The sequence below is a fragment of the Epinephelus fuscoguttatus genome, linkage group LG24, assembly GCF_011397635.1.
Source record: "Epinephelus fuscoguttatus linkage group LG24, E.fuscoguttatus.final_Chr_v1".
Taxonomy (NCBI): domain Eukaryota; kingdom Metazoa; phylum Chordata; class Actinopteri; order Perciformes; family Serranidae; genus Epinephelus; species Epinephelus fuscoguttatus.
Genome location: NC_064775.1, coordinates 3,826,243 through 3,970,421, shown reverse-complemented (window position 1 = coordinate 3,970,421; position 144,179 = coordinate 3,826,243). Strand labels below are relative to the sequence as shown.

General features: G+C 44.0%; 1 protein-coding gene across 5 annotated transcripts; it reads left to right on the top strand.

The window, feature by feature from the left end:
- The first annotated feature begins 39,902 nt into the window (after positions 1-39,902).
- Positions 39,903-138,332, top strand: zeb2b (zinc finger E-box binding homeobox 2b). Of its 5 annotated transcripts, none has more exons than XM_049570151.1 (10): positions 39,903-40,135; positions 41,341-41,479; positions 109,949-110,203; positions 117,131-117,199; positions 121,179-121,367; positions 123,451-123,665; positions 126,520-126,628; positions 128,002-130,013; positions 134,203-134,305; positions 136,162-138,317. In XM_049570151.1, the coding sequence occupies exons 2-10, from the start codon at positions 41,407-41,409 to the stop codon at positions 136,731-136,733; spliced, it is 3,597 nt and encodes a 1,198-aa protein (XP_049426108.1). In that variant the 5' UTR covers positions 39,903-40,135; positions 41,341-41,406; the 3' UTR covers positions 136,734-138,317. The 5 variants fall into 5 exon arrangements, with proteins under 5 accessions (XP_049426108.1, XP_049426105.1, XP_049426107.1 ...); XM_049570148.1 differs by having other exon boundaries at positions 134,203-134,383; XM_049570150.1 differs by having other exon boundaries at positions 39,904-40,135; positions 109,952-110,203; positions 134,203-134,383; positions 136,162-136,897.
- Positions 138,333-144,179: the final 5,847 nt, after the last annotated feature.

The window sequence follows — 144,179 nt, the reverse complement described above, 5'->3', positions numbered from 1 at the left end:
CGCCGGCTCAGAGCTGCGAGGGGCGTTTATCTCTGACCCGCAGGTTCGGCCCCGCTGTCTCAGCTGCCAAAACAGCCCCATTCAACATTGTGCTGAGTTCATCAATGCTCCGCTGACACACACACACACACACACACACACTCTCTCTCTGACACACACACACACACACACACACACACACACACACACACACTGGGAAATGCATACACACAGATGCACGCTGCAAAAAATGTGAAACATAAACTGTTAATCTGCGATGCAGATTTTTTTTTTAAATATTTTTTTGAGGTGTTTTCTCACTGCTTCCAAATAATTTGTTAATCAAATATTATGGGCTGGATTCTTGCATCTTCTAATTTTGGCTTTCCTGCAAATGAAGTTTCTATAGGTGGTGCTCTTTTCCATATGTTTAGCTGTATTTGCCGACATGCCAAACAAACCAAAAATTAATTAAATTTAATTTAATTTAATAAAAAAAAAAATAAATAAATAAATTTTGAATTAATATATTTAATAATATATATTACATATATTTTAATTAAAACATATATTCTATTCAATACTAGTGCTCCAAATAATTATTTATTATTATTTATTTTATTTTTTTCATTTTAATTTTATTTACAATGATTTAGTGATTTTTATTTATTAAAAAATTCCCAGGGTCCAAAATAATGTCTCTTTGTTGCTTGTTATGTCCAAGCAACAATCCAAAGCCCAAATATATATATATATATATATATATATATATATATATATATATATATATATATATATATATCAAACAGAGAAAAGTAGCAAATCTTTATTCCTTAATAATTACTTACTAATTTTCTTATCAATACTACATTAAAAATATATAATTAATATAAATTAATTAAAACATATATTCTATTTAAAATTAGTGCTCCAAATCATTTTTTGTTATTAGTATTTATTTTATTTAATTATTTGATTTTATTTTTTCATTTTAATTTTATTTACAAGTAATTATTTGATTATTTTTATTTATTAAAAAAATCCCAGAGCCCAAAATAATGTCTCAGTTTTGCTTGTTATGTCCAAGCAACAGTCCATAGCCCAAACATATATTTTTTTACAAAAATATAAAACAGAGAAAAGTGGCAAATATGTATTACTTAATAAATACTTAATAATTTTTGCACATTTTAATAAAAAAATGTTTTAATGTCTTCCCATTGATATTAAAAATAAATGGCTTTAGAAATGCAGATATTTTTTGTAGTGTACACAAAAACCCCACAAATCCCGGGCAGGAAAGAACAGGACAACCTCAGTCCTTTTGGCTGCATATCTGGGGACCTCTGTGACAACTCCACCGCCTCGTGCCTATCAACCTCCGACAGGTCAGGTCCCTCGCACACATACGCCGAGGTCCCACACCCGCGACCTCTCCCCTGTCACAACTGTCACTTGACTTCAGCGAGCAGAAACCGCTTTTATCAGAGAACCTGAAGCGCTGCTCTGACAAAGCTGAGGAACTGCCAGAGACTGACCCCTGTGTATATTTAGCAGCAGCTTGGCAGTCGCCCATCCCAACTGTCGAGGCTGTCAGAGCCTCGCATACACACCGAGCTCCCCCTCCTCCCCCTCCTCACTTTGATTATGGAGAGTGGGAGTCGCATGGGGCGCTTTCAATGCTTGTTTAATCACATGCATTCAGGTAAAGGCGTGTTTTATACACAATTAACACCTCCGCCATGTTGGAGCGACGACTCTTCTCAGCTGTAACACCTGAAAGTACATTACAAGCGTCTTGTAGACTTACTGTCAGTGTTACATCCTCTGCAACTACTTATTTGTTCTTTTTAAAATTAGGAAATAAAATAGGGGTGTGAAATGAGCTGGCGAGCAAAGTTTCCCTGGTGTGAAGTTTGAAAGGCCCTGCTCAGTTTTGCAGCCGTGTTGCATCATGCATTTAAAGAGACATTTCGCAGATTATCGGCTTTCACATTGCAAATTCGATGATCAGAAATCTTTCTCGTGCACTTTGTCTCACCTGTGAGTTCTCACCAATTCTTCTCGGCGTCTCCGAACTCGCAGGCCAAACCAGAGCCGAAGTTTCTGTTTCAGAACTCCTTCAACTTCTTCTTCTTCTTCTTCGTAGACTTGTCTCCCTTTGTCGTTTGATGTTTTTTTCAAGAGCACTGCAGATGTCACTTCTTTTCAAACGGTGAATGTCTGACCATTTCATCTTTTATAACCCTCATAACCCCATAACCCCGCAGTCTTTTGATGAAGTAGGCCAGAGCAAGTGTCTAAATTAGACATTCAGTATCAATGCAAAATGAACGAGGGACCCCTGCGCACTCTGACGCATCGACTCGCTTGTAGAGATGTGATATCAAAAAGTTTTCCTGCTCTTTGTACTGCGTGCACTTATTTCTGGAGCATAACATGGCGCTGCACATTACCGTGGAGGAATGTTTTTGTCTTTTTGATGTTTTCGACAGCGCCTTTTCTCTCCATATTGATACAGCCACGTGCACGGGCTGCTAGATAAACTAAATTTGAAAGGTCTGATTATTTCCATGTCTGAGAAACTTTTGTTTTGCCTCATCATTCCAATCCAGCATTATCCTCCAGCTCTGAGTGATTCAGGACTGTGTGTCATCTACCAAGCTCGTGAGTCAGAGTGCAGCTTGTTTTGAAAAAGGCTCCGGTGTATTAGCATACCTTCGTTTGCCCTGTTGCATTTTTCTGTGTCAAATTGATGCTGTGCGACATGTGATTATTGTAGTGTGAGAAAACGCGTGAGGTCTCCCTCGCTTACCGTCTCGGTAACCTTCACACAATGAGCAGTGGTGCAAACCTTGAGCTTTAGATGATGTTGGAACTCGTAGGCACACGTCCTTCTTTTTGTCCTCTTCTTCTCCTTCTTCCACCTTTTCCTCTTCTTAGTAGCTAATGGCATTATGTCTTTGGGTTGTCCATCCATCTATCCATCCAGTTCTTCTGAACACTATCTCAAGAATGATTAGAAGGAATTTCTTCAAATTTGGCACAAACGTCCACTTGGATTCAACAATGAACTGATTAGATTTGGTGGTCATAGGTCAAAGGTCAAGATCACTGTTACATCGTCTGTCTCATTCTAGTGAAAGTAGTATATTTTGTTTGTTTGGGGGTTTTTTTTTTCAAATTTGGCACAGGTGATTAGATTTTGGTAGTCAAAGGTCAAGGTCAATGTGACTTTGCATCTGTCCCATTCTCTCACTAACCCCTTGAAGGAATTTCTGAATTTCTGGCACAAATGTCCAGTTGGACTTAAGGATAAACTAATAAGAATTTGGTCGTTGAATCTCGAAGGTCAAAGTCACTGTTACCTTGTCTGTCCCGTTCTTGTGAAGGCGGTATCTCCAGAGGGAGTTTTTTCAAATTTGGCACAAATGTCCACTTGGACTCAAGAATGAACCGATTAGAAGGTTAAGGTTACTGTGATCTTACATCCATCTCTTTTTTTTTTTGTTTCTAAAACTGAAGAATTCATACGCTAGTTGTGACAAAATTTCACACAAGTGTCTAATAGGAGTAAAATAATGATCTGATTACATTTTATATCCAGAAGGTCAAAGGTCAGCTTCACTGTGACATCATAAATTGATAAAAATTTTGGTGGCCAAAAGTCAAGGTCAGTGCGAACTTGCATCCCCCTCACTCTTGTAAAAGTGATATCTCAAAAATACCATGAGTGCATTTCTTCAAATTTGGCACAAATGTTGACTCAACAATGATACTGAATTATTTGGTCAAAGGTCTAGGTCACTGTGACCTTGTCTGTCTCATTCTTGTGAAAGCAGTATGTAAAGAACACCATGAGGAATTTATTTTTGGCACAGGTGATTAGATTTTGGTGGTCAAAGGTCAAGGTCAATGTGACTTTGCATCTGTCCACAAACACCTCGAGGGAATTTCTTAATTTTTGGCACAAATGTCCAGTTGGACTTAATGATAAACTAAGATTTTGGTCGTTGAAGCTCAAAGGTCAAAGTCACTGTGACCTTGTCTGTCCCATTCTTGTCACAAACCCTCACTTTGACTCAAGAATGAACTGATTAGAATTTGGTGGTCAGAGGCCAAGGTCACTGTGACCTTCCATCTCTTTCTTTTTTTTGTTGCTGAAACTGAAGAATTAATTTGCTAATTGCTACAAAATTTCACACAAATGTCTAATAGTGTAAAAATAATGATATGATTACATTTTATATTCAAAAGGTCAAAGGTCAGCTTCACTGTGACATCATAAATTGATAAAATTTTGGTGGCCAAAGGTCAAAGTCAGTGTGAACTTGCATCCCTTTCCCTCTTGTGAATGTGATATCTCAAAAATACCATGAGTGCATTTCTTCAAATTTGGCACAAACATTGACTCAACAATGATACTGAATTGTTTGGTCAAAGGTCACTGTGACCTTGTGTCTGTCTCATTTTGTGAACACAATATTTAAAAAATGCTTCGAAGGGGTTTCCTCAAATTTGGCACAAACACCCACTTAGACTCAAAGTGGAACTGATTAAGATTTGGTGGTTGAAGGTCGAAGGTCAAGGACACTGTGACCTCACAAACATACAACACATTTTAGAAGGGGAGACCACCTTGCTGAAGTATGTGAAGCATCCATGTTTTCACAGACACGAATGTAAACTTTAACTGAAACTTGACTGATGAATGGATGCATACAACCGCAAGGCTGTAAATCTAGTTTCTTCTTTTTTTTTTTTTGACTTCCTTTCGTTCCTCTGTCTTTGTCTTCCGCTTCTCTACATTTTAAGAGTTGAAATAAAGATATAAAGTAGCCTTAGGTCGAATCTACAAATACTTGATTTTGCTTGTAGTAAAATATACTTCTATTTATTTCCCAGGGATGTAAATCATGCATAACATTAGCACATTTATGAAGAAAATTACTTTTGGGTCAAGATCATGTCCAGTTTATTATGTACTGCAGACAACTTCTTGGAAATTAGACAACAATAATTCAGAATCATATCGCTATGATTTGGTGCTGTGCTCAGTGTGTTCACAGTCTTCATGATGAGTTACCACTCAGGCCTGGGTTAAGTTCACACACACTGAATTTCAGTGTATTTCAGCGCTGGCTCTGGCTGAGTGCCATGCACTGTTTAGCGGGAATCTCAAATTGAACCTAATCAGTTCTCCAGTCACCGTGTTTAAATGGTCTTTTCGCCAGGTTAATGGGATTTCCGCCGAAAAGGTCTGCACTCGACGTCTAAAGTGCTCGAGACAATCGCAATGAGCTCTGAGTCAAGTGTGATTAACCCGCTGACCCGCCTGTAGCCATCGCGCCTCTGCTGCCTCTCAGCTCCACTGGAACTGTTCTCAAGTCAAGTCAGATTTACTTATTGGGATGTAAACAAGGACGTGGGGTAACAAAGAGGAACGAGGACAACAGATAGGAAAAGTACATCCGAGATTTCAGGGAACAGGGCCGTGTGTGTGTGTGTGTGTGTGTGAGCACTGTTTTCCTGAGCAATGTGGGACTTTTACCGACATGCTCTCCTCTGTAATTTTCCTTCACTTGATCGTGACTGATATGATGACCAGAGGCTTCACAACCAAACCTTCCTAACTCTAACTAGTGCTGTTTAACGCAGGCTCCTGGTAGTGTATTAAGTGTAAGTGATGGAAAGTGAAAGTATTTAAATGGACCGCAAGTTTCATGCATTTCATGTCATGATCAGGGGCTGCACAAAATGTTTCTGGGGGTCGCCATTGGCTTTCAAGCACCACTTTATGCAACTATATCATAGACACAGTCCTAAACTGTTGTTGCTGTATGGCAATGACATGAAGATGGGGAACAACACTTAAATAGAATACTTTAAAGGCTACTCAAACTGTATGATGCTTTAAATTTCAATAAATAATTCAAATAATTGAAGTTAATAACTATTCTTTTAATTTTATTTGTTTATTTATTTTACGTATTTATTGGACGCCCCATCTTTTTACAAGAGAAAGCTGGCCAAGATAACTGCCATGCAAAATTACAAAACTTAAATATATAAAACTTGAATATCACATATAAAATGTAAAAAAAAAAGCAAATATAACAAAACTATATTAATAAAGAAGGAAACAAAAACAACCACATGAGTTCATCATCATGTTCTTTCTGGTGCCCTTAAATTTTTTCAGTGGATATAAAAGTTTTTAATTTTAGATCTTTTTGCAGATTATTTCATGTATATAGGAAAATGCAAAAAAATCATGTAAGTGAATTAAATTAAATAATTAACTTAAATTAAATTAAATGATTAAATTAAATTGAATTGAATTAAAAAAATTACGACCTGAACTTCCGAAAAAAGGTGCCGATTATTGCCTCCAGCTCCATCTAACTTAATTTTAAAGCTCATCTTTTTTGTCCATGATCCATGTCCATGATCTAAGTGAGAGTCGTTAATATTGCTCAAGTAGCCTTCCGGTACATTTTAATCGAAGATACAAACAATCTTTTGTACATGCTAAAAACATAGATGCGGACATGGCGGGACAAGTGCTGATTGAAGAATCAATTTTACAGTTACAGTTTGACTTCAGATGGGAGGTTAAGATAGTTAAAATAGGAGATCTGAGATCGGAAAGGACACAAATCACATCTGCAATGAGAAGATAGGATTTTTCCTAGCTTTGAAACAATCAAGTCAGTCAACTGAAGACAAGACCGGCAGGTACAATCAGAACTACAAAAGTCAGACCCAGAGTTTTCCTGTCACTACTTTTCATAAAGGCTTGTGAGACCGTTTTTCATTTCCTGAACTAAACCGTCACAGACTCCTGACTCCTCGACATTCAACTTTGTATTCAGCTTATTAATGTCTCTGTGATATTCCCCCACATGACAGCGATGATACAAACAGCCACACACTTGTTTTTTTAACACATAGTATGTTGTCTAACTACCCAACCCTGATAATGGAGCGAATTGTTCCGCATCGATCCACGCGCCGCTGCCGTCGTGGTGGTAATCATCCGTTTGTGTGGGTCAGTGTCTGTAATGATTTCTCTCGTCTTCTGCCCTCTGACCCTCACGTAGTGTAGAAGTGTGTGTGCAGTGGTGTTTTTATTGTTGAGCTTTAGCCAGTGAACCGTCTTTTGACATGTCACGGAGGCAGAAATGAGCGGTGTCTTCACCTCTGATGGCTTCTTCTGACTGAGTGTGCACTTGTTCCTGGTTCAGTGTTTCGGTGAAGCGTTGCTGCCTTTGTACATTTGTGAGCACACTTGTTTGTACCTTTGATGTTGATTTAAGACTTCCTGAATGCTTTGTTGTCGTTATCTACTGCGAATAGTGCCTTGTCAGTGTAGGCAGGATTCTCATCTGATCACCATAGCGACACCACGTGAAACTGCCATTACCTCATCTTCAATGGGACACTCGCTGAATCCTTTCGTTCGCAACCAAACGGAGGAACGTCTACACTTTGTCAGTTGTACGGCGTAGTTTTGAGGGCTGCCATTTTTTAAAATCTGGGTCAAGAGATTAGAAAAATGTCGGTTAGTATTGGCGATGGTTTGGTTGTTTTAGAAATGGTGGGTTTGTACAGGATGTTCAGGGCTCCCACGGTCATGGAAAACCTGGAAAAGTCATGGAATTTCACAGTCACATTTACCACGCCTTAAAAAGTCACGGAATTGGTAAAGTTCAGTGAAAGTTTTGGGGACGTCATGGAGCTTTGTTGTGTGTAATGAAACTTTTACAGTAATCGTCCATGGACCTTCCACATAATGTAAAATATTGGCAAATTTATTTTCTGTAGCTGTCGATGAACCATAGGTCTAATAGGCGTCAATGTGTGACACATATGTTTCTTTCTTTTCTCCCCACGTTCCACCTCTCTTCATGAAATTCTGTTAGTTTGAGACTGATCTGAGACGAGGGAAAAACATCATGGGTTCTTGGAAAGTCATGGAAAAGCTTTTGAATTCTGTCTATAATGTTTTGGAACCCTGGGTGTTTCCGTGTGACCGATTAGACCAACTCCACCTTCAACTCCCTTGGAATCGCGTCCAAGTTGGTACCAAAAAATGTGCTATGTGCTTCCCACAACTTTTGCTGATGGAAAAGTGAGCCAAGTTGAGTAGAGCCGGAACAGACCTATCCACATCCTTAGGACCCACCTGACCTTGCAGTCCCTCCGATGAAAGGCATTTGCTAACCCGACCAACAAGAGCACAAAGCTGGATGCATCAGATATACCTAAGTCAAACCCATTTGGTCTTTTCAGGTGTGGTTATTTTGTTGTGTTAAGCTTTACACTTTGGTGGAACGCTAAACGTGTTTGTGGTGGACCAAACCCAACTGGAATTGGGATCATATGAGGTACTTATCCATAATTCGTGCAATACCTGCAGTAGATGGCGGTCAGCAGAAAGGAGTACCAGCACAAAAGCTAACATATTTTAGCCACCTAAGTTTATGCAGTATTTGGAATAATATCACCGCTTTACCTTGCCGTCAGACAGCCCTTTCCAACAGGAAACTAAGGTCGTTAAATCACCCTCTTCATAGATGCCAGACTCCATTGACAAAAACAGTAATTCTACCTTGCAGAACACGGGAGCTGCTGGTCTACCACTGCCTCCATTGGTTAGTTTGTGTTCTTGCGTGACTTTGGTGCTCTTAAAGGGTTAGTTCAGACTCACTTAAATCAAACAATGATACCAACAAATTAACTAATCAAGGCAGCGGTAGATCAGCAGCTCCCATGTTCTGCAAGGTAAAATTACTGTTTTTGTCAATTGAGTCTGGCTTTGAAGAGAGCATAGATAAGTTTCAGCTGAGTTTCCAGTCGCAAAGAGCTGTCTAAATAGTAGTTCCCACCTGGTGGGTCACGGGTCCATTTTGAATGGACCGCAACTGATTCGCAAATGTGTTGCACTTTATTTTTAAGCACAATGAATTTCTAGCACAGTACTTTTATTTTGAAGTGCCGTTTCCTGCTGTAGAGTGAGTGACGAAAGGGCAGCTACTTCACAGAGACGGTAAACTAGCTTGAGGACATGGCCAAACGCAAGTATGATGCTGAATCTATTGAACTGTGTGGACCTTGAACTATTGACTACGGAGTAATCTGGACCCCATGAATGGACCAGCTGGAAACCACTGCTCTAAATATGGTGTACATTTGAATTGATACAGATTTTTTTAGGTGGCTAAAATACATTTTGTCCACAGCATTGCTAAGCTTATGTGGTGATACCCTCCCTCCTACTCCAAATAGTACCTCACACAACCCCACTGTCCCCCTAATGATAATTTGCATATGTAGCTCCCACTTCCAGGAACTAACTTTGAGTTTTATCTAATACGACTTTTCCATAACAACCTATTTTTTTATCCAAACCAGCAGGAGGTAAAGATATCAGGTGAAATCTCTAAAGCCCAGAGCATATAAAACATTTAGTCAGCCAAAGACACACCTACTTTCCGTGGAAAATTGCCATCATTTGTTTTAATTTAGCACTTTTTGATGTCGCTTCAGTTGTCAGTGGATATCTCGTTTGGGAGGAAATCTTCACATGTTCACTTCAAACGCTCCAGGCAAAGGATTTCTCCTCCCTTTTTGTCAAAAGTAGCTTGCTTTAGAAATTAGGGTTGATTCTGTGACAGCTACAGTACACGTGTGAGAACTAGGTCACATAGTATTTAGAATACTTACTTACCAGTGCTTAAAGAGGTTACTCATGCCCACCTAGAGTGTTTTTAATAGCATCTGAGTTATTCCATCAACTCTGACTGAGCGCTCTCACTTCAAACAAGACACAGCCACATTATGTTGTGTTCATGTGCTGGTGGGAAAGTCGTACGTCCAGGACTTCCTTGCCGGGGTGTCGGTGGATGTTTGTGCTCCCGCTCGACTGTAGTTCTGGACCGATACTTGTTAATTCTCTCCAGCTGAAGTCAGACGAGCAGCTTAAGTATAGAAAAGGATTTCGAGTCGAACTCCAGAGCCAAGTCTGCTGTATTCAGTTACTAATGTTTGCGTTGTGGCTCGGAGCGGGTGACATAATATTTGACATGAGATGCCAAGTGTGAGAGAAACTGTGTGCAAGTGTGTGTGGGTTTTGTTCTCCTCAGGGTGTGAAGGTATTAAACCAACTGGCAGGGTCGGCTGATGGGCCAGAACAGCTGCACAGGTACACACACACACAGAGGCACATTCACAGGAGGATACACATGCATATATTATATTTTCTTTTATTTTGGTGCTTTGATTGTTTCCTACATTATAATTTCATACGGGGGTTAGATTTTAAGGACATGTTGGAAAGTGTTACCTTTATGGGCCTTGACAAACCAGGCCAACTGTCGGCCGTCGGTCAATATCAGGCCTTTTGTGAGTGTCTGTCGCCCTAGTTTTGTGGTGTGTCCCACACTGTTGGCACTATTTGGCCCTTGATGTTAGCTTTTCAGCTGCTTCAGCATGTTGAATCAGCAGCATAGCCCGTCATTGCCTCAGATTTGTAGTTTGTACAAGACGAGAAACGTAAGTGAGGAACGTAAACAAACAGCTAAAGTCGAGAGAGAGAGATTGAAACAAAGTTAAATTATTTTTTTTTGCCACTGAGCTCTTTAGCAGAAACGGTTTGCATTTGTCTGTTTTGTTGTTCACTAACCCACTAAAATATAATTGGTTCTTTCAGCATTGGGTTGTGTGTGCTAACTGGCTAACTGGCTAAGTAGCGTCTTGAATCTGTCCTGTCGGTCGTCCTGTTTCCCTTTCTGAATGACTATTACAGACTACTGCTGTCAACTGGTGTGAAGAGTTATTTCCTCTCATGCAGGTGCAGAACGTATGTGCTAGTTGGCCATTGGCTGTATTCTTTCCTGTGTTTAAGTGCAACTTTTTGACCAAGACACATGCAACATGAAGCAAAGCAACAATCGAACTTCATTGCCATTAGGTATCTGATGTCTACTCGTTGGGTCTGGGCCTTAAAATAAATGGTTTCTTTATGTTGTTTTGCTACCAAGATAGTTTTGGCTTCTTTTAAAATGATTCATATTTTCAACGTGTTTTTGTCCCAACTTGTCAAACACATTTGTCAGCGGACCCACACGTCAAAATATGACGCACTTGGTATCCTCTCGCATCAGTTTTGGACGTTTACGGATGACATGTCAATGTACGGTTGTTACATGCATTGTGTCTTTTCAAAGTAGTTACATGCGTAGGTTAGCACTTTGTTTTTAGGTTTACTTCCTGTAGGTTTAGGCAACAAAAGTACGTGGTTAGAACACAAACAAAAACATGATGATTTGGCTTAATTCTTTGAAAGCTGAGCAAACTGGCTTTTAGATACATGGAAGGAAGGCAATGAGCAACAAAAGAAGAATCGACCCAAAAAATTTGCAAAAAAAAAAAAATAATAATAAAAAGAGAAAATTAAAACAAGAAAATTAGTAAAAAAATAATAATAATAATAATAATTAAAATTCATTAAAATAATTCTGTCACATAATTTTAAGATGTAATAATAATAATAATAATAATAATAATAATAAATATGTTTTTTCCCCAGCTTTTTTCTTTTTATTTTAAAATAATTTTCTAAATCTATTTTTTTTTCTTTTTGTAGATTATGGGATTTTTCTTACACCTTTTTTTCCCATGTTTTTGAAAGATATAGCATCAATTAGCTCCGGGTTCAAGGGTTTAAATACTTGCGATAGGCGTCTGAAAGCAGCACAAGAAGAGAAAGAAAAGTGATGTCACTCCAGGTTTCAAAGGATTAACAATAAGTACCGTTGTTACGAACGTATTGTCATGTTACGTGACAAACATCATGTGACATATGTCACAAGCGCAGCATGCTCTACACGTGTTAGCACAGTGCATGGTAATTAAAATAACTCGATTGACTTATGGTTTCACACGGGAACAAACGGTGGGTTGCCGGGTGAAAGTCTGGAGTTTGTTCTACCCATCCACCTCCACTCCCACCCTATACAGACTGTATCGCTGTATCTACTGTGGTAGTTGCTGGCTGCGTCATACAAACTGCCGCCAAACTACCGATTCATAGCGCCATTAAAGGTTCTTGTATGCATTTTAAGTGCTCGTGAAGACCTAACTTGACAACACTCACTCTGTAACTCAACCCTGAAGTGGTATCCTGAGGCGTCGATGAGCCAAGGTGTCATCACGTACAATGATCGTCCTTAAAATTCCTGTGAGGAAAAATTCTGAGGGCACAAAACCAAGAACACACACAATCTTCCATGCAACACACACCATTTCCCAACAGGTGCAGAGGAAGATCAAGTTGCAGCACTTTTCCTTCTCCCCCCTCCTCTTCTCCTTCCCGCCTCTCTCTTTCTCAAATTAATGCCAGCGAGAGCGGCTTTACAGACATTTCTGACGTGTGTGTGTGTGTGTGTGTGTGTGTGAGGGAGTGAGCAGGAAGGGAGGGGTGGGGGGGGGTCGCTAATAACCAGGCAAGGTACACTAATCTCCGATGGCAACATTTGGTTTACCTTAAGCTGGAGGGACAGCTGTATTAAAAGCAGGAATTATCCTAATCAGTTCAAACTCCATCCTCCTCCCTCCCCTCCTCCCTGCTTCACCTCTTTGCATATAAAACTTCCACATTAGGCTTAAGAGTACAACGGCTTAGCTGCCGTTCGCCCTACATCTGTCTTCTCTCCACGACGACCAATCACAAAGGTGGATGGAGGGATGGAGAGAGGGAGGAGGGAAAGGAGGAAGATGGTTCAAGAAGGAAGAGGAGATGCGGAAAAGATGGAGAACGGTGAAAGGGAGTGGAGTGAGTTGAGAGGATGGAGAGACATGAGGAGAGGGATGGAGGAATTTTCATTTCACAGTTTTAATGGGCAGTTGAGAGCGCTGTGTACGTAGGTGTATCTATACCTCCATCTGTCCCATTCTCATGAGCGCAGTGTCTCAAAAACACCTTGAGGGAATTTCTCCCAATTTGGCACAAATGGCCACTTTGAGTCAAGGAGGAAATGGTTAGAATTTGGTGGTCAAAGGTCAAAGATCAAGGTTACTGTGACCTCCTCTGTCTCGTTCTTGTGAGTGCGATATCTCAAGAACACCTTTAGGGATTGTTTTTCAAATTTGGCACAAACGTCCACATGAACTCAATAGAATAGAATAGAATATCTCTACTTTTATTGTACATGTACAACAAAATTGAATGCAAAAACAAACCATAACATGTACAACACACAAAAAAAACAGCCATACGAAGCACCGAACCGCTGTGGCTATGCGCGCCGCCATCTTGCCATCTGGACCAAACATTTTATGAACTAATTAGATTTATGTTGTCGAAAAGTCAAGGTCACTTTGAACTTGCATCCGTCTCACTCTTGTGAATATGATTTCTAAAAAATTCCTTGAGGGAACTTATTCAAATTTGGCAAAAACGTCATCTTGGACTGATCAAAAGTCACTGCGATCTTGCGTCCGTCTCATTTTGTGAACTCAATATCTCAAAAAAGGCCTTGAGGGAGATTCCTCAAATTTGGCACAGACGTCTACTTGCACTCAATAGAATATAATATCTTTATTGTCATTGTTCTTGTACAACAGAATTGAATGCAACCCCCTCTGTACAAATATGAGTAAAAAAGAGCTTATAAAAATAATAAAAAAACATACATCGTACAACACATACAAAAACAACGCCGCCATCTTGTCATCTGGACCAAATATTTATATGATCTGATTTTTTGTTGTCGAAGGTCAAGGTCACTTTGAACTTGCATCCGTCTCACTCTTGTGAATGTGATTTCTAAAACATACCTTGAGGGAATTTCTTCAAATTTGGCACAAACGTCATCTTGGGCTCAGTTAACTGATGAAGGGTCAGTGTGATCTTGTGTCTGTCTCGTTTTGTGAACTCAATATCTCAAAAAAGGCCTTGACGGAGATTCCTCAAATTTGGCACCAACATCTGCTTGCCCTCAATAGAATAGAATATCTTTATTGTCACTGTACTTGTACAACGGATTTGAATGCAGCCTCCTCTGTACAGATATGAGTAAAAAAGAGCTTATAAAAACAATAACAAACCATATCAAGTATCTTTTTCCACCATCTTGCCATCTGGACCAAACATTTTATGAAGTGATTGAATATTTGTTGTCGAAGGTCAAGGTCACTTTGAACTTGCATCCATCTTACTATTGTGAATGTGATTTCTAAAAAAAATACCTTGAGGGAATTTCTTCAGATTTGGCACAAACGTCATCTTGGACTCAACTAACTGATCAAAGGTCACTGTGATCTTGCGTCTGTCTCGTTTTCTGAGCTCAGTATCTCAAAAAAATTCCTCGATTGACTTATTCCTCAAATTTGGCACAAACGTCTACTTGCATTCAATAGAATATAATATCTTTATTGTCATTGTACTTGCACTCACTCTTGTGAATGTGATTTCTAAAAAATACCTTGAGGGAGTTTCTTTAAATTTGGCACAAACGTCATCTGAGCTGATCAAAGGTCACTGTGATCTTGTGTCTGTCTCATTTTGTGAACTCAATATCTCAAAAAAGGCCTTGACGGAGATTCCTCAAATTTGGCACAAACGTCTACTTGCACTCAATAGAATAGAATATCTTTATTGTCATTGTACTTGTACAACAGAATTGAATGCAACCTCCTCTGTACAAATATGAGTAAAAAAGAGCTTATTAAAAATAATAACAAACCATACACAGTACAACATACAAAAACAACAATACGAAGCACCGAACCGCTACGTCTATGCGCGCCGCCATCTTGCCATCCGGACCAAACATTTTCTGAACAGATTTGATTTTTGTTGTCGAAGGTCAAGGTCACTTTGACTTTGACTTTGACTTTGTCGTGATTTAAATTAAATTAAATTTGGCACAAACGTCATCAAGGAAACGCCTGATGAAGGTCACACTGACCAAAACGCTGCTTAAATAAAATGAAAATAAGAGAGTGAGACAGTGTGCGGGAGCCTTTTTTGATTCTTATATATTTTGGGGTTGCAGCCTCTCTCCTACCTGCTGTTTTTGGATTTTTCCACACATTTTGGCACAAACGTCATCTGAAATTATCAAAGGTAATTGTGATCTTGCATCTGTCTTGTTTTGTGAACTCAAAAAATCAAAAAAGGCCTTGACGGAGATTCCTCAAATTTGGCACAAACGTCTACTTGGACTCAAACCAGAATTGATTAAAATTTGATGATTGAAGGTCAAAGGTCAAGATCACTGTGACCTCACAAAACACATTTTGGGCCATAACTCAATAATTCTCACACTAATTATGACAATATTGTACACAGTTGTCCAATGGTGACATTTTATACCCAAAAGGTGAAAGGTCAACTTCACTTTGACATCATAATGTTATGCAAAAACACTTTCCTTGCCATTATTTAACGTCATACCTCTGGAACAGAAGGGACATTTTGTCAGATACTGAATTAGTGACTCTGATCTTGGATGTCCACCTTGAAACTGTGCTGATTGTATAGATCTTCTGTGTGTGAAGCATCCATGTTTTCACAGACATGGATGGTTATTTTATTCAAGACTTCAGAGATTAATACTGTACTTTTCTCTCATATTTGTGCACATATCTGCATGTCAAGTTTCAATGTTTGACATTAGGTGGTTTCCAGGTGTGAAGGATTTCCCAGCAAGTTTAAAAACTTACATAAGTACAAGTTTTTTATTGATGTATTTTACTTGATTATTCCAGCAAAGCGAGTTTTCAGTGACTGACATCCTAAACCTGTTTTTCTTTATATGAGGTATGTGTTTCAGACCTGTTCCGGCTGCACAGCAAACAGCTTCTATCTGGCTTTTTTTTTTTTCCTTTTTTTTTTTTGCCTCTCTCCGAGGCCCTCGGCACCATAAATCCGACTGATTACTCCGCACCCCTTTTGCTTGACTGAACCTTCACAATCAGCCGTGGCCGCCAACAATGAGGCCCTGATGAATCAAACATCCATGGCATTAGTTTCACCTTGCTGCCCCTTTCCCATGCGCCGCCGCCTCTTTGTCAGGCCCCGGTTTGATGAGAAGGACTACTGACACTGGCTGCACCTATTGATAGACAATTCTGTAAAGACGGACCCCAGCTACCCTACCAAACCGCAAACGCTCCTCCCTCTTCTTCCCCCCCTTTTGCCCCCAAAAATAAGCAACAAAATTTGATTGGGGACTGCACTGAAACCCCTGCTGTCTGGTTTGCAGGAGGCTTTGTGTTTAGGTTTTGGCTGCAGGGGTGCTTTACTGCAATGTCTCAATTAGGCATGGGATGATATGAAAATTTCGTGTCAGGATTATCTTGGCGCAGTACGTTTAAAACTCTTAAAATAGGTTTACCTTGCTTTTTGTTTAGAAAGACTTCTGTTACATCACAGATAGGATGTGCATCTTTTTTAAATGAAAAACAATCTTAAAAAGCCAAACTTTTCAATTATTTGAAATTATTTAATAGATAAAATATGTCAATGCTTGATTAAGATCTTCTGCATTTTTAGAGGTTGGTGTTAATGCAACCTGTTTTTGCAGAGTCCCTTTTACTTCCGGTTGCCCTGCAGTGTCTTTGGGTGCTGCTGGACATCATATTCATTATCATCCCGATTACGAGACCGAAACAAGACCATGTAAACCTACCTTCAACACACATCTCTTTGCCAAACACTTTCAAACCAGGTGGCATGAAATCTTCACATGAGCACGATGTCGTCAAATGAAAATATGTATGTTCTATCAGATAAAGGGCATGTGACAAAGATCTCAACAGGATCCACATGTGTGGATGAACACCCACAAACATCCACACTCCTCTTTATTCAACAGCACAACTTAATTTCTGAACTCGATCAGATGCACTAGTCTTGTACCCATCTTGAAATAAAATCTTGAGTCCTGTTTGTCTGAACTCAAAGGTGAACATGTTCTCTTAAAGGGATAGTGCACACAAGAATGAAAACTCAGCCATTATCTACTCACCCATGTGCCGGCGGAGGCCCTGGTGAAGTTCCAAATGAAAATATGTATGTTCTATCAGATTTAATACCATGTGACAACAAGGTAGAATGTGTGGATGAATTTACAAAAATCACCTTCAAAAGCAAAATTAATTTCTACAAAGTTAAAACAAGGTTGGAAGTTGTTGCATCTCCATCTGTAAATTTCCAACGTATCCTCATAGAGCAGAAAATGCAGACACAACAGTTTGTATAATATCCTACAAATTTACACCCCACGAATGACGTTACAAGTTTAATGTACGATTAAGTAATTAATAAGTTACGGAGGTTAGGTTTAGGAAAAGACGCATGGTGAGGAAGTACCTTAAAATGACTCGGAGTTCACATGGTTTCATGGTTTTTGTGACCTGTCTACAACCCCAACCTGCCTCCTTGTTTACGCCCGTCAGCTCATTGGTCATGTGATCGCAGCCTTTCAAAATATGTGTGATATGCACGACTATGGGTGCCTTACTTTTTGTAGGAAAACGTACAGTTTGTGAGAATGTTTTGCATACTGCACTTTGTCTTTTGTTGACCACCACATCATCTTTGCACACAAACAACATTCTACATTCGTATCATTTTTCCAGCTGGTGCTCACGAACGTAATTTTAGTTCTTCATTGTTCTTTCTTGCAACCTGATCGGATGATGTCGGGCTGGCTTAAACAAACTGGATCATCTGGGGCATTAAGTGTCGACTTGCTTGAATGGCATTAATGCTAGTTGATACAGGAAATGAAGGGAAATTAATTTATTTGTAAGGGAGCGATCACACCAAGATGAAACGCCAGAAACGCGACGCCAGTAAAACCATTGTTTTCCTATGATACGGCGCGTCTGACCGGCGTTCAAGCGTCTTTGTAGACACACGTTTTTAGACGCGCGTAGACGCTGAAAAGTTAAAATATTTTCAACTTTTTGAGCGTCAGACGCCAGTAGCTAGCGTGCATTGAATAAGCGCTTCCAGCGTTTCAAGCGTCTTTGAAGCGTCCACGTCTCTGGCGTCTCATTTCTGTGTGTTCACCCCCTAACACACTTTTTAAAAAGCATAGGTTTCTTCTTTCATGTATCACTTTGATTTGAGCATTTAATATTGACTCCTCTTTTTGGTCGTTTTCAAAAAGGCACAGGTACAATGCATGGCAGAGCACACCTACGCTGAACAAATCCTTAAACTTAATACAGTCTTGGTTTCTTAGCATCAGTCTGACATCAAACAGCACTTCTTATTAACCTCTGCAGCCAGCACAGAGGTGAGTTTCCCAGCTACAGACAGAAGTGGTCTTCTGTCTGTTTCTATGGTTTTCCTTATACAGTGTGGAGCAGGCAGCTCGGCCATGCTGCGCCATCATATCACTAGCAGAAGATCAAACCCTAAATGTACTGTGAAACTGTTTGGGGCCACTAACAACGAGCACAGAGCTTGGCAAACACAAGTGTGTGTGGGGAAGGAGAGAGAGAGAGAGAGAGAGAGAGAGAGAGAGAGAGAGAGAGTTGCTATAATGCTCAAGGCTGCTTCTAATGAGAGAGAGAGACCCAAAACACTCTGAGCAGTGAAAGCTCATCCAACGTGCTACTCGCAATGTTTTATTCATTGAGATATATTTGATTATATTTGAATTTAATTGACATTTGGAGATAAATGAAGAGTTTCGTTCCAAAATGAGACATCCACTATTTAACGAAATTAACACCTCTTCTTAGAAAGTGATGACTGGCATGAAAGTAAAATCACATTAAAGCTTTTTTGTTGAAGTTAGACGTCTTTTTTTTAATGTTGTTTATCAGCAGAATTCAGCTTTAAGTATAAAGTCATGAATCAAGTGACTGTTGGGAATATTTGGCATGAAATTAGTAGATTTATTTAACAGACAGTGAATAAAAAAATTAAAAATACATTTTTTTTCTCTAGATAGTTTTAGTGTGAGTTGCTGAGTGCTGGAGAAATGTCTGCCTTCTCTCCAATATATGGCACTAGATGGCACTCATTTGAAAAAATCAAAAGCAGTGTCTCTCTCCCAAAACCATGACCCATTTACTCAAGATAATCCACAGACCTTGTTATGAGCACCCGATCTCACTCCCAACTTGTCAAATACGGATGCTAGGTCGTACCGACGCACTGAGGCATCGTTTATCGATGGTATCAGCGTTTATTGACGCTCGGAGCAACTGCTGTCGTATGAAGAGCGAGAAATTCCACATAGGCTGAGTGGAAGGGGTGGTGGGTCGGTCAAACAAACACTGGACTTTCACCTGGGACACTGCTGTTAATTTCCCGTGCAAAACCAAAGGTCAGTTATTTTAATAACAACGTAGTGAGCTAGCGTATGTAGCATGTACGCTCGTGACATATGGGGCATTACGTTAGTAACAAACGTGTTCATTTCGACTATGACATTTAATTGGACTTCTGTCCTTGTCCCAGTATATAAGTGCACGGAAGGGGAATCAATTTATTGACCGACTCCGCTACGATAGGTGGAGATATGCCCCCATTCAGCTTATTAGTATCGGACCTTTTTCCTGTTGACCTATTACGTCACAGGCCACACAATCGACCAACAAGTTAGCTACAGTTAGCTAGCTGCTAACTGCTACCATGGTGGACAACTTTACAGCTTTCGTCCGTCCAAAAAGTCACGGCTCGGGATCTAGAGTTCTCCATGTTGTTCCCGGCTTCTTCTTCTCTTACGCATTTAATGCTATTTGACTTCCTGGTCAAAGCCCGGGGCGGAAACTGTGGAGCATGCTCAGATTGCCTCGGCAAGTTTGGGGCCAATTAACTATACATGCAGGAGGAATTGGACTCACAATATTGCAATATCTGGGTGTGTTAGTCCGACTTTTAGTACATTTCCAGCTGGACATACATGTTTACATGTATTTCAAAAGTCCGGTTTTAGTCGGACTAACACAATAAATCAATTCTATCTAATGTTATGTAAACGTACTGTAAGAAATTAAACTCAGCATTTCCTGTGAAAACAAAAGTTGATTTTGAGAAGATACGATGTCCGTAACAAGCGTAAATTGATGAACTATCCCTGAGCATCCAAAACTGACACTGTAGGGGCACTGAGGAGGGTCAAAGTTGGATGTGCACTGACCAACCGTGTGAGCAGTTTCATGGAGAAACTGTTTTGTGTTTATGCTCTTTAGAAAGAACGACTAAACATGGAAACCAGCTGCCTTCACCTGTATGCTAAGCTATGCTAAACAGGTGTTGGCTTCACTTCTGAATTTAATGCACAGATGTGAGTGTGGTATCGATCTTCTCATCTCATAGAACAAACAAACCCTTTTGCAAAATGTAAAACTACGTCTTTAAGACACAAAGTCTTCTGATATTTCTGTCCATGCATGTCAGAGCTGATATTCTGCAGAGGGGAGTTTAGCAGGTACATGCCCAAGAGGTTGAACTGGACAAATACAGCCACCTCTCAGCTGTAATGAAGTGATTTTGCCCTTCTTCAGGTGAATCGTGTCCGGCCTGCATCATTATTCATTTGCCAGCATTCCCCAATTTACTCACCCGGTCCGTCCACTCTTTATTGTACTGGGCTCCAAATTGCTTTTGCAATATTGCCGGAAATATTTGATCAAATTTTGTCATTTCTTCCTGGTCAGATTGTCTAACTGGAGGTGTGCAGGTTGGTCTCTGCAGAGGTTGTGGAGAAAGTTATTTCAACAGGACGGAAAGTAAGAAGCCGGTTTCATTTTCTTCTGGGAGATGTGTCAGAGCACATCCGAGGCTCCCACGGATCATTTTGGTGAGAAACATCCAATCACAGAGCTTTAAATTCTGGTATTGTGTAGTATTTATAACCACACTGAAAAAAACATGAGTTCTCAATATTAGTTAAAGTTGAAATATTTTGTTCGTTTGCATGTCATCCTTTTAAAGTGAATGGTGCAGATTGGAGGATTCTTCATCGCTCCAAAAAGGTGTGATTTTTGATTAACTTGCCATTGAGAGCTTTGTGCAATGTGAAAGTTGGATGTATAGCTTTGAATATGGACAAGAACAAAGACAACATCCCCAACAATGGGACTCACTGACCGATATCTGCCGAAGTTTTTCCCAAACTTGTTCTTGAGAACGACGCTAAGCTTATTTGCAAGAGTTGAACATCAGCGACCAATTCGCACTGTGATAGCCACCCAGCATTAAGTTTCTCCAGGGATGCATGACAAGTTTTCATGTCTTTTGGGCACTCGTGTACATGTGATTTCATGCACATATGATGCCAGTTATTTCCACATACCACGCAAAAATTCACATCTGGTTTGGTGTGAACTAGGGTTGTCATGAGAACCGATACTTCGGTACCAAGTCGATGCCAACACGCAAAAAATACGTCGGTACCTTTTTTTTCCCCAGTACCGTAAGTACCGGATGCAGCTTTGCCCATCTGTCGGAACTGATGGGGGCAGTATATGCGCCGAGGACGAGCGCCAAAGAAGAACGCCTGCTCTCCATCGTCTACGGTAGAAACAATGGCTTCTACAAGTGCTGCTGGAGCCACAACATCTCGGCTTGTCGAAAAGTCAGGTAGTAGGAGTCGTGTGTGGAGAGGGTCTCATTTACACCGTATGCGATGTGTTTGCGATGCGTTTGCGATGCGCTCGCGAACGGTTGCTGCTTCTCGCGTTTTCATTTCGGTGAGCATGTTAACAGGTTAGAGCATTCACACCACAGCCTCTGGAGTCGCGCTGCTTTCGCGACGCCGATCGCGAGCGAATGGTCGCAGTATTCAACAAAAAACACGAGTTTGCATGTGTGTTGTGACCTCTCTCGGCCACCGTAGACATCTCCCCCTTGACCAAGCAAGACCTGACAGGCACATGTTTCATGTACTTACACGTACATGAGTAGTGCTAAATATTAATTCTTCAAGCGTTGGAATAATCACTGGCGCTTGAACCTGTCCACCCTGGGCTTTGGGTCCAAACTCACTTCTTCTTTGGGGTTTATTGGAGATTTGCAAACACGGTGCACTAGCACCACCAACTGGTCAGGTGTGGTTTGTATTTTGACGCGTCTGTTAGGTTTTGGTGTGAATACACGTGTGCTACCACAACGCTTGTAATTGAGGCCTTGGAGTTAAAGATAAAGTTTGAAACAGTTTTAATAAAGTAGTGAATTTACAAATATGAGTTCTGTTTTTTGATTTTTATCGTGGTATCGAATGAGTATCGAGAATCGTGGAAATTCACTGGTGTTGGTATCGACTAATAATAACGATATTATTCCATGAACAAAGTGGATTCAAGTTTCAATTACAGTAATGAAACATTTATTCAACCGACAGCAACGTCCATTTTCATTCTATAAAGGGTCATTCTGACTGGTAATAATAAAACTTCTGTGACACTATGATGCCATGAAACCACGGTATCGTCAAGAATTCCCAAAGGGAAGTCTTAAGAGGTTGGAGCACCAGGCTCTGAAGCCGGGGTACTTCTGCAGGAAACCTCAACAAACTAAACCTCAACTCAGGAACCTTCTTCTTAGGAGCAGTTGGCGACTGAGTCCCAGTGTGACTTCGGTTCTGCTGAGAACCCTTTAAAAACCGTTTATAAAACGGCCCTCTGTGGCAGCACATGGATTGCTGGAGCTTACATGCAGTCAAACTGTTTTTGTAGCACATTCACAGACATTTGGAGTACTTCCACGGAATAAAAAAATCCCTCTTTGTTCGGGATGATGGCTTCCCTTCAGTCTCAACATGTGTCCGGCCCAGTGAGGTTTAAATCTGCCCACCTGTCCACACACTAATCCTCCCAGCCTTATTACAAAACTGCGCAATTAATTAAAGGCTCAATCGTTGGGATTAGTAACCTACATTTAATTTGATACTGGTATCGGTAACTCAAGTATGTACAAAAAGTGTGTTTTCCAGGATTTAGGAGGAGACGACGGGCTCAAACAGAAAACTCTCCAAATGAGTGTCAACTTTGAATCCACGCCAGGGACATGATGCAAACACAAAACAACTCGAGGTGGTTTCAGTGCAACAGCAGTGCTATTCTCGTTTACAGTGGCATTATGGAGATTAAGATTATCTCCGCTGTATGTTTACAGCATAATGAAACAGGCCTGATATAATGACCATCAAATCTGGATTAGGTCATTCACAGCAGAAGAGGGAATTTATTCCAATGATTATTGTGAGCAGGTTGCGCCGCGCCGCAATCCCTTTCTGGGGCTGACGTATGCCTGAACACCTCTCACACACACACACCTAGGTCCACACACACCTAGACACACACACGTGGGTGGGCTTGTGTTTGAAAACACACTTTGTGTCATGTGAAAAATGTGTTCTGTTGCTCATTCACATGTAGAGCCGCATAAATACACAGAGAGCAGATGCACTGCTGTAAAAATAAAATAGCAGGACAAATAAGTGCAAACTGTGTGTGTTTACATGCGTGTGTGTGTGTGTGTGTGTGCAGGGCCGTTACAAAAGCAGGTTACGGCAGCACAGAAATGACACGGTGCAACAGATGATGGGCATTATCCCATCAACCTGCTGTTTCTGTACACACTCTGTCCCCTCTATGTTCCCTTTGAAAGGACAGCAGGACTGTGTGTGTGTGTGTGTGTGTGTGTCTGTGTGTGTTTGAGATGGGTGAAGGGGGGCGGAGGGGGTCCTTTCACACACCCAACCACACACACACACGCTCATGCACGCACACACTCTGCACCTGTCACAAACAGCCTGTCAGAGCAGGAGAAAAGAAACTTCAGCCATGAGGAAGAGCAGAGGGAAGGGGTGTCTGCGCGAGCCGAGATGAGTTAGGCCATAACTGATTAAACTCAACTCGTTAAAGACGGGAAATGTGTTGCTGTTAAAGCTGCGGTAGCCACGTTTAAACACTGAATTTTGAGGACTTTAGTACCCATAAATCCTCCAACATGACGTCACGATACTTCGAGTTACATTCCAAAACCCAGACGAAATCTTAGAAGAGCAGGTTTGACAACGAGAATTTAATTTGGGAAAGCTGTGAGTTGGCAAACCAATCATCAGGAAAAAATGTTGCAGTTGTATGTGTCTGCAAACCAAGGATACGATTCATTTGTACGGTATTATGTGGTGGGTAATTGATACTGTAACACAAAAGGGCTTCTTTGATTTCAAACGTGTGGTTAGGTTTAGGCACAAAAACACTTTGGTTATGGTTAGAAAAAGGTCATGTTTGGCGGCACAGTGAAGAAGCTGTCAGTGTCTGTGTAAAAAACAACTGCTTCTCTTGGCACTGTCCAGGCAGGAAACACACCAGTGTCTTGGTAAAATCCAACTGCTTTTTGTGGCACTATCCTGGCATTAAATGCAGCGAAGTCTTGGTATGAAGAAGCACTTTTTGTGGAACTATCGTGGCAAGAAAATACAGAAATGACTCAGTAGGAAACAACCGCTCTTTGTGGCACTGTCCAGGCAGGAAACATGACGCTGTCTTGGTAAAAAAACAACCGCTCTTTGTGGCACTATACTGGCAGGAAATGCATCAACATCATGGTAGGAAACAACCACTTTTTGTGGCACTATCCTGGCAGGAAATGCAACAACGTCATGGTAGGAAACAACCACTTTTTGTGGCACTATCCTGGCAGGAAATGCAACAACGTCATGGTTAGAAACAACCACTTTTTGTGGCACTATCCTGGCAGGAAATGCAACAACGTCATGGTAGGAAACAACCACTTTTTGTGGCACTATCCTGGCAGGAAATGCAACAACGTCATGGTTAGAAACAACCACTTTTTGTGGCACTATCCTGGCAGGAAATGCAACAACGTCATGGTAGGAAACAACCACTTTTTGTGGCACTATCCTGGCAGGAAATGCAACAACGTCATGGTAGGAAACAACCACTTTTTGTGGCACTATCCTGGCAGGAAATGCAACAACGTCATGGTAGGAAACAACCACTTTTTGTGGCACTATCCTGGCAGGAAATGCAACAACGTCATGGTTAGAAACAACCACTTTTTGTGGCACTATCCTGGCAGGAAATGCAACAACATCATGGTTAGAAACAACCGCTCTTTGTGGCACATCTTTGGCGGGAAATGTAGCAACGTCATTGTAAGATACAACCGCTTTTTGTGGCACTATCCCAGCAGGAAGTGCCACAATGTCTTGGTAGGAAGGAGCTGCTTTTTGTGGCACTATACAGGCAGCTAACACTCAGTAAAAAAAAAAAAACAACCTTTTTGTGGCACTATCTTGGGGGGAAATGCAACAACGTCATGGTAAGAAACAACCACTTTTAATAGCACTATCCTGGCAGGAAATGCATCAACGTCATGGTTAGAAACAACCACTTTTTGTGGCACTATCCTGGCAGGAAATGCAACAACATCATGGTTAGAAACAACCACTTTTTGTGGCACTATCCTGGCAGGAAATGCAACAACATCATGGTTAGAAACAACCACTTTTTGTGGCACATCTTTGGCAGGAAATGTAGCAACGTCATTGTAAGATGCAACCGCTTTTTGTGGCACTATCCCAGCAGGAAGTGCAACAACGTCATGGTAGGAAACAACCACTTTTTGTGGCACTATCCTGGCAGGAAATGCAACAACGTCATGGTAGGAAACAACCACTTTTTGTGGCACTATCCTGGCAGGAAATGCAACAACGTCATGTTAGCAAACAACCACTTTTTGTGGCACTATCCTGGCAGGTAATGCAACAACGTCATGGTTAGAAACAACCACTTTTTGTGGCACTCTCTTGGGGGGAAATGCAACAACATCATGGTTAGAAACAACCACTTTTTGTGGCACTATCCTGGCAGGAAATGCAACAACGTCATGGTTAGAAACAACCACTTTTTGTGGCACTATCCTGGCAGGAAATGCAACAACGTCATGGTAGGAAACAACCACTTTTTGTGGCACTATACCGGCAGGAAATGCATCAACGTCATGGTAGGAAACAACCACTTTTTGTGGCACTATACCGGCAGGAAATGCATCAACGTCATGGTAGGAAACAACCACTTTTTGTGGCACTATCCTGGCAGGAAATGCATCAACGTCATGGTTAGAAACAACCACTTTTTGTGGCACTATCCTGGCAGGAAATGCAACAACGTCATGGTTAGAAACAACCACTTTTTGTGGCACTATCCTGGCAGGAAATGCAACAACGTCATGGTTAGAAACAACCACTTTTTGTGGCACTATCCTGGCAGGAAATGCAACAACGTCATGGTTAGAAACAACCACTTTTTGTGGCACTATCCTGGCAGGAAATGCATCAACGTCATGGTAGGAAACAACCACTTTTAATGGCACTATCCTGGCAGGAAATGCATCAACGTCATGGTAGGAAACAACCACTTTTTGTGGCACTATCCTGGCAGGAAATGCAACAATGTCATGGTTAGAAACAACCACTTTTTGTGGCACTATCCTGGCAGGAAATGCAACAATGTCATGGTAGGAAACAACCACTTTTTGTGGCACTATCCTTGCAGGAAATGCAACAATGTCATGGTTAGAAACAACCACTTTTTGTGGCACTATTTGGTGCAACAATCAGTGGTAAACAACCCCTTTTTGTGGCACTATCCTGGCTGAAAATGCATCAGCGTCATGGTGAAACACCACCTTTTAATGGCACCTCCAGATGACAAATGCATCAGCGTCATGGTAGGAAACAACCACTTTTTGTGGCACTTTGGAATTGTTGAAATGCAACAATGTCATGGTTAGAAACAACCACTTTTGTGGCACTATCCTGGCAGGAAGCATGCAACAATGTCATGGTAAAACAACCACTTTTGTGGCACTATCCTTGCATAGGAAATGCAACAGCAGCAGCGTCGTAAGAAACAACCACTTTTTGTGGCACTATCCTGGCAGGAAATGCAACAACGTCATGGTAAGAAACAACCACTTTTTGTGGCACTATCCTGGCAGGAAATGCATCAACGTCATGGTAGGAAACAACCACTTTTTGTGGCACTATACCGGCAGGAAATGCAACAACGTCATGGTACAAATTACTTTACAAGGCATGGACTATCCTGGCAGGAAATGCATCAACGTCATGGTATGAAACAAACACTTTTTGTGGCACTATACCGGCAGGTAATGCATCAACGTCATGGTTTGAAACAAGCAGAATATCTTTTGGCACTATCCTGGCAAATTGCATCAAGTGACATGGTTAAAACAACCACTTTTTGTGGCACTATACCGGCAGGAAATGCATCAATGTCATGGTAGGAAACAACCACTTTTTGTGTCACTATCCTGGCAGGTAATGCAACAACGTCATGGTTGACAACAACCACTTTTTGTGGCACTATACCGGCAGGAAATGCAACAACGTCATGGTTAGAAACAACCACTTTTTGTGGCACACATGCACTCTGTCTGTGTAATGCAACAGAAAAATGGTTAGAAACAACCACTTTTTGTGGCACTATCCTGGCAGGTAATGCAACAGATGGCAGGAATGGTTGAAACAACCACTTTTTTGGCACTATCCTGGCATTGCTTGTAATGCAACATCCCCTAAAACCTTTGAGTGTCAAGATAACACTATCACGGATGGCAGGAATGGATGGTATGGTCTAGAAACAACCACTTTTGTGGCACTATCCTGGCAGGTAATGCAACAAGCGTCATGGTTAGAAACAACCACTTTTGTGGCACTATCCTGGCAGGGAAATGCAACAACGTCATGGATGAAACAACCACTTTTGTGGCACTATCCTGAAAAATAATGCAAACATGGTTAGAAACAACCACTTTTTGTGGCACTCTCTTGGGGGGAAATGCAACAACGTCATGGTTAGAAACAACCACTTTTAATGGCACTATCCTGGCAGGAAATGCATCAACGTCATGGTAGGAAACAACCACTTTTTGTGGCACTATCCTGGCAGGAAATGCAACAACGTCATGGTAGGAAACAACCACTTTTTGTGGCACTATCCTGGCAGGAAATGCAACAACGTCATGGTTAGAAACAACCACTTTTTGTGGCACTATCCTGGCAGGAAATGCAACAACGTCATGGTAGGAAACAACCACTTTTTGTGGCACTATCCTGGCAGTGACTGAATTTGAAGCTAGGATCTGACATAAACAACCATTTTTTGTGGCACTATCCTGTAAAACTAGTTTCCATCAACGTCATGGTAGGAAACAACCACTTTTTGTGGCACTATCCTGGCAGGAAATGCAACAACGTCATGGTAGGAAACAACCACTTTTAATGGCACTATCCTGGCAGGCAGAACTTGGCATGACATTCCAAAACGACCCATACCTTGCACGTCGTATGTGGATGTGGAAAGTCCTTGACCAAACGTTCATATGTGGCAAGGGTGGAGTGAGAATGAGTTGAGCTGAAAATGCTGCTGGAAAAACAGCAAGGTGTCCTGAAAACACGACTGGTTTGGTTGCATGTTGGTCTCGATCAGTGGTCTGCAGCTTGGCAGGCATCTTCCCTCGGTGACACAGCGTCCACCTTCCCCTCCACCTCCAGATGACAAAGGTCAGCTCGTATACTACGTCACTTTGGAATTGTTGATATCACACGCATGTGCAAAAGTAACTGAAACTTGACCTGAGCTGTTGTATGAAGCATGTTTGATACAAATCAGGACGTCCCAGTTGAGGTCAGGGTGGTTAAATTCGGGCATAGTAACCCTCTAACAGCAGCAGCGGCGTCGAGGCACCGTTACAGTCCGGCCCTACCTGCCTGACAGGTATCCAGGTTTGGATAAAAGAACAAAAGTGTATCAGCAAACACAAGATGTACACATATACAGGTGTAAACCTTGTGTGTAATGTACCTTGCCAGAAGGTTAACTCCACCGCCTGTAAATTGCTGCCGCCCCCCACCACCACCACCGGACAATAGGCTCAGCAGTGGCCTGGTGATTGCCTCCTTTCAAATGGAAATGCCGGTCGCCTCTCTTCTGCCAGGTTCCCCTAAGCAGTGTACAAATTACAGTTTACAAGGCATGGAGGAATAAAAAAAAAAAAAAAAAAAACGAAAGAGAGAGCAGATAGACAGAAAAAGAGAAGGTGGGAGGGAGGGCGAGCAAAAGCAGAATATCTTTTCTCTCGCTATTTTTTTTTTAATTCGGCAAAGTGACATGTAAATTAGCCTTTAAGTGCTCCACTCGGGGACTGTGATCGTGCCCTAATTGTCACAGTCAATTGTGGCCAACAGTCTCTTCAATCCAGGCAGCTTTTGACAACAAGCACGCCAGGATCAAAAGACGAATCATCGACTCCCCTCCCGACGCACACACACCAGCACACACATGCACTCTGTCTGTGTTTTTAGGCGGCTACAAAGAAAAATGGTCAAAAGCGAGAGGTGAGAGTGATGGCTTTACTCGCCAAGGATAGAAAGATGGCAGGAAGTGGTGAACACAACAGCAATTTGCTTCCTACATTGCTTGTATCAACATCCCCCCCCCTAAAATCCTTTGAGTGTCAAGATAACAAACGCCACGGATGACAATGCAGGGAAGGATGGTATGTCTAAAATGAGCAGTGGAGGTATACAGCGCATCCAGCAGACCGTGAACTGACTTTCTCCAAGTCCTGCAGGGCCATAAACTTTAGCAGAGGATGAAACAGATATGTTTGTGCGAGGCGGCGCTGAAAAATAATGCAAACATTTGAAACCGCAAACGAGCAAGCTGCAAACTCTGGAGTCTTATCGAAGGGGCCAAGGGTTCAAAGCTGACTTCTCTGCAAACTTCTGCCACAGGAGTTGAAAAAAAAGCATCAGTTTGCTGCCATTTAGTTTGTAGTTAGTGATTTTTGGGGGCAGATACACACTCGCACTTGTGTTTGCCATGTTCGGAGGCAGTGCACTGAGTTAAGGCAAGTCTGGGAAGTCTTGCAAGTCAGTTTGTTGTGCTGTACTATGTGCTGATTACTTGTATGGTGTCATGTTACAGAGCTCAGTGACTGAATTTGAAGCTAGGATCTGACATAGTACCATTTATTTGTTATTTTTGTAAAACTAGTTTCCGTATGTTTTGTAAGAAATGTAATACTGCCCACTTTATGTCTTCTGTCAAAGCACAAATTCCTCTCTCAGAATCTGCTGTATGAACACTTATCCGACATTATCTGCCCCTAAATGAAATCATGATTAAGGTTCTTACAGTTTTGCTGAGACAACTCAAAGCACTTGTTTAAATCCAGAGAAACGAAGTGTGCTTTCACACCTGCCCTGTTTGGTTCGGTTCAATCAACCTAAAGTTCGTTTGCCCCCTTGGTGCGGTTCGTTCGGCAGGTGTGAACTTAGCAATCATACTCAGGTGTGCACCAAAACATCCGGACGGTACCTACCTTCCTATCTAAAGGTATTATCCGAACTCTGGTTCTCAAAGATCGATGGCAAAGATCAAGTAATGCTTTTAACAATATCTTGGTCCGGTTACAGTACACTAATCTTTGTTCTTGAGATTCATCATTCTTACAAATCGACCTCTGGTTTTGTTCTGTAAAATACAAACGAACTCTGGTGCCGTTCGTTTAACGAATTACCCACATTACACATCGTCAGATGTCAGCGTCAGTTCTAATGTGTGTCATATGTCTGGTTTGGCGCCTTGTCCTCTAAAAACACCACTGGTGATGGCTGCAGTTGTCTTGAGTCTTCCGAGCTGGCCAAAAATGTCTCTTGATGGCAAAGGTTGCCGACCCCCTGGACTAGAACATATCATCCAGTTTTAACCGTCACTGGTAAAATACCAGATCTCAGATGAGCACAAAGAGATCTTTGCTTTTTATAGAAATTATATGCAACATAACTCTCCTTACGATACTCAGTTTTGACGGGAGCATATTCCCGCCACACCCCAAAACAAACAAACAAACAAACAAACAAACAAACAAACAAAGGAAAAACCTAATTAATAGTTAATAACATGAACGTTTTGTTGTTGTTTTTCATGTCATAACAAGGTATTTTCATGTTATTTTGTCATACAAACTTATGACATTATTACAAAATTTTAAAAATCCTGCAGAGCACTTTTTGAGCTGAGCTTCTGAACGATTGGTGCAAAGAATTTAAATTATAATTACAATATGTTATAACCAAACCGGTCTCACTCCAAAGGCATCGAAATCTGGCGCTTGGTCAGTGGCTTTCAGCGTCAGACACTGGCAAAAAAGCCGTCGGCATGACACGTGACTGGTTGCGTCATTGTTTAAAGGCGCCCAGTGGCGTCAGGGGGAAATGCTGCGGGATAAAAATGAACGTTGAGGCAGCAGAAGGCCAAGGAGAGTGGTGGGAACGGTGGTGGATGGGTCCAACAAACACGGACTTTCACCTGGGAGGCAGGTGTTTGCTTCCTCAGAGATTGTAAGGCCGACCCGACACACCCAGGGTACCTTGGATGTCGTATGTGGACGTGGAAAATTATTCGGGGTGGACTGTTCCTTTAACTTGCTGTTTGTTCTTGTATCTACATATGTGTGCATACATGTTGTATCTGCACTGTTACACGTGATTGCAGATCTTGTTTTTATCAGCACACACTGAGTGTACATTTCCTCTCCTCGCAGCGAATCACAGCAGCCGACGTCTCGAGATCTGACTGAGTGGAAGATCTCTGCGAGCCGGACAAGGTTTCTGCAGATGTAAGTCAGATCTTTTAATTCCATCCTTGTGTCCTGAGAGGATGTAAACTCATATACAGAGGCAGATATTAAGAGCACGCCGATATGCAAATGTCTGTCGAGATTAGAGCTACAACAATTATTCAAATGTTTGATTAATTATTCATCGGAGACGCCGTCAATTATTAATTTCAGCGAGCGATAAGTCGTCTTTTTTTATTTTTTTTCCCCCCTCCACTTCTTCTCAGAGTGAAAAGTTTTCTTGTGGGATCTATCAGAGTCCCAATCAAAACCATTTTATTTGTCAAGTACAGTTAATGTGCAGGAATTGTTTTGGTGGCGCAGGCGTCAAACAGACTGCACATGTCACATCAGATATATGTGCGCACACTCTCCATTGATGCTCGGACTCTTTCCACTTGTGATCAGTGAGCATTTTAAAGGCTTCGGCCTCTGTCTAAGCAGTGTTTGCACATTCAATCAGTCTGCTATTACATGTTCACATTTCCAAATATATGGCATCAACACACCAGACGAAATTGGATGCGATTGAGGAAGCAGAAGTTATCTCCTGTAGAGCTCAACGGATACTGGATTTTGAGGGCATGCCGATACTGATATAAGAGAGTACAAAGTCCGGATATTGGTTTATTGGCCAAAATTCGAGGTACCTACCTTCCTATCTATCTACAGTGCTATTATCCGTAACATATGGTTCTCAAAGATGATGGCAAAGATAAGTAATGGAGGTAGAATATTTTATTTTACAGTACACTAATCTTTGTTCGATTGAGATTCATCATTCTAAAATACTACAATCGTCTTCTTTCTGGATTTTGTTCTGTAAAATAAATAAATAGATACATTTTTACATACGTGCAGATACCATGAGAGGCCGATATCGGCTGATGTATTCGGCCAACCCATACATCGCTCAGGCCCTTATCTCCTGCCTTACAAGCCATTTACAAATCTAAAGTTCTGGGAGTACTTTCGCAGCAGTATTGTTTTTAGATAGACGTCTGTTACAGATTCTTTTGTACCGAAGACAAATCTTGCACAATGATCAATATCTTTAAATATAACAGGAAGTGGTCATTGTTAGTAGTCGTCACGCAGCATTTTACATGAAGTGCTCAGTTGTCTCCCGCCTTACCTCTCCTATTTTGCTGTTGAATTCAAGGGAGAGAGTTTTTAGGAATGAATGGACATCGCCTCCGGAGATATCCACCGTCTGGGCCTCTTCATGAGCCGGGTTGGAGCCTTTGTATGTTTGACACTACTGTTGCAACGGTGTGAGTTTTTAACGGTACGATAGCTGTCTCAGAAAAAAGTTGCAGTTTCACGGTATCTCAGTTTTCGGTACGACATAATAATTTCATCTTCATCAGGTACAGAAATGCTTGATTTTTTTGTCCTCAGGTGCCAGTTCATTAAGTACACCTGCAGCTGACGCTAACGCAAATAAAAGTCCTGGAAAAGATTGGCTTTATTTTTGCATTTCGGAGGCGGTAGCTTATGATGTTGTTGAATTATATCTAATTATACTCAAGGTTGGATTTTACCTTATACATTTTGGCACAGTTTACGTACCCCTGTGTTCACCTATAAAGGGATGTCTCCCGCCTTACCTCTCCTATTTTGCTGTTGAATTCAATGGGAGAGAGTTTTAGGAATGAATGGACATCGCCTCCGGAGATATCCACTTCATGAGCCGAGTTGGAGCCTTTGGCGCACCAGTTTTGGCCCCCGTATATTTGACACGAGGTTTGCGGCGGGATGACATTTCAACGGTACGGTAGCAGTATCAAAAAATGTTGCGGTTTCACGGTATTTCAACATAAAAACAAACAGCTTTCTCTTCATATACACCTTAAATCTGGAGTCACTTCCACCTTTCAACATGGTTAAAAACCTTTTAAAATCAAGCATTACTGAACAGTGTCACTGCTTCTAACATGGTGCCTTTCAATAGTACGTCTGTTTTGCCTGAGAGTAATGTGTTCTCACTGACTTTGTGTTCCAGTATGTTTAGTATGTGTCCATTGTCTTGTCCTCTATGTCTTTTGGCCAGGACTCCCTGGAAGAAGAGTTACTGTGACTCAATGGGACCCCTTTCCTGGTTGAATAAAAATTCAATTAAAGAAAAACAAAAACAAAACAGCATCATTTCATCGTCATCATCAGGTACAGAAATGCTTAAAAAATGAAAACAGGAGGTCTTTTTCTTGTTTTGACACAAACACTTTATTAATAGAATTAAAATTTGAAAACATTTTTCAATGGAAATATGTGTACAAAGTCTCACTTTTTAAACTAAGTAGATTTTCTCCTTCGGGTCGCTTTTTGTTTGGGTTTAAAACTGTCAATAAGCAAATACACACGATATGATAACCGTGATTTTTATCCCATTGTATACCTTGAAACCAGTACAGTGCTGCGGCCCTGTCTGACACTTCCTGCCTCGTGTTTTAAATCCATCCAGTGCACCACAGCGTCCCGTGTTTGACTCTGGCTTGGGAGCTTTGTCGCATGTGCATCACCCCTCTTTGTTTTACTGTCAAATAAAGACAAATACCTTAATTAAGTGAGACTTACCAACAAAATCTGTGCCAAAATGTGTAAGTTAAAATCCATCCTTGAGTATAATCAAGTAGAGTTCAACACCATCACAAGCTGCTGCCTCCGAAATGTAAAAATAACTGCAGGACTTTTGTTGTGCATTGGCCTCTGCTGCAGGTGTACCTAATAAACTGGCACCTGAGGACAAAAAAGCAGCAGGAAATTCATTAGAAAAGCTCTCAGAAAAGGGGGTCTCACATGTGTTAAGACGACTCCTAACTTTAACACGGACACATAACGAGCTCCGCTTTCATGCCAGCAATCGATACGGGTGAAAGAGATGCAGAGGAGGAGGGAGGACGAGTGTTTGAACATAAGTGTGAATTTCTAATCACATCAGTTCAGATGTGATTTAACACAGTGTGTGTGTTTGGCAACAGACAGAAAGATGTAAACTTGGAAATTTTAAGTCGTGATCTGTTGAAATGCTTGTGGCTGGGAACCACGATTAAGACAATAGAGACAAAAAGAAAAACTCAAAAGAATAAAAGCAGAGATAAAGTATCAGGTAGCGACTGAAAAAGGAAAAGTTTTTATTCACTTGTCTTCCCCAACTTGTTCTGTGGGAGCCACAGAGCGTCTGACCTCTCTCTACATGAAAAAAAGACGAGGAGAAAAAAAAAAAAAGACGCCTAACACATGATATGTTTGTCTTTTTCTTGTGAGAGTCTCAGTCGAATAAGTGGTCATTTGTAGAAGCCTCTGCACAGTTTTCAGCTAACAAGAACAACATAAAAAATCAATACTTTTTTCGGTGCGAGCATTTGTTTCTGCAGCAATCTGCTATGCAGCAATCTTGTTCTCTCCGCTTGCTTCCTTGTTCGACTGAGAAAGATCAGAAATGCTCAGAAAAGAGGGGCTTTTTTTTTCTCCTCCTCCTCCTTCTTCTTTTCTCTGCTCTCTCTTGCTCGTGGCAAATGTAAACTAAATTCATTTTGCATGTTTGAGGAGTTCTCGCAGATCACACGCCCGAGCCTTCGCCTCTCGGTCTTTAATTGTCCGTCAATCTCTGGAGTTGTTGTGGCGCTGAGGCTCTTGCGGTGGCTATCACAGAGCCAAACCCCGTCGAGAGATGTTGAGTTTGATGTTGCAGAGCTTGGAGGAGCCACAAACAAGCGGAGGAGATGTGATCTAGGATACCACGGCTCTCTCTCTGTCATGCATTCAGAAAGCTCTGAACGCCAACAACAACCGTTATTTTAATTAAAAAGAGGCGAAACTCACTTTCAGGGGCCGGAGCACAAACTGTACGCTGAGGGTTTAACACTCGAGAGGCCGAGCCACAGTCACTTGACAGCTGTTTTGAATTGTAGGAGTGAATTTTCTAAATGTCCCTCCTCTTTTTTTTTCCGAGGCCCGCTTTCTGTGGCTCTAATTGTATTTACAGCAACTCCTTCAGCTGTTTGATTTGCTCTATATACGGATTAATAAAACATCATTTCATCTTCTGGACAAATCAATAGAAAATCCAGATATTATAATGTGAGCTGCGGGCAAATCTGAGTCATCACAACGAGGCGTGTTACCCTAAACCTCCCCGCTTACTTCATGCATGAGAGACGTCATATGTCAAACGCCGGCATGATGCAACCGCTGACAAAACCCACCCAGCGCATGACGACAAGGTGCCATCGGTGATGTGTGTGTTGTCAGGCTGCACCTTGAATTATTTTTCCACCGCAGAGTTTGGAGACGAGTCAGGGTTGTTTAGAAGTGTTGGCACTAAATATTCGACAGCCGTTGTGTAACCCGGGGCTACGTCAGCATGGCTCTGACCTTTGACCCTTTGAGTGTAGCTGCACATGGCGTCGGAGCAGGAGCTTCAACCTAATCTACAGATGAATGTGAGCTGATAGAAACGTCACAATCATGATTCCCTCTCTCTCTCTTTTGGCACACACAAGTACGTTTCCGCGCACACACACCTCCACCTGTGCGTCACGTCAGCTACGTTGATAGTCAGATAGTTGTCGACACGAGCAGCAGAAAAGACAAGTCATTCAGCAGAAATGATCAAGATGAATTTTTTTTTTTTTTCCCGAGACTGGGCACAGATTCATCACTGGATGCACGGCGACGTCATGTGACTCCTCACAGATCTAAATTAGGCCAATAATCAGGGACGCCTGGCGGCTGAGTTGTTGAATGCACAACATGTACATACAACTGTGTTTCAGTCCCGAGGCGTGTTCTGCCGTGGCATCTCTCCTCTCCTCTCTCTGTCTCTCTGCTCGTCTTATTTCGCTCTATACAACGGCTGCGACGACGAGACGGCGGACAGCAGCGTTTTGCTCGACGCGAGATGGGCAGTGGTGTTGACTGCTGACCTGATTTACGTGGGGATCTTGTTTCACTGTGTGTGTGTGTGTGTGTGTGTGTGTGTGTGTAATGAAACCTGCTGCGTCTCGAGTGTTTTAATCTTTTCTGGTGAAAATTGCACTTTTACAAAAGAAGAAATGTGAAAGAAATTTGGCAAATTCGCCCCAATAATTTCACATAAACCTGCACGTGAAGCCTTTTTTAAATGACGCACTCATCCTGCAGTGACCTTTGACCTCACTTCTACTTCCTTGATGTTGAATTTTAAGCTTTAAGCGCCTATAGAAAGATTTTCCTGAGCTCCAACGAGCCACAGTGTTGATCTTCGTTGCTCCTGTTGCGGCTGCTGAGACGTTCGGTGACACACAATGCAGCGGCGAGTGTGTAACTTGACCACTCTGTAGTATGCACAAACAGAAGTCATAATTAGACTGACAGATTCTCTAAATACTTGGAAACATTCCTACAGCCCCGCTGCACCGCTGTGTTTGTGTTTACGCTGTCGAAAAACTAAAAGTGGGCCTCTCTTCTCTCACACACACTCTCACACACTCACAGATACACACACACACACTGAGGCAGAGAGGGAGAGAAAATTAGGATTATAATCTTGGTAATCAGCAGTCATGCCCGAGGCAGACAGCTGCAGAACTGCAGAGCTCCAATTTAGGTGTTGGACATTAAAAACCATTAAACCCAAGTGAATTTCCACTTATTGATTTTTCTGGGGCAACATTTCAACTTCAGAAAATAAGCCAGGGCGGATAATGTGCTGCAAAAAGCTTCATTTTTTTCGTCTTTTATTTATTTATTTAGAGAGGGAAAAAAAAGATACACAGATACAAATAACACACAATTTCATCAGAAATAATTTAAATAATTACAAATGTGTCAGCCTGTCAGTTTAAGTTAATTATTCCCACACATAGCAATTTTGAAAAAACATTATAAACATTTTTTTTATCATTAATTTAATCAGACATTTTTTGCAATTTAAATCCGGAATTATAAATCAGGAAATCTGCACAAAAAAATATGAAATCATGCACATGCTATTTTTGTAGCCCCCTTCCTCTCATTTAAATCAATATATTCATTAAGCACAAGGTCCCCCTATAGGTCACACACCGACTGTAATCCGTTTTCACGGTGAATATGCGGCCCCACGTAGGAGAAGCCTGCGTGCGTAAAAAGAAGGCGAGAGGTGCCACTCCAGACGCGCTTGGATGAATGGGACACAGAGCTGGAGCTACGGTTCAAGTGTGTGTGTGAGAGAGAGAGGGAGAGAGAGGGAGTGTGTGTGTGAGAGAGAGAGAGAGTAAGAGAGAGAGAGAGAGAGAGAGAGGGGTGCTGGACTGCTTCGTTTACATGCAAGCACCGTGGCAGTAAATTACGCATGACAATAATTCACCCAGGACTGGATCCACTTTCGACCCGAGCAAAACGGGAGGCAAAGCAGCGTCACCCCACTCCTCCTCCTCCTCCTCCTCCTCCTTTTTTTGTTGTTCGATAAGAAGAAGAGGGAAATAAATGACTTAATTGCATGATGGGAGTGATTCAAATATTAAAGAGAATAAAGTAAACTTACCAAAAATAAAAAGGGCGCTTGAGTCCTCCGGTGCGTCCAGACAACTTGGAGAGGGACTAAAGTTGAGGAAGATATTTATATAATAATTATAATAATTATATTAAAGATTATAATGATGAAACACTGCTGTTTATGGTGTGGTAATAATAAAAACACACGTGATATTCCACAAAAAAAGCGGCGTAAAAACACTGTTTACGCAAAATTCCTACAAGAAACGAGTTTGTTGGTGTTTGATTTCTTTCCTGCATCTGATTGTTTTTTTCTTTTTTGGTTTTTTTTGGGGGGGGATGGGGGGTGGAGGGGGTGTATAAGGAGGGGGGGGCATCAACCAGTTCAGCCCCTTGATTGATGATTTAATTAGCCATACAGTGGCGAACTGCAGGAGGACAGGACACAAAATAATGCTTTATTTACATAACCAATCACGTCGCTGCGAAGGTGGAGCTTCCCTCCCTCTCTCTCTCTCTCTCTCTCTCTCTCTCTCTCTCTCTCTCTCCCTCACAGTCAGACATGGCTGAGATGGTTGACTTCTTTAATAAATGCGAGATTCATCCTGTTAAGTGGCGTCCAGAACGAAAAATCACTCTAATAATCCTGGAATACTCCTGTGATAGTGCCGTAATATTCCTGCAGGGATTTGCGCCGCGTCCGCGCGCTCTCTGAAGTAACTTTACCGTCACTTTATTGTACTTTATGGTATTTTTTCCAGCCCCCTTTAGTGTCATTAGAATATTCCTACAGAGGCTGCAGCCATCTCTTGTCACTGCTGGGGTTTGGGCTCTGAGCAGTGCGTAATGCGCCGCATTTATTTTGGATTCTCCTGCAGTTGCAAATAAGCAGAATGCAAAAATGTGTGTGGAGTTTGCACGCGTTGTTGCCTGCACGCCCAGGTGACACAACAATTATTTACTTTTACGCACGCGAAAAAAAAAGTGTTTTTTTGTCACGTTTAGTTTTAATTTTCACCCAAAAATTGAGACACAAATTCAGCTTGATCTCTGCAATAAATCCCCCTAAAAACAAAGCACATTTTAAAGGAGACACGCGGAGCTGTGCGAGCACATGCAGATTTTTACGCACAAAAACAATGCTTGGATATTTCTTGCAGCGTAGATAAAAAGCCGAGCATCCCCAAACCTTTTGCAGTCGCAGCCAATTACAATAATGAAGAATATGTGGAATTGCCTCCCCACCCCAACTCCTGCATCCTCCCGTATCAACCCTGCCATTTCTGCAAATTAAACGGAGTGGAAATAGAAATAAAAAAAAAAAATCCTTACATGATTGCGGCCGGCGTGGACGCGCTCCAAGTTTCTCCCCCCTTTCTACACTAACACACACACACACATTCACACGAAGAAAGGAAGGAGAAGAAAACACACACACACACACACACACACACTGTCGCCTGTTCTTTGCTCCGCGTCGAAGCCCGACATAGTTGGTTTCACTCAAAAAGAGAAGAGATGGAGAAAGAGAGAGGAGAGTGAGGGAAAGAAAAGAAGGGGGGGAGAGAGAGGAGAGAGGGAGGAAAAAAAAACTTCACGTTCAACCCAGAAGATGCTCACGTTTGGCTCTCCTCAATTATCCCCTCCCGTGAAGATAGGTGGCGTGCGTTTCAGGGGGCTTCTCCTCTGTGTTACACGGCAAAGAAAAGGAGGTGGAAAGAAAAAAAATGTCATTAGAAGAGGCGTAACACGTCAGTCCCTACCCAGGTTTGTTTCCTGGAGTGGGTGTAAGACATCAGTTGTAAACCTGCCCTAGCAGGAATAGCGGTCCCTCCCTCCTCCCAACTATTTCTAAGGCTTTATTTCTAAGGCTTTATTATCACCGGTGGAAAAGGATCCGCTCACCGACGCGCTCCAGTATCATCCCTCCTCGCAACTCCTATCCACAAGACACCTCTTTACACCCCCTAAAAACAGGTACGTGCCTCCTCACTTCTTTTTTATTTCTTGCGCTTTTGGCGAAGGGGAAACGTTGGACAATAAACTTCCGCGCGCAACGCCAGAGTTGGAGCTCAACTTCGGCGTACCTGCACAGGTGGAGATAGGTGCGTTTGTTGTGAGTTGATTTTTTTTTTTTTTTTTTTTTTTAAAAAAAGAACATTTTCCCAGCCGTGTGATGTCGAGGCGTCCTGCTGGTGCCTGAGACCCGGGGAAAGTGTGCTTTTGACGGCGCCGCACAACACCGCTGTATCCTTTGGAGGAAGGGGGAAAAGGGCGATAACTGTTACATGCGAGCCGTTTTCAGCTCGTGTTATATATATATCGTCCACACAGCAAACAGAACCGCTTGTCAGCGTCCACTTCTCTGCGCTAGCCGACATTTGAGTCTTATCGCTTTTGTTTATGCGCCATTTGTGCCTTAAAGATTTTTTCCTCCTCATAGCGGAGTCATTTTGGCACATTTGGACAATTATCCCCCATGTGTTATTTATTAACTGTCGCCAAGACTGTTTGGATGCAGTTTATTAAACGTAGAAGTGCAATTTTCTCAGGCGAAACCAAGTGTTTATTGAAGTTATATGACTTTGAATGAGACCACACACTGGAGGCTTCTTCCAAAGCAGCTCTCAGGCTTCGCTTCTCGCCGTCTCTGATATGTAAGCTCCGGGTTTGACCCTAAAATATAACACAAATGTGATTTACTGCGCTGGGTTTTAAACGCGCGCAGCAATTCTTGGTAGTTTGAGTGGGAAGTAAGTGGCGGGTTTATTTTCTGGAAAGTGTAGAAAAATACAAAGCGGCTCGTGAAACTTTTCTGAATGAAATAACAACGCGTGTTTTCGCCTCAGTCCCCATTTGGCGACGTGGATTGTGGTTTTCCCCCCTAATAAGAGAAATTACAATTCCCCTTCCTCCTGCTGCTGTTTGCTCTGCTCTTCATGCCACTAAGCGCCGATCAGCTGAAAATCAAAATTAGATGGACACGGATGTCCTCAGCGCTGCTTCTCACACTTTCACCTGCGGCTCTTTTTTTTTTAAATCCTCCTTTTATTTTTTTACAAGTTACATTTGTCTTGTACGCGCGTCCGGCGCAAGTGGATCCCCACGCTAATACCCACATTGTTGGTGCTGCTGTGTGTGTGTGTGTGTGTGTGCGTGTGTGTGTGTGTGTTTCCCGTTAGATATCAAGCTGAAATCAAGGAATCGAGTCCATGCGAGCTGCCATCTGATCCCACACACACTTATCAATGAAGCAAGAGATCATGGCGGATGGCCCCAGGTGTAAGAGGCGAAAACAAGCCAACCCGAGACGGAAAAACGGTAAGAAAATCACGGGGGAGACTAACCCAAGCAGCCGGGGAGGATGGAGCTGGGCTGGGGGGTTGATCTTTGGATGTACGCCTGGTTTGAAGGTTTCCACTGCGGTTCGGGGGTGTGTGAGGGTCCGCGGCTGGTGCGCATTGCTGCCTTCCTCTTTTACGCAGGGATAAAGGGACCGCTATCCCGGGGAGAAAGTGTGCGTAAATGCGTCCGTGTTGCAGCCCCGCACGAGCATGTGGAGTGTTGAAAAATAGCGGTGTTAAAATGTGTGTTATTTTGCACAAAAAAAAAAAAAAAAAAAAGGTGCAGATAGTTGGGAACTTGTGGATGTTTGAAAGTTGGAGCGGTCTCTCGCCGGGACACAAGCCGCCATGGGGGGACTGTGCAGCGGCAGCACACTCACGCTGCTCGGTGTAAAAGTCCAATCTTGTGACTTGAGTTTTGCTTTAATCCAGCCCGGTGGCATGCTCTGCACACAGGCCTTTGCATCACCTCCACAGGGCTCATTTTCAACATGTTCTCCGGAGTGCTGGGATAATTCACAGGAGGTGGCATTTTGTTGTTGGGTTAGTTTTAAAACCCTGTGCGTCCTCTCCACCTTTGTGCCCAACATAAATCGGATGACATGTCCGATAAATGCTGGGCATTAATTGGGTCTGGACTGGCGCGCAGGAGGTGCAGATTTGTAGCTTTTCGTTCTCCATTTGACTGCACAGTTTCCCACAAGAGGCAAATCTGCAGTGACATTTCCTGGCCCCGTTATTCCTGATTATTCCATATAGGCTCCAAACACACTGGCGAGCTGGAGCACTGTGTGTGTGTGTGTGTGTGTGTGTGTGTGGCTGTGATTCAGCTGCTCAACACGAGCCCCCTTTTTTTTTATTTGCTTTCCTCACAACAGTTTTTTAATCTCTGCCCCCACAGGTTATTTATCTAGATCAGATTTCATTTATTGATTCCGTGCAATCGATGGCAGACAAGCATTTTGTTCCACACTAAATAGCACAAGAGAGTGGAGCACACACACACACACATATATATATATACATGAATATATATTTGTGCATTACAGAATAATAAGACACGTTTGGAGATATGACAGCCTGTTTAGCCGTGGCCACCTGTTTTGGGAGGAAAGGCAGGCTTGGCTTTTGTAGCAAAAAGCTGCATTTGATAAAATAATATTAGCAAAGCAAATATAATTTTCACACCCTTAAAGCTGACAAGAGACGGCGAGCTTTGGCAAGAGTGTGTGAGGAATATTTTTATCTCTATAAAAATGTCTTTCATGCAGGAGCATTTAAAGAAATAAAATTATTAGGGTTTTTTTTGTGTGTGTGTGTGTGTGTGCGCCCCTCCTCCTCTTCCTCTTCCTCACCCCCAGTCCTCCCCCCCTGGGAATGCAGAGGCTTATTGAGGCTTGGCCACTCTCCTTCTCCTCCTCTCTGTGTCTCTGTCCTCTTCCTGCCTGGCTCAGTGGAGGGATGGCAGGGCAGGGCGAGAAGCGGACAGACGCGCAGAAACAGGCAGCAGATTTCTGATTTTTTTTTTTTCCTCAGCAGATGGAGAGCGGCTAATTCCTGTGAATGGAGGTGGATATGTGTTGGGATGTAAATTATAATTTGGGTGCCACCTGTAATTATTTTTGCTGTACAAAAAAATGCACATTTTTTTTTTAAAATCATGTCCAAACGCAATGTTTCCAGCATTTGCGCCAGTTAGTGTTTTGCTCACCAGTGACATTCTCATCCACATGACTGCTGGCCTTCAGGGTTGGAGGTGCTGCAGTAGCTGCGTTCACTCACTGCCCAGGCTGCCATGTGGTATTTAACCACAGCTCATGACTTGTGTGTTCCTCAGCAATATTTAAAAGCAACAAAACCTATTTTTTTCTCCTCTGTGTGTGTGTTAATCGTCTTCCTCCTCCTCCTTCCTCGCCATAAAAACCCCTCTCCTCTCCTGGTGTGAAACTTGATCCGTGCAGCGTGAAGTGTTTGAGAGTTTGGCCCTCGCCAGGTGTTGCTTGTCACATCCAGCTGTGCGCGCGCAGCAGAGAAGCGCTCGCACACCTGTCCTTGTTTTGGTATTACGCATCATGCCTTTTGGAGAAGGAGGGGGAAAAAAGATGCTTTGTAATTTTTTTTGATTTGGATGTTACGCAGAGCGTTTTTTTTTGCGCGTTTTATTTCTGGACTCGGAAACGCAGCGGTTACATAACCGGAAAAAGCAGAAGCAGTTTCATATAATAGTCTGAATTACGCACAGGATTTTAAAGTGGGGGAAAATAGGTGTGTGTGTGGAGGCTTTCACTCGCAGACAATGCCACATTTCTGCCAGTCCAAACAATTTCTCCATCTCTATTATCCCTCTGCCTTTTAAAAGGACAGTCCCCCCCCCCTCCTCAAGGTAGGGACAGCTTTTTGCCACCGTCACCGACGAAGAAGAAGGAGCAGGGAGGGGGGCAGGTTTCGCAGAGCGCGCACGGACAATTGATTGTCAGTGGTAATGTGTTTCATTTACATGTTTATACCGTCAATAGTGGCGGGGGGTTGTGATGTCCACGGCGCCATACACTGCTGCCATTCCCACACGGGCTGAGCAGCTGAAGCAGACACCTTGTTTTGTTGAGGCACGTGAAATAATCGCTGAGATATGACCGCAGAACCTGCAGCACGCGCAGGTCCCCCTCATGAGGAGGCATATTTGTCCTGTCACAACCGCGCGAGGCCTTATTATTATTATTTTTCCCTCCCTCTCCCTCTCCTTCTCCCTCGCAGTCGTCACGAGCTAAATATATCCATCTGCTCCAAAGTGTGTGAGTCAAGTGTATATAGCCAGGCGCGTAAAAATGAATGGACTTCCCTTCGAGCATGGTGTATAGGAGCAGGAGGATGCTCCCTTTGGAAAAGGGAAGTGTGTGTGTGTGTGTGTGTGTGTGTGTGTGTGTGTGTGTGCAGTTATTGTAACTCACATGATTTTTATTTTATTGTGTGTCACAGGGAGACAGTGCTCTGATATGTTATTGGACAAATCCTCTAATATGTGCTTTCCACGAGGAATTAAATCAGGAATGCAGCAGCACACATGCACAGTTTTTTCATGCTTTGATAAGGCAGATAAAAGCAAATAGCATGGCTTGTGGCTGTGCACCCCCCCCCAAACACACACACACACACACACACACACACTAAGAGAAAGAAAAAAAAAAAAGCTAATGATCATCTCAACTCCATCCTGGACACTGGACAGAAAACTTTCATCCCTCCTCCTCGCCTTCCCAAAAAACATTTTTGACACATTTTCTCCTTTTTTTTTTTTTTTTTTTTTTTTTTATTATTCGTTTTTTTTGTTTTGTTTTTTTTTTTTCCTCGACCGCCCTGCTTGTGTGAAGATATTTTTCGCCTGGCGGCCAGAGAACACACACTCGCAGAGGCACCGCGAGCCCGGACCCCTGACACCGCGGGTCTTTGGAATGCCTTAGGTACGATTTCACTTTCGCTCACATCAATGCTGACCTGAATGCCTTTCATATCTGATCCGCCGTGTCTCTCCTGGTAAACATCCCCCGGGGGGAGAACAAAGAAAGGAGCTCCTCTTCTTCTTCTTCTTCTTCTTCTTCTCCTTCTTCTTCCCTCTTAATCACAATTCAGCCCCTTTCGCCGCCAGCAGCAGGGCTACACATTTGCATTCAGCATCAGAAAAGGGCCTGAGATGAAAAGGGGGGCGAGGGAAGGGAAAAAAAGAAAAGGAGCGCAAGAGAGGAGAGTAAAAAAAAAAGAAGAGGAGGAAGGGAAAATAGGGAGAGAGGCAGAAAAGGGTGGGTGGGTGGTGGAGAGAAATAACTAGGGTGTTTGTGGTTGTTTGTTGGTCGTCCCCTGGTTACAAGCCTTTTATAGCCTCCCTACTCTAGCAGGGACCCAGGCCCCTCCTGACAGACAGATAGTGTTACGAGATGGCATGCCCACACTATTCGTGGCCACTCACACTTAAGACGAAGAAGAAGGGAAAAGAGAATCCTGGCTGCGACTGGATTGTGCTTAAAGAAGGCGATAAGAGTCGGGAGCAGGTGTCTCTTTTTCCTCTCCCCATGTCTGGCAGCAAGGTGCCTCCGAAAAACTAAATGAATTCGCCACGTAAACACATTTGTATCTGTTGCTTTATCAGAATGATTAGCGAGATATCTTTATCACGCCAGGCATGCAAATGTTGAGCAAAGATGGAAGGGGGGTGCATCGGGTCTTTAAACGGCGTCATGTGATATGGATTCCAGTTTTCTTTATTCCCCTTCCCTTTCTTTGCCTCACCCAGAACTTTTTTCTTTTTTGGTTAAGAAGACGGATTATCGGTACACCTTCCCTCCCTCCTCCTCCCGGCCAAGCTGCGCAGGATTTAGGCAGATTTACTTCAGCAAACACCTTTGGACACTGAGGGAAAGTAGGAGTCTGTTTGCAAAAGGGGCCTTTTGTTCCGAGAGGTTCTGGATAATGCCTTACCAGGCAGCCATGATATTAACCCGTGCTTTGGAGAGACCGGGTGGAGGTGGTGGTGTTAGGAAGAAAGGGGGGGGGTTAACTCTTTGTATGACAACTCTTTGCTGCGTCCCCTCCGTGGCCATCCCTCCTTCGCTTCCCGTCTCTAAGCCGCCTGGGCCTCGCTGTTGTTTTGCTAACTCCAAAATTCCTGTGATTTTTCTGACGGGACATATTGGTTTGGAAAAGCAAAGCTGCAGAAGTTACAGTGTATTCGGGGTGATGCACACACACACACATAACACACACACACACACACACACACACACACACGCAGAGCAACTGCCAAGAACGATGAAAGCGAGAGCGGTGGCTGGGATCCGTTGCCTGACTAACACCGAGGCATGAATCAGCCAATAGTGAGCCAACTCTGCCCCTGTGACTTCCCTTTATGTTTAAACGGCGATGATGATGTATCGTCCAAAACAATGTGGTGACACAGGCGGCAACGTGGATGCTTTTGACCTTAATCTCTTGATTTTTTTATGCAGCATATAAAAAAAAAAAGGGTTGCTTAAGTGCTGGTTTTTACACGGCAGCTGAACTGTTCCTGAACTGCTTCGTCCCCAGAAGGAATTGCCCCGGCTTCTCTCGCCTCCTGATATTAAAGTTGCGAGCTGAGTGATGCTAATGTGGCTCTGCTGCGTAACGGTCAGTTTGTTGCTGCGTCACGTGCGGGGGAAACAGGCCGCGGGCTGGCGACTGTCAGAAGTCGGAAAGGGAGCCGAGATGGAGAGTGATGGAGCAAAGGTGACAGACTTAAAGGTGTTTCTGGGGGCGGCGTTCTGCCTGTCATGCTCCGACCCACCTCCCTCCGTGCCTTCTTTTGCTCTCGGGATTTGACAGGTCGTATCAGCTCCCCTCTCTTTGTCGCCTGCGCTGCGACACGCTCGTCTCAGTAAAGTTGCGGTGCAGTCAGATGTCTTTCTCCTGCTTGCCTGACTTTATTTCATGCCCTCCTTCCCCGCGTCTCATCCCCTTGTTTTGTGACAAAAAGCAAACACAGAAATTGAAACTTCAGTGGTCCGGCAAATAATTGCATGCATTTGGACTTTTCATTTACGTGTGTACACTCTTTACCCTAAGCCGGCATGTTTTATGCATTGCGTAGGAGGGAAATGCATTTTGAAATATCATGCCTCATTTGAGTCTTTCTCAAGTGAAAATGCAAAGTCTTTATTTGGCCCATCCGTTCCGTCTCGTCCTGCTGTTTGCACTTATTCAGTTGTTGCGCCGCGTCTCGCCTGTGATTTTCGACATTTTCCACGCGTCGACTTTTTCCCATTTGCGAGGGAGTCTGGGCGCGACAGACGACAGGTTGCTGAGCAGGTGTAAACTAACATTCGGATTTCATAATCAAATGGCAGGGGGGCAGGAAACAAGTTTAAAAACACCTTCTTTTTTTCCCAACAATGGTTTGTGTGTGCATGTGGCTGCACGAGAGGAGCTCGGGTGGCAACTGTTCCACCAAATTAAATGCAGTTTTAATCCAAGGTTTGCCTTTTGCGGTGCACTTTTAGGAAGCATATTTTCCTGATTTGACTGTGTTTGGTCGGGGTTAGTCGGCGGAGGAATCCGTCCCGTCTTTTTCTGTATGAGTCGCATATTATTTTTCATGTTCTGTCTTAACAGAGCAGCATCGATAGATTAAATCAAAAGAACAAACACATCACAGCTGGTTGGAGCTCGTGTGTGAATGCGCTCCTGCCTCACTCTGTGTGTGTGTGACATATCACTGCTGTCAGCCGTAAAGCAGGGCACAGCTTCGTGACGTTTCCGAGGAAAAGGAGAAAAAACGCAATCACCTCAATCGCCCATTAAAATGATTTTTCCCCCCGTTTTTGTTTTTTTTTTTTCCTCCCCGAGATGACACCTTGGTGCAAACAAGTGTTGAAAGCAGCCTCCAGTTTTCCTGCTCTGATGTCGGCACCGCTGATCTGCAAAGCGCCGCTTGCTGCCACATGTGCACACACATTTAGGGAAACACACACACACACACACACACACACGGTCTTTGATGTATGTTTGATTGTCGGGTGGAAGAGCTCTTCTGGCAAGGTCACGGCCACGTGGAACAATCAATAACAGATCACCAGATTAAGGCATGGTGACATCTGGAAATCGAGGCCTTTTCCACACACGACTCGGCCCATTTCGCTGCACACCGTCCCACCTTTAATTCGGGATAATAGAACATGCTATTTGATCAGGGCTCGCCGTTCTTACCGTGGTTCATTATTCAGAAGGTGTCCCGCTTCTCCTGCCACCTAAGTGCACCCCTCTCGTTACCTTTTTTTTTTTTAATTTAACGAGGTCTGCTTTGTGCTCCGGTTTCCCCCCGTCTCGCGTGGAAGTAAATTCAGATGTGTTATCTCAATTTAATTGCAGCCGATTGCCAAGCGAGATTAAGGCGAAATTAGGTCATTTTGCGGTTGCACAGATTTCACTCACTTCCACGCTTTCATCTCGGCGTTGATCAAGCACCTTCTTAACCGGAGGTTGCAGCGAAAAGAGGAAATGGTCAGAAATTACAAGCCCGGGCCTCGTTGTTATTCAAACATACATTTAACCTTTGGCAAGAGTGAGTCAAGGAGAAGTGAAACATGGAGTGGAGGTGGTGGTGGTGCAGGAGGGGGGTGCAGGGAGCACATCTTCCCCCTTTAAATGTCATCTGTGGCGCAGTCAGTGGACATGTGTAGCAGAGTCGACCCTGTTAAAAACTCTGAGAGGTGAATTCACGTGTTAATGGGTTCTGACTGGAGAGGGAGCCCCCGCTCCTGAACGCCTCGTGTCCCGTCGCTGTCAAACGCGAATGTCAAACAAACACCTCCTCAGGTAGCGGGGGGATAATCACACCGACAGGCCTGTCCTCAGCCTTTCTGACATGCAGGACGAGCAGGGTGGGGGGGGGGTAGTGAGGCTGCGGCACAGAGGAGCTCTCTGTGGTTTCAGGCTGCGAGATGGTCAAGCTGGAGGTCACTAAATTAATCACTGCAAGTCTGACGGGGTTGGTTTTGGTTTGGATGAGACGCCGAAGCAGAATTCAGGGGTAGATGCTACGTGGTGATTATCTTCATCTACTTTCTGAAGTCATGATGAGGTGATAAAAGTGAGGTCTGTGCTGTTTTTGTGGGAGCTATGGCTGCAGCTCAAGCTGCAGGCCTGGCTGCAGAGGGCTGGATGGGTATTTCCTGACCTAGAAACCTTGTGGGAGACGACAAAGATCGGGTCATTTATGGAGAGCGGAGCTCGGATTTGGCCCTGTGACTCAGCCTGAGACGCAGCCTGGTCATTGGTGAGGTCAAGGCTTTATGACTCGTGGGCTTGAGGGTTTGTTTTTTTTTTACATCCCTGAGCTTTAAATGTTCGGTGTGTTCTCAGTTGTGGCCTTACGACCTTCTCTGGGGTTCTCTGTTTTTCCTTGCATGTTCTTTGTACTGTAAAACTTCTGTTCATTCCTGGACCTTTCTGCCTCCCCCCCCCACCTCCACTTCCATCTATCCAGCAGCCAGCCAGCCAGTCAGTCATCTAACCAGTCAGCCCACTCTAATTACTTCTCCCCCACCCAAGGGAAGCTACTTCCTTATCGCCCGGCCGTCTTGCTCCGGCATTCCTGAGATAAATTCCCCACCACTTTGTTATTCTTACTACTTAGGGGTATTGGAATTAGCATGTCCATCAAAGCAGACCTTGTACTCTGCCTTTTTTCTCACACTCCCCCCCCTCGCGACCTTATCAGTGCTCGTACATTACAGCCAGGCATGGGACGTGCCCGCGGGCTGCGGAGGTGAATAACGGACAAAGGTATCGCGCCATGTGTTTGACATAAAAGACTCTGAGGTGATGATCAAGCGGTGCAAATGTGCAGCTCGTAGCTTGCACTTTGCTTTCCAGGTAGCTGCAGCGTCCTTTTCATACCCTGTGTTTGTATTCATGCTAAAAAAGCAGAGTGAGCTTTCAGCGCCCTTCATACCTGTTAAAACCGCCTCTCTGCAATTTCAAACGCGCACAAGCATCCCTGGGTAAATAATCAGAGCTCCATTCATCCCTGCAAACCCCACTTTTTTTTTTTTTTTTTTTTTTTTGCAGATGTGCGATCGAGACCGAGCGCCCTCGCTTCCTTCCTTCCTTCCGCTCCTCGCCGTATGTTTCCCAACATGGTTTATACCTCAACAGCAAGCAGACGCCGCCTTATAAACTGGCAATCACAGTATCCCTAATGTTATTACTTTTCATAATTAGTTACAGCAACACTCATTCCACGACTGGCGGAAAGGAGTATTCCTTAGTAATTAAGGTAATGAAATATTCATTTATGCTACCTTTTCAGCAGTCTCACAAATGAGCCAGCCATGCTTAATGTCCGCCCTGCCTCTGATTTTATTATGATGGCAGACTGGCACATCTGCAATTAGTACTCGCACTGACAGTTAGCGTTTTGCGCGGGGCGGTAAGCAGAGGGAGGTGAGGTGAGGCGGCAGAGGGAGGGAGGGAGGGAGGGAGGGTGCACCCTGGTGCGACTACAAGCCCCCTCCGACACCCTTCCTCCTCCAGCACCCTCTACTCCTCTAACCTTGCCTCCTTTTTCGCCTTTTTTGTGTGTGTGTGTGTGTGTGTGTTACCTTTATCTCCTCCTCCCCGACGGAGAGGTTACCTTTTCCCAACGGTGCGAAATCGACTTGACATAACTGTTCATCAGTTTCAGCCCCCTCCTCCCTCCCTCCTTCCTTCCTTCCTCCACCTCACCCCGAGGTAGTTTGCATCAAATCAGGCCCAGTCAAGCTTCAAGTGGAAATTGGCAGGCCAGAACCTGACAGTGGAGGAAGAGGGGGGGCGCAGAGAGGCAGGCGAGCTGCAGCACTAGAAGCCTGAACTACATCCAAGATGGTGATCGTGAGGTCAAGCTCTGGGGTGAAGTGCTAATAAGTCAGATTGATAATTGAACCGAAGACGACTGTTTGTTTGTTTCTCTCACGGAGAGTGAATCATATTAGTGCGATGAGCCGCGAAGTTTCTGCTCACCAGATTTTTTTAAAAAGTAAAATTAAACGCTTTTATTTTGAAGTTTGCGTCACATTTTTGAGGACTTTTTAATTTTATTTCAACAAGGGGCGGAGCTACGAGGAAGCAGTAGCGTGCCGTGGATGTGAAAATGGCTGACACTTGCAAACAGGCACACATGCTGGCCATGTTCTGCACATGGACACACACAGTGTCACACACACACACACACACACGCATCCAGATCTGCATATGTGGACGCACATATACTCCGACATATGCAGAGTTAGGGTCACAACATGCTTCCGAAATTTCGACGCAGGCGAAGCTTCAAACCCTAATTTCAGGGTTAGGGTTGCACACACGCTTCACACACATGCTAATTGGCAGACAGACAGGTCGCAGCAGACGCAGATGTGCCGTGTCTTTCTTCTTCTTCTCCTCCTGAACCTCGCCGTGGCCCTCGGAGGGAAGCAGATAAGGACTTTGTGATGAAACTTTTAGTGCATCTCGCTGCTCCAGTTCTGTCGCCGCCACGTCACTAAGCTCAAAACGCCGCCACCGCCGCCGCCGCCACCTCACAGCTGCTATATATTCTTATTAAGGTTGAGTGGGAGACATATTGCGTTTGTATTCACTCCATCGGCCCTTCCACACCTTTCCTCCCTTTTATCTTTCCATGTGTGTTTCCCCTCTGTCTTAATCTTTTCCCTCTCACCTCTCCCCCCCCCTCTTCTCCGTCTTATTCCTCCTCCTCTGCCCGTCCCGAGCTTTGCATGTGCTCTGATGGGCTGATGGCCGCTTCGACAGGGCGGCATTGAGGTAAAACGGTGTGACGGCAGAGTTTTGTTAAGCCGAGAACAAAGGCGCAGAGATGCCGGGCCAAGCCATTGTCCTGCGCCCGTATTGGCCTTGCCACAGTTTTGCAGGATTTAATGCTCTGTTTACCTCCAGCCAATCGCCGCTAATATTCAAAGAGGGGAGCTTCTTCCTTTTTAGACGCACCTCAGGGTGATTTAAGATAGAGCCGGGGTGAACGGCGGCTTTGCTTGTGCGGGATTCAGACAGAGAGACGGAGGAAGCTGCACCTTTAAACACACTATCTGTTTTGAGAAATAAAAGGTTGTAAGTTTGCAGTATTAAAACGAAGATTCAGTGTCTTAAATTTGGTGCATGTGCGATAATCTTTCATTTTATCGAAAAATACTGCGCAACGAAACTTCATTTTTGTTTCCCACACTTTGATTCTATTTTAAACTGCAAAGCCCTCCTCAGAAAGTGTCTGTCACTGCGACTGGGAGAGAGATATGAAGCAAGTGTGCATGTGTAACACACAGGCAGAGCAAGAGAGGGAAAGAGTGTGTGTGTGTGTGTGTGTGTGTGTGTGTGTGTGTGTGTGTGTGTGTGTGTGTGTGTGTCTGGTCCGTTGGAGTTCCCCTGCATGGTCTTTGGGCAAACTGAAAGCAGCGCTCAGTGGGATTAGGGAATGAGTGTTGCTGGGGGTGGCTGAGGGCGGAGGACACAGCACAGGAGGATTCTGGGAGTTTTTCCTGCCCTGTAGCAGGCTCCAAACAGCTGTTGTTGTGTTTCCAAAAGGGTGCAACCAAACATCCTCAATGCTCCTGGTGCAATTGTTGCTGCATTTCAAGCTCAACTTCGTTTGTGAGCAATATTCCCGATATCTTTGACGTAAAGCCTGAAAATTTTGCTCAAAGTCGCAACTCAAAGCTAGCGTAAGCTTTTTAACGGAAGACCCATTAGCAGCTGAAATGCGCCAAAGTGGTGTGTTTGTGTTTTTTACTGCGACAGTCACTCTGACATCGACATAAAAGCGAAGTTTCGGAGAACAAGGGGCAATAAACACAGTCGAAAGCGCCGTCATCGAACCCAATGATATTTTCACGAGCACATAAAGATTATGAGTCCATTCCAGTAGCGCCCATCTGTGCTTTCATTTGCGACTATATGCTCAGTAGTTAAAGGGGAGGCTGAGGGAGGAGAGGGGGTGACTTTCATTTGGTTAAATAGTTTGTTAAGGTCAGAGGAGATAAGACGAGTGTAAGAGTGTAACCCACCCACACACACACACACACACACACACACACACCGTGCAAAAACCTGCGGTGATTGACAAGCGTAGATGTTTCAGGAGGGGAAAGAAAACAAACCTGCCAAATCCTTTGCACGCTGCTCCGGCGATTAACGGGTTAACTAAATGAAACAATTTGTCAACAAACTCCGTCTATCCAAACCCCTTTTTTTTAGCAAAACAATTACAAAATTACAGTAGATAAAAATTGAACGGCGCCAGTATTTATGCAATCAACATAACGAAGAAACAAAACAATTTAATGTGGAAAAATCATCATTCATCTGCATTATAATTGCTTCTCTTTCACATCTACGGGGATGGTTAATTAAAATTGTGATTAAATGCGCCTGCACTGCCTAAGATGTCTTCCCCCTAAACAGGTGCTACAGAATTTAAAAGTAAAGAGAAAAAGCTAATTAGCATTGGAAATTGAGAAATTGCCTGCAAGAATCAGTGTTAATTTCAGTCACTGATGAGGTAATTTATAAAGGGGGAGCGCCGAGGAGTCTGTGCAACACGAGAGATTGCAACACCGGCTCCCCCTCGTCGTCGCCGTCCCTGCCTCCTCCCTCCGCATGCCTGCTTTCCCAGCGTGCAGGTGAAGCTGTTTAGAAAATATTGAGGCTATTTGGTATTCTGTCTTCGTTAGCGTCGCTTTCAGTTCATCTGTGCCCTCAGAATAAACAGCCAAGACTAAATAATGATGCACACACACCTTTCCCCTCGCAGAGATTAAAAAAAAAGTCAGGGAAAGCACTTGCAAGCGCCAAGACGACGACTAAGGAAATGCATGTAAGTCATTAGGAAGAGGTTTATCCAGGTGTGAAAACATACATGACACCGTAGATGCATCTTCTGCTGTTGTTGGAGCAAAGCCACACATCTGTGAAGAAGAAAAGAATCATTGACTCGTAGATTCGGCAGTTGTAAACTTTTCAATTCAAGTTAGGGAAAACACAACATCAGGATTGCAGTGGCGTGGGTTTTTCCTATTGGACTCCGATCCGAGCGGAACCCGACGCTCAGGATGTTGGCCGCCGTCCCTCCGTCCCCCCGCTCAGAGTTTCCAGAAACTTCACAGATACTGCTGATCTCGGGCTCTCATGTACGCTGCCCCTAGTAATTACCTGTCATTGTCCATCATTACAGTTGGCCTTGGAGAAATGTCAGGCCTGGAACAAGACGGAGCCAAGCTGTTCCATCATGTTCTGGACTTGGCCGCGGACGTTGTCGCAACTCTCTGAATTCCCCCAATAATCTATCTTGTTTATCTTGAAATATGTGCGTTTGCGTCTGTCAGGGGTTCCTCGGCGATTCCTTGGCTCATTTATGGGGACAAAAGCAGCCGCAAAAGTTGGTTTGATGGCTGACCTTTCGTGGTTCGTCACCAGCGTTGATTTTGGAGGAAGTTCAGTGGAAGTGACGGCGACAGCAGCAGCTTAAGTTTCACAGAAATTGGCGTTCTTGAGCCATCTCGGGGGGGGTTGGACAGGTGGGAGAAAGGGTTGAGCTAGCAGGCCGTAGGTCATTAGGCCTCCACGGCGGTGGAGCTGAAGCATCAGCCAGCACGAGGTGTAGGAAAAAAGAGAGAGAAGGAAAGCCAATTTGCTGAGACATACTCTGTCGACCTTTCATCATAACTGAGGCCTTTTTCTTTTAGATTAAGTCCAGTGAGCAGAACTCAGCCGCCTGTCAGCCCCTTAAGCCCAACACCCCCCCTCCCCCGTCTTCACTTTTTAACAATCGCCTCCCTCACTCAGCCTCAAAGCTCCCCCAACTTTCTACAGCTGCTATGTGACAAATCATGTACTTTACACCCCTCCTGCCGCCTCGCTTTTGACATCCGAGCTGCTTGTTGCAACGCTGCATCAAAACCTGAGGTGTTTCGGTGTCTTGTTCAAAGTGGGTTACGTGCAGCAAAGCCTCTCGGAGGTTGGGGTTTGACTCACTTCCTCCGCGGAGTTGAATCAAAACATCCAAAGCAGTCAGGTCGCTTTTGAAGATAAGTGCGCGAGACATACTTTAACCTTGTAAACTCAGATGACCTGCTGATGGGTCAGTCGTTCCGAACGCTTGCTGCGCAGCCAGACATTGTTCAAACCCTCAGAACTTTATTTTGAATTCTAGCGGAGATCCGAAAGTGTCCAAAGATACCGAAAGTGTCAGGATGAATTTTGGGTGAACGTGTTTAAAAAGACACACAAGACACTGAGAATATTTCAAGTGTAAACATCATATGTCTTTTTGATGAGTTCAAACACGATGATACAGAATATATATGACGTTCCAGCAAATGTGTCACTGGTTTACAGCAACAAACAAGACGAAGGAATTCGTGTGAACTCTTTCTTCCACAGCAGAGCTCCCTCATGATTATTTTATTTTATGATTTTTCCCTCCTCTACATCCTTCCCCTTCTTCCCCGTCTTCTTTTTCCCCCCTCTGAGTCACTCCGCTGAACAGGTCAGGCAGTAAGTGACAAGGTATTTCGTTGTTTTGTGAACCTTTGCCAGACTGATTGTTCGGTGCAAGTGTAGTGTAACTGAGCCGCTTGTAGCTCGCCGGAGTGTGGAAAATAAGATCGAGGACTGATTTTTTTCTTCTTCTCCCACCCCCTCCTTTCCCCTCTCCCTCCCCGCTCTGTCTCTCTCTTGGTTTTACAACAATGTAAGATAGTAAAATAGATATCTAGCTCCGGTGCTCCAGCATTGCTGTCGCTCCTCATACATTTCCGTTCCACCTGACAGCCCGCTGTATCGCTCCAACATTTACACTCGCACCGGGATGACCCGTGACCACTTGTATGCTATTACCGCCCAGGCAGTAGCCATACTGACTCCTCTGCTTCACCCAGGTTATGAACGGGAGCCATCCCTGTAATGCCAGCACGGAGACACTCTTTAAGTTGTCGACACGTTTCTGCACCAGTGACATCAGGACAAATTCTGTTTCGGGTTATTCCTCGAAAACAAGTGGTGATTCTGGCTATTTTATAGACTCCACTGAAACATGAGTGCATGCTGAGGGAACCCTGAGTTAGCTCGGCATGTATGAAAGTAAGACTAGTTCTGTTTTCAATTATAGTCCGCAAGTATTTTCTAAAATTAAATGTTGCCTGTTACTGGAAAACTTTTACTGGGAATTGGTTTAAATCCTTGGTTGTATCCTTGTTTTAACCCAGGTGGCCTAAAGTAACCTGGCCCACCATCCGGCCCAAACTTGGCATGCTGGAAGAAACTAGTTGAGCCGCGTCCGGTTGCCTGATGCCCTAGAATCAGGAAATTCTGGTTGCCGACACTGCCATCACCGGGCCGTAATCAAAAGTAACCTGGCCCGATTCCGGCTGCTGACACTGCCATTATTCAGCCATTTTCAAAATTGACCTGGCCCAGCATCGGCCCAAACTCAGCATGCTGGAAGCAACAAGTCAAGCCGCATCCGGTTGCTTGTTTCAGCTAATACTTGGGATGACTGACGCCCCAAAATCGGGCCATATAAACTGTCCCGAATCCGACTGGCAACACCGCCGTTACTTGGCCCTTATCAAAAGGGATCTGGCCCAGCATCGGCCCAAACTCGGCATGCTGGAATAAATAAGTTGAGCCATGTCTGGTTGCCTGATTTAACTGATACTTGGGATGAATGACGCCCCAGAATCGGGCTGTATAAACTGGTCCTACTCTGGCTGCTGACACTGCCATCAACCCTTTATTCTTTAGGTAAGCCAACCAGATTGCTTACTTCTCCCATAGCTGACCATTAGGAAGTGAACCTGCAACCACCGGAGTCTTGCCGCTCTGCTCACAGCCACAAAACAGTATTTATCTTGTAGCAGATGGAGTAAACCTCTTGTGTGTAGTACTGCAAAGTCGGCATTGTTTATTACTTAAGGCGTAGTTGGGAGTTGAGGGTGTATTTATCAAAGAAAATCATCCTTGTAACTGTCTCTGTTTGTGATTTAAGAGGTGAAGGGGATTCGGCATATTGTCCTTTTCTGCTGGATTTAAAATGTATGTTCATGTGGCTTATAACCAGGATGCGATGTGATGCTTGTGTTGATGTAGTGGTGGTAGAGCTGCAATTTATAGGGGTAAAAAGGGATTTCTACAACTTCACAAACAAGCCAGAGAGACACAGAAGAGAGGCCTCCCTAAAGCCCTCCGGGAGAGACTCGTACGACGACACTGGAGGGGAGAAAACAATCGCTAATATTAGGAGGAGAGGAGGAGTGAGGGGGGAGGGAGGGAGGGAGGGAGGGGAGGAGACACACACTCACACACAAACAAAACAAAACAAAAAAAAAACCTCGAGTTTGTTTATGTGCACATAATGCGAGTCTGTGCGCCCGGTGAAGCGCCGCAAATGGGAGAAGTATGCGTGGGTTTCTCAGGTAACAGGATTACGTGGGCACATAATTGATCCATTTGGGGGAAAAATGACAGGGCTCTAAAGAGGCCTCGGCTTTGGAAATGGAGTTTATGAAACAGGCATTCGTAAATTCAAAGGAATCAATATGTCAATTTTATTACATCTCCGGGCCAGATGGGCATTAAAGGCACAGCTCATCCCTCTGCTGCTCAACCTCTCCCTCTCTGTTCTGTCATCTCGTTCTCACTTCGTGTTTTCATTTTTTTGTTTCATTTTTTTTCTGTTTATCGACCTGTCAATGAGGTGGAAAGTAATTTGAAGCTGGAAGCAATTTTTATAAACAATTTTTGGGTGTTGAAAACTCATCTTAGCGTGGACGTGAGGCCTTTCAAAGAAAAGCTGTTTTCGAATGTCGACGCAGACATGCTTACTTTCTTCTTCTGTATTTGTCTTTTGTTTTTCTGCTTCTATCTTCTCTCTAAGCCTCACGTTTTGACAAAGCCAGCTGGATTTGAAAGTGCATCCACCCTAGTGTTTTCAGATCATTCGTGTGAAGGTGTCCGTCCACACTGAGGTGTTTTAATACAGCCAAACTCATGATTTTGTCATTTTTGCTCATCTTTTCGGTTTCTCTACTTCTTTACAAGATGATTTGGAAGCTGGAAACAGTTTTTGGGTCTTGAAAACTCATCTTAGTGTGGACGTGAGGCCATTCAAATCAAAGCTGTTTTCAAATATGTCGACGTCGACGTGCTGACTTTCTTCTTCTGTATTTGTCTTTCGTTTTATGCTCCTATCTTCTCTCTAAGCCTCACATTTTGAAAAGGCCAGCTGGATTTGAAAGTGCATCCACCCTAGTGTTTTCAGATCATTCGTGTGAAGATTGAAGATGTTCGTCCACACTGAGGTGTTTTAATACAGCCAAACTCCTGACTTTAAATATATTTTTTCTGTTTATGTGCCTGTTAATGAGGTAAACAGAAATTTGAAGCTGGAAACAGTTTTCAGATATTGGAAACTCATCTTAGTGTGGACGTGAGGCCATTCAAAGAAAAGCTGTTTTCAAATATGCTGACGCAGACGTGCTTACTTTCTTCTTCTGTATTTGTCTTTTGTTTTTCTGCTTCTATCTTCTCTCTAAGCCTCATGTTTTGACAAAGCCAGCTGGATTTGAAAGTGCATCCACCCTAGTGTTTTCAGATCATTCGTGTGAAGATGTCCGTCCACACTGAGGTGTTTTAGTATAGCCAAACTCATGACTTTCCAATTTTTTAAATATATTTTTTCTGTTTTTGTGCCTGTAAATGAGGTGGAAGCTGGAAACAGTTTTCAGGTGTTGAAAACTCATTTTAGTGTGGATGTGAGGCCATTAGAAGAAAAGCTGTTTTCAAATATGTCAACGTAGACGTGCTGACTTTCTTCTTCTGTATTTGTCTTTCAGTTTTATGCTCCTATCTTCCACCTAAACCTCATGTTTTGACAAAGCCAGCTGGATTTGAAAGTGCATCCACCCTAGTGTTTTCAGATCATTCGTGTGAAGATGTCCGTCCACACTGAGGTGTTCAAACTCACGACTTTCTCAATTTTGTTTCATTTTTTTCTGTTTATCCACCTGTTAATGGGGTGGACAGTATTTTGAAGCCGGAAACAGTTTTCAGGTGTTGAAAATTCAGCTTAGTGTGGACGTGAGGCCATTTAAATCCAAGCTGGTTTCAGATATGCTTACTTTCTTCTCCTGTGTTTGTCTTGCATTTTTCTGCCTCTATCTCCCTCTGAGCCTCACGTTTTGACAAAGATCTCCGCCCTCACTGTCTCCTCGTCATTTGCCCCTCTTGTTATCTTTCTGTCTCTTCCTCCCTAATTCCTTGTCCCTCCTCCTTCCTCTCCGTCTAACGTCCTTTACCATAATGTGTACATCACTGAGGCTTCTCTCTCTCTCTGTGTTTGTGAGGCAAAGGCCCTCAGTGGCCATTTTGTCTGTGCGCGTTTGCATCCCTGCATGTGCGCGTCCATGCGCATTTATGTCTCTATATTTGTGGGAGAGGAAGCTGTGTGCATGTGTGTGCGGGGGTCTCAGCGGTATCAAATATCCCTGTCCGGGCAAATGCATCAGCTGAAATATGTTTGTCAATGCAGCTGTTGACTCAACACTATTATTCTTAAGAAGAAGCCGTTTAGAGCGGGCGGCGGGCACAGTAAACTGTTTCAAAGCTCGGCCAATGGTGGAGCTTTTAAAAGGCAAAAACAGGGGGAGAGAAAGAGGGAGGGAGTGGGAGTGGGAGGGGGGGGGGGCAGATTAAGCATTCTGCATTTCCCCAGCTAAAATATTCACGTTTCATTTAAATACAACGGCATCCCAGGCAAGATTTAATTACCATCCAGCGCTATAATGCAAATGAATAATGCAGCAAAGACTGATGCAAACGGATAGAAATATAAGACTCCAGCGCCCGATACATCCAGGGGAATGAGAGAGGGAGAAAGTGAGGGAAAAGGTTAAAAAATACTTTTTGTCGCTCGCTACTTTCTGTCTGAAAGAGATGGACAAGAAGGAGGAGAGAAGGAGAGGAGGAGGAGGAGGAAGGGAAGGAGAAAGGGAGGGAGGCAGCAGCAGCACAATTACGAGGCCCAGCTTCCCCGGCGTTTGCCAGGATTTTCCTTCTCCCATTCCAGTAGTTCATTTTTGGAGTAAGTAAATAATAAGAAGTTGGTGATGCTTGCATTTTTAATTCCACCCCCTCCCCTCGCTGCACTTTTTTCTTTTTTTCTTTTTTTTTTTTTTTTTTGTTCAGTTCACTGACTGACATCTGCTATCAATGCTAAGCAGGTGTTCCCGTGCAAACAGACGTGCCCCTGTTTGTGTTTCGCCATCCCCGCCACCGTGCACCCAAATGAGCAACGTGATTAAGAATCCTGTAAATTTTTGAAAGGAAACGGATGGCTGCCCGGCTAGAACGTAATTACACCGCCGCCGACATCCGCAGCTCACCGCTGCAGCAGCCAGAGCCAAAGCAACAGCAGAGAATTAATAATATATAATGGCATCTTTCCTTGTAATTCATAAATGAAATAAAATGAAGGAGGAGTAACCGCTGATAAGTTTTTTTTCTGTCTTTCTTCTCCCTCTCTCTCCCTCTCTCTCTGGGGGGGGGGGGGGGAGTGGAGCAGCAGTGGCAATTTTCAGAAATTGAGTCGAGACGATCATCTTCCGTGATGCGTTAACTCAGCTCAGGGTGTGTGTACGCGGAGCAGGGAAGACCGATTTCTTTCCTTTCACTTTCTCCTGCTTCTTCGGTTTTTTTTTTTCCTTTTTTCGCTCATTTATTTAGTAGATGAGGCCTCCGCACATGTTCCCTCACTCTTTCACTTTCCCTGTTTTGTCATTATCCGCTTTCACTTTGCTGTATGATCATACATGCCTCCGCAATGGACAATTAGCTGTGATATCTCAAGTGGCAGCTGACTTCCTTCCCTTGAACTTCAAAGGCAGTTGGCACATTAAGTTTGTGTTTCTCCACCTTCGAATGGAAAAAAAAGTTGGATGATACAACAACAGAAAAAGATTAGAAAATGGAGGAAAACAGGAGAGTGCAAAATCAGAGATGAGATGTGCCGAGGAGGAGGAGGAGGAGGAGGAGGGAGGGGTGCAGATGGTAACCTCTGGGGAGGAGAAATGAGGTGAAGGGAGTGAAGCGGGAGGAGGAGAGAGGAAGGTAGCGTGACACACAGGCCAACTAAAAACCTCTGACAAGACCAATTTTGACAGAATCTGTGTTTCCCTCCTCATGCGAGAGGAAGATGATTATTTTTCTGTTGCATCCATTCAAAGATAATAATCACCGGAGCTGCCAGGTGCAAAATCGCCTCCCTTTTATGCAGCCTGACACATTGATACATGATAGGAACCTGGTGTAAGTGCAAAGGGACGTTGTAAGACATGTTCTGGGACGACGGCTGCCACGCTCAACCTCCACACGGGGATTTGTGGAGTTACCAGAGCCTTGTAATGCACTTTTCACCCAATTTATATCCATTTCTCAGTCTGTATCGCGGCCCAGGCACCTTGGCTACAGTTTCCTCCCACGGCAGCTATTGATAGCGGCTGACAGACATTGTTTGGACAGTGAAAGGTGCGCCTCCCTGTAAACGCTGGCTTGCAGAAGGGAGGCGACACTCCTCTCCTGTCCCCTCTAATCAGAGCCAGAGATGGTTGCATCCTCCCTTTCGGATACACGATAATTACCCTTCTCTGTGAACGCTGGGGCTTCACTCTGAGACGGGGAGGGACAGACGCTGACAATTATATTAGGGATGTGTGTGTTTGTTTCTGTGTCTGTGTATGTGTGCGTGCGTGTGTGTGAATCCCTGTACACTGCCTTGTAGCTATCTTTCCCCTTGCCACAGCTGAAAGAGTTAGTCCGGAGCTCATGATATGAAATAATAAGGTGTAGTTATGTGTGCGGCTCCCGACTGTAGCAGGACAAACATTGTTTTTGTCTGTTTGCTATCTTTATAAAGAACTGCTGTGGCAGAGATCAGTGGGTTTACTGTATGTGTTGCTCAGTGGGAAGAACAAGGCGCCGACACAGCTGGGGTGAGAGGGTTCAGGTCTATTTGGGAGAACAATGCTAAAGATGGGAACATTTTAGCAGAAATTCATTGCGAGGAAAACTGATGATATCTGTCCTCTAAAAGTTAAGCTGTGTAGTAGCACCATATATTGAGATATAATGGACTAGAAGTGTATTATCGCACTTTAGGCGTGGAATCAGAGAAAGTTTGGGAGCCACGCGGTTAGGGACGTGTGGGAAATTTCGAGCGTCACACTAACTTTCCTGCATCGTGGTGAATCTTAAGCAGCAATTTGTACATTTTCTGCAGCAATTTTTGGTGGAAATGGTTTTAATTTTGTCAAAATAAAAGTCTTAATCTCGTCTAGTCTAGCCTCATAAAACAATAGGCCCACTTACAAGCTTTTTCTGGAGCTTTCAGTCACATCTCACCATCTTCATCAGCACATATTTGCTCTGTTGTCTCTAACTGGACTTTGAGTGTTTTGTCAAACTTCTACTCCCAACATCTATGCTCATATAGTCCAGTCTAGCCGCCTTAAAAACCATCCTTTATCTTCTTCTGTGGTGCCGTACTGCAGTGAGGAGTGAGGACTGGCACACAGGGAACAAAACAGATTCAGACTGCAGGCTGGATTTTTAAATGCCTCTATTTGATACATTACAGAATTGATTTTGCACCGAGGAGAGTCCAACGTGGAGTTTGCACTTTTGCACTCGATGCACTTTTGTGTCACATAGAAGCATTTAAAATCCAGAGTCCAGTCTGAGTGTCTCTTCTGTTCTCCGTGTGTGTGAGGCCTCTCTGTGCTGCACGAGAATATGTTGAGTGTTATGGTATTTTTGTTGCACAGTGCAGAATAGGATTGTGCAGTACACTGGGTGCTCAATTGTACTTTAGCACAGTGCAGGACAGTGGATTTCTGTGTCATAGCAGTTGCAAATATAAAGCTAAAGTAAGCTTGTACTAACGGCGTCCACACTGCTCTGGCGCTTTCAAACCAGGACCTTTGAAATCGCCCATTTTAGTTTGAGAATTCGAAGGTGGTGTTTTAGTCTGGAGGCTTTCGAAAGCAATAGTGCAGACACCAGCGTTCGCTTCCCAGTTGGCTCAACAGTCAACACATTCTAGCTAGGTCTGCACGTGCTTACTCGTGGGTACCTCTTTCCGGTTGCCATGGCTTCTTCCGGCAATGGATATTACTCCCGGTATCGCCGTATTTGCTTTGTAATGACTTCAAATTTGTTTTCTGCCACCTTGACCGCCTTAAGCACCTTTCCCCTGAGCAAAAGACCCGCTAACACATGCTAACATCTGGCTTTTTAGTGTAATGAGAAAGTAGACTCTGCAGTAGTCATGGGTGTGTATCGGAGTTTGAAAGAGACACCAGAAACTACCGTAGAGTTTTTAATGGCCGCCATGCTGCTTTCTATTGTTTACTTACCTGTTTTCCCGCCTGTCTGTGATGACGCACTGTGTTTGGCTGCTGCAGAGACGTGTGCACAGCTCTGATCTGCTAGGATAGAGTGTATTTTTAACTAGCGTACCTGCTCTGTTTTTGGTGGAAAAGGCGTATTATGCTCGTGTTTCTGAAACTGTGCTAAAGCTCTCTCTACTCTGCTCCACCTTTAGATCAGTATATGACTGTGTTGTTGTGTTGGATCTGGTCCACATGTGTGACAGCGGTGTTATTGAGAGAGCAAGGCAACACTGCCGCCTCTCCGAGCTGATACAGTGGCACACAGAGTCCCGTTGTAACCTACAGAAACCCCGTGTAACAGTAGCGACAGTCTGAGCAGCGCCATTGAAGGAGCAAGACAGCACAACTCTGTCTCAGCTATCTCTCCCCGCGCTCGTCATCGTATGCAGACGATGTTTTCCTCCTCCAGCTGCTGGGAGATGATTCGGGTCACCGCGGGCTGCCGGGGAGGGGGGCAAACCGACGAATCAAGGGGGCAATTGTGTCTGGTGCCAGTCAGTCGTAATTAAGAGCAGGATCAGGGGGTGGACGCACACACCGAGACACATGCACACTGATGGACCTAGGGACGTACAATTGCGTTAACACACACATGCACGTAGACATGTACAGGGACGTTCACACACATGCTTAAGCCAGGCCGGCTATACAGAGCAGCTCACCTGAAAATAATCGCTCCGAGGGGCAGCAGGGGATGCAAATGAGGCCGGAGGTTAGCGTGGGAAAAGTGGAGCAGCGTAGCCTGGGACTAGGTGATCCTCCGGGTAGGGGGCCGGCCTCAGGAGGGGCCTTTGTTTCCAGCCTCCGTTTAAAAATACCCAGCGTGCACCTCCTCCTCCTCCTTCTCCTCCTCATCCCCCCACTCCTCTATCACCTCCCAGTCCGGGCCAAGCAGAGAGAAAAGCAGTGATATATGGTTTGTTTAACAAAGGGCGAGGTGCTTGTCTGTGTGTGTGTGTGTGTCGGTGTGTGTTGGTTCATTCAGGTTATTCTGATCTGAAGTGACAGATTTGTTTTATCAGTCAGATGTGGAATTATGGAGACACATTTTTAGGCTCAAACTGCAGATGGGTTATATTTGGTGCAAATATTTATCCACCACAGTCAAAAAAAAAGAGTGTTTTATGAGGATTTTTATGTCTTGTCAGCGTGGAAAGAAACAATTGGACGTCAAAAGTCTCCACTGAAAGTTAACTTTGGTTCATGTTGCAGCTCCTTTACCTCCTGAGATCATTTGTTGGGTGTGCATTTTTAATTTCTCCAAGATATTTGGGAGTAACAGGACCTGATATGTATAAAAAACAAAGCATTTTCTTTGAGAATCGAGTCGTTTCGGGGAAAAATGCTGTCCTCATATGAGAATGAGAGGTTTATTTGTGATAGTCACAAGTGTGTAATAAAGTATGAAACATTTATGGGGGGTTAGAGGTCACTGTTCAAGTCCAGCAATTTATCATTGCTCTATATTCCAAGCTTGGGCCGTCCTTTTGGTTTGTACGAACAGTTCGTCAAACCTAATCGTCGTATATTGGCACTATTGCTCAAATTGGTCAAATCTGTTGCCATATCAAACTACAAAATGTTTTTTGTACCTTGTCCACTTTTGTGTCGGGATCGGCTGCAGGCTGACTTGGCAGAGATGGCCGCCATCTTGTTTTTACATGGATGGCTAAGAAAAAAGGTCCACGATTGAGGTCAGCAGGCCTTAGTTGAGCAAAATGAAGTTCAAGTTGCAGTAAACTCAATCTGTGATGTCCTCTTGTGATGGTTCCGAGTTGCAGGAGGTTAAACGTGAATTTACTCGCAGCAGTACATTTTAACAGCGGCGTAACTCAATCGGAGGTTCCACCCGAAGACAGATTCTATGTGTTGGAAATGATTGACGAGGTTGGGAATGTTTGTCACATATTTTGCCTCCAACAGCTGCACTACGTCAGACACATGGAAGCTGTGACGTGGGGATGTGACTTGGTGTTTTGGCGATCAAAGGTCAAAAAGATTTGAAATCAAGCTGCTCATTTACTAATTAATTTCCCGTTTCTCTTTCTCTTCTGGGTACCTATCCATCTCCGCCTGTTCCCCTTCGCTCCAAAGCAGGTAAGCACTCCAGCTCCCCATGCATGCTGCATTATGTAAACAGCACCTGTATCACCTCCTCACATGCACCAATCACCGCAAAACCCATCATTTCACATAATATGCACACGGATGGCGGCGCACGCTCAAAGCCGGCCATCTACCCCGAGCCCCGATGAATTCCTAAGCCATAACGAAGAGGGAAATATTGCTTTGTGAACAACACGTCCTCATAAATATTCAGTGGAGCTGTAAAAACGTGTGAATGTGGAGGAAAAAAAAAAACTCCAAACAAGATGCTCAGCGGCGGCGTAAATGTAAGAGCGCGGTTGCAACCTGTTTGACAGCGCGGTGGCGGATGCTGCTCACACCGGCCTCCAGACACCCGGCCGCTGTAATACCTCTCTCTCTTAATTATTATTTATTGGCACTACCTCTGGCTCCCCTCGCCTCGCCTCTCGCCTCCTCTGTCCCCTTTATCGCCTTTCTAAATAATTTCTACAAATGAGGAGGTTTTTTTCGCCGTGCTGCAAGCATGCACGCCCGCACGCACGCATGTACGCAGTCGCTCAGCTTTCACTCATCAAAGTTTAATCGGAGCCCGCGTTTTAGTTTTTTCGAATAAAGCACACTTAAAAAATTTAGATGCAAATTATTTTGCATTATTCATGCATTCTCCCAGTCCTTGTAGATTTAAACATTTCCGAGGCCACCTTGATTCAAGTAATTACCTATGCCTCGGCAGGCTCCGTCATGAATAAGGTATTTCCTACAAGCAGAGTATGCGCCTGATGAGCTTTTAAAGTGGCTGTACACCGAACTTGTGTATTGCTTCTCCTGCATGAGTGACTAGAACATGCATCGCAATCGCTCTCAGGTGGGGCGGGGTGGATGAGAGGCAGGGGCAGCCGAGAGTGACAGCACTCTCACTTTCATGCACCGGGGGCCTTCGAGTCTCTATGTGTCGTCTCCTTTGTCTCCGAGTCCTCAAGCCCTCCCTTTGCTTTGCCCTCATGGTCTGTGCGCGCATTCACACACTGCAGAAAGTCTCCATGTTAGCGAGTCGTTTCGTCACCTGTAGTCTTGGATCTGTTTTTGCCACCACGTGGTCCAAATCCGAACCAAAAACCTGCAACTTTTTGCGCCACTCACACTGCCTAGACACAATCAGATTCGCAAGTGTGAATGCAGCCTCCCTCTCGATCCCTTTCTCTTCCTCTCCACCCCCTCCCCTCCTTCCTCCCTGCCCTCGGCTCTTTGTATCTTTATCCATTTCAGTCTGAAGGATCCCAAAGTGTTTCAGATCTGAGCAGCCTAATACCCATCTTTAAGCCGGCGGCTTTCAAATCTCTTTTTGACATAACAAGGGAACTTAGCTTTCCTCCACTTTACCTGAGTGCCGGTGAAGATCCTCCTAAATCGCACCTGGCTTTGTTGGGCAAACACTTCCCCTCCTTCCACCTTCCTTTTCTCCTCGCTAACACCCTGTAAGCACTGCGTATGAGGAGTTTCAGAATGAGATCCCTTTTATTGCAAATTGCCTCATGGAAGTTATCAGCCATCTCTGTGCATTTACATATTAACATTTTAAATGTTATCTGAAGAAGTAAGGATGTCAGAATGAGCATCAGGTGATAATTACTTTCTGGGAGAAACCTCTTCAGAAGCGAGAGTCACCTTGACAGAAAGCACCTTTAAGTTGCCATTTTTTGACTGCATCTCAATAGGAGGCTTTTACATCAAGTGCATGTTGTTATACCTTTAACTGTCAGCCGCTCAGGGCGCTTGAAACCTGACCTCACCTTCAGTCAAGACAAAGACGAGCAGTATTGATTCGCAGATCAAAGCTGGCCAGATGACACATTACACCCCACGGATCCTTCCTGTAATATCACATGCGGCACAACATTTTGTTTAAACATCAAAAATTAACATGTTAAACTGTAACCGGAATCTGAAGTGTGACCCCGGAGTGCAGAGAGGATATTTTTCTGCAGGAACAGGGAACAAAGCGAGGTGAGACGGGAGAAATAGTGCAGCTGTGGCCTACAAGCAGGGGGAGGAAAAACAAAGTAGTTGACTCCGCGACTCCATCATCTTTACTACCCAGCAGAAGAATTAATATTTAAACATTCTAATAATGTAGCTCGCCTTGCATGCACTTTTAAGCAAAGCAACAATATTTTTCACCTGGGGTAACACAATGATTTTTCTTCCCGCTGTGCGCAATTTCCCTTTCTGATGATCTCCTCCAAGCTTCCCACCTCCACGCTGCAGCCGGGCGCACATCCCCCAAACGCATTTTGTGATTTCCACGTTATTTTTCACCCCACAAAAAAAAAAGAAGAGAAATATTCATGGAGATAAATATTGAAATGAATTTTCCCTGTATATGAGCAGAGACGGTCGAGGCCGGGGCTCTAGGAATGCACAATGCGTTCCCTTGAGGAGCGAGCAGTGATTCATAAAATCGAACCTGTTTGAAGGAGGAACTCGGTGTGAGGAGAGAATAGAGAATCAGCGGCATAATGGAGAACAAACTTGTGGTTTTCAAATGTTTTGTTTATTTTTTACATCTGCCGTCGAGCTGCTGTGGCTTTTGCCATTTCGTAGCAGGAAGTTGAGCTTTTGTTGTGACTGTAATTGTGAGCTTCAGTTAATTCAGCTCCTGGTATTTATCCGCCATAAGGTTTATAAACCTCTTTAAAGGCAGTGTTTAGACCATCGTTGGGCATTTACCATCACTGAAACCATTACAAAACAAGGCTGTGCTTGTGTTTGCAGGTCTTTAAAAATAATTCATTTAGAAAGACAGATTTAAGTCATGAAATCAATTTTGGCGGGAGACAGACAGACAACCGGCTAATGGTGCTAACAAGACGAAACTCAACGCCTACTGATTGCAAATGTGCAGATCTGAGGTTAATGAAGGAATGGCCGGCCTTCCTCTACCCTGACATTCTTGCTGTAACCCAACAAATCCCACTCCTCTTGCCTAAACCTAACCAGTTCAACCAATGAAGGCAACAAGTACGAGCCAATCATCCAGAGCAAAGGGCCGGTCATTCCTTCGCTACCCTCGGATTCGCAAGTTTGCCCACTCCCCACCCTCCAGTCTCCACTAATTAGCTAGCCTTGGCTGCTCTGCACTGCGCACGATCTGGGTCAGTGGGAACTAACAAGCGATTACCGCCAGTAACGATCAGTCGACTAATCGATGACTAATCAGTGACTATTTTAGTAGTCGACTAATCGGTTTGAGTCATTTTTCATAGAAGAAAGTACCCAGAATACTCTTATTGCAGCTTCTTACGTTCAAATATTGGCAGCTTTACACACTCTCCCGTGACGATGAACTAAAACCCTTTGGCGTGAGTACGAAACAAGACATTAGATGACATCATTTTGGGGTTTGGGAGAGACAGACCAATATTTTTCAACATTTTAACACATTTTTAGATAAAATGATGAGTCGACTAATCGAGGAAATAATCAACGGATTAGTCGACAATGAAAATAATCGTTAGTTGCAGCAACGCCGCCCAGACCCAACAATGTTGCTGTCGAAACATTGCGCCCACCCTCCAGTTTAACCCCCTGGTCGCTCCAGCGAGCCGCAAACCCCCCTCTAGCATTGTTAGCGACGTTAGCATTGTCAGCATGGCTAGTGGTGCTTACATACTCAACAATGCTAACGGGAGTTTGCAGCTCAAAATAAAAGGGCTACCCAGGAGGAGACAAATGCTGTGTCTCAAATCGCGTACTTCTGTACTTACACTTAGAAGTTGAGTGTGGAACTATGGACACTTCTTGCCCTCAATGGTCACCATCTTGGCTGCGTAGCGGAAGGGGAGGGACCACTTTTCAAACTGGAAATGGCGGCAGAGGACTGTGCGACCGTGAATGTTGCTGCATTGTACAAAATGTTTTATGTTTATTGGGTTAATTTAGCAGTCTGTAATGATTTGGTGCCGCGGACGATAACGCAAATGCTAGTTTGCTTACTAGCTAATTTGCGGCCGGCGTTCCGGTGAGTGCACAACGGCCGTGTTTGGTTTGAGACAACACTACCCTGTCGAAATTTGCGCCCTACGCCAATGAGTACACAGTGCACATAGTATACTACTTAAGTGTGCTAATGGAAGTATGTGATTTGAGACACACCACATGTTTTCGCAACAACGTCAACCAGCGGCAACTGTGAATTAGCAGCGCTGCTAGCTAGCTTCGCCCCAACCTGGCTGGTGCGCAGTGCAGAGCGCACAAAGCTAACGTTATTTAACCAGTGGAGGCCAGACGGTGGGCAGTGGGCGCTATGTTTCAGTGTGTTAACTCGCCATCAAAGCCATCGGAGAATAAAATAAAAGATGAAACATTTTCCCCGATAAATGTGTGTTGGGCTATCCAAAGCAAAATTCACCAAAACTAGCATCCCTATTCAAGATGGATTTTCTGCAGCTGCACTCAGTTTGATGACACTTATACCTGATATTTGATATTCAGTCAGTGTGGGCCTAATATATCAGCTTGAGTGCCAGATCAAACAATAAAGGTCAAAGTGAGGTCAAAAGGTGAAAGGTCAGGGTTTGGAAAAGCCATTAAATGTGACACCAACGGAGAAAAACGTTTACTTCTTTCACCCACGCTGTAGTTTTGACATTGATTGTTGGGTTTATTCATTTGCAGGTTCTCCATCTGCTGCACTGACTTCAATCCCGTTAATAACTGGTCATATTCAAACTCAGTTCGCTCCCCAAACACCAAAACAAACAGCTTATTATGATGTAATCGCAACGCCGTTCCTCAGCGCCTTCCCCTGCTCGCATCTCCAGCTCTCCACTACACAAATTACCTCTTTGCAGCCTGTTTCTCATCTCGTTTAACATGAGCGCAGTCAGCTGCAGACACACCTCGCACAACTGTGAGCGTTCAGCGCAGCACAAAGCCTGCTATTAGCATCAAAGGTGTAGGTAACTGTTGACTCCCGGGGGACAGATACAAACAAATACACAGAGAGAAGGAGGAAAATTAGCCGATTCGATGTATTCTCAAAGGCGCCGGGGTTGAATATTTTATGGCTGTGTGTTTGAGCGAGCGCCTGTGAACGCGCCCTGTCAAGCCAAATGCATTACAGATGCCTTAAGGTTTTGTAATTGATCATGAAAATGAATTGCTGAGCGGCTGGGGCTAAATTGAATGACATAAATAAGAGTTATGCATTAGGCCCCGCTCCCTGGATTTGTTTGTGTGTATCTGACGGCTTGTGATCTGGAGGTGAGGAGGATGTTCATCTTTCATACATCACAATGGCATTTACTCTGCTCCCGCTCGTCTCCCGGTGCACACACCTTGTCTGAGACCTGCACACAAGAGCGAGCTTTCTTAAAAGATCATGTCGTAAGCTGATTTCGACATCTTATGCAAGGTGCCTCGCCGGGGAAAGAATAGTTCCTCCAGCGCCTCGGGGCGGAGATTAAAGACGATGCTAAGGTGTAGAAGCACCTTTGTGTTGATAAAGACTCCTTCCCTTTGATACATGGTGTAACCGAGTGAAATCCAAAAAGCTCGGCGCTAAACGGCGCAGAACGAGGCTAAAAAGCCTTCCCACCCTTTCCCACAGGTTTGGAAGTTTTGGTGGCGAGTGATAGAGTGATATCAGATGCGGGTTTTAATGAACGTAACGCAGCCGGGGAGCACTGGAGGGCAATTTGGAAAGCGGCTAGTGGTTTCAAATGGAGGGTGACGGGGTGAGGCGGAGTTCATCAGTGGAAGACCTGAGCAGAAAACAGTCGAGCCAGATCCACTCAGCTGTTTTGAATTTTCAATTGGAATTATCTCCGCTTTCAAAAACGGGCCCATGTCGTCTCCTAGAGCCACTTCGACTCGAGGTAGCGGTGTCAGAAGTTCAGGATCACGCAGGAAAGTAGTCGTCATGTTTTTAGGCTCCGTGTTTTACTCCACATGTTTGGCCGTCGACGCAAAAAGCGCTCCAGAGAGAGGGCCTTCACACATCAGGGAAACTATAAAGGAGGTAGGAGAGGAGGAAAAGAAAGCAGAAAGATGAGATGAAGGAGGAATGGGAGGAGGAGGAGGGAGAGAAATTATACTTTCAACAGGTTTCAAGGGGCCAAGAGTCAATCGACACTAAAACAACCATGTAAACTTCCAAATCAGGCAAGACGGCACCGCCAAATTCGCAGTTATGTGGTTTGCTTACGACAATGGTGCCATTGAGGTGTGTGATTATGTGTGTGTGTGGTTTCTGTTTAACCCCCGTGGGACCTCCCCCCTCGCCTCCCCTCCCCTCCCTCCACCTCCCTCCTCCCCCCTCTTCCCTCCCAGGAATAAAGCCAGACACTGCGTCCAGGAATCACCTTTTTAAACCTTAATTGATTCCCTTAAAAAGAGGCCTGCGCTGCCACCCCGCATTAAAGCCCGAGAGACGGGCCTCATGTCAGATTGGCCTGCCGCTCTGCATTTGTCCCACCGCCACCGCTGCTGCCGCCGGCCCGGGACATTAGCACAGGAGCGTCAAGAATTCAGTCTAGACTGTGGAGCAGGGGGATTTAGCACGGTGAAGGTTGGAGCAGATGACTTTCACCAATTAGATTAAATCCTCAGCTAATTTAAGGTACCTCTCCGGCCATCTCAACTCCCACAGTGTTAAGTAATTTGATATTTTTGGCGCACGCGCTCGGCGCTTGAAACGGCAGCTTGATGGGGAGATTTGTAAGTTTCTTCTTTGATGATCAGAAAACTTAATTTGTGGAGATGTCCTCCAGCAGTTCTTGTCATGCACGCGGCTAATTTACCTCTGAAAAGTATAAAAGTCAGTTAACACTTCTTGAAGGTTTGAGCCAGATTCGCTCCATTAGTAATCACAACAACACTTCGAAGGAGACAGGAAACTTTTCCACTCTCTTACGTGTTGTTTTTAGTGATAATGGAGCTAACAAGTATTTATTAGGGTGTTGTTTGTCCACTCATACAGCTGGCATGGCTCTGGGCAGGTGATAAATTACCTCCAATGGGCGTGGAATGAAATAGTGTTGGTTTTTAAAGTGCATCTGGAACCAAACCTCTCATATCTGTTGATCTAAGCGTCTGAGTTCTCGTCCAACACCGATAAGCCAATACGAAAGGATTCAAGGTTCTCCTCTTAGGGAACTCATAGATCTTCCGCCGTGGAGTGCACAGTGTGTTCCTGAGGAATGCAGCGAGACAGCGTGGAGCTATTTCGGTCGCAGTGCAGCAACGTGTTGGGACGCCCATCTGGTCTGAATCAATCAGACCGGGTCCCCACGCCAGCGTCTCCCCGGGTCTCCCAGCTGTAATAACACGTCCCGGCTTCATCAAGAGCCCACCTCGGACAAGGGTCAGTCCTGCGCAGATGACCCGACACCTGAAGGGAGGGAGAGATCGTCTCGCTAACCTTTCTCCCAAACCGTGACGGGGATTTGAGAATGAAATGAGAGCATGCAGTCTCACCCAGTTTACCAACAAGCTAAAAATAAAAGGCGTTTGATGCTGAAACTAGATCAATGCATCAGCTGACCTCGGCCGGCCTTAAAGAGCTGTCAGCGTCTGTTTTGCCCCGACAGAACTTTTAGGTACAGCACAAACTATCGTCAAACTTTTTGGAAACCGGCTTCACCTCTGTGTCTCAATCAACCCGGCTCGAGCCACAGAGACGTGACCAGAGAGCGGACCTGCTCGCTGACCGTCACGGCCGTCTCCAAGTTTCAGAGTTATTTCACCCGAGGTGTTGGAGGCAGGTTGTTTTTCCTCCTCCGAGTGAAGGAGGAGGGAGGCAGCGAGGGCAGGAGGGAGGGAGCACTCTGCATGACAATACCTACATCTGTCTGCCGTTTTGTTCTTTGTCATATCAGGGGCTGTCTTTGTGGCAGAGCGCTGTCGTGGTAACAGGAGGTTAGAGGTACGGGGCGGCGGGGGAAGAGGTGGGTGGCGGAGGAGGGGATGTCGAAGGGAGACTTGTGACTCAAACGCCCCTGTGACACAGCTTTTGTTGTGCTCCGATATTTGATCCTCTTAGCAGTTTGCCATGCCTCCGCCCCCTTACTACCCTCCACCACTGCTATTACTACTACTATTAACACACACACACACACACTTTCATTTGCTGTTTGTCCACCTCTGTCCCTCTGCTGTAATCTCTTTTGTTCGGGCTTTCTCACTTTCTCTTTTCACCTGTTTGTTTAAGCCCCGTTAGCGGCCGAGGTTTCCCCACATCAGGGCGGTAATTAATACGTTTTCAAGATTGCCGAAAATCTAAAATCTGTCATCCAGTTTTTCAGCACGATAAGCACTTTTTGTCCACCTCGTAAATCTTCCGTTTCCCTTCCTAGGTGGCACCGTTACTGCCATCAATTTCCACAGTCGGTTAAAGAGCAGGGAAAGTTTATAACCCGTGCTTTTTTTTCTGCCTTCTTCCCCTCTTCTCACACATTCAGGAGAAACAAAGTTGAGGCAGCAGGCCTCTGGAGAGACCATTACAGGCCCTTTATTGTTTCAAAGCTGAGGTCATCCTTCTGCTCAGCGTAGTCGAAACAAAGGCCACGGCTTTATTGCAGGCTCAACTGTGTGAAAGGAAACGCACTCCAACATTGTTTGATTCTCGGTGATAGTAGACGGCCATCCCTGCTGTTTCCTTTAGGTGGTGTGTAAGCGTATTATTGCTATCAAGCAGGTTGAGCTCAAGGATGGATGTGTTTTTTTTTTTTTTTAAATGTATTTTTGTTCCCCGTGCCCGTGAGCGCCCCGGCCGAGGTGTCAGGCGTGACAGTTTGCTCGTGTTGGGATGTCATGCCCGCTTTTCCCTGACATGTTGACGGGCATCAGAGGCAGGGAGGGAGAGGCAAAGGGGAGGTGGGTGAAGGGCAGCAGGAGTCAAAATCATGCAGGAGGTGTCATGTGCTCTTTTTTTGTACTTTTTGTTGAGCTCTGTTGTCAGTTTATTTGTAACGTTTAATGTCTGACATGGAAATTAGTGACCTCAGTTGCAGTCCTCGCTAATTGACTGATTTTTAGGAACAACTGACGATGAATTCCTGACAAAAAGTCTCCTTGAGTGGCGTCTTTTCTGTCACCAAAGTGTCCCAAATGATATAAAAGTTGACCTTTTATGTGCACGGATCACTCTCACCACTCTCAGGATAAATAATAAAGCCTCATCAGGCTCCATTTCTGCGGTCATAATGTCAGCCCCTTTTGTTTTTGATGCGGTGACCTTGATAATTGTGATGGTAATTACAATAAGTGGCCATTATATTCCAAGGTGCAGCGACCTTCATTATCCAAATCAATTTGAGTCACTATCAATTTGATAATACCCTAAATGCGTGGCCGCATGGAAGATGCACACTCGGCACGGCTGTCGTCTGCCATATAATGGAATGCTGTTATTGAGATTGAGCCGCCCCTCTCTCATCCACGGTGGCAATCAATATTAACAGCTTGTAAAAAGTACGGCGAAGGATTAGCCGCCCCAACAAATGGAAAGAGATACTTAAACAAAGTGCAGCCAGATCGGCGATGTTTGCGTCCTGTGGAAGCTGCTTGATTTGTGGGCTGCAGATGGATATTTGTGGGTCAGCTATCAGCAAGAATTTTACTCTTATCTGCCTGGGATATCCTATAAAGCTATCTAATCTTTCAAATCTCCAATTCTAGTAGATATTTCTGGAGCAGAAATGCTGAACTTGTTCGCCTGGGGGCTGATTTTCCAAACGCAGGTCAGGTATTTCTGAGATTTGAGGACATTTGGACACTTTTTTATATATATACGAAGCAAAACTCTTATTTTTCCTGCACTCTGGCGTCTTATCTACCTTCAAAGTACAAAAAAGTGCCCGGCGCTATGGCAGGTGTCACAGTACACGGCATTTCACAGGAGGCAACTGATGATTTTTGGAGACATAACGATCAGATGTCATTGAGAAGTAACCAAAAGGGCCTAAACTACGCATTGGAGGGATATATTCATCATTTTATTGTTGAGAAGGTCGATGAAAAGCTTAAATTACAAGCCAACATTTACAGGTCACAGTGTACGCTTGTGAACCGCATCTGGTTGCCGTCACCATCAAAGACAGCAAGTTAAAGTGCCACTGAAGTTAAGGTTTTTGGCTCAGAATATGAGAAAAGGATAACGGCCTTTTTACCATCTTTACCAAGAGTGTCTCTCCGTTAGTTTGGTGCTACAGTATTTACACTGAATCATTCAGCATAACGTTTGCCAACCTTTGTTATCTCTGCCATTACAGATAAGTTAATGAAGCTAAGCTCCAGAAGTTAACGTTAGCTTAACTAGAGCCCTTTGGACAACAGCTAACAATGATGTACCATCACCAAAGTACAAAACTAGAACAAAATAGGCTAATGAACTCCCAGCAAACAAGGTGACATGATGAACAACGCAGCTAGGAGCTAACGTTAGGCTAACTTTAGCTAACGTTAGCTAGAGATGTTAAAGATAACTTTATATTTCTTTCCAGCAAAGTGACAATATGTTGCCTCAAACACAATGTTGACTTACCTTAGAACAGATGTAGACATCATTGTTAATCTTATTCACGTTGAGTTGATGTTGTGGTCTAACGTTACCACACAACTTTATCCGAAAAAGCTCATAAAACCGAACAAAACTGACTTTCTGTAATGCATTTCAATGGACGTCCAGGCAGAGAATGTCCCAGTGTATGGGAATGGCTATACGCACTGTGATTGGCTCATTGCGTTTGAGGGCGGGGCTTAGCCATAGGTCAATTGTGAGGTAGAAAACGGTTAGCGGGCCACATTTGGCCCAAAGGCCACCAAGAAGCATTTATTTTTCATTTATTAACGTGCTCATTTTTCATCATATCCTCCTGAAAACTTCTCCTACAAGTCGATCTCTAACTGAACTGACTTGCTAAAGTCAATACACAGGAGCCTCGGTCCAGACTTGACAGATTAGGACATTTTACAAGCCTCTTTATGCCACAGGAAAATACACCCGGCCGAGTCCGGGGCTGTTAAATTCTGCACCTGTATTGTGTTGCAGAAAAAAGTGCAAGCCAGGCACTTCTCCTGGCCTTGTCCAGCAGCAATATTCAGAGCTTATTAATAAAAAACAGACAATTGTTTGGCAGTTCTTTTGATGTATGTGCCCATTCACCGGGTAACCCCCCCGTCTGACAATGCAGGAGAGAGATTGTTTTCCTGAAACGGACCTCCCCCGCCATCTTCCAGCCGAAGCAGCTCGGCCGGCCCGAGGCGTGATTTGCGAGGTACCTGACATAATTTACTGTCCGGGGCCGCTCATATTTCAAAAAATGAGGACAAACAGTATTGAATGAACCGCCAATATAATAAATGGCAATCATGATCATGCGGAAATTGTTTGCCCCTCTTTACCCCGTTCATACGTTTAACAGATGTAAATAGAGATCTGGCTTGTGTGCAGGGTTACACAGCTGAACACATCCTCATCAAGTCGTCTTCACTGAGCCCCTTTCTGAGGAAAGTGAAGCAAGAATGAGTCATTTGTTTCCAATAGAAACCAACTTAAAATAAGTCTCGCAGGGCTCAATTTGAAATGCTGGAGATAAAAGCACGACGGAGGCTGTTTGCAGCGCGAAAAAGGACAAAAGGCAAATAAACAATTCTGCTCCTCCTTGAGAAGAGTTGACAAAACAAAAGCCAGGCAGGATGTTGACGGCCGCAGCAGGTGAAACATGTTCTGTAACAGCGGATCTTTGTTCATTTTGTAGATGCTAAATTATTTTGGATAAACGGCGTGTTCAGAGGGACACAGCGGCGTCCACGAGCCTGTCGCTCTCACTTAGAGTACGGTGCGGAGTCAAGGAAAAAAAACAAAAAAAAACAGCAATTATTTCAGTGACCTCATTGTCATCCGCTGGAAAAATGTGTAATTAGCGCGTGTTTACAAGTCTGGCACACCTGCAGCTCATCTTTTGCTGTAATGTTTGCCTTCAAGAAGCCAGGCGGCTGCCAGCCACTGTCACTGGCTGTCACCGAGACGAGAGGAAAAAAAAAAAAAGAGAGAAGGAGAGAAAAGAAAGAAACGAGGCAGAGAGAGGGGTGAAGTAGAAAAAAGAGCGCCACTGTGTGTGCCATTCTTCCAGAAATCTCTGACTGGCTTAATGCCGTCGTTGCTGTGCATGTGAAGAAATGGGCATTTACATGGGTATACAATAGAGACTACATTACTTACACAGTAGCCTCATTATATCCCCGACGCCTACCTTCTGCCCCGCACTGGTTTACTCACTCCTAGCTCTTATTGTTGGGGTATAATGGCGCTTGGGCATTTCTGAAATTCCCTCATTATTCAGCTTATTAAGGCTGCACCAACTCGATAATCGTGCCGCATTTCGTGTCAAAGGGGGCGACTGTGCTGATTTGCCACATTTGAAGGCTAGACAAGGCTCGGAGCTCAATCCTCCACGCACGCAGGCGGGATGAAATTGCTCTGTAAATACAGGCGACGACGTGCAATGCTTTTTTGCCCCGGCTGACACAATGCGAGCTCCTCCCGGGAGTCAAACCCAAGGCGAAGTGCACCTGACAGATAACCCTGCCGATTTGGATGTCATTACAACGGGGCGGGCGAACACGCGGCACAATCCGTCAGCTGTTAGGGAATGCAACAGAAAACCAACTGATGAGCAAGGAGGGGTGGGGGGCGTCCCTTTTCTGACACCAAATGCGCCATAGTTTCGAGGCTCCTACCTCGGGAAGCATCCACAGAGGAGATTTGAGTGGACGTCTGTCGAGCTGTCACCGTAACCTCGCCGGCACATTTGTTTTTTTGTGTGGGGAGGTTCACTTTTTTGCAATCAGGGCCGATTGTCCTACATTTCCTTTGAGACAAAATAGGTATGTCACTTCTGCTAATGGCGCTGACAGAGGATGTGAGCGGCACGTTGGTGGGGAATACACAGATTTTTTAAAAAGCTGCCACCGCGACTAGTCACCCTGTACATTAAACGGGAACGTACGCTCTCAGAGCTTTGTGGCCTCTCAAACAGAAAATAGGTCACAAAGAAACAATTGCCAGTCGTCACACAAAGAATGTGTTTTTCCCCCGTCTCTTCTTTCTGTCTTCACATGTATTGAGTTTAATTATTGTGTGAGGCGCTTAAGCTCTCTTTGGTTTGAAGCATCCTGTCTCTTTTTGAAGAATATTCAGAGGCGGTTCAGGATGCCAAGAATATGTGGCCGCCTAGGGCTGGCCGAGGCTGCATTTTGCTATGTGACATGTTGTCATATACAGGGGGGAGAAAAATCAATTGGCAATTAAATGATACACCTTGTGAAGATGACAAGAGGCATTTGGTTGCACAGGAAGAAGTGAGTAGTGAGGGGCTTTGTAATGAAGGCCTAATGACTATTCATAAGCGATTTTCAGTCCGCTGATCCACTCGACTGGGAAGCTCTGCCCTGGAGAGTCGGCGCTGTCACTTTCCCTCACCTCAAAAAGGCGCCGCAATCGACGGTGTAGGATGTGAGCGAGAAATTACCCAGAATTCTGCCCCGGGCCTGTCTCAGGTCACATGCAGGAGGATGGGAGTCGGAGTGGGGAGGGGGGGGGACACACATCTGGCGCACTATAGGTGCCACCAGGGGACAAAAAACTCAGAATCAGGAAGCTGCAAACACACAGGATTGACAGCGGCGGATACCTTTTCACACGGCAGCGAGTTCGGGGCTTTGTTCTTCGTCTCTGCCCATATCCTGTTCGTATTATCGAGCTGACGGAGCTCCGCGGCGGCCATCTGCGAGGGCGAGAGCGCGGATTTATGACCTCGCCGTGAACTATGGTCAATAGGTGATAAATTTGAGAGGCCCTCTTTGCTATAGAGTGGCGCTTCAAATGCGAGATCTCCAGGGAAGGATGCAGCCGGCTAAAGTGAAAGGACTCATCGATGACCTTTCACCCCCCGCGTCAGATCATCAGGTCACTTCCTGCCAAAGCGCCTGATCGCCACCCCGCCCCCACGCTTCTTGCAGCATCACTGGAAATATCATTTGGCAATTAGAGTGGCGAGGCATTTCAAAATTCACTGACCCTTCCTCTGATTGCTGTTTTTCCCTCACAGTTTCTCTGATTTGCTCCCGTCTGATCCCCTGGTATCACATTCCTCGTCCAACCAGCTGCCGTGTTTTGATACAACTGACAAATACCAAATGACCCTCTGTATGTATACATCCGCTGTTCAAACATGGCGTTATCTGGCTCTTATCGCCTTGTGCGGCTCACCTTATCTAAGGTAAATACAATAATGTGCTCATTAGGCTCTGCTTCATGGCTACTTGGCAGGCGTGTTTGCTCAGTAATAAGAGCTTGTCAGAAGCAGGCCAGGTCAGTGGAGTGGGGGAGTGTGTGTGTGTAAACGGAGGAGGCTAAAACCCAGAAATTATGCTTCCAGTGCAGCTCTGCGGTGGAGTAATTGAATAAGTCCCGAGTACCTGAGCAAGTCGGTGGCCCTCGTGGCTTTCCCCCCCCTTTTCCGTCTTCAAGCCAGCAGTCTATAGCTCCTTTTATTTTTTTTTCTCCTCCCGCTGCACGTGGCGCACCGCCAAAACGACTATTACATAATTAATCTGCATTGATCATCTGGTTAGCACATGAATCAAATAGCGGAATAATTGAGTCATGAAGTTTTGAGGTCCCGGCTCGCCCGCGCGCCTCTTTCTCGGAGTCGGACAATGGTTTCACATTCTGAACCCGAGGTGAGAAGTCAGTCTCGGGCCTTGGCGGGGTTATTCTCTAAATTAAGGGAAGCTCAGAAGAATCTGTCTGGATTTGACTCCTCCCTGGAGCATCGTAAAGATTTAACTTTTCTTCTTATAAATTGTCTCAAGACCCTGCGCCAAAACCGGGCCAGATTTCCTCTCTTTATTTTACTGTTAGGAGCTGTCACCACGCACAGTTTAAAAATGGCAACATACATTGTCCGATAACCTTTAATTAGTGTTGAAACACCAGGTCAGACGTGAGAAATTTCCTCTGTGTGTCACCCGGGTTGGAGCAGGGACCTGGATTGCATGTTACTGAGTGAATCACAGCTCAAATAGTGCTTGGCAAAGCAAGTCCTGCGTGGCGAACGGCCCTCATCAGCAGAAAAACTCGAGCTGCGTTCACTGCTGCGGAATTTAGCAGGAAATTTACAAATAGTGCAGTGGAATAATGCTGCCTCCTCGCAGGCGTAAAGGGAAAGGTAGCTCGCTGTAATCGAGGGCGGGGGGAGTGAAACTGAGACGTGTAAATCAATGCCTGGTGTATCTCAGCCACATAGGAGTGTGTGTGTGTGTGTGTGTGTGAAGCAGAGAGGCAGAGAGGGTGAGAGCCCTGCAAACAATGTACATCTAATTCAACTCTTGAACCAATTTGATTCATATTGGAAGATTGCCTGGCTTGTTTTAAGAAAATGAGGCTCGTAGGACAGTAATGGACCTGATAAAAGAGGATTTTCACAGTGAAAGAGGGAGACGGAGCTTACCTCGCCGCTCTCACCGGCTCAGACGGGGTCAGCGCGGTGGCAGCAGCTGTAGTAGCTAAGTAGTTTTAATTGAAGTAGCAGTGCCATCATTAACATTGCTATCATTATTACAAAGCGAGCGGTTCGGATGATACTTCTGTCCCCAGCCGCCGCCGCCGCCGTCGCCGCCGCCTCCCATCCCCATCCCCACCCCCAGACACCCGCACATCATTATGCAGTGGCATCTATCAGATACTGGCTTAATTAGGGCCTGTACAGCACATTAAGCAAGGGGAGTAGCCAAGCTCAAATATTTATAAGGTTGAGTATATTTATGATCTGTGTCATAATCCCTTATTGGAAGATTTCAGCAGAGGTTTTACAAAGCAGACCCCCGCTCTCCCCACCACCGACCTCCTCCCCTCCCTCCCTCCTCTTCCTCCTCCACCTTCCTCTGTCTTACTGTTTTACATTTATTGTAACGAACTGGTGCTTTTATCTATAGAAACTTAAAGCAAATCATATTTATAAGCTTAGATTTTCAGGTTGCCTGTCAATCCTTTTTTTTTTTTTTTTTCAAATTTGGCACAAACGTCCAATTCGACTCAAATGAAATTAGATTTAATGGTCAAACCATGTCCATCACATTCTTGTGAACACCGTATCTCAAGCACACCTTGAGGGAAGTTATTCAAATTTGGCACAAACGCCCACTTTGAGTCAAGGATAGACTCTTGAGATTGGTTAAAGGTTGGTGGTTAAAGGTTAAAGTCACTGTGACTTTGCTTCCATCTCATTCTCGTGAACATGATATCTCAAACACATCTTGAAGGAATTTCTTCAAATTTGGCACAAACATCTAGTTGGACTCAACATTGAACTCAATATGAAGATACTAGAATGAAATTCGATTTATTGGTCAAACCACGTCCATCTCATTCTTGTGAATGCGGTCTCAAGAACATCTTGAGAGCAGTTATTTAAATTTGGCACAAACGTCCACTTCGAGTCAAGGATAGACTCTTGAGATTGGTTAAGGGGTGACGGTTAAAGGTTAAAGTCACTGTGACTTTGCTTCCATCTCATTCTTGTGAACGTGGTATCTCAAGCACACCTTGAAGGAATTTCCTCAAATGTGGCACAAACGTCTAGTTGGACTCAACAGTGAACTCAATATGAAGATACTAGAATGAAATTCGATTTAATGGTCAAACCACATCCATCTCATTCTTGGACTCACTAATGAACTTAAAATTAGAATTTTTTGGTCAAAGGTCACGGGGACCTTGCATCCATCTCATTTTGTACAATATCTCAAAACGGCCTTGAGAGAGTTTCTCAAATTGGCATAAACATCCACTTGGCTCAAGGAGAAACAGATTAAAATTCAGTGGTTGAAGGTCAAAGGTCAAGGTCACTCAGTCAAAACTCAGTCATACACCAATCATGACAACATTTTACCATGACCTTGCGTTCATCTTATTCTCATGAACGCATTATTTCAAGAAGGCTTTGAGGGAATTTCGTCAAATTTGGCACAAACGTCCACTTGGACTAGAGAATGAACTGACTGGAATTTGGTAGTGAAATATCAAGGTAACTGTGACCTTGAATCCCATCTCATTCTTGTGGATGCAATATCTCAGGAAGGCTTTGAGGGAATCTCCTCAAATTTGGCACAAACATCCACTTGGTGGTCAAAGGTCACAAAACATGTTTTTGGCCATAACTCAAGAATTTATTAGCTAATTATGACGAAATTTCAGACAAATGTTTCATAGAATAAAAATAATAAAGTGATGATGTTTAATATTCAAAAGATCGAATAATCATATTTGAATATTTCGTTTTTTTACATATGTCTAATAATATTTTTTCCTTTCTTTTAGTACTGTGACATAAAAGTAAAAGTTGTTGGCGTTATTCTGCATTACAGGAAACTTTTGCACCCTATCTACTTTCAAAATATTGGAACAAAACATACAGATGCAACAAATGTCCCTGAAGACAAGATAAAACTAATCTATTCAGAGACAGAATGTTTTTGTTTTCTGGAGCCTGAACTTTTACCTGTTGAACTCTGATTGTTATTTAGTCTGACGCACTTTATCTGCAGCACACTCTGCTCTCAGCCACACGTACAGTTCAAGCGTTGAGCGTTGACTCTTGAATAAAGGCAACACTATGAGCAACTTAACAGATATATCTAATAGGGTATAAGGCTTTTATTTTGCTAAAATGTCATCCACCGAGCGTCATGAGATTAACTCGCTGCTATTTTTAGTCCATGCAGAGTGCAGGTCTAAGTGAATGGCACTTCTGCCCCCTCCGTGATAACTCCTCTTGTCTCTTTTTGTTCAGGCGAAGGTATCGTTGTTGTTAAGAGCCCTTCCCTTTCTCTCTCACTCAGGCATCTCTTTTTTTTATGCCTCGCCTTGGGAGAAACCACAAGGGTCATGTTTATTTAAAATACAAAAACACAAGTCTGTCCTTGTCCTCAAAAATTACCCCCCCCCCCCCCCCCCCCCCTCGTCTTCTCTCTTTCTCTTCTCTGTAAAGGGGGGGAGGCAGGTAAGAGTGGAGAGGGGCTGCAATTAGGCGTCGTGCTTGACTCTTTTCCTCCCTTCAGTGGTTGCTGTTGTGGGGTTGCAGAGGGTTTAATGAGTACAGATTTCACAAATGGCGGTTAGATTCAAAGTGACTTCATAAGGGACAAACATATGACAGAGTAGTTTCCCTTTGCTGCACTTAAGTCGAGGAGTAGTTGTGGTTTTTTATTGCTCGAGTTGGAGTTTGGCGATTCATTTTAAATGCGAGCTTGTGTCTTCGAACGAAGAATAGAATCAAGAAAAGTTGATTCAGATCTAGAAAAAATAAAATATAAAATAATATTTGTGTTAGATGAAGGAAGAGGTGTCCAAAGTGTGTTGGAGCACAGGGACTGAAGGCAACAAACTTTATCCAAGCTCGTTCATGCTCAGCTGCAGTCGTGACCTGTATTTGTTCTTCAGGTACGTGAGGGAGGAAATTCCACTTTCACAAAGATAAGTTGTTGGAAAAGGAATGCATATTTTCAGACATTTTAATTTTGGAGAAAAAGAACTTCCAAAAAAAAAAGGTCTCAGGACCCACGATGGGTTGCAGACCCCTTATTGACGACCCCGGACTTAGAGGACGAACATTGACAAGCTGCAACCTATTAAATTAATTGCCAACTAATTTCATGGTCGATTTTTCTGATTCCAGCTTCTTAAACATGAATATTTTCTGGTTTCTTCACTCTACGACAGTAAACTTGGGGTTGTGGACCAGACAAGACATTTGAGGATATCGTCTTGGGCTTCGGGAAACACTCGTTGACGTTGTTCCCCTTTTTTAGTCGACAGATTAATTGACAGTGAAAATAATGATTGGTTGCAGCCCTAGTCTTGACTTCAGGTGCGTCTTCATAAGAGTTACAAGTCTTGACTCTGATGATGACGCACCTTGCATCGAAAAGTTAGTCGTCTAAGAAAGGTTGTTGCTTCAAGTCCGTTTGCCCCAGTAGACTTTGGACCAAACGTCTCCACATAACAGATAAAAACGACTTTATGAGAATATTTTCTTGGGCATAGGGTGCTCTTGAGCAAGGCATTCAGCATCCAAGCTAGAAAAGGTTCGGTTAACATTTAAAGAAAAGCTAAAAAAAAAAACAAAACAAACGGCTCAAAATGCAATTTTCCAATAACACAGTTAGGTAGGGAAATAGTTTAACCCACACCTCTACGCAACCAAACCTCCTGTCTTCCTCCCTGCTCAAAAAAGAGCCAGGAAAGTATCACGAAGAGATCTCCAGCGTAACCTCCACCCACCCTTACAAGTACCCCCACAACGCTGCGGCGAGGTCCAGGGCGGTAGCTTTGACCTCTATACCAGACATTCGTGATGAGGTCTCAGTGTAGGCGGGCCCCTGCTGTAACATGCCAATATGTAAGGGATTCTCTCATAGCTGGCGTAGGTCATCCAGAGCCAAAACCTGCAAGAGGAAAAAAAAGGGAAGGAAAATACTCCCCGGTCACTAAAGCCTCTCCTTTAAGACGCTCTAATACAGATTGCGAGGCAGGAATGAACTGCGAGGCTTCAGCCGCAGTTTGTGCTGACCTCAACCGCAACACTCTTTCCTCTCCCCGAGTAAGTGGAGTCGAGGAGTGCAGAATAGCAGCGCTCTTAAGAGTTGGGCTCACTCTTGTTCGCCAATCACTCAGGTGGGGAAGTGAAACGTGTTCACCTCTGGGTGTAATTGAGATTAAGTCGCCCTCGTGTTGTGTGGGAGGAAACAAGTACTCTCTTTACAGGGCGCAGCAGCATTTTAAGGCGAGCCACAGTTGGAGTGCATTAGGGGTTTTATGTTGTTTAGCCATATGTTGCCAGAACAGTGTGTCAGAGCGGGGAGCAGCGTTGAGTCATATTTTCATTTTAGCCATTCAGCTGATGTTGTTATCCAGAGGAGCTCATAAATGATGTCAGAGAGGAATACGCTGAAACGGCTTGTGGGACAGGGTTTCTAACTCAAATTCCTGTTTTCTCCAAGTAACCATGTGTGACACAGGCGATGAAAGAAAGAACACAGTGAAACAGAAGAAAGTTCAAAGCTTTTATTTTATAGTGAGCTCATCTTTAAATTGGCTCCAAGTGGGTTTTGGGAGGTTTTTCCATCAGATTAAATATGTGTTAACAAGTAAAATAGGCTGTCGTAGTGTTTGGTTGGAACGAAGTGTGTAGACTGTCGGGTCAGGATGGTGCAAATGGCGTTAAAACTCAGTGAACTGCACCAAGTGATCGTCTACAAACACAGAAAATATTGTTTAACCTCGAGAAATCTGCCATCAGTAGAGTGTGCAAAGATGATTTGTTGAAGCTAGCATACAAATCAATCCAGAACAAAACACTTTCTGACCTTTAAAGCAGGAACTAAAGACCGGATATAAGCAGATAAACTGCAGAGATTTAAGATGAAAGTTCTTGAGGCGATAAGAAACCAAGAGTAAATCACGCAAATTGATGATATAAAGTTCTTGGAGTGCTTCTTTTGGATCAGAAACTTCAAAGGTGTCTGAGCAAATAACGACAAGATAGTACTTTTGATATATGTTGGGGGAACACATCCCCCATTCAAATATGATGAAAATGTCCTCCCTAATATATCAATAGATTAATTTAAAAAAAAAAAAAAAGATCTCTGCGTCACATACGAACCCACAGAGGCGCCTTTTGTGGCGGCTTGATACGCACCAGGCAGCGGCTATTCCTGACGCTGAGGGCAACTACTGTAGTGTAAAGAGCGAGAAAGTCTGTAAAGGGTGGGTAGGATGGGAGGTGGATTGGTCAAACAAGCACTGGACTTTCACCTGGGAGTCCAGTGTTCATTTTCTGTGTGAAACCAAGAGTTAGTTGAGTTATTTCAAAAACAACATAGCATGCTAATATGTGTAGCTTGCTACGCTAGTGATGTTATATTACACTCATAAGAACCGTACTTTTTTTAAGCCAAACCACGATGAACCTAATCCTAACCAGGGACGTTTGTTGCTTAAATTTGTGGAAGTAACCTAAAAGAGAAGTGTTTAACCTATGTTGTGAGTTTATTTTGAAAAAGATGTGCATATAGCATCCAAAAATTGTACACTTGAAAAGATACAATGCATGTAACAAGAGACGCCGTCCGTAAATGTCCAAAACTGACACAGGAAGCTACCTAGCATGTCATATGTTCGGTCCACTGACAAAGGATGAGAACGGGTTGGCTGTCCGTGATAATCAATAGTAAATGTCTTCATAATCATAATTAAACATAAGAAACTGTCGTTATTGTTACTACATTGTGGTGAACTGCAGTCCTGCATGTGGTGTTGCCGTACCCCAGCAGAACAGGACTCACAGGTGTTTTCAGCTAAGTCGTATTTGTCAGACAGTCCGCATGAAGTCTGAGTATAGTGATAGATGATATAATTTCATAGGAATTATGGAGCGTTTACGTCTCTGCCTTGTTTCAGTTAGAAGTTTCAGGACATGCAAGAACTTCTTAGTGAAATCCAGAGCACAATCTAATCCCAGGTCAGTTTGTGTTATCTGAAATTTGACTAATAGCATCACTACAAACATTATCTGTCCACAAGGTCCTCTGAAAGTTTGTTCCAGCCGCGCTCGATAGAAGTAAAAAGCCAGATATTTGCTTTTGGTATTTGGTTTAAACCCTCCTAAACTCTCGTCCGCCTCACCCACCTTTCATTTGCAGAATGGAGTTCACACAGTACCACCCACACGATTAGATTGCCAAGTGAAGTGATGCTCAGGGAAATGTAGAATCTCTGAAAATACCTCAGCAGTGACCGCTTAGCACCAAAGATGGAAACAAAGCAAAAATCACCCCTTGAAATACCTTGAATCTTTAGGTGTGGTGGTGTCCAGCTATACTCGTGACCCAACACCTGAGCAGTGCAGCCAGCCCACGGGCAACACTGTGGGAGGAGCTCAGCTGCTCCTCAGGCCTCCTCCTCCCCGCTCCTCTCCGCTCAGGCTAGCGTAGGAAGGAAAAACCTAGGAGGGAAAGGAGCTGCACTCGTAGCAGCGCGCATGAGAAACGGCGAGCCTTTGGCCAGGTGGTTGGTGGTGGGGTCTCGCTTTTATTGATTTTCGTTACTTTTTCTGACAAACATCCTCCTCTTTGTTTGGTCACCGAGGGCAGCGCGAGGAGCGAGCAGCGTGGGGTGTTTGGAGTTTGAGAGAAAGACGAGAAACCGACAGCGCTGCCTGGCCTGGGAAACCTTTGCCTCTTTATCTTCCTCTCTCCGTTCTCTGCGCTCCCACCGGAGAGCTAACACATTATTATGCATTTTGCTTTATTTTACTGCATCGATTTAAAGTAATTTGAAGGTTCTGCAGGGACTAGTACCTGGGTTTCGCTCAGATCGCTCAGTGTGTGCTTGTGTGTTAAAACAGCAGGGCCTCTGCTAGACACAGGGTCTATTTATCCCAGAGGGAAATTTAAGTGTCAGCAAGAAGGTGGGACACAATAAATACATGTTGTATCGGTGAAATACAGAGGATCCAGGCAGTTAAAGTGTTACTTACTGCCTTCATTTTTTGCTCATTTCCTTAGGTGTTGACGACTTACATGTAGGGTTATAGGTAGAAGGCGCATTGCAATTGTGTTTCCGCACGTCCTGTCTTGAGCCCTGCAGTGTTCCCAATATCATACATTCCCCTTTCATATCTGCTCGGGAGCCGCCACTTCAGGAAACCCACCAAGGTGTCCGTTCGCTCACGGTTCCAGCCCTTCAACCTGTCAGACACACTTTTGTGACGCCAAATCCCTCTATTCATTTTTCTCTCCTTCGGCACAAATATCCTTTTTTTTCCCCCCCTCTCTCTTTTATCAAGGGCAAACCTGAACGCCATGGAAAACGCACACACATCCAGGGCAGGGAGATCTCCAGGGCCTGTCATTTTACATTTACATTTTAGCCATTTAGCTGACGCTCTTATCCAGAGTGACTTGCAAAGAGTGCGACGGCAGACTGAACCTGAATGTTCACATGTAGGTGAAAACATGCAAGCTGAGGAGAAAAGGTCAGGTTTTTGTGGATTTATTATGATTGCGGGAGTCGGTTTTGTGACCTTTTGATCCTTGAAAACGTCCTTCAAATTTACATTTCGTCAAGCATGCATCATTTCGGACGACCCACGCTTTGTTTAACACCTATTTTCATATTTCACGAAGCCATTTTTTTTTTAAAAAAGGACCCAGCTCTTTTACTTTCCGGAAAGGAGAAAAAAAAATAGCGAGTATTCTGAGACTCTCCACCTGGCTGTGTGAATTATTCAAACGTGCAGGAAGTGAAGCCCACCCCTGCTCTCACAGGTTTTAAAGGCCAAAATTGCTTCATCATGCCCATGTGAAAGTATGCATACATTATTCAGTTAAACCTGAGAAAAATCAGACATCTCCCTTGGTATTTGTGCCAGCGCTTGGAAAAAAAACGGAGGAGAAAAAAAGAAGGTCTGCTCTTGAATTTCTGAGCAGTGGACATTTTCTTCCTCCTCTCCTCTTCATCGTCTTCTTCTTCCACGATTGCTACATCCATTTATCGATAAAGCATTTTCAGAATACTACCTTAAAATTGCAAAATAGCGTAGAAAGCATTCACCTGCAGCTTATCTCCGTCATATAACCTGTAACCTGGTTTCATGGCCGCTCTCCATATCTATCACACACACCTAATACTGCACCTCAACAATCTATACTCACTCCTTTTCTCTAATTGTTTCTCTCTTCTATCGACCGCCTTATTCAGCCACTGTTCCCCGTAATGAGAGATAAGTCGCTTCACACCTTCCTCATTTGTCTTGCACGCACATACACTCATATATATCTGTGTACAAACACACATCCTCCCCCCACTCCCTGACACATAAGCATTGGGCCTAGGGCCTACTGTATGGCACTCTTATCTTCAACACACAGACTTAGCATTATGCCATCAACAAGCTGGTGTCTCCCAGACGCCACCGTCACCGCCGCACTGATCTGCTCTCAGGTTGGACCTCTCCTTCGAAACCATCGTTAATTCAGCATCGCTAATCTAATAGGACGCCGGCTTTTTTAAATACATCACAAAATTCGTTCAATGTCAGAGGTCCTTTTCCACACTGGCAATATTGTCTCTTTTTTCCCCTTTTAATTCTCTGTTCATGTATGCTATGAATATCCCCACGCCGTGCATAATGTAATTAAGTATGGCCAATGCAGTGTGGGCAGCCGTCCCAGAGCCAGCCAGTTCACTAACTCGGAGTATGAAACCTTGTGAACTGCCGCCGCTTCCCGTCATTCAGCTCTCTAATGCACCGAGCAGCGTTTTGCTGAAAAGCGGTGTCGCTTCAGGAGGTGCTGCAGATGTGTTGCAAAGACCTGGTGGATGTAACGTGCTGTTTGTTGAAAGCAAGGCAAAGTTCAGCAGAAGCTGGCGAGCTGCCGGGTTTGGGAGTTTGCTAACAGATACCCAGACATTTGTTGTGATGAAATGGCTTCTCTTGCTCAAGAACGAGGCGATGGGTGCGGATTTCAAAACGGGATGAAGTTAAAGTTCACTAGGAAACTGTAAGGGAAGGCTGAGGACGAAAGGTGTGCATCTATGTGCTAGTTTCCTGTTTGGCTGTGTGGTATATCTCAGTTGCATAAGCTGTGTTGGAGAAGAGCATGTCCGCAATGTCTTGGATGCATTTGCAGAATGATCCCAATCAGCAATGAACTTTCAGTTTGTGAACGCAGCCCGGCTGTTGAACGCTGCCCCGTATAAATGATTGTCTAAGTGAGAAAGCAGAGAGTGTCACAGTGTAACAACTCAAGGAATCCCGAAAGGAAACAGCTGCATGGACAGGCTACAGCATTTGTGTGTGTGTGTGTGTGTGTGTGTGTGTGTGTGTGTGTGTGTTAAACGCAGGCCTGCATGCGTGTATCTGCCAGCATGTGTTTTCCCAGAGTTCCCCAAAGCTCCTGTGTGACTATGCACTCTTGTATTTCTGGACCACATGTTCTCATATTGGAAGATTTAGCGTTAGCGTTTGGAGGTAGCGCTGACACGAGTTTTGGTTTTGGGTCGGAGCTGAAACATCCCTTACAGGTGTAGTGATAGAGACATGTGTTCGGGGTTGGAGAGACGCTCATTTCCAGCCTTGTCAGCTGTTGTTCTGTCGCTCCAAACGGGGCTCAGGAGAGATTTGGGGGTGGGGAGTTGAGGAGGGATGGCCGAATGTAATTTCTTGCCATCCTGACAGCGCCGCGGAATAAAGTGGCGCTCTCTTCCCGGGTGATTGGAGGGAATTGCTTCTCGGGGTGACAAATGATTAGCCGTTATCTCGGACAGGATTTGAGTCCCACAAGCAACACGGCAAGTCTTGCTTGTGGGCTGACTGGCCACTCGGTCCGGCTGACTTGACTGCGCTGAGTCAGGTACAAGGGCGTACTTGCAGGAAATTAAGTCGCCAGTCGCCTTCCTCCTCCTCCTTCGCCCCCCCCCATGAGGCCCCCACCAGGACAAAGCCTAATCCGCTCTGTCAGGGGCAGATTACGACTTTGTTTAATTGGAGATGGGCTTCGCTGACAATCGGGCCTGTTGTCACCCAGTGGTGCAGGTGTTTTGTTGGTGCTTTTCATCATCATCATGCATCCACCAAATCTGGAATAGCGGGGTGAAAAGCAGACTGTAAACCATTTTATTTAGTCGACCTATAAGTCTCAATCAAAAGCTATAGAAATGGTAATAATCCACACATTTATGTGGAGCTCACTGTAGCACCTCACACTTGATAAAAGGATCAGGTCACAAGAGCCTCAAGCATTCACATTGTAAAAGAAAGTTCAATTTATTTTTACAAGAAGAAGAAGAGTGCACGCTGAGATGAACCGATGTTGGCAGAGAGGGAATCTGTCTTGCTCCTTTATGGCGAGACCTAATGAAGAGGGTTGATTCCTGTGTATCACACACGGATTTTGACACATTAATCCCTGGGTAGACTTCAAGCCTTTGTCCGTCTAATGGCTCTTTGGCACCTTGGATTCCTGTTGGAAGCCAATTTGTAGCACTGACATCGAGGCGGGTGAGGCAGCTCAGCGGCAGCGGCGGCCACATTTGGAGAGAAAAGTCAAGGTGTTAAAGCCTGATTGGTTCCACTCTGCGGTGCAACGGGCAGCTGGTTGTCACCCCACGAACACATGCTTCTCAAATGGGAAAATGTGTAGACATTGGCCCCTTTGCACCTTCCCGTGCCCTGTACAGATAAGAGAATTTGAGAGTTATAGTCACATTAGAGGAAGGCTTGAGGGGAGGGAGAAAAATGTCTGAGCTGAAATATCCCTCTGTCGCAAGAGTAAATAAGTTCTCCCCATGCCAGCGAAACCCCATGGGATCAATTAGCTGCCCATTACCATAGATACAGACTTTCTTACGCAACAGCTTGCTTCGAAATTTGAGTGGAGGGGGTGGGGGGGGGGGAATGTTTAAGGATCTTGTCAAACTTCACCTCTGGCTTGAACAAGCGTTGCGGGGAGGCTCTGGCATGTCGTCCGGGTCATGAAAACAACATGAAAACGTCTCTGTCAGCCGCTCTGTTTTCATTACCTGAAACAACAAACAGCGGAGAAAAAAGAGGGGACGAGGAAGGAAAGAGCGAGGGCTCCCCTGGGGCGCCATTTACTTCCTGTGCAGATGAGACGATAGGTGAAAAAGGCCTACTTGGAGTTAAGATTTTCCTCTCGTCTGTGTCCTTTCTCTTTCCCTCTCTCCCCTCGTCGTCTGTTATGTGACTCTGAGACAGCATATTTGGTGCCTTCACCCCTACATGGATTCATGTGCCAGCTCTGCCAGGGTTAAAGGTTCATTTCCCCATGAGCAAGTCACTAACACTGCCAGGCTCGGAGTCTGACTCCCACTGGGATCACCCATGCTAAAAATGTATGCAGCAAAGGCGCTTTGGATAAAAACGTCCACCAACTGGCTCATGCTATGTTAACTACACTTGAGGGAATTGTCCCACAATAACAACCACCCACCCGAGGTTCTGCATGAATCCTTCTCTTCTCCTACCACAGGGAAGAGGGCATTGTTTGGCAGTCCCGCCCTCGCTGGCCTGAGGTTGCTGATATTTTAACTAAGGTGATGATAGCCTCGGTTGTTTTCCTCCGAGGGGCGTTACCCTGGCCTGTCTGCTACCTCTCTCCCTCCGTGGGAGCTCGACTTTTTCAACTTCTTCTCTGTGATTTATGACCTCTCCATCAGACACATCCCATGGGTCCTCCCCCGGTGCGCACACAGCCCTGCCACAGTGACTCCTGACTAAAATGGATTAGGTGCAGTTATCCGCAAATGGATCCTCGACTACCTCTGTCCTGTTAACGCGCTAGCTTAGGCGTCGCCTGGTTTGATTGCAAAGGTGGAGTGGGCTGGAGCGGCTCGCTCTGATCCGTGGCGTCTCTGTTTGCCCGCCGTAATTACCTGTTTTGAATGAGTTAATAGCCATAGGAAACCTGCTTGCCAGGGATAAAAGGGACAGTATCTGGCGTTCAAAGCGATGAGAGGGTTTTAACTGCACTGGGATGTGTGTATATGTGTGTGGGAGGGGGATACTTTTCCTTTATGCGCTCTCGAAAGGGAAGAAAAAAAGTTTCCTTATCAGGTATGTACTTAAAAGGATCCCACTGCTGGAAGCGCACTGTCTTGGGGGAAAGCGGAGAGAAAGATGAAAGGCTTTTGTTAAAAGTGACGCTTGGCCCAGGTTTCCTGTGCCTTGCCTAGACTCCCCTGTCCCTCCCCGCCTGAGTGCTCGGCTCTCTTCCTCCCACTTTTGCCTTCTCTGCCTTGCACTGCTGTCTTTGAGGGGGGAAAAGTAAACCCTTCTTGCCGCCTGCCGGTGTTAGATTAAATACCGAGATGGCGACAGGAAAAAGGCAGGGAGGAAAAACAAAAAAAAAAAAAAATAGAAAAAAAAGTGCCTGCCTGCTTAGCTGGCTGGCTTGCTGGCTGGGCCGGGGTGAGGGATGTTGGAGGAGAGTTATCAGGTTGGCGACGGAAACTGCCAGTTAGTCAGCAAGACTCCCAATCTGGTGTAGTCCAAACATGCCGCCCCGGGTTTTCGATGACACGGTAATCTGTCCCAGGGAGTTCAGGGTTGATCTAAAAAAGAGAACTCATCTTTTTTCTCCCTTATCACACCGACATAGCAAACTGGAGGTGCCTAAGGCCACTAACACAATAACAAGAGAATAAAATGATCTTCTTGAGGGAGGTTGTATTGAGTGCATTTTTCATGGCTGAACTATGTCCTGGTGGGCTGTAGTTCATTGGTAAACACACAGTTAACAGCATTATTGGACATCTTGGAGAGCACATTTCCTTTCATTTACGCTGTGCAAATCATCTGCGCCTTACACGGGAAAATAGCAATGATATGACTTCCGGGAGCAGTGAAAATTGGAGACCTGTAAAGCCATTTGGGGGCTTCTTGAGCCGCTGAGACGAGGTTTCTAAGGGATGTGAAGGAAGTATCAAGAAACAATGAGTGTAAGACTTTATGTCTTGGCTTAGTTCCCCTATCTCTCTCTTCTTCTGCTCTCTCTCTGCCCTGCCTGCCTGACTAATCAGGACCGCTAAGAGAAATGGTAATAGCTTGCATGCAGTGACAGTGCCCTGGCAGGTTTGTAAGCGCTCCACCAGGGAGGGAGGAAAAAAAGCAGCCGGCGCTATGCATCCTAGAAATGAGACTCAATAAGCACAATAATGTGTTTAACTTGTAAACTAGTGCGGGTGACAGATTACGGGCGGTCCAGCAGTGTGGCAAGGAGCCGACGTCTCAGCCGTTCACCTTTTGCCTCTACATCTGTCCTGCTAATGGGCTCCACTTCCACTTCTCTGCCAGCGCAATAGAAACCCAGCTCCTAAAATCCTCAGGCGAAGCTCTCATTCCTCCCCTCATTCTATTTCCCAATTAGACGAGAGGGCATGATTAGTTTATTAGCAGTAGCAAAAGCTCCGGCGAATGTGTTTGCGGATTCTTAGCCGTTAATGAGCAAATTCAAACCCTATTGAACGGACGCGGGTGGGAGGGGGAGGTTATTCGCGTGCGCGCTCGGCTAATAATAGCGTCCCAAAGACAAAAGATGGAGGAAATAGCATTATAGGAGGGGGGGGGGCAGAACAATGGAAGCCTACCGGCGCTCTTAATGGCATGCTCTTTCATTTTTTAAATTGTTTCCCTTTTGGAATTATGTATGCTCGCCATCCTCTCCTTCAGGGTTTGGCAAAGCGTATATACACATACTCTTCTTCCACAGCCAGCCTTGCTAACACCAGGGAATAGAGGCAGGTCTTGAAGCACAGGAGACAGTAGTTCCACCTGTGGGAAATGAACTCCAGCGCAACCCCCTCTTTGTTTTCCCTCTGCCTTGGCAGGCTTAACCACCTCCTTTACAAGGCAGGTAAATTGTTCATTAGGGCTGAGGTAAAAGGGGGGTGGGAGGTGCTGCCGAGAAGGATTTTTTTTTCTCCCCCCCCCCCCCCCTCGCCTTCTTCGCTGAGAAGTGCGAAGAACAAACAAGTCAGAGCATTTGTTCAACGGTGTAATCTACACATCAATTATCCTGCCGAGCTAATTAGCACCTCGGCATACCCCAGGTACCTGAGCACTCACACATGCTCGACTCTTTCAAGCCACTGATCAAAAAAAGGAGAGGATTGACAGAAACACGGGGAGGCAGAACCCAAGGGTAGGTGGGGGGAAAAGCCTTAGATCAAAATTTCCTTTTTACTTACAGTATATGGAGACTACAGAGTGTGTGAATGTGTTGCAGCCATTCACGTCATGCCAATGGAGCTACTCAATTATGTAAGCCATATACATATGACTGAGTGTATGCCACCGTAGCTGATCGTAGGAAATATGAATTTTCATCTGGAAGTAACCTTTCTTTTTACTTTCCTCTGCATAGAGTTGGGTTAATTATCATGTTAAGAGGTCTACTCAACAAACTACTTTCAGTGGAGCAGTGCTGGTGTGACAGATTAATCCAGAATACAGTATGTCCAAAGAAACGTGCGCATTTCGTAAGCACTACAGTTTGAGACAAAATAATTTAAAAGGCTATTAAACACAACTGCCTCTGCGCCAGAGACAGTTGTGACCAGAGGCATTACATTTCTGGGTTGTCCGTCTGTCCATCCCATTCTTGTGGACGCAATATCTCAAGAATGCCTTGAAGCCGTTTCTTTAAATGTGGCACAAACGTCCACTTTCACTCAAGATTGAATTTGAGATTAGATTTTGGTGGCCTTAGGTCAGTGGTCAAAGTCACTGTAACCTTGCATCCATCTCATTTCCCTGAATATAATATATATATATATATATATATATATAATATTTCTTTGAATTTGGCACAAACGTCCTTGTGCACTCACGTTGAACTGATTCAGTTGTCACCGTTACCCTGTGTCGGTCTTATTTTCGCAAACATGATATCACAAAAACACCTTGAATGAATATCTTCAAATTTGGCACAAATGTCCTTTTGCTCTTAACGTTAAATTGATTAGACTTCAACGACCATAGGTCACAGGTCAAGATCAGTGTTAACTTGCGTCCATCTCATTTTCTCAAACACGACTTCTCAAAAATAACTTGAAGGAATATCCTCAAATTCGGCACAAATATCCTTTCACACTTGACATTGAATTCATTAGATTCTGATGGCCATAGGTCAAAGTCACCGTAACCAAGTATCCATTTAATTTTTCTGAATATGACATCAGAAAAATATTTCTTTAAATTTGGCACAAACGTCCTTATGCACTCAATGTTGAACTGATTCAATTGTCACTGTTACCCTGTGTCCATCTTATTTTCACAAGCATGATATCACAAAAACACCTTGAAGGAATGTCTTCAAATTTGGCACAAATATCCTTTTGCTCTTAACGTTAAATTGATTAGATTTTGATGGTCATAGGTCAAAGGTCAGAGTTACTGTGATCTTGCAGACCTCCTATTTTCCTGAACATGATATCACATGAACACCAGCAGGGAGCTCCTTCAAATTAGACACAAACATCCCCTTGCACTCAGGGTGGAACTGATTAGATTGTGATGGCCATAGGTCAAAGGTTAAGGTCACTGATACCTTGTGTCCGTCTCATTTTCTTGAACATGATGATCTCAAAAATACCTTGAGAAATGTCTTCAAATTTGGCAACAACATCCATTTGCATTTAACGTTAAATTGACAAGATTTTGAAGGTCAGAGGTCAAGGTCACTGATACCTTGCATCTATCTCGTTCTTTTGAACACAATATCACAAAACTACCTTGAGGGAATCTCTTCAAATTTGGTACAAACATCCACCTGGACTCAATGATTAACCGAGTAGAATTGTAGTTAATTTCTTGGTTCTTTTTACCAAAGTAGGTTTGGTTAAATATCGTCAGAGAATTTACAGCTTGCATGCACCTGCTGTAACTCTGTAACTCTTATTTTTACCTTTTATTTATTGTCATACTGGGAATTTAAGGTCGTTATCATGAAAGTGAAGTCATTGTTTGCTGATAGGAGCCTCAGTTTTGTGTCTGCAATGAGAAATACGCAGTTTGGAGGCGATTCAAGTGGCAGAATTTGAGTTAATTTCGCAAAACTTATCATCAGATTAATGGATATATTGCAGGTTGCACCTGTACGTCATGCATGCCAATGTGGCTACTCAATTATGTAATCCATATACATACAACTGAGGTGGTGATGGTATTTATTCACTTTTTAATCCATTGTTGTGGTCGCTTGTAATTTTTGTGAACAGGGGATTAATAGGTAATGTTGCTCAGGGTAAGAGCTCCAGTTTAATACCTGAAATCGTTCTCTAATTCCTTGATTTAATTTCTCCACCAACATCATCATCAGAGTCTTTTTACACCTATCACGTGGCTGCTCTTATTATTACCTTTATATGTTGTCGTTCTGGGAATTTAAGCCAATTATCTTATAATTGCGCTCATTGTCCGCCGATAGGAACCACATGTTTGAGTCTACAGTGGAAAATATGTAGTCGGGAGTCGATTAAAGGAGCAGAAATGGATTTCAGTCTGCTGTTAAAGATAGAAAATAATCAAATAGATGGATATATTAAAGGCTGGTACCTGTAAATGTGGAGGTGGTTGCTGTTTTGAACCTTCCAGTTAGCTTTCTTATTAAGGTGTAGCGCGGTATGTGAAAGAGCCCTAGGTATCCACATCCTCCACCCGCTCCCCCCTTCTGCTTCCACCCTCAACTCCCACCATGTAATTAAAAGTGTAGTTTTCGCCCTCCTGCGGCTAGATAAGAAAGCCAGGTACAACATGAAAAAAAAAAAAAAAAAAGCCGCAACTGGCGAGAGGGAAGAAGGGAAACAAAATGCCTCGGTCTGCTCCTGTTTACTCCCACCCACGTCATGTATAAGTCATGGGCTCTGGGGCCCTTCGACTGCAGCGCTGCCTGTTTGTGCCGTTTACCAAGATCGAGAGAGAGGTTAAGTTGTGTCATCTCGCTGCTGTCTTACACCTGGCGTACCTTGCCGTTGGCGCTGGCGCTGGCGCTGGCGCTGTCGAACACACACACACGCAGATGTTGGAGGAAGGTGTGCAGAAGCTCACATGCAGTCGGCCATCACGATGAGATGTGAATCGATTCGGAAAAGCTGTAATAAATGTTACGCATACGCTGAAAGAAAAAGCTCCCAGGACATGTTTTCGGACACTCAGGTCGTTGCCGTGACAATAAGCTATGCCTCCTATCTGTCCAACCCTCTGGCTGGCTGGTAGCTAATTGGGAAGTTGGTAACAGTGTCAGAGAGAGTCGCCTTTCTCCAGAGGGCTCTCCCTCTCTGCGAGGGCCCAGGCCACCTCTCCAGTGTGTGTGTGCGTGCATGTGTGTGTGTGTGTGTGTGTCATTTACTGATTGGAGAGCCCAGTTTGCCGATTGCCTGCTGGGGATGAGGCACACACACACACACACACAGATACACACACTCCCCATTTCCTGGTGGTTGTTTGATACCTGGTGGGGATGCTATTCAGGTGACAAAGGTCTGCTGTGTGTGTATGTGTGTGTGCATGTGTGTGTGTGTGTGTTAGTGGGGGTAACAGATGTGATTTTACACTCTCATTACCATGTGAATGAGGCCCTGGGCCCCCAGATTGGCTCGGGCCAGAGAGGAGGAAGAAGAGGACTCAACCCTCCTCCTCACCCTCCCGTGGCCCCTCACCTGGCCCCTCCATCCCCCCCTGGTTCATCCTGTCTGATCTCTTTAGTCCATCTGAGGTCCCGGCTTGACTCCCCCCCACAATCCCCCTCCCCCCCAGCACACACACACACACACACACACACACACACACACAGATCGACCTTTAAACAGCTGGTGGCTGGCAGAGTTTTATGACGGCGAGAGGTCTCACTCCTCCCTGTTTCTCCTCGTCATTGTCAGACATGTTGCAACTCCTAACGGCGGAGTGGTCATCCTCTTGTCACGCGGCAAACTCTCAGTGAGAAAGAGTTGTTTTAGCTCTCAGGTGCTGTTTTGCCGAGATAAACGCGGCCATGGCCCCGTCGCCGCGGACAGGAATGCAAAACAACCTTGGCCAGATCAAACCGGTTGTTTTCGCTGCTATCAGGACAGGAGGAGAAAGGTGAAAGAGTCTGGGACGAGTGCCTGCAGCAGCTGCAAGGTGGTGCGGTACTTTTAGTCACCTCTAACCCCGCGAGGTGTTGATGCCTTGCTCAGCGCGCAAACGAGGATGTCCTCAAAGTCTCCCGGCCTGGATTCCCTTGATTTTTTCCCCCGCAATATTAAAAGATGAACTTCAAGCAGTGATTAATTCTTTTCTTCCAAAATAGATGCATTTGAGAGGGAGAAGCCTTCATTTGTTTCCCTTTCTACCGTCTGGATCTCATTCTCTCTGCTCCCGGTGAAGGGAATCGGCATCAAAAGCTTCTGTTAGCCGGTAATTACAGCTCAGGTTCTGCTTAACTGTTATTAACAAAAAAGTACAGTAATCTGGCCTGGCAGTGCAATATGTTACCGTCGCTTTCTAATTAATCTTACAGGGAGCGTAATAAATTTACAATATCAGATTGGCGCAATACTGTATATAGATTTATTAAAGCTTTTAATCAGTTCTGGCAAAATTAATTTTGCAATGATTGCTTACATTTGAATTTGCATATACTTAGTGCAAGTAATTTATTTTTATAGATTCTTTTTTATTAAAACGAGGCACGTGGGGGCCGTCAGGGATGAGGAATTGCTGGGTTTTGCTTCCCCGTGCTGCGAGCGGGGAAGAGTTCCCTCGTAGGTGACGCGCCACCTGTAACGCCAAGTGCTCCTCGGCCACAGGAAAGGCTCCGCCGTGATTTGCTCCCGTCTTCCCTTTCGTCGCTCTCCTCCTGTTTTCCTCTCTTGTAAATACTCACAATGGCACAAGCGCCGCGGAGAAACGCACACCGCCGCACACTCCCACACACTCACACTTACACACTCGCGCGCGCACACACACACACACACACACAGGAGCGGTGTAGCACTTCCAGGGCAGATCAGAGTGATTCATAAACAGATGAACCCAAAGCAGATGTGTTATCACGATGGCGCTGAGCACAAAGTACTGCAAGGCCACACCGGCTCTCATGGGGCCCTCACACACACACACACACACACACACACACACACACACAAACTTCCAGTATTAAACAGTCAGACCTGATAACAGGAGGCTGTGACTATCAATTTGACGCCCCCTCCTCGCTCCACCTCAGAATCTAACCTGATACGAGGCCGTGTCAGCAGATTGGGCCACCTGAGTGTGTGTGAACGCGCTGTGTGTTTGTTTGTGCGAGTGTGTGTTTCTTTTCACATGTGCGAAAGCGTGTGCTCCTATTTATAAAAATGTTCCGCATGCCGCTTCGTCATGTGTGCGTGTGTGCGTCTATTTTTATGAATGCATGTCGCCGCCGCTGCTGCTGCGTCCTACACATAGGTGTGTGTGTTTTTGTGTGTGTTTGTGTGTGTAGGCCGGGGCGTGGACTCATGGCATTGAGCCACGGTGTCCCTTTGAGACTGGGCAGGAGGAGGAGGAGGAGTGGAAACGCAAGAGAGAGAAAGAGAGAGAGACTCTGGGCCGTAGAGAAAGAGGAACGATTTAGATAACAGTCTCTGCTTTTGGCACGCACACATACACACACACTCACACACACTCGCTGCTATCGGAAACACATTATTATTGAAGAGAGCTGACCACAGGAGAACCCTGGCAAGCACCCTGAGATAGGCTCTTATATTTTTTTCTCCCTCCCCAGGGGAGAATTCATGAATTAAATCTTTCTATTAAAGGTAACCCTTCCCTCCTCCCACAAGGATACGAACCAGAGGAGAGAATTTCATCATTTTAGGGCAGCAACTAGTGATTGTTTTCATTATCACTAAATCTCTTGATTATTTTTTAGAGTAACTGATCAGTTATTTAGTCTATAAAATGTCAGAAAATGGTGCCGAATGAGGATTGTGAGCTCTCAGACGTCTTTTAAAACAGAAAAATGATGTAAAACAGACGAAAAGCTGAAAATTCTCACATTTGAAAAGCTGCTGAACGTCTGAATTGACCTTAAACAATCAATCAAATTTGGTGTTTAGTCTTTTCTGTACAACAACTGACTGATTGTTTGTGAAATTATGATATGAAATTGTAAAAATGACGCCTGCCTAAACAATTACAAAACATGGAATTTGTCAGTGAACTTTTCAAAAATTAAAGATAAGCTGACAAATCACGCAATTAAAGTGACCTAAAACTTCATTTTTTGCTAACATTTCCAGCGTCTCATTTGAGAAATTGTCTGGTGTGACTTGAGTTTAAGTTCACTCCATAATTGCAGAAGTTTGCCCAGTTTATAGGAAAAAAAGTAGTAAACATTGGTGTGAACGCTGAAGTGATTTAATCTTTAAAAGTTCCCCAGATTGGTCAAACAGATACTTGAGCTACCTGCAAATTATGATATAGAATTTAAAGAATTATGCTAGGTTGCAGATATGTATATTTAGGACAATAATACAATTGAAATTTGTTCTGAAACTTTTCAAAATTAAATATGAGCTGAAAAGTTGCAGTTAAAGTGACCTAAAACTTCAGCAGCAACTAAAATGTGTTATATTTTCAACATTTTTGCTAAAATTCCCAGCATGTCATTTGGGAAATTTTGTCTGGTGTGACTTGGGTTTGAGTTCACTCAAAAATTGCAGAGGTTTGTCCAGTTTGAAGGAACATCAGTCGGATACATTGGTGTGAACGCTGAAGTGATTTAATCTTTAAAAGTTCCCCAGATTGGTCAAACAGATACTTGAGGTACCTGCAAATTATGATGTGTAATTGTATAAATCATGCCTGGTTGCAGATGTCTGTATTTAGGAAAAGAATTACAATTGGAATTTGATAGCGAGCTTTTCAAAATGAAATATGTGCTGAAACTTCACAAACTTCAGCTGCAACTAAAATGCATTTTATTTTCAACATTTTTTTTGCTGAAGTTACCATCATATTCAGCATTTTTGCTAACATTTACAGCATCTCATTTGAGAAATTGTCTGGCATGACTTGAGTTTGAGTTCACTCCAAAATTGCAGAGGTTTGTCCAGTTTGAAGGAAAACCACTAGGATACATTGGTGTGAACGCTGAAGTGATTTAATCTTTAAAAGTTCCCCAGATTGGTCAAACAGATACTTGAGGTACCTGCAAATTATGATATAGAATTAAAACAATTATGCTAGGTTGCAGATATGTATATTTAGGACAATAATACAGTTGAAATTTGTTCGTGAACTTTTCAAAATTCAAGATGTGCTGAAATAATCACAGTTAAAGTGACCGAAAACTTCAGCAGCAGCTAAAATGTGTTATATTTTCAACATTTGTGGTAACATTTCCAGCGTCTCATTTGAGAAATTGTCTGGCATGACTTGAGTTTGAGTTCACTCCAAAATTGCAGAGGTTTGTCCAGTTTGAAGGAAAACCACTAGGATACATTGGTGTGAGCGTCGAAAAGTTCACCAGTTTGAGCAAACAGATACTTGAGTTACCTGAAAATTATGATATAGAATTTTGAAAATTATGCTAGGTTGCGGACATATCTATATTTAGGAAAATAATACAATTGGAATTTGTTCGTGAACTTTTCAAAATTAAAGATGTGCTGAAAAGTCACAGTTAAAGTGACTGAAAACTTCAGCAGCAGCTAAAATGTGTTATATTTTCAACATTTTTGGTAAAATTGGTGTGAGCGTTGAAGTGATTTAATCTTTAAAAGTTCACCAGTTTCGGCAAACTGATTCTTTAGATAACTGCAAAATTATAATATGGAATTGTAAAAATTCGGGCTGCAGATGTTCGTAAATTTATGAGCAAACTTTTCAAAATAAATGATGAGCTGAAATATCATAACTAAGGTGATCAAAAACTTCCGCAGCAACTAAAATGTGTTTTATTTCCAACATTGTTGCTCACAGTCGCAGCATCTCATCTGGAATTTTGTGTTTGACGTATTCCTCCTGGTATTAATATATGCATGTTTATGGCATTCACCGTTCAGCTGCAAACACACATGTAAACACGTGCCCGTCCCTTTATTATGGCGAGACAGATTCATCACATCTGCTTTATTAGCTGTGTTTTCTCCTCCATATTAACGTGCAGGTGCTCTTGTCGCCGCTGCTTCTCCTTCTTTACAATTTACATTCATACGTCGGCGCACACACAAAGCCCCGCAAATTTCAAATAGTTTAAAGTGCTCGCTGCATTCATTCAGCTGGGAGCATAAAAAGGGCCTTTATAGTGGAGGGGAAATTAGCGATGGTCTCTCTTATGTGTGTGAGAAGCACCGCTTTGCCTGCGACGACTCCAAAACTGGAAGCAGTTCACCCAGCAAACGTTTTCTCTTTTTTTTTTTTTTTTTCTCCCCTCAGTGTGTGTGTGTGTGTGTGTGTGTATTTGGTTAGTTACAGTAATTACGGCCCAATAACTGACAGCCAAAACCAGGCAGGAGAAAGTAGAAGGGGGCTGTTTTTCCTCAGCCGCGCGCAGCCTTGCTGCCGAACATCTGCTGAGAGATTTGCATATTAATTAACCCATATTAACTCTAATTATTCTGGGAAATTATCAAATAAATTAAATTTTCTAATTTTAACCGTTTTTTTCCCCCCTCTTCCCGTTGCTTGACGTGTGTCAGGGCAACATCAGGAGGCGAGGGGATGCTCACCTGAGCTGGAATAAAAAAATATATGCTCTCTAACCCCCCCTCCTCGACCCCTCCACGCACACACACACACACACACACACACATCCTCCCCCCTTCCTCCCCTTCCCTACCAACATTTCCCTCCTCTGTTCTTCTTCTCTGAATTCTCCCTCCCACTCTCCTGGCCTGGGAGTCCTGAGGGCAGCCAGGGGAAGCTTTTGTGTGTCTTTTTTATTCTTCTTCTTTGGCTTGTGTGACGAGGAGGAGGGGGAGGAGGATGGGGATGGGTTGCGGGGTGGGGTGGGGGGGTGGGGGGGTGGGGGTTTACTTCGAACATTTGTTGGAGGCAGGAACATGTGTGAACTGGGGGAGGAGGACGAGGAGGAGGAGGAGGAGGAGGGGGGGCACAGATGGTGAATCCATGCAGGACCCGGCAAAGGTGGGACCTCTGAGCTGTTGAGCAAACCTTGAAGCTTTCTCTGCCTCCCTCTCCCTCCCCAGCCTGTTGCTCCGGCCTCCTCGGCAAATAAATGGGACTTTAATTGAATTAGAGTCAGTGCTGCTGCGAGGGTCTCCTCGCGGACAAAACCCAACGGCGATTTGACGGATGTGTGGCAAAACCTATCTGATATTAGGGGTTTGTTTCTGAGCGATATAAATCACGTAGGTGTGTTGGAGGTGATTTGTTAAGGTTTCAAATGGGAGTTTTAGTATCATATGATTGTTTTTTGGGCTCCAGTTCTCTCGTTTGCCTCAGAAATGTTAAATAAGTGGCTGTTTACTTCGTCGACGCAGCTCCACAGGCTATAAATTTGCAGGTTTTGTACTTCTGACTTAAGAAAAATTCCTGGGAAACGCTGATTACTTACTTTATTGGGCTTTAAAACAGTCAAGTTTTGATTTACCTCCGACAACGTGCTTGTTGGTTTTGGTTTCTCGGCTTATTTATGTGAATTATGTGGCTCCTCGTCACGTTAATGCGTCCACAGAGACTTATTTAACCATTACACTCCCCATTATTTGCTCTTAATTTTTTAAGAAGTTGTTAAAAAAAAAAAAAAAGGTCTCGTCCTCGACGTCTCGTATCGGTCACACTCATTTCACTTTCCAGAGACACCCCTCCCCCCTGTCTTTGGACATGCACACTCACACACTGCCCAGACAGACACACACACACACACTCCCAGGTTGCGTTTACACTTCACTGAGTTTTCACCATTCATCGTCTCTCCCAAGTCGCCCCCTCGCGCCTCCCCTCCCCTCCTCGCCCTCACCCCTCCACTCTCTCTCTGTCTCTTTTCAGGGCTTTTGTTTGCCCTCTGCCACCGTCCTTTCACCGACTTGGCCCTGATTTGCCCCTTGTGCTCGATCGCACCATTATACCGAGACAAGATAGCGCAAAATATCCAAACATGTCGGCTATTCTTTTGTCCGGCGAGACTTGGGTTTGAGTTCAGGCCTGGATGGCACTGGTGTGGAAGGACGTGGACGTGGACGGCATTTAATCTTTAAAGGTTCTTCAGTTTGGTCAGACAGATGCTTGGGGTGAACTGGAAGCCTTTAAAGTGAAGTAAGAAGCTTTAATTTTGGGAAAAAAGGGAAATGTATCTCAAAGATTTGTGCCATATTTTGAAGGCAAATAAGAAATGCTTCCAAGAAGCAACGACAAAATAAAAGACTCCTCGACAGCATGTAAAAGAAATTAGTTGTTGAGGTAAAGCTGCACCGAGAAACTAAGTGTCTTCCCGTAGGTGTGAGGTTTCCATCAGACAGGACTAAGACTTACCCGGGGAAGTGTTTAAACTGTTGCAGACAGGAACAATGGCAGACAAAAGGTCATCGCGAGAATCCACTACCGCTGGCCGTAGCCACAAGGCAGCGACCTCGCTTCCACCTTCCCACACACACACACACACACACACTGACTCGCAGAGCACTCCTTGCTTCCCCATCTCCCTCGCAGCCATCCAGGTGATCCGCTTGGCTCACATTCATGAGACAGGGAGCGAGCGTGAGCAGTTATCGTCCAATAGGGAGAATGTCCTGGCTCATTATCGGCGTAGGAGGCCGAGCGTGTCACCTGGAGCTAAGCCCCGACACTCGACGAAAAAAGTCAGCCGGGGTTAGCGTGAGAGCGCGAACGTGGGTGTTAGTCATTCTCCCTGCAGCGTTCACCTCCACCGCTGGCCTGCTGAACAGGAAGAGCTCTCTTTCTCTGCCTGGCTCCGAGACTCGCGCAGGAAAGGGCTGTTAGTGCAGCCTCCTCTGGGCACTGGACGGCTACTCTGGGATCGTTAAATAAATGTGATTATACCTGTTAGCGTTGTCAAATGGTTTTCCTGGGCAGAGTGCAGGTGCAGCACCTCTGAACTCTGAGATTCTGAAGTTGCAAATTGGAGGAAGGTTACCCAAGTTGCCCACCTGTACCTCGCTCTGAAACTTTTGAAAGCCGGCTTTGCAACTCACAGCTAATCTGATTTTATTTCACGCCACACACTCGGCTTGAAAGGAAATTCCACGCATACATGCAAAGATTCCTGACAAACAGATGCACAGGGTCAGCATCAAAGCCACAAGTTGGTGGCCGCACGCTCCTCCGAGTGACTTTGCCCGTCTTTGAATGCGGCATGTGGTCAGACAACTGTTGTCCAACGCTTGCACAGAGTAAGTTATCTGTGGGGGTTTTTTTCTCGTCGAGTCGATTATGACTCCGACATTAAAGGCGTTTTTGATCACTGGAGCCATTTGTTCGCTGTCAAACCTGACGCTTTGTAAATACAATCATTTTAGATTTGGAGTTTGTTTCCCGGCACTAAATTAATTCCACTGGCTTCTCAGTATCTGCAGAATACAACTGTCACCGCTGAAGTATTGCTTGTGCCTTTGTTTTTTTTCCCCTTCTTCTTTATTTATCTTCATCAAAGAAATGATGAGATTTTAATAAGACTTTCTCCCCTTGCTCTCGGGGTCTCTCTCAGGCTGTCACCGCTGATGCTCCTCGCCATCCTAATCAATATACAATATTCCTCTCCTCTCTGTACTGTTTTTCGTGAGTGACAGAATAATGCCAGGCCTGTGAAAGGGTTATGTCAGATAGTCTCAAACCCGATATTAAACAAGAATTGCGCTCTTACATGTGTCATTTTAATTATCTGCAAAACCCAAGTCAAAGAGGCTCCTTTTATTTACCTTAGAAGTAAAAAAGCGAGGGGGAGGGGGGAGCAAACAGGTAGCAAGAGTTTGTGAGGCGTGATTGCTTTTGTTGAGGATGACACTTAAGGTAAGAAAAGGAGAGGAGAGGAGAGGCATTTGAGGAGTAAACATTATCTTTTCTTTGTCTTTCTCCTCTGCTCAGCGACACAAAAGGCTGATTAAGAGCGAGGTTCGGGAGTTGGGGAGACGGGGGGGGCGAAATAACTGCCTGCGAAATATTAGTAGGTTAGAATTACTTTGTTGCGTGACACAATACCAATAGATGCTTCGTGCTCGGAGAGGGAGAGGCTCTTGTCAGCGGTGGCACCTAAACAATGGCGGCTTTCTTGACGTTAATACTACGCGTTTGACTTGACGAGCACCCCACTGTCATTTTGCCTTCTTGGAGGTATACGTTGAATGCGGAGGAGACAGCTGACGTTCGGATGAAGATTGCGTCGACTGTCAGAGACAGTTCAACGCCCCCGCGCTCGAATTTGTTCATAAACTTGAGAGGACGTCACGAGAGATAAGAAAAAACAGCAGGCGACAGAAAGTAGTGACAAAAATACAGCTGCACTTTGAAGATCTAAATTCTCAATCATGCCCCCTGGAAAAGTTCGTCGAGGGTCCACAATGCCGCATTCCCAATGTGGGGGTATTGAAGTCAGAACGGTGTGCGTTGCCGCGGTGGATGTGTTGCTAAACAAAAAGAAGCTCCCTCCCTCCTTTTATTGGCGAAGAATAGGCCCTTTAAAACCTGTCCAGCCTTAGATAATTTCATTCAGCCAGCCCCTGCTCCGCCGTCATTGAATCTGCATCCAGAGATCAGGTTCACAGCGACGGGTTGATAGCTTCCCAAGCCTCTTGGCCTTTTGTTCTACCAGCCCCGGCGCGGCTGCCCCCTCCTCTGGAAAGTTGGGGGACACAGAGCTGATGGGACGTTGCTGAGAAAAGTTGGAAACCTCAGGAGACGTAGGGAGGTGGATTCGGAAATGCTTCGGTCATTGCAAAATAAAGGTATAACTTCTCCAATGAAGGCACAATATCAATTGTTCCGAAGTAGACGTGGACCACCCAGGAATTCCTAACGTCTCTCTGCACTCCTGGGTCTCCAGCCTGCGTTGCCTTTTTTGTCATCTCCAAGGAGCATTACTGAGTCTGAACTTGCCTAAACCCTTGTGATCACACCTCTTGAAAAGGTTTTGTTTCTTCCGTCGATTGGTATTCGAGGCAGGTCACCGCACTCCCACCCTCCTCCTCCCCCCGCTCTCTTCCCTTCCCTTCCCTTCCCTTGCCTGCCTGCCTGCCTCCCCCCCTCAGCCTCCCCTCCCACGTTTGAAAGCCCTGTTTTCATTTTAATTTGCACCTGTTGTGCAGTTGTTCGCTGAAGGCAAGTGCAGACCAGTCAATCGTACGGAGACGTGTTAGGAGGAGATGTGGGGAGGCTTATCTTTTGATATGTATAACGTCTTCAGAAATGTCATGCATGAACTTCATCTGGTTGCTGATTCCGGGGGAGTTCAAGAGGCAGGGACACTCTCGGGCCTCAAAATACGGCGCATTAAAAACGCTGTGATTAAGCTTGTCGATTACTCGCAGGGTCACAAATACGGCATTTATTCCGGAATATTAAAACATGGCATCTCAAAGCTATCAGATATAAATCTGTTGATTTTCTCCAAAGACTTATGAGCTCACTGCAGCTTTTTTTTATTACCCAGAAACATAAATTCAGCTAAAGCACATTAAAAGGGCCTCCACCTCTTCACTATGGTGGCTCAAAGTCTGGGTCCTCCCATGATTGGCTCTCGCCGCAGAACATTCTTGCACAAGCTGCCAATGAGGTGTGTCCCCATGTGATGCCATGCTTCTGGCTCGCCTCGCGCTCCATCTGCACTCCCCCAATAAGTCTTCTGACGTCCTCCGCTGCCACGATTTACGCCGCGGCGAGCATGCGCCGAGAACCTGCCGATGCTGGTGACTAATTTGCACGCGAGCCACCTTTGATTGAGTTCACAGCCCTTATTTACAGGCCGGCTATTTTAAGAAAAGCAGGCATATGTCTGGGACCTGAGAGTTGTGGAAGCAGGCGGGCCCTGCTGATGCTGCTCTGGAGTGTGTGTGTGTGTGTGTGAGGGTGTGTGTGTGTATGTCAGCCTACCTTGAGCGTGCGCCCTGAGGCCTTGTCGCATCCGTATATTTTCATGTTAGGAAACATTTATATTTATGTTCACGGTTCAGTGGCAATGCAAATGTGAAGACATCCGAGGGCCTTGTGATGAATAATCTAAATTACTATAGGTTAAGCCTTTTGTATGCACAGCAGCGACATTTGTGATATTGTACGTGCTATGTGGAGCATTTCAAACGTGACGGCAATGCTCCGGCGCAGAGCCGTCCTGAAAGGTGCAGCTCGTTGGCATCCGAGGCATGCGAGCAGGACTGAAAATTAGTGGCTATTTTGGCTCGCATCTCCTCGACAGCTGTCTGCCCACCGCTGCGGTGCAGTCACAGATTCCAGTCGCGGATGCTGTAATTGGGGTGTAACCCACAAAAAAAAAAAAAGAAACGAAGAAGAAGCGCCTACGCCTTGGACCGAGCAGTGATGTGGGGTGACCTTTTTAATTTGGGAATAAACCTCAATTTCCAAAGCAAGTCAAAATCCCAGATTCCTCTGTCATTTGTGTTTAGAGTTTAATCACCCAGAGTAGTAAACGCCCACATTCCTCAATCAATCACATCACGAGCTTCCAGTAATGACCAGCACGTTCTGCGACTAACACTCTCCTGTACTGACCTTCCTTTGTGTCTCCCTGTGTCGCAGCTCTGAACTACGAGAATGTGGTGGAGACGGGCTCAGAGACGGAGGAGGAGGACAAGCTGCCGGTGTCCGAGGAAGACCCGCTGATCAACGGCACGGGCAGCCCCGCCAGCCTCACCAACCCGGAGGCCTCGCCACGCGCCGAGAGCCACGGCCTGCTGACCAAGGAGGAGGAGGACGACGAGATGCGGGACAGCGGCGTGGAGCACATCTGGCCTGATAACGACATGCTGAGTGCCTCGGTCGACGGTACTGGTGAGTGTCTCGAATGGAGTTGATTTCTTGTGTTGTTGACCCAGTGACACTCTTATCCGGTTAGATTACTCCGCCGCGTGACAACATATGGAGAGATTTGCTATCTGGGAAACGCGGCCTGCTATCTTGGAAAGCAGAAAGCGCAAATTTAAGAGGTGAAGGATGACGTTAAGGTATCGTGAGATGATAGAAAATAATATTCTGAGTGATAACGCGTCCAATGTTCCTCGCAGATCCGTGCCAAAAAACCCGTCTTGCTATTGTTCCGTCTCCCCCACCAGATGTGCGGGGTTCAGGTGAGCTGTCAATCACAAAAGCTACCACTAAGCTGACTTTCCGATACTTTATAGCGAATGTGTGCACATCCTGCCACTCGCGGTGTCGTCTTATGCCGTAAACCCCACCCATCTGGTGCCCGAGTAGACTTAAACAAACCCCGCGGAGCGCTCGGCAAACACTACTTGAGCCAGGTCTGACGGTGAAGCCCCAGCGATGCTCCCTCAGCAGACAGACATGATAAACAGTTTCTCTGTGAGCGACAGAGACCATTTGGTTCACGCTTAGAGAAAAGTCCCGCTCTGAGCCAAACAACAAAAAATATTTACAGTAATGTATAACCTCGCGGGGAGGAAAAAAAGCCTGTGAGCTGCAGAAAATGAAAAGCACCAGGAGTTGAGAATGTGGTCGATGTGATTCAATGTTTCAGATTCGGCAGGGGATGCGAGACATGATGCGAGGCTACTTTTACTCCAACTGTATCAGTGTTTACGCTATTTCAGTAATCTTGAGCAGCGGCTCCCTGACAAGCTGCTTAAAGGGTGACTTCAGTTTTTTCAATGTGGACCCTATTTTTTCCAAGGTTTTGTGTCTAAGTGACCTATGTGAATGACAATTTCTAAATGTGGTCCAGTGTTGACTGAGAGGGCTGCAGCCAATTGTCGCAAAACAGGCTGCATTGTAACCAGTTGGGGCAATTGTGCACTGTCAATTTACATCTACTAAAAGTGTCAACAACATTACAGAAGGGTTCCCTACATAGTTGGAGCTATTTGTGAAAGAGTAAGATCCATTTTTTAAACCAGAAACATCCCCAGAATCACTGTTGCCAAACCCACCAGACTCCATTTAAAAAAACGATAATTTAATCCCCAGAAAACACACTTAATTCAGTGTGGACAGAAACAAAATAAAACTCACAAAAGCCATCTTGGTTTAATTTCCCACTGTTCCAACATTCACCAGCTCTAATTTGGTTGGAATAAACTCTCAAATCAGCCACGCAGATGTGAAAACATGCTGCCTCTATGCACGCTTAAATTGCTGTTTTTTTAAATGGAGTCTGGTGGGTGTGGTGAAAGTGATTTTGCTGGATTTTCTGGTGAAACAAAAAGGTTGAATTCTTTGGTAACATTGTCAGACACTTACAATAACAATCTGAGCCTGTCAGTTGCAAAAAAAAAAAAAAAAACAACCCCACCTTCACAGTGCACGATTGCCCCTGAGTGATTACATTGTCACCTGCTCGCCACTGCCAGCTGCAGCCCTGTAGCTCAATACTGGACCAATTTTCAGCCAAATTGTCATTCCCATTATTCACTCAGACACAAAAAAAGGCAAATGGAGTTCAGGTTGAAAAATACCACAGCTCCCCTTTAATCCCCGGCAGGTGATACCTCCCCAAACTTGACTGACTGATCGTCTTTTGTCGAGCAACTCAGATTGCAGGGGCCCCGGTCACGGATGCTTGAAAGATAAATACTTTTAATTAGGGGGCAGGGTATAATCATTAAAGGAAGCCAGACTGCTGCAAAAAGTCATTAACAATCTTAAATGAAATTTTTATTTTTATGATAGCCATTTACATGTATAATAAGAGTCAATGATTCTTGGAAGCATGTGACAGGAACAGAGTATGGCGAGAAGTCATGTAAGACAGCCAATTTAAATGAGCTGGGCTTCGCTATTCATTTCTGCTAATGAACTAGCTGTGCACGGTGCCGAAAAACGGAGGAACATTCAGCAGTCTTAAATTTTAATATGGGGAAAATTGCACATTTATTAGGGATGAAAAAAAACTTAGTGGGTATCAACATTTGCGTCTCCTAAATAACTGTGCACACTGGCTGCTGGAGGAGGAGGGGGGCGAAAGAAAGGACACTTTGGTAAATAAATCAAGATAAAGGATAAACAAGCTGTCGTTGCATACGGTAATTGTTTATTTGATAAAGACCCGCGGTGCCATAATGTCTGTAATTCAACTATGTTGCAATTCCCAGATAATATGCTTCTTGTGTGATAAAGTGTCTGACATATTTCGGAGAGCAAGTCAAGTTCATTAGAGCGTTTGGGAGTCTCTTTCCCAATCTTGCGGGTGCTGTGTTTCCCAGCCTGCTTCTTTTTTTTTTTCCTCGGTGCCTAAGTGTCTACAGTGATACCTCAGCACATAACTTAGGTCTGAGATAAGTTAGCACCCCCCCCTCCTTCTTCCTCCTCGGACTGATTTGGTCGTCACTCCCCTATCAAGAGTTTTTACACAGGTCTTGGAAGTGCGAGTGAACGCGCACATTCTCTAGGAGTTTGGGAATTGCAGTAAAAAAGCCACAAAAGTTTGGACAAATGTCGCCCGAAAACACAAACAGGCACTCCGAGGAGTCGTTTAATGCGCTGGGATGCTTTAAAAGTGTCTTCAGAAGTGGAGTAACGCGACCCAGATGACTTTCTGAGACATTGCATGTAAGAGAGAAAGCGAAGAGGAAAAAAAAAAGAAAAGTTTATCGCCGAGGCTCTTCTGATTCCAGGGCACAATCAGAGTCTTGTGTCTGGCGTTGTCCTTGACATTCCTTCATCCCACAGCGAGGCTGGACGCGATGTGCTGGAAAGCATGACATCATTATCACTGACAGACATTTTCAAATAAATCACCTGCGTTCTCCTTTTGCCCTTTTTAAACTCCTCTCCGCGGCGTCAGGATTCAGTGCAGTGTAGAAACACTTTCGCTCGATATAAGTTCCAATTTATGACGTTTTTTTTTTTTGCCAAGTGTGTCCTTCTGTTTTTGATACAACAGCGGTTCTTGTTTTCTTTGCACATTCAAGTTCTGGAGTTATTAATTTGTCATTTAAACACCTAGTGCATCCAGGAGTTTCCCACCTTCTCCAGTAAGTGTTTCAGATGCTTTCCCGTCCTGCCAAGAATAAAAAACACACTGTATTCTTTGGCTGCACATTTGAAGGGATGGACACCGAATATGTGCTATTGACAACTTTAAAAATATCAGACATGGCATCGAAAATTAACCAGATCTTGTGTCTGAGACGGGATAAACGAGGCCGAGCGCGCAAAGGCGGAACTTTAAAGGCCGTAAAAATAGGAATGTTTTCAAAATAAACAGCATCAGAGCTGCTATGAAAATAGGTGGAATTACGGTCTGGCCGAGGTATTCCGGACTCCTCCTGAGTCCAGAGGCGACTCGCAGACCTCAACATCGCTCTTCAAGGAGGTGTGTACCTTACTGCCTCGCGTCCTCTGTGATTTAACACTGACAAAACACGCTTTTCCAGCATTTCGCGGACAGTTTCATCCAGAGTGCTTTTCCACGAGCAGAAATAGGCGCATACTTGTGGCGTGGACGACTCCAAAAGAAATCAAATCCCTCTTCTTTTCCCCTTTTTGCTTGTGACGTTTTTTATATGTTGTGAAAAGCAGCAGCATTCCTGCTATAGACGGCACCCAAGTCACTACAATGACACTTTGTCCCATTTGAATGCAGCCCAGGACTGGCGTGCATGTGTGCCAGAGGCCGTAGCAGTGAGGTGTACATGGTATTAGCCTACCTCCTACTGGAAGCAGCCGTGCCTCCCTTCAGACCACAGATAACAAAAGTTTTCCAAGGTAAATAGGGGAGAGTGGAGGGCCAGTAAATCCCACTGGTCATCCCCTTGCGTCAGACCAAAAGTATGCAGCCAAATTTGATTACCCAAAGCAAACACGGTGCCTACGAGGACGCAGAAATGTGAGGGAGGTTTGCATCCATGCTGATATCTGATACTTGTGGGTATATTTTAATCTGTGGTGCAGAGGTTTTTTTTATCTGTTTTGTTTTGTCATAGCTTAATTTATGTTGTTTAAAACCCATTCATTTTCTCATACTGCAACTGTGGTTTGGATGCTGCTTGGCAGACGTGCAATCAAATGCACAGGAAAAAAAACAGCAGAAGAAGAAGAAGAAGAAGAAGGGGGAGAGAAAATCCTAGCGAGGGGAAAGTTAAACTGGAACATACCCCTGCAGAAGAGTCTGTCATTATTCTGTTTGACATCGACAGGGGTATTTATCATTTCACCGCAGAGGCCAGATCTTTAATTTCGAGAAAACCCGGAATCGCGAGCCTTCGAAAGCATTCCACAACTATTAAAGCCATTGTTTTCGACTAAAAATAAAAAGGTGTTTTGCTTCTGGCTTTTGTGTAGCAGGATAACATTATTATAAACAATACACCCACCACCTTTCCTGTAATATCGCAGCCAGGTTTCTGTAATGTAGGCGCTCATCCTGGTTTAATCGCTCAGGGAGAGTCAGATGCATCAGATCCTGCTGTGGTCTGGGGTAAAAAAAAAAAAAAAAGTAAACCTTCACAATGCAACACTTGTAACGTCCTTGCAGGAGTAGCAGAGCAAGACCAGATGCGTGTAAGGCACACAATGCAGGTTTTTTGTTTTAACACAAAGCCCCCATGTTCTGGGAAGCACCTTGATTTAATTTCTACCGACGAGGCAGGAAGGAGGGACCAGGGACTTCTTAAGCTGATTGTCCAGTCGGTGTCCTCCCGTCGACCGCCGAGAGAGAGGGATGGATTTGTCAGAGGAGGGTTTGTTTACGAGCCTGTCAATGCACCGTTTATTTACAGCCGCCTCACCTGTGCCAGGACAATATCTGCCCGTCTGCACAGACTGGGTGCCATTATCCTGATTGGCAGTAAGAACCTGTGCTGTTTAAACGGATGCTCCTGGAGGGTGCGTTCGTCAAACATCGTTCGCCAGGGAGGCTGGAATAACCTGATTGGGTGGAACCAAAATGGTTTTAAGAGATCAAAAACGTAAAACATACCCAGTATTGATCGGCTGATTTTAACCCCCTGAGACTTTTAGCTTTTGTTTTGTAAGCGTCTGTAGTTTCTCCAAGCTATTCGGGATCAGCCTTTGAACAGCGAGACAAAAAAATGACGTCCTTAGATGGGGACTTATTTTTTATAGTCACTAGTGTGCAATAAAGTGTAAAACAATTTATGTCATTGCCTGAAATTGCAAACAGTGCAACATTTGTTCAGTGTTTTGTAACTCTATGCGTTAGAGGTCACTCCGCACTCCAAGCTAGGAATGCTGTTTTTGTCTGTAGGGACAATTCGTCAATCGTAATCAGCCTGTGTGAGTGTCCCAATGTCCTCAAACGAGGACTTTGCTTGTTGCTGTTGCTAAAATTGGTCATATTTGCATTAAATATCAAACTACAAACTTAATTAAGCATGAATAAGCAAGTTCCAACCATAAAAGCTGATCAGGTTTCAGACCTTGCCCACTTTTGTGTCGGGATTGGCGGCAAACTGATTCGGCAGAGATGGCAGCCATGTTGTTTTCACCTGGGTTGGTGTGTTGTGCTTTTGCTACCAATTGATGGCACGTAAAAAAGTCCAAGAACGAGGACAACCAGCCTGTTTTCATTCAGAAGTCGTCGAATACTGCGGCTCTGTCAGAGATTTCGGCATCAGACACCTGCCGCCGAAAGCAACCTTTCGCGAAGGTATGATATGCGGTATAACACTGCTGGAAAGTCAGTTTTAAGAGGGCGGGAGGGAAGGTGGATGGTTCAAACAAACCCCAGACTTTCACTCAGGAGCCTGGTGTCCACTTCCTGTACGAAAGTAGAGCCAAACCGTGATGTTTTTCTCTACACCGAACCACGTGCCTTTGTTGACGTCTCGGCTTTGGTTGCAACGTCTTGGAACAACAACACCAGACACAAGAGGATACCCAGGCTGTAATATGTAGGCAAAGTGGTGACATGTGACGAACGTGTCGGGACAACAGGTCTAAGTTAAGCAGAATTAAGTATAAGGTGCAGTTGTCCTCATACGAGGACGCAGGGTCACAGGAGGTTAAAGGCGGCGAGCTCTGTGGTTCCCAACCTGGGGCTGGCACCAAATGCCGCCCGTTTCATTGGGCCTCCATCTAACATACTTCACCAGAGAACATTAATTCTTTGTCTCCACCCACCTGAGGTTTACCCCAACCAATGAGTTTATTTCTGCCTCCAGAGCGGCTCTACCCCTGAGAAATGTTTGTGCAACTAAAACTCTTAATTTGTGGTTAAGGCTTGTATTCTTTTTAGTTGGTAGCGAGGCACTAACTCTCTGCTTGGGGTTGTGGCAAATCAAAAAAATGTGTGCGCTCACAATGCTCCCGAGCAGCTCTGGAGAAAAAGCATCCAGCAAATGACATATGATAAAAAAAAAAAAAATAAAAAAAAAACAAGCGTGATCCTGCATGCAGAGGATTGCAGCGGCGTCACAGCCAGGGAGTAATAAGCTCAGCCTGCGTGTTGGCTGGAGCTCTATGATTGCTCAGGTGGATGTGCGCCGTGTTGTATTTAATCGCTCTGTTTGGCGATTGAAGCTTCCTTCGCCTCCCCCACCGCTTGTTGTCATGTTAAAGGTAAATAAGTCACTGTCTGGCCCAGATGATAGCATTCATTAAGCATGCCGAACAAAGCCGCGGCGCGCTGCGATGCACAGCGGTGCCTTTATTGCTTTCTCCATACCTTCCTCTTAAAGGCCTCATTGTCAGCGTTTGTTGGTTTGCACGGTGCACAGAGGTACTCACCCCTCCCTCTCTCTCCCCCGTACCCCCTTTCCTCTGCTTTCTGTTTCTGTGCAGATGAAATAAAAGATGATTTTGACACCCTGGGGCCTGACGCCACTTTGCAGGCAGTTGGAAACGGTACAGGTGAGTCAACTGAAGATGTGTTTCTTGGAGTTGTTGTGCGCCGTCTGTCCCCGTGCCACGCTTTAACACACTCTGTCCCAATCTCTCCGGCTTGTGACCTCTCAAAACGAAGCAATGTCTGCTTGCAACATCTCGTCACGGGTTGCTCAAGCCTACAGTTTTAAGAGAGGAAAGTTAAACGTGTGTGTGTGTGTATTTATAAGTTCTGTTGAGTCATGCTGGACGTTTCTGACACAGAATGCCAGAAACCTTAAAAACATGGTGTTTCCCTACCTTCAAAGCAGCCTGGCAGTCCAACAGCGTAATAAATATTTAAATATGTTGCATCCAAATTCATGCTTATTAAAGAATCAATCATTTTCTGAGGCACAAATCCAAACACAAACAACCTTTGCTGTTCTAAGCGAGCCTCAGCGTCCCGTTCCCCACTCCTGGTGGAACCGAACCCTACCCGCCATTTTTCATTAAGCCACCAAAGCTGATTTGCAGCCACACACCCCTCCCTTCCATGATATCATCCTGGCCACCCTGACAATTGGCCCTGGACGCTGTTATGGTAAACCAAACTCACCCCACAGAACGCCACGCAGCCCTGCCTCAAAACCCTCCCTTCAGCTTTAATTACTATTACTTTCTGCTCCTCGTGGTGTTTTCTTCTTCTTCTCCTTACACTTCTCTCCCTCCCTCGCTGTTCTGAAGATTCAAGCACGGCAAATGTTTTCCATTTTGACTGCTTAAAGGAGTTTTTTGGAAACAATACTGTGGCACCGCTGTGGAAGCTTCCCGCCACTAGATCACATGTGATTTCGTTTAGAGACATGAGCAGTTTGATCACGTCCCGGTGCCAAAGCACACTTTGATCCAGGTGATTTCCTCCTGCACTGGAGCAAAAGTTGGTTGTTTCTCCTTAAAGAAACATCTTACATTTGGAGTTTTCATCCAGAAACACAGAAAGCCAACGAGAAGAATAAGTGTTCATTTAATTCGGCTAAATGATGGAGACGCCTGGTAGGGTGCAGAGACTGAAACATACGTAGGTGTAATTTTCGGGGGGGATGCAGGGGGCAAGTTCCCTTCAGTATTTACATGAAAATAGCAGAGGACTTTTATTTTGACAAAGTTTATGACATTTCTACCATAAAATGATGCAGAAAGGGCAAAAATTGGGGCATAAAAATCACCATAATGTAGGAAATTAGTGTTTGATGCTCAAAAATCTTCTTGCAGATGACTCCTAATCCCTTCCTTTTAATATGGGTTCCCCTAATTGAAACATTAAAGTAGGCAAAAGACAAAATTTACGACGTTTCTGCCACGAAATTACGGTGAAAAGGCAGAAATTGGTGCATAGAAATTTACCAGAATGTAGGAAATTAAATGTTTGATGCTCAGAATTTTCTTGTGGACGACCCCCAAACCTCCTTTTAATATATGTCTATTGAAAAGAGACATAAAGTAGTCGAGAAATTTTATTTTGACAAAATTTACGACATTTCTACCATAAAATTACGGTAAAAAAAGGCAGAAACTGGTGCATGAAAATTTACCGTAATGTAGGAAATTAAGTGTTTGAAGCTCAAGAATTTTCTTGTGGAGGACCCCCAACCTCTCCCCTCTTTTAATATGTGTCCCACCTCCCCAGTAAACACATGAAAGTAGCAGAGGACTTTTACTTTGATAAAGTTTACGAGATTTTGACCATAAAATGATAGTAAAGTGGCAGAAATTGCTGCACAGAAATTTACCGTAATGTAGGAAATTAAGTGTTTGATACTCAAAATTTTCTTGTGGAGGACACCCACCCCCCTTTAAATATGCGTTCCCTCAATAAAAACATTAAAGTAGCACAGGAGCTTTGTTTTGACAAAACTGATAATGTTTATACCAAACAAATTATGCAAAAAAAAGCGTATAAAAATCAGAATGCAGGAAGTTGTTTATCACTCAAAAACTTGCAGAGGACCCCTAACCCACATTTTAATATGGTTTTAGGTTTTATTTTGACAAAATGTGTATTATTTCTACCATAAAATTATGTAGAAAAGTCACAAATCGGTTAATAAAAATCATTGAAATGCAGGAAATTAAGTGTTTGATGCATAAAACATTTTCTTGCAGTGGACACCCACCCTCCTTTAAATATGTGCCCCTCCAATAAAAACAGTAAAGTAGCATTAGACTTTTATTTTGACAAAATTTATGACATTTCTGCCACAAAATGATGCAGAAAAGGCACAGATTAGTGCATAAAAATCAACAGAATGCAGGAAATGAAGTGTCTGATACTCAAAAATTTTCTTGCAGAAGACATCCCCCCCTCCCCAATAAAAAATGAAAGTCGCAAGTAACTTTTATTTTGACAAATTATGCAACATTCCTACCGTAAACTGATGCAGACAGACACAAATTGGTTAATAAAAATCACCAGGATGCAGAAATGTAAGTGCTTAATACGCGAAAATGTTCTTGCGTAAACTCCCAAAACCCTCCTTTTTTGTGTGTGTGCTCCAACAATAAAAATATGAAAGTAGCCCAGGGCTTTTATTTTGACAAATTATGTCATATTAACATTTCTATCATAAAGTGTTGCAGAAAAGGCACAAATCAGAGCAGGAAAGTAAGTGTTTGAGGCTCAGAGCACTCCCAAACCCCTTCATTCAGTATGTAGCCCCTCCATGTTGAAACGAATCGTACACCTTTGGAAAGTTAAAGTAAACATCTCATCACCCTGAAGGTTTTTAGGTTTGGATCCAGAAACTGATTGCACCAAGCTTCATCAGTCCATCTTTAAAACACCATTATCACAACATTCAGTCTCTCACAATTATCTTAGCGCTCCTCAGACGCCACGAAGAATCACCTAATGAGAACGCCGTATATTGTGCGATCACAGTTATCAAAAGTGATCCATTGGCACCGATGACATTTCGGTGCCATTTTTGACAACCAAATATCCACTACCTTGACCTTTCGCAAATTGGACCGCAAAGTCATCACGGGCGAACAAATCGCTCTTTAAACCTCACCTTGGCTCACGGTCTAAAAGCCTAATTAACAGGGGATGAAGTCTGATGAGACGTCACTCGCGTTTTGGTTCGACATCGCCAAACAGCCTGCAGAATTTCTTCAGGTTGTAAACAGTGTGTGTGTGTGTGTGTGTGTGTGTGAATGTGTGTGTTTTGAAAGTCGGCCATCCCCTTGACTAATGAAGGCTGCTGATTTCTTTTAGCTCCGGTTTGTTTTTGGAGGCAGCTATCTCCACACTGCAGCTTAAGAGTTTCCCTGAAGAGAAGGGACTGGGAAATAATTTGAGAAAACGCATTGTGTGGCCTCAGCACTTTGGCTGGCTTAAGATACATTCTGCTCAGCTATGGCAAAGCATGTCTCTTTTTTTTTTTTTTTTTTTTTTCTGCGCTGGTTTGTGGTTTGGCCCCGGTAATCTGTTCAACACAGAATCAACAAAAGCCACAGTCTCTTGATTGACCTTATATGTGAAAGTCGATACAAAGAAACGTGGCTCTGGTGCTGATTAAGCCAGGCTTGTGTATGTATGCATAATACGTGTGTGAGTGTGTTTCCCGTTTTTATTTTACAGTCCCAAACTCAGAATCTGATTTTATGTCACGAGTAAATTGGGTCAGTGAAGTTTTTTTACACGTTGCTCCTCCGCAGCTCATGGTAGCGCGTTTATCTCCGACTTTTGGCCGGATTAAGTTACAATTCTTATTTTAGCCGGCATGGCGTGACAAGCAAACCCAGTAATTTAGATGTATTCTCCCCAAAGCACGGCTGTAATGTTTTAGGGTGGCTGTCCTCATCGCATTTCCACCAAGATGTTCCCAATATCCTCCTGTAAGACATTTCTCAGGGGAAGAAATGAATCCAATTTATTCCTCCCCCTCTCTTTCTCTCTCTCTGCATCGGCCTCCTCCTTCACTGACTCTTCCTTTTCTCTCTCCCCCTTCCTCCCCTTTTCCAGTCAAGAGCGTTGATTGCACTTCAGAGTTCGAGGACTTCTTCTCCAAGCGGAAGCTGGACGACAGCGACAGTCACGTGGTGAGCATCGCCGAGTACCTGCAGAGGGGCGACACCGCTATCATCTACCCAGAGGCCCCGGAGGAGCTGTCCCGCCTGGGTACGCCGGAGGCCACCGGTCCAGAGGAGAACGGTACGAATCCTCCATCATTTCAGAGACATTAAAGATAAGCCAGGGAGCAAAAAGAAAGAGCAGTATGTATCTAAAGCATAGACTGTTTGTGGACTCACATTTTGAAGCCATGAATTTGGCATTTTGGCTGCCACCATCTTGGATTACTGGAGACAGAAGTGACCAAATTTGGACAAAAGGGTGGATCTCATAGTCTGTCACTCAAAGTGCCCGCAACCTTAATTTTGCGTAACTTTAAGCCTCGATAAAATGTAAACCTGTGAGTTCACCCTCTGCACAATTGTCACAAACATTTAAATTAGCTATAACGACCAGAACTGGTTTTGTGCCAGGCTGTAAACATGTTTGTTCCTTCTGTAAAGTTGAACCTTTAAACATGGGGGTCTATGGGGCTTGAGTCACTTCTGGAGCCAGCCTCTAGTGGCCATTAGAGAAACTGCAGATGTTGGTGCTTCCATGTTAGCTTCGATTTTAGAGGTTATGTCTTGATTTAAAGTTAGCTAACATTTGCTAGCATTAGCTACTCATGCTAGACTTTGCTGTAGCAGCAAAACTGAAAAACATGCTTAAAAAATTTTAATTTAAGTTTTTTCATTCTTGTTTAAATGTAAATCCAACGTATTGTTAGCAAAGATAAATTAGCCCATTCATAAAACCTATTTAATTTACAGTACGCAACATTAATGATAGGCTAACTGCTAGCAGTGAATCCTTGTGCTATCATGTGAGCTAGCTAACGCTAAACGTCTGCGTGGCACCTTTTTTTTCTCACATACTGGCTAATTAGCGGTATTATTATTCCAAGTATACAGATGTTAGCTAACATTTGCTAGCATTAGCTACTCATGCTAGGCTTTCCTGTAGCAGCAAAGCTTATGAATTAGTCACAAAATCTTGCTTTAAAAAGATTTATATTAAGTTTCTTCATTTTTATTTAAATGTAAATCCAGTGTATTATTCGCAAAGATAAATTAGCCCATTCATAAAACCTATTTAATTTACTGTACGCAACATTAATGATAGGCTAACTGCTACCAATGAATCCTTGTGCAATCATGTGAGCTAGCTAACGCTAAACGTCTGTGCGGCACCTTTATTTCTCACATATTAGCCATTTCGCTGTGTTATTATTCTTTTATTTATGGACATTCTTGTGGGCCATAACGAATTGTTTTCTAACTTCTCAAGCTAGCGTCTCTGACGCACCGTTTACCCTAGAAACCACCAGTGAAAGTGCAGCTAGGGGGTGAGGCTAACACAGCGAGCGATGCTACAACGGCCGCTAACAGCTACATGCAAGCAAAACAAGGAATATATGTGGACTAAGGGAAAAACATTGACGACAGCTGCTTTATAGCGTTTGAAAATTATTTAAGCTACTGAAAATGTTTGGCAGCACATTGACACCAGTGTTGATTGATTTTAAAACGAGTCTTAGACACTTGCGGCCTCCTCTTGTCGCTCGACTGTTGCAGTAGCAGAACATGCTTGCTCAGCTCACCCCCCCTCACACCAGCAAAGGTTAAAAAAAAAAAAAAGAAAGGAAAGGAGTCTGGACAGAGCAGCAGCTCTTCCCGCTGACACAACCGGGCAGCTGTTGGTCCCACAGATTCACCGGATGCCTTGGTGTTTACCTACAGTCTTAAGCAACAGCTGGGCAGGGGCTTGAAATCAGATAGCGCACCTCTGAAGCTCCCCGGAATGGGCTCATGATTCATGCTGCAGACATGACGAACGTGTGAGTGGGAATGGCATTATAAAGTGTTTCAAGAAATTAGGTGTGTGTCAGCGGGTTTGTCCACTTGTGTTTGTGTACGTACATGTGTGTGTCGAGGAAAGCGAGACGTATGTGAGAGTGTGTGTGTCTGTGAGGAGCCGGGAGGAGGTCGTAGTGCAGCGGATGCCAGCCTGACACTGTGGCTCTCATGTGGAGCAGATTGCAGAGATAACTCCCATACCACTCTGGGCAGCCCGCCCGTTAGCTGCCATTGATTCGCTGACCTTTTGGCCCGCTTTCCCTTCCCCTTCCCCTTCCCCTTCCTCCCCCCCTCCCCTCCTCCTCCTCCCGCTGTCTCCCGTGCAGACCTGCCACCTGGAACGCCAGATGCCTTCGCCCAACTGTTGACCTGCCCCTACTGCGACCGGGGCTACAAGCGTTTGACATCGCTGAAGGAGCACATCAAGTACCGCCATGAGAAGAACGAGGAGAACTTCGCCTGCCCCCTGTGCAACTACACGTTTGCTTACCGCACTCAGCTTGAGCGGCATATGGCCACACACAAGCCTGCGAGGGATCAGGTTAGGGGGATTTTAATTTTTTCTTCATCCTTCACTTCACTCTTTCTCCACCTCCTCCTCCTCCTCCTCCTTCGTCCCCTGTTTCATTTGACTTCTAATGTGCTCTGATCCCTCGGAGAAGAGAGATCATTTTTTCTGATTGGCAATCATTATTAATTTTTCATGGCATTTTGAAGATGCAGATCCTTTAATGGTAATAACTTTAATTGAGGCCCTAAATGGTTTTTTGATGGCCCTCCCTGATATAATTTTCCAGTCTCGTGTTCACGATCGAATGATTGTGTGAATTTCCAATTTGGAAATTTTTATCAGCTCCTTAACTTCACTTCACTCCTGGCTTTTAATGTTCTTCTGGTGCAGCCCGCAGTCGTAGCACTCCATCAAACCGACCCCTCCCCCTACTTCTAATTTCATGCACTGCATAAACATCTGTGTATACTTGAATTTTCTCGAGCGATTTATATCCTATACGTCTGAAATATAATGTGAATCTGCTGGCAGTTAGCATGAATCACCTTAAAGTCCTGCGAGGTGAAAACGCATCCCGCGGTCACGGGCGTTTAACTCGCTTGTCAGCTTTAAGTTGAAGATGTGGGGCGAGATAGATTGTGGCGAGAGAGAAAAAACAGTTTTTTTGCACGTTGGGGGATAATTATAACTTCTCAGTGAACTAAAATTGGAGCAGTAAATTTAAAAGTAGATGGAGTCGGTATTTGGTTAAAAAATGCGACGGATTGAAGAGCGTGAGTTAATATTTGAAACGAAACAGGTCTGAGTTTGTGATTTACTGCACATACACACTGAAATGTAGCATTTATAAAGTATTGTTGCACGCTACATGCTAATTTTTGAAGCCTGCAGAGCAAAAAAAGAGCCAAAATTCAACTTCCTCCACCAGAAAAAGCCCTGTAACGTCCAGTAGAATCACAGATGATATCACGGCACTCTGCGGTGTTCAGTCCCAGGTCGTGGGTGTTGTGTTGTGCTCTCTGAAGCGAGAATGACAGGCTCAGACTGTGGCTGATTTGATCAGATGTCAGCAGCCAGCACTTTCACCTGATCTACCAGCTGGGTGTAAACGTGAACAGATGGGCCGGCCGAGTGAGCCGCTGTCCCAATCCTCATATTACAATGCTGTTGCTGCTCCCCTCCAGAGTCGAGTCAATGGCAGAGGGCTCCTATTCAGGCGCCGCAGGTCCTTCCACAAAGCCGGTTATCTTGATTTGTAAATTAGCTGGATTGTTTAAGTGGTAATCCTCCAGATGAGACTCGAGTCTCGGTGCTGCTCTGTAGGTGGCGCTCTGTTTGATGTGTGCATTCAAGACCTAAAAAAAAGGTAACACCACTTCCTCTTCGGCGTGTTCATGAGACACATGTATTCATGTGAAAATGTACATTTGGCAATTAGCGGCAAACTCAGGAGGAGCAGTCAGATTAACATAAAGAATAATGTCCTGATAGGTAAACATGTGCTCTGCTGTTCTGTCTCGTATGTTTACAAGCCTTAATACTCCTCCTCCTCTTAACCAATTAGCTGAAATATGACTAATTAGAGGTTATACATATGCAAACATCCAGTCAGGCCCCCGCCCACAAGCAGGAGTAGCAGCAGCGGCGGCGGCGGCGGCGGCGTTCACACCGACACGAGCCATGAACGAGAGATGGAGCATTCTGCCGGTGCCATTCACAATTAAGAGCGCAGAGCAATTGTGTCTTATTAGCAGTGGTGGCGAGACTAAACTTTACCGGGCAGGGGTCCTCAGGGGGGAAGTAAGGGGATGGCGGCGGCGATGGTGGTGGTGGAGGGGGGGGCGGAGGCAGCGAAGCAGCTGTTGCTGTTTGTTTATGCAACTCAGCAACATACGAGCGGTGGGGTCCCTCTCCGGCGCTTGGCGGGGCCCCCGACTCTCCCTGCTTGATCTTTGAAGGTTGGGGCTGTTTGAACAATTCCTCCCAGTCCTCCCAGTGTCCTGCGCGCCACCATCTGTCTCCCCAGGAATGTGGGTAGAGTCAGCACACACCCCAGCATTTGTCAAGGCTGAACTGGGAGGAGGGAGTGTTCTTCCCCCTAGCGAGCTCACAGAATATGTGTCCTGTTTTGTTTTTTTTATTTACTAACCGTTTAACGTCCTCTTGGAATTAATTGTTGCGAGAGTGACGAGCCAGGTTTGCACATGCGGCGTTGTTGCCGTCGCCGGGTATTACATTTTGACTTCTTTTCTTTTCAGAGAACAGGCCGGTGTTTGAATTGCAAATCTGATGCATTGCAACTGATGTTTACCTTTGAACAGCGAATCAAGGCCGGGCCTATACGCTGTGTTCTGTATCCTACGATTATTAAAGACACGTTCAAGGTTTTTAGAAAAAGAGCTAATTACTGTAAGGCATTTGAAAGGAGTACAAAGTGTAATTCAGATGGTGTGAATACAGGTATGCAGGGTGAAAGAGCCCGCAGATGATTCTGAATACCTTTCAGACTGATTAGGCCCAAATTAATGAAAAGTAGATCAGATCGGCGCTTCTAATGAAGGGGAAACGCTCTAAAAAGACTCTTTCATTGATTCTATTTTCTGGGCTGCCAAATTCTAAAGGCATGCCTCCTTTGGCTGAGGAGCCAGGAAATTAAAAGGTATGTGATTCTCTCTGTTATCACCGCCGCCGCTGCCTGTAGTCGCTCGACGAGAGGTGGGAGTAGAAAGCCAAGATGCTCCGCTGGCGACAGGAGCCGCTTTGGCTTGTTGCTTGTTGTCATGCCGACCGATTGTGATTATTTACTGAACTCTCACCCCCACGATGTTTGTGCATTTTCTTCTCAACGCGCATCCCTCTCTTTTTCTCTTCCTCCCTCCCGCAGCACCAACTGCTCAACCAAGCGGCCGGCAACCGCAAGTTCAAATGCACCGAGTGTGGCAAGGCCTTCAAATACAAGCACCATCTGAAGGAACACCTCCGGATTCATAGCGGTGAGTCGCGGGAGGAATGCCGCCCTGCCTTTTTGAATATTCATAAGCATGATTTAAGAACGCCATGAATGTGCAGAAATTCCTTTTGGTTTATTTTGGACCCTCCCTGCTGTTGATGGACACTGAACTCTGCTGTGTTAAGAATCAGCGCCGGTGCCAAGTACAATATTTGCTTAGAAATGCGTATGTGTGTGAAGCATATCAGCAAAATTCATTACAGTTATTAGCTTATTTGTCAGGAACAATGCCCATCGAAGAGGCCGAGTTGGCTCTGAAGGCTTTTTCTGATTGCTTAATTTTGTCCTCCAAACTTTTATTGTATTTTCAGTAAATTTCTGGCAATTTGATACTGCACTGCAACTTTCCTGCATTCCTTTTATATTAATTTATCTGATTCGTTTTACTTCATTCTCTTTTTTTATGTATTAATACCTCCCTGTATCTATGTAAAACACTTTGAATTGCAAGTAATATTTGTAATATTTTGCAAAACCTTAAACCCTCTGGGTGGGAGATCGTTCTTTGCATGATCCTGTTTAAATCAATCTAAAAAAGGAACCATAACACAGCTGAAAGCAAAGGCCTCTGCCTTCTTCATCATGTCATTACCTCACGTTACCTTACCCTGCGTGTGGTGCAAATGTAGTATTTGGCCATACTTATGTGGGCATTTTCACGGGATTTTCCCCACAATAGCTGCGGGAGGACGTTGTTCGCATAATCCTGTTTTATATTCCTCTAAAATAAAAATCATAACAGCTAGAGCAATTATTCTTTTTGCAGCAGAAAGCTAAGGCCTCTGTCTTCCACGTCATCATGCTGCACGCTTGTAATGATATGTGGTGCAAAGCCACGCAAGAACGTGCACACGCACCAGAGGAATGAACAATGAATGTACCTCAACGCCTTTGCGCTTTGCTCATAAAAATGAGCATATCTGGAAAAACTAATTAATGTACATACTTCAAATAACGTCTGGAGTGTTAAGAAATATTTTATTTATGTTTCTACATTTTAAAATATTTTGGATCCATAAGTTTAGTGTGTTTATTTTCGAAAATCTGATGGAAAAAACATGTCAGATTGTCCTAATTTCGTAATTTCTTTCAAATTCCTTCAAATTAGAGTAACAAACAATTTCAGTACTTTAATCAATTCTTATAGTTTATTGACTTCCATAACCTTTTAGCTCAGCTTGTACAGAGTTTAGGGATACAAAGCACATGAAGATACTCCAAGAAATGAGGTCACAATAAACAAAAATATCAATGTAGGCACTGTTCGCAATAGATAAACGGCATGAAACAAGCTTCTACTTTGATGATATTATTCATGTCAGCCATTTTACAATCATTTTTGTTTGTTTGTTTCAGGTGAAAAACCGTACGAGTGCCCCAACTGCAAGAAGCGTTTCTCCCACTCGGGCTCCTACAGCTCCCACATCAGCAGCAAAAAGTGCATCGGCCTGATCGCTGTCAACGGCAGGATGCGCAGCAACATGAAGACAGGCTCCTCCCCGACCTCCGCCTCCTCCTCGCCCACCAACTCCGCCATCACCCAGCTGCGGCAGAAGCTGGAGAACGGCAAGCCGCTTGGCCTCCCCGAACACAACAACCACTTGAGCATCAAGACGGAGCCGCTGGACTTCAACGACTACAAGCTGATGATGGCGTCTCACGGATTCGGCGCTCCCGGGCCGTTCATGAACGGAGGCATGGGAGGGAACAGCCCGCTGGGGGTCCACCACAACTCGACGGCCCAGAGCCCCTTGCAGCACCTCGGGATGGCCGGGCTCGAGTCGCAGCTCCTGTGCTACCCGGGCCCGCTGGCGAACAACCTGAGCGAGGTGCAGAAGGTTCTCCAGATCGTGGACAACACTGTGTGCAGGCAGAAAATGGACTGCAAGCCCGAGGAGCTCTCCAAGCTCAAGGCCTACATGAAGGAGCTGGGGTCCCAGGTGGAAGAGCAGAAACAGGTGCTGACTTCGACGGGGAGTCAGGTCGGTCTTCCACTTGTCAATCACAACGGCGCCACCAAAAGCATCATTGACTACACGTTAGAAAAAGTGAACGAAGCCAAAGCCTGCCTCCAGAGCTTGACAACAGACTCAAAGAGACAGATTAGCAATATCAAACGAGAGAAATCCAACCACATGCTTGAAGGAGGTGTCGAGGAGAAGGTGCAGGAAAATAACATGTTTACACCTTATGCTTGCCAATATTGCAAAGAAACCTTCACCGGGCCAATACCTTTGCATCAGCATGAACGCTACCTGTGTAAAATGAACGAGGAGATCAAAGCCGTGCTGCAGCCCAGTGAGAATTTGATGCCCAACAAACCAGGGATATTCATGGAGAAGAACACCCACTTATCCTCCTCCATGTTGTCTGAGAAGGGACTCACTGGGCCCCTTAACCCTTACAGGGACCACATGTCTGTGCTGAAGGCATATTTTGCCATGAACATGGAGCCCAACTCGGAGGAGCTGCTCAAGATTTCCATAGCGGTCGGCCTTCCTCAGGAATTCGTCAAGGAGTGGTTCGAGCAGCGGAAGATGTACCAGTACGGCACCAACAGAACCCCACCACTAGAGCACAGGAACAACATGGATATGGTTGTCGGAACAAATAACCACCACACTCCACCAAAAGACTCTATGGCAGCTAGGTCACCTGTGTCTCTAATGAAACCTACTGACCCCATCACGTCCCCCTCCATAGCAGAGCTCCATAACAACGTAAACAACTGTGACAACCCGCTCAGACATTTGAAAAACCACCAGTACGGCAACAGCGCCAAACCCACAGGTGAAAAGTTGGACCACTCCCGCAGCAACACCCCCTCCCCGCTAAATCTGTCCTCCACATCTTCCAAAAACTCTCACAGCAGCTCCTACACTCCAAACAGCTTGACTTCAGAAGACCTGCAGGCTGAGCCGCTGGACCTCTCTCTGCCGAGACTAATGAAGGAACCCAAGCATGCACTGACTGTCAAAAGCAGACCGAAAGTCAACAGCATTACCATTGACCATAACAGCATCCCCTCTCCTCGAGAGCACTTCGAAGAGCCTTTGAACTTGGCCTATCTCAAGAAGGAATTCTCAGGCTCTACCAACAACGGAAACCTTGAAAAAAGCACTAGCCCCATCTTCGGCATTAACCCGTTCGCTGCCAAACCCCTGTACACGTCACTTCCACCTCAGAGCGCTTTCCCACCTGCCACATTCATGCCCCCGATGCAGGCCAGCATACCGGGTCTTAGGCCCTACCCGGGCATGGATCAAATGGGCTTCCTACCACACATGGCCTACACTTACGCAGCAGGGGCAGCTACCTTTGCCGAGATGCAGCAGAGGAGAAAGTACCAGCGGAAACCAGGTTTCCAGGTAAATAAGCCACCTGTGGTTTTTGCAAAAGCCCCAGGCTCACTCAGACTCCCTAAAATGATCTGAACTCATTTCTGTACTAATTAAAACCGACTTCAGAGTCAGGAGAGTTAAACGCTCACCTGAGGTGGAGTGAGCTGGCAGAGGAGATGGAGATAAACATCTGTGGCACGACCCCCGGGGTGGGCAGAAGTGAAGTGTAGTTAGTGGTGTCATGGAGAAGACGGGGCATTTTAGAGTTTCGAGTTTCTAGTTAATGAACCTTTTTGGTGATTGATCAGTCATTTTAGACCTTATCTGGCAAAGAAGACAAATATTCGACTTTCTGATTTATAAATCGAGGTACTTTCTGACAAACAATTATTTCACAATGCTTTCTGCTGATTAGTAATCATTAGTTGGAATCCAGTATGTATTTTTTGCAGCTGTCTAGCCTAGATTTCAATCTCAACCCTGAATATCTGCACGTTTTAATTCAAAAAGCTCCGATTTACGCATAAAAGAACACACTGGCGCAAAACATCAAACAGCATCAGGTTCAAATAAATAACAGGAACGATATTGGCCCTAAAATCTCATCTCAATAAAGCCGTAATTGTTACCACTCTCCACTGTAAATTCTCCCCTCTGCTGTGTGTGGAATACATTAATGCTCCTGACTCCAGTCCTCCTCCAGCGCTGGCCTGAACTCAGATATTTTGTTATTAAATATGGGTGAAAGGCCTTTGTAAAAATGACAAAGGTGAGCCCCGGAGCTGTGCACTTCTCCGAAATTTCCCATCGCAACTTTGCTGCATTTTAAAGAGAGCCACAGCCAAAATGAGCTCCTACATGTGGATTAATAATGCACAGTCTCCATGTTCATTACCACTGAATGCTGAAGGCTGTTTAACATAGAGGGAACCATTTTGATGAAAAAAAGTATTAATAATGTTTCCTATTCTAAGTTATTAAATTAGATTTTAAAAATACAGCTACGGGCGTTTAGTTCAAATTGATTGCAGAGTGATAGTGGTCCCTTCTTAAAACACAGTGCAGAGCTGTCCTCACATTATCACACACACACACACACACACACACATGCTCATTGAAGGAAGCTTTGCTGGCTCAATATTGGCCATTAAGGTGCACCTTCAGATTTTAATCATTATATGAGTTTGCAATTTCAAGAATGGCTCACTCTGCCGCCTCTAATGTTGTAATATTGTTCATGTTTGAGACTAATCTTCATCATAAAAGAGAATTTTTAAAGGGAATCTGCAGAATTAACACTCCTGTACAAAATGAGACCACACTGAATACACCATTACGGCGGAGTTTCATAATGGGGAGCATGTCAGTTATAGATGGGCGATATTACGGCGGAGCTGAAAGTTTTATAAGAAATCAACGCTGGTATGTGCTGGTAATTAAAAATGCATGAGAACATGAAGCATAGTGTGATTGTTTGGGAGGAACGCTTCAGTTTACTGCTTTATCCAAGAACACAGGAGGTGATTTCTTTAAACATTAAGTGGCTTTTATTGAGATTAACACAACATTTGCACACTTATGCGTCATATAATTGCATATAATGACGTACATTCATAAAATACTTTGTCGTTTTTTAAATAATTTAAAGTATTAAACTGATACAGAATCGAATCGTGACATTTTTCTGTAACAGTATAAGTATATATTTTTTAATTGTATAAACTATCAATATTAAGCTTTTGGTCACCTACTACAATCATGAAATAAATTCCTTTTTCTGTCCACTACATATATTTTGCTGCAATAAAAATAACTGAAATGAGATTGAAAATTTTGAACTCATAATAATAATTTGATAAAATCAGGGCATCCAGTGATTCCCGCCACTTTTAAACTGCTTTTTTGTGTGGTTTTGTGTTGCTAATGATTAGCATCAAGCAAATGACCACAGATATCTTTCTGCTGACCTTGTCTACAAATTATCTTACTGTGTATAGAAGTTATGTCAAAAGATAAAGCTTTCTATACTTAATCATGCAAGAAATGACTGAAAAACGTAATGTACTTTCTACTGCAAGCTAGATTAAGCTAACACCAAAGATAAAGTGGGTAAATTTTGTTGCTAAGCAGCTTTTCTTTTTGTTGAACATCCCTATAATGTCATATTAAGAGATTAGATAGTTTTCTAGAGTTCATATACTAAAAAAATGTACTAAAAATGTGAAGTAATTTAACGTAGCTTCTACATCATGCTAGAGTGTTGCTTAAGTGAGTAAATGTTGTCGCTAATAGCAACTTTTTTTCTTGTTGAACTTGTCTACAGTTGACATTATTGTGTATAGAAGTCATGTTGAGAAATTACAAAGCTTTCTGGAGTTAATCAAATAAGAAACGTGCTATACACTTCTACATCAAAGCTAGCTAAAGCTTGAGCCAAAGCTAAAGTAGCTAAATTTTGTGCAAACTACAGCTTTTCTTCTTGTTATACTTGTTTACAAACCACATTATTGTATGTAGAAGTTATACTGAGAGTTGATATAGCTTTCTAGAGTTAATAACTAAGATTTGAACTTAAATTGCAAAAGAATTTAAGATATGCTTCTACGCAAGCTAGTTTAAGCTAAAGCTAAATCGAAAATAACTAAATTTTGTCGCTAATTGCAGCTTTTCTTCTTGTTAAACTTAATGTTTACAGAACACTTAAAGAATATTGGGCTTTCTAGAGTTAATAAACTAAGAAAATGACCGAAATTGTAAAGAAATTTAACCTATACTTACACTCAAGCTAGCTCAAGCCAAAAAAGTTAAGCTAACGTAACTAAATTGTAGCTTTTCTTTTTGTTGAAGTTATTTACAACCTTACTGTATATGGAAGTCATTTTTAGAGATTATGTAGCTTCCTTGACTTAATTAACTGAGAAATGTACAAAAATTGGAAAGAAATTTAACATGTGCTTACACTGAAGCTAGCTCAAGCTAAAGTAACTACATTTTGTCGCTAACCGCAGCTTTTCTTCCTGTTGAACTTATTTACAAAAGAACCTTACTGTTTATAATGGTCATTTTTAGAGATTATTGAGCTTTCTAGAGTTAATAAACTAATAAATGTGTTAAAATTGTAAGGAAATTTAACATACACTTACACTCAAGCTAGCTCAAGCCAAAAAGTTAAACTAACATAACTAAATTTTGTCACAAATTGCAGCTATTCTTTTTGTTGAACTTGTTTACAAACGACCTTACTGTATATATAAGTCATTTTTAGAGGTTATGTAGCTTCCTGGAGTTAATAAACCAAGAAATGTACAAAAATTGTAAAGAAATTTAACACATACACACTTAAGCTAGCTCAAGATAAAGCTAAAGTAACTACATTTTGTTGCTAACCGCAGCTTTTCTTCCTGTTGAACTTATTTACAAAAGAACGTTACTGTATATAATTGTCATTTTTACAGATTATTGAGCTTCCTGGAGTTAATTAACTAAGAAATGTATAAAAATTGTAAAGAAATTTAACATATGATTACACACATGCTAGGCTAAGCTAAAGCTAAAGTAAGTAGATTTTGTTGCTAACCACAGCTTTTCTTCCCGTTGAACTTATTTACAAAAAAAACATTACTGTATCTAATTGTCATTTTTAGATATTATTGAGCTTTCTAGAGTTAGTAAACTAATAAATGTGCTAAAATTGTAAAGAAAATTAACATATGACTACACACATACTAGATTAAGCTAAAACTAAAGCTAACGTGACTACATTTTGTCGCTAACCCCAGCTTTTCTTCTTCTGAAATTGTCTATTAATGACCTTACTGTATTTTGAAGTTATTTTTAGAGATTATTTAGCTTCCTGGAGTAAATTAAGTGAGAAATGTACTAAAATTATAAACAAATTTAACATATGCTAACACTCAGGCTAGCTCAAGCTAAAACTTAAGGTAACATAACTAATTTTGTAGCTGATTCCAGCTTTTCTTCTTTTGGAATTGTCTATAAATGACCTTACTGTATATAGAAGTCAATTTTATAGTTAATAAACTAAGAAATGTACTAAAAATGTAACATATGATTGAACATCAAGCTAGCTCAAGCTAACACTAAAGCTAAAGTAAGTGAATTAAACATTTAATAAATGCACTGCAGCCCTTTGTCATGCACCCAATTCATTATAATTTCTTGTTTTCTCTTTTTTATTTTCTCTCTGATTGTCAAGGGGGACCTGCTCGACGGTACACCAGATTACATGTCAGGGCTGGACGACATGACAGACCCCGACTCCTGTCTGTCGCGGAAGAAGATTAAGAAGACCGAAAGTGGTATGTACGCGTGTGACTTGTGCGACAAAACATTCCAGAAGAGCAGTTCCCTTCTAAGACACAAATATGAACACACAGGTATATACTGTTCTAGACCCTTATTTTAAACCCCATTGCTTTTTTTTATGTTTTAAATGTTTGTGTTTCCGAATCCTCTCAGTATGAATATATATATTTTATGTTACCCCCCCTTTTTCTCCTTCTTTCCCTCTCTGTTTGACCCTTAAGTTGTATATGTAAACCGACACCTAACTTGCTTCTTCATTGACAGGATGCCAACGATTGAGTAGATCTCAGACGAGAAAGTTTGACTTTGTGACGTGTTTGAAGCTTTGTGTGTTCTTCTCTAAAATATCCATGTGAGATTGTTCCTTAAACGTGTAATGTGTAATTAATGCAGGTAGGCAAGCACAGGGAGCTATCTTTTCAAGTCATTGTACTCTTTATTTTCCAATCATATCCTGCTGTATTAACCATTTTGCTATCTTAAAAGACACACATCAATTCACCTAGATATATAAAGCCGGCAAAAGGCCCCTAATGCCTTTATCGGCCCCATTATTGGCGATAGATCACATCAGCGGAGTAGTGCTCAGAAGCTTCAGAGCGCTGATAACAAGTCTTTCATTATAGTTATTATACAGAGATCCTCTTTCACTAGGTTGCATCATTTATTTTATCCGCTATCTGTAGCAGAGCGCTCGGTGCTTTATGCAGCCTTCATGTTATCTGGTCGGACATAAAAGGGAGGGAGGGTGCACCGTCAGAACAGTGCGATGAACTCTTTTAAAAAAAAAAAAAAAAAAAGGGGGTGCGTTATCTGCACAACGCCCCTGCATCTCCGAGCGCGACGCTTTCATGTTCGCGTCGCTGTGTGTTGTTTTTAACAATATTACGAGGCTCTGAAGTGCAGTTGAACCGGCCAGATGTTGGACAGAAGTGCAGTTTGAAAGCCTGTTGGCTGGTGGGCTCCGGTGTCAGAGGGGAGTCATGTGATTTGTGCGAGGCAGGCAGCCATATTTCCACACGTGCTGAGCAGCAGTGAGTGGGGAAGAAGGAGCCAGAGTCAGATGTTTGGAAAGTTAGGAGTGGGAGTTTTTTTTAGGCACAAACGCAGGTAACTTTGAAAGCAACCCTGAGTGAAGAAGCTCGTTTAAGTTTTGGAGTGCAGCAGCAGCAGCAGCCGTGTGGCCACATTACAAGCCGGAGGACATTTATTTAGCCAGACAGTTTATGGCCCCGTGTCATAAAACTATCTCACCCTGCCCTTGTGGCCAGCTTGGGTTTCTCATTTCTGCCTTGGCATCCGAAGCGTCCCGTCACATTTGGTAGACAGAGGAGCCCCAGCCCAAAACCTAATGGAGGGCCAGGCGTCACCATGAACTTGAATTGTGTTTGGAGATAAGCAGGGCAACCCCTCGGAGCCTCCCCCCTCTCCTCCCCCCACCAGCAGCACATCTCGGATTTGTTTACTCCTTTGTCGCGCCTTCTGTTTGTTTGCTTTGCAGTAGTTTATTTATGTTGCATTCATCAGCGTGGCACGCAGGCCTAAAATAAGTAGTTGTGGTTGAGTTTCTCCATGCTTTAACCACGGGAGGGAATTTCCATAATGTAGGCCCATGAATGCGAGCGCACTTTCTCATCGCGCTCGCAATTTGAATAAACAAATAGCCCTAAGTCGTAAGTCAAAGTTGGATTTAATGCTCCGTGATGTCATTTTACTCCATGCCATCCAATTCATCAGAGTTTTTCCTCAACGTTTTTTGCTTTCCTCTGACTTGTGTGATTTGTTGTAGCAGCAGGACAGAGCGAGGCAGGCCACTCACGTCCCCGCTCTGTGTTTTGTGTCTCCGCAGGCAAGAGGCCGCACCAGTGCCAGATCTGCAAGAAAGCCTTCAAACACAAACACCATCTCATCGAGCACTCCAGACTGCACTCGGGGGAGAAGCCTTACCAGTGCGACAAGTGCGGGAAGAGGTTCTCCCACTCGGGCTCCTACTCGCAGCACATGAACCACCGCTACTCCTACTGCAAGAGGGAGGCCGAGGAGCGGGAGGCGGCCGAGCGGGAGGCCCGCGAGAAGGGCCACCTGGAGCCCACGGAGCTGCTCATGAGCCGGGCGTACTTGCAGGGCATGACTCCTCAGGGTTACCCGGAGCTGGCGGAGCGCGAGGCCATCCTGAGGCACGACGCCGTGAACGGAGGGATCAGAGAGGGAAGGAAGGAAGTGGACGGAACGTACGCGAAGATCGGACGGAGGGACGACGAGTTTGAGGAGGAGGAGGAGGAGAGCAAGAGCATGGACACGGACCCGGACACGTTGAGGGACGAGGAGGAGAACGGAGAGCACTCGATGGACGATAGCTCGCTGGACGGCAAAACGGAAACCAAATCGGATCACGAGGACACGATGGAGGATGGCATGTAATCGGCGATGACAACGGCGGCGGCGTTTCAAAAGCTTCCCATCTTAAGAGTTTTAAGTTTCTCTCTTTCGGTTCAGTATTCTTACCTGCTCGGTTTAAAACACCGTGTTTTAAGCCGTACGTGCACGTGCCTGAAGCTTCCGGGAAGCTTTCTTTGACAGACTCCTCGGGTGGAGGGGAGGGGGAGGGGGGGGTGAAGATGTCTGCCGAACAAGACATGGACTCAAAAATCAATCTGGAGGAGGCGTCGAGGGAAGGGAGGCATGGGTTTGTGAAATAAGCTGCATTATGCAAACCGAACAATGAATAAATGAATACATTTCAAAAAATGTACAGTACTAAGGCCTAAAAATATGTGTGGTGCTAACCTCCTCAAATAAACCCCCTGTGTTCCATAGTATTTATAGCACAACTAGTGACTTGTACAAATTGCACTCCGCTTCTATAATCATGAACAAAAATAATAAAAAGTATTGCCTATGTATATATTTATACAGTGTTGGAAAAAGAGCAGTAGTGTCTGCACTACAGTCCTTCGATATTACCTTTGTTATCACCTACCTACCTACCTACCTACCTACGGTGTTGTCTTTAGTTTTGCCATGTTGCCCGGCCACAAACATCTCCAGCCACACTATTTTAGGCCTCTTCTTGAATCAAATGAAGGAATTTAAACAAAAAAGACTGTATGAAGGATGACGTTTCAAAGAGACCTTCGTTTTAAGGGAAAATACAGTTTATGGACAGATGGTATGGGGGAAAAAAATGAAGGACGAAGCCTTTGTAAGGTGTTTTTTGATAAGAAAAAAGAAGCCTTATATGCAAACCTTTTAACCTGTGTGTTTTCTGCAAGTGCCACCCTCGTATTGTGTAAAAGGAAGGTTACTTTTGTTCACCAGCTTCAGTATTATGAAATGGTTCACCGTTGTTCTTTGAAGCATCCGTGTCAGTATTAAGACTTATAGGCAGCAGTTCCTTAGTTTACATTATGTTGTGCAATGTTTTCTCAGTTTCTTTATTTTTTTCTTTTTAACTTTGTCAGTATTACACCAAACATTTTTTTTTCTGAAAACAACAAATTGCATTCGTTTTATTTGTAGGTTTTAAAAAAAAAAAAAAAACATTATTTATGTGGCCCATTTTATATTTCCTAATTTTATTTATTTCATACTGTTGTGTACAGTACTATAGTTCTTCAATATATAGATATATTTTAGTAAAAAGGAACATGGTGTCGATCATAGGGGCAAATTTTACGTAAAGAGAGCATTTATTGTGTTTTGAAACATTGTGAAATGCGAAGTTTAATCTTATTTTATTTTATTTCCTTTATTTTCCAGTTACTGGAAAATTCCAAATTTGGGAACTTTTATACAATTGTGAAAACACTGTATTTTCGACTGAAAAAATTCCACTTTCTTCATCTTTGTTTCTTTTTTTAAGCTAAAAAAAATGAAGAGGGACTGTTAAATACTATGTATGATATCATGACTGAAGAAGAATCTTTCCTGAAATGTCTTTGTAAAAGTATTATTGAATTCTTAATTTGTAATTTCTCTTGAAAATGACCCTGCTCGAATAAAAGTAGCCAAATTACAGAGTACCAAACCCTCAGCGCTTCATGTTTATTCACAGAGAACAAACAGTGAGGTTTGCTTGGCAGCGCCGCGGCCCGAGTCACGAGGAGAAGTGGGAATCTTTCTTTTCTCATATACAGAAACCGCTGTGGATGAAGTCTTCTCATTATTATGTTAATTACATTCACTTTCAATTCACGCATCAAAGTGAGCTGACCCCGGCCCTGCTGCTCATTACGTCTCGTTTAGGTGAAGCCAAACATATATTCCACATCTCTCCACCTGTGTTTCTGCTACGCTTTATAGCCAGTCGCACCACCACCATGTATAACCACAAATATTTAATATGTATTTCTTATTTCCAGCATTAAAAGAGCAACACCTGATCGCTTTAACAAGTTTTACACTGCAGTTAATACTGCATGGTGTCATCAAGAACCAAATGTGTAAATCCGCCACTGAAAATCCCCAAAATGTGTAGTTTACTTCTCTTATCCAGTTGTTTAAGGAAATATATATAAATATCTCACACTTTTTTGAAGGTTTATGTTTTAATATCTTGTGTGTGAATCCGCCGCTGAAAATAGTCCCCCCAAAAATGCTTAATTTCTTTCTGTTATAGGTGTTTCTGCTAAAAACTACAGTAGCCAGCTGTTGAAGGATTTATCAGAGCCCGTTCTATAAAAATGAAACTATTATCTGTGTCACTGTCTGAACATTTATTCTTTAGTAGTTTGCGTGTTATTCCACCGCTGAAAATAGTCCCCAACAAATGCGCAGTGTCCTGTTTTAGCTGTTTTTGTGAAAAACTACAGTAGCCAGGGAAATTACACTAATTAGAATAAAATATGTTAAATATTGGACACTTTTTTGAAGGTTTATGATTTAGTATTTTGTGTGTCAATCCGCCACTGAAAATAGTCCCCCCAAAAAATGTTTAATTCCCTCCTGGTATAGTTGTTTTTGCTAAAAACTACAGTAGCCAGCTTTTTAATAGAATTACATGGCCTGTTTTAAAACCAAAATATGATGAATATCTCACACTTGTTTTAAGGTTTATGATTCAGTATTTTGTGTGTTAATCCGCTGCTGAAAATAGTCCCCCAAAAAATTCACAGTGTCCTCTTGTTTTAGTTGTTTTTGCAGTGTCCCACTGTTTTAGGAAATTACAGAGCCTGTCTTAAAACCAAAATATGATAAATATCGGACACTTTTCTTAAGATTTCTGATTTAGTATTTTGTGTGTTAATCCGCCACCTAAAATAGTCCCCCCAGAAATGTTTAATTTCCTCCTGGTATAGTTGTTTTTGCTCAAAACTACAGTAGCCAGCTTTTTAATAGAATTACATGGCTTGTTTTAAAACCAAAATATGATAAATATCTCACACTTGTTTTAAGGTTTATGATTTAGTATTTTGTGTGTTAATCCGCCACTGAAAATAGTCCCCCCAAAAATTGTTTAATTTCCTCTTGTTATAGTTGCTTTAGCTAAAAACTACAGTAGCCAGCTGTTTAATAGAATTACATGGCTTGTTTTAAAAGTGAAATATGCTACATATCTGATGCTTGTTTTAAGATTTATGATATAGTATTTAGTGTGTAAATCCGCCGCTGAAAATAGTCCCCAACAAAATTCACAGTGTCCCCCTTGCTCTAGTTGTTTTTACTCAAAACTACAGTAGCCAGCTGTTTAAGGAAATTACAGAGCCTGTTTTAAAACCAAAATATGATAAATATCTGACACTTTTTTGAAGATTGATGATTCAGTATTTTGTGTGTCAATCCGCCATTGCAAATAGTCCCCCAAAAAATGTTTAATTTCCTCCTGTTGTCATTGTTTTTGCTAAAAACTACAGTAGCCAGCTGTTTGAGCAAATTATTAAGCCTGTTTTGAAAATGAAATATGAAATATATCTGTGACACTTTTTGAAGATTCATGTTTTAGTATTTTGTGTGTTAATCCGCCACTGACAATAGTCCCCCCAAAAATGCTTAATTTCCTCCTGGTATAGTTCTTTTTTGCGAGATCGCATTTTTTGAATTTTCATATTTTTATTTGACTTGTTGATGAGAGAAACATACAGAAAAACCTGATCCCTCCACACAGACCATCCTGCCACCTTAAATACAGACTAGAGCACCAAATGTGTGTTAATCCGCCACTGAAAATAGTCCCCCAAAAATACCTAATATCCTCCTGTTTTAGTTGTTTAAGCAAAAAACTACAGTAGCCAGCTGTTTAATAGAATTACACGGCCTGTTTGGAAAATGAAATATGATAAGTATCACACGTTTCTGAAGGCTTATGATTTGTGTGTTGATCCGCCACTGAAAATACTATTTTATACCCAAATACCCAAAATGCTTTATATCCTTTTAGTGTGGCCATCTGTTTAAGGAATTACAGATCCTGTTTTATAAAAATGAAGCTAAATTTGAACACTTTTTGAAGATGTATTTGATTAGTATTTTGTGTGTTCATCCACCACTGAAAATAGTCCCCGACAAATTAAGAGTTCCCTCCTCTTGTAGAAGTTCTAGCTAAAAACTACAGTAGCCAGGTGTGTGAGGAAATTACAGAGCCTGATTTAAAAACTAAATTACATATCTGTGACACTTGTTTAAAGATTTATGTTTTAGTATTTTGATTTTTGACGATATGAAAAACAGAAGCATATGTCAGCTTTGTTTTTTTAAATATTCAGGTGAACAAAAAAGTAATTTAAAGAGTTTCGTCCCTCCAATACTTTATGTGACAACACTGTTTCCTGATTTTTATGAGTGGAAATATCTCTTTATTTTTCCAACAAACAGCTCAGTGATGACAACATGTGGGAATGAGCGCTAAATGTCAGTTTATTTTCTTACTTTAATTAATAATCAAATACCAGAATGATGCAAATCCAACATGAGAATCAATCATGAAAAAAAGGACACCAGTAGTTTTGTGCTTTGCTCACTGAGCCACGCAGGATCCATTCGTTCCTCCAGCCATTAACACTTCTCCTTCTCCAAATCTGCTCTCGAAACTTTCTCCACGCCTGACAGGTGGACTCCAGCAGCGGAGTCCTCTCCACTGAAGGAGACGCTCGACTCCATTAGCCACTCACACTGCGTTATGCAGATTAAAAGCAACATCAAAAGGCCGAGATGAAAGCGGCTAAAGGTTGAGCAATGCCAAACATCAGAACGCGCTTTGCATATTCCGATTTTTCCTATCGATCGGCGTGCCATCGGATCATTCGCCGACCATCTCACAGATAAAAGAGCCGGTCTTAAATGATTAGCTGATGAATTTGATAATGTGCTGTGAACCGCCGGAACAATTACACATGCGGAAAAATGAGCGTGTGCGAGAGGGAATCCTCTGGAGGATATCGCTACCATTAAGAGAGAAATTTCAGCCTTCCTCTGCTTTTACATTTTACATCTATTAGACTTGCATACAAGCTTGAATCCAGCGGCCTTCAACTTCACAGGCAACTAATAGAGAGGTCAAAGGTCGGGATGGATGTGATGAAATATTCCTGCAACTGTAGAGTAGGTAGAGGCAGAGGGGGGAGAGCTGAATTAGGAAACAGGAAATCAAAGCGAGGGGGAATGTGAGGGGAAACAGGACGAGAGGTGTGAAAGAAAGTCGAGATCCTTCCTCCTCCGCCGCCGTCCTTCTTCACTGTCTGTTTGAATTCCAGTTGTCACTCTTTGAATATCGGCTGATACTGATGTTGATCCAATTTACCGATCAATACTGTCTCAGACTATTAGCCCGGGCTCAAAGGAGGACGGCTTTTAATTGCAATCCGACCGCAATGATGGCGCCCCGCATTGATTTTTTGTGTACTTAATAATTTTAATTTTCCCATAAATATGTTTCAGCCGGAGTATCCTTGCTCTCTGTGTAAATTGAAAATGCAAGCAGACACAAATTAACTGTTTGTGCATCAGAGATGCTGAAAATCCTAATTTTATTGTCCAGAATCCTTACTTTTATACCTGCAGCTTGTATTTCTTGGGTCCTGACACCAGTTTAGGTGTTCAGAAATTAAACCAAAATGATCTTTGCACATTTCAAATACACCTTAAACCTGATTCCACCTCCTTCCCGTGTTAAAATCCCCAGATGCCGACCTGTCTCGTCTCCATTCTGCGGCGTCAGTGCAGCGATTGTGATCTGCTCTGATGTGAAACAGTGTTGGGAGTGCTGCCCGCCTCATAGAACATTTAAAAGGGAGGAAAAACAACAACACGAGCGTGTAGTAGTAATTCATACGAGTGTCATGCAGCCATATGCCTGGGCCAGATTGGTAGTGTATTTTGGACAGCTGAGCTCTAATGATTCACTGCTGGGCCTTGTATAGACCAAAGCTAAGTGTACATTTTGCCTCAGGCTACTCCGCTGCCTCCACAGATACACTTAGTAGTAAAATCGACTTGTTTGCATCGAAAGCGCTCCTCTGTCTTGCTTCATCCGTATTCTCCTTCTTCAATCCTTTACCTGCGTTTCTCATCTTCAGAGACACACACAAAAAAAAAAGGCCATTTGTCTGCGTGCGGTGAAGGCGCAGCGGCTTTCGCTTGTCAAGTCGACTTTATTTATACGCCGCTTTCAAAAACACAAAACCCAGCACGTAAATGCGCTTTAAGGAACAGGAGGGTTACAATATGGAAAAGGGGAGGCAGAGCATGGAGCATCAGCGGCGAAATGAAGACGTAAGGGGAAAAAAAGATCACGCTTTAATGCACAAAATAAGAGCGATAGAGCATGACAGAACACGTTGGAGGCCAGTGAGTGAAATTAGGTCTGAGGTTTGGTTGCAACTGAGGATTTCGAGTGTATTTTTTCCATGTTGAAGCTGCACTGGAGAACAGATCAGTCCCTGAAACAAAAACAAGTGAGTGACTCAGTGGTACCTCGGATGAAGACAGGAGGAACTTAATCCAATCAGTTAAACACAGGGTGCCTCTTCACACGCCTTTACACGTACTATAAGGAACTCAAAATCCCGAACTCTTTTATTCCATCACAGATCGACCTGGTTGCCACCTTGTAGGATTTCTGGGAATTAAAGTTCCAGCAGTTGAAATGCAGCCGGTGCAGTCCAGTGTGCTGATCCTGGAGCTGTCCAGGGTCCTCATCTTCTTTAGACTCCATCACCAATTTGTGATCCATTACATGTGTAGTTATGGTCTCCTTAAACCAGCCCAGTCATGTTTCATATCAACGTTTCTGAACTGATGTAGCTCAGGTTACATGTCTATGAGCAGAGGAGGACAAGAGGATGCTGTTGCACCTTGGCAAGATGGCTGCCAAGTGAGAGACTCAAGTCCGAGACCAGCTGTGTTTGGGGCGACAACAGCAGGTATTTTTTAAGGTGATGTTCAAGACAATTGCATCTGGGTTGTGGTGCCAAAATGTGATGTTTTCCAAGACCTAACCGAGTGTTTTCTGCGCCTGAACCCAACCAAACGTCAACCTCAGTGTTGTCACGACTTAATTGAAAATTTAAACGTAAAGAAACGTCAGGTTTCAACATTACAACATTTATTCTGGCAGCTTGGGTTGCTTCAACAGATGGAGTTTGCTCAGCTGTCATGGAAACGTACGACCACCTGCTAACACGTGATCATATTCAGGTCATGTTTGTTTAATGGGACCAAAGAAGCATTAAAGTTGCTGTGTAGAACTTTTGAAAACTAGTGGCGGTGTTGAGCGATGTTAGTTGACAGAATATCAGCCCTTGAAACCCTGAAACCGGACGAGTCTTTGAACTCTTACTGTTTGCAAGTTTGTTTATCTTATTATTGGCAAGTACTTGTTGCCTTTGTTGGTTAGAATGGCAAGGTTTCGGCACAAGGAGTGGGATTGGTGAG

Excerpts from the sequence above, each read along its gene's own strand:
- zeb2b (XM_049570149.1), top strand. The coding sequence starts at position 41,407 with ATGAAGCAAGAGATCATGGCGGATGGCCCCAGGTGTAAGAGGCGAAAA. Across the intron at positions 41,480-109,948 it reads CAACCCGAGACGGAAAAACG|CAGCTCTGAACTACGAGAAT; the intron begins GTAAGAAAATCA and ends CTCCCTGTGTCG. Across the intron at positions 110,204-117,130 it reads TGCCTCGGTCGACGGTACTG|ATGAAATAAAAGATGATTTT; the intron begins GTGAGTGTCTCG and ends GTTTCTGTGCAG.